The sequence below is a fragment of the Pseudopipra pipra genome, chromosome 2, assembly GCF_036250125.1.
Source record: "Pseudopipra pipra isolate bDixPip1 chromosome 2, bDixPip1.hap1, whole genome shotgun sequence".
NCBI lineage: Eukaryota > Metazoa > Chordata > Aves > Passeriformes > Pipridae > Pseudopipra > Pseudopipra pipra.
The window spans coordinates 41,250,658-41,394,836 of record NC_087550.1 but is presented as its reverse complement, the minus strand read 5'-3'; the positions used below and the strand labels follow the sequence as shown (position 1 = coordinate 41,394,836).

At 38.7% G+C, this 144,179-nt stretch overlaps 2 protein-coding genes and 1 long non-coding RNA gene across 11 annotated transcripts; 1 reads left to right on the top strand and 2 right to left on the bottom strand.

Annotated features, from left to right (window-relative positions):
* Positions 1-24,599: 24,599 nt before the first annotated feature.
* Positions 24,600-119,060, bottom strand: YAP1 (Yes1 associated transcriptional regulator). 8 transcript variants are annotated; one of them, XM_064645146.1, is made up of 9 exons: positions 118,441-119,055; positions 115,181-115,428; positions 65,768-65,883; positions 57,639-57,752; positions 45,243-45,436; positions 43,691-43,738; positions 33,689-33,819; positions 29,552-29,664; positions 24,600-28,906 (listed from the first exon to the last, which is right to left on the bottom strand). In XM_064645146.1, the coding sequence occupies exons 1-9, from the start codon at positions 118,762-118,764 to the stop codon at positions 28,668-28,670; spliced, it is 1,527 nt and encodes a 508-aa protein (XP_064501216.1). In that variant the 5' UTR covers positions 118,765-119,055; the 3' UTR covers positions 24,600-28,667. The 8 variants fall into 8 exon arrangements, with proteins under 8 accessions (XP_064501216.1, XP_064501217.1, XP_064501221.1 ...); XM_064645147.1 differs by having other exon boundaries at positions 45,255-45,436; positions 118,441-119,054; XM_064645151.1 differs by lacking the exon at positions 57,639-57,752 and having other exon boundaries at positions 118,441-119,060.
* A 515-nt stretch (positions 119,061-119,575) lies between these two features.
* On the bottom strand, positions 119,576-140,606 carry CFAP300 (cilia and flagella associated protein 300). Of its 2 annotated transcripts, XM_064645155.1 has the most exons (7): positions 140,497-140,606; positions 139,889-139,970; positions 138,196-138,268; positions 132,861-133,027; positions 130,544-130,716; positions 124,236-124,302; positions 119,576-119,954 (listed from the first exon to the last, which is right to left on the bottom strand). In XM_064645155.1, the coding sequence occupies exons 1-7, from the start codon at positions 140,604-140,606 to the stop codon at positions 119,823-119,825; spliced, it is 804 nt and encodes a 267-aa protein (XP_064501225.1). In that variant the 3' UTR covers positions 119,576-119,822. The 2 variants fall into 2 exon arrangements, with proteins under 2 accessions (XP_064501225.1, XP_064501226.1); XM_064645156.1 differs by lacking the exon at positions 124,236-124,302.
* On the top strand, positions 140,607-141,438 carry LOC135409519 (uncharacterized). Its single transcript, XR_010428243.1, has 2 exons — positions 140,607-140,878; positions 140,961-141,438. It is a non-coding gene; the product is annotated as an uncharacterized LOC135409519 (long non-coding RNA).
* Positions 141,439-144,179: the final 2,741 nt, after the last annotated feature.

The following is a 144,179-nucleotide window of genomic DNA, read 5'->3' as shown; positions in this document are numbered from 1 at the left end:
TCACCAGTCATGGCAGCTGCATCTCACGTTAGCAGCAGTTCTGCCATCTCATCCTCATTCTGTACATTCAACACATAAAGTGCAGGAGGTGACTGCCGTTGGGGCAACAAGGTGGGAAGTGAAGGTATAGGGATGAATAGCTCCTCGGGAGGGTGGTCCTGCAGAAGAGCACAACAGTGCATTTCACACATCAGGATTTTGGAAAGCTGAGCAGTCTACGGGGTGGGTTCAGGCACATAGAAACTTTTAACTTTTGACATACTTACAAGATGTGGCATGGGGCCAAATTTCACAAACAAGGAGTCAAGATAATCAAAATTGTCTGGCTGCTCCCACCAAGGGCTGTGTTTTCCAGAGTATGATCCATCATGCAGCGTGACAGTGGTATTTTATTGCCGAAGAGGCTTCAGTGAATCCTCAGTGAGCTTTCAGATTGGTTTCTGTGAAACAAACTCTCCAGGGGGACAGGATATTTGGCAGCATTACCCTCAAAGTTTGTGGGAATTATCTTTGAGGATTAAGGGATGTGAGAGTTCATGGGCTGAATATGGATCTCCCCAGCCTATGGAGTCAAGGACTCAGAACAGCGATGCACACTGCTGCTGCAGAGACAGAATGTTTCTGTGGTGAACATCTGCTTTTCCAGCAGACGTATTCAGCAAGGAAAGTCCATCCCTGGGGTTCCTTGGGATAGCTACAGTCATGATAAGTGCTACAGACCACACCTCTACAGAAAGCTACTGTGAAGAGAGGGAAGCAACACAGCCAGACACTCTCTCCATCGCCTTCCCCTTGGCATCCCCCTTACTCCCAAAGCCCTCACCCCATCACCTCCTGCACCCAACCACTGCAGAGCCCACAAGGCCATGCTTCCCCCATGTGTGCCCCAAAAGAGAGATGGAAACAGCTACCTCTATCCCTGAAAGAGAAGTTACAGGATCTTGTTGACTTACAGCACAGGAGAAGCCAGGATTCAGGTAAATCTGTGTTTCCTGGGCAGCCTGTGAACTGGAAGAGATCCAGCCCTGGCAGAGCACAGACATTGCCTGACTCAGTGTCACCCACATGCAGCAGTGTGGTACCCTGAGCAAAGGACAATCTGGGCAGATCATGTTGCTGCCATGTGGCCACATTCCTGGAGCATTCTTCACAAAGAATTTAAATGATTAAGAGGTGTGTGCACATCAGCAGGTCATAGGCTGTAACTCAGGCTGTTAACCCCCAACGCTGTTTCTGGTAACAGGAAGTTAATAGGGTAAAAACTGGTATAAAGAGGGAGAACAAAGTACAGCACTGTCTGCAAGGATTTAACGGCCCGTGTGCCAAGTGCTGAGGGTGCCTGGAGTTTCTTCATAATACCAGAGTTTAGAGGTACTATTGCAATTGTCTACAAAGAGTTATATTACAAGAATTCATAGAATTGTAGAAAGGCTTGGGTTGGAAGGGACCTTAAAGATCTAGTTCCAGCTCTGCTGCCGTAGGCAGGGACACCTTCCTCTAGACCAGATTGCTCAAACCATCTCCAGCCTGGTCTTGGACACTTCAAGGGATGAGGCACCCACAACTTCTCTGCACAACCATCATGGCTAGGCTTCACGAACGAGGATTTGGGACTGGACAACCAATTCCAGTGTCTCACCACTCTCACAGGAAAGAATTTCTTCCTAATAGCTAATCTAAGCCCACCTTCTGTAATCACATCAAGTGCTATATAGGTTTTTCTCACAGATTTTAACTTCAGAGACTCCTGCCCTTCGGTCATACTGAGCCGCTTGCCATTTTTTGAGTTTTGTCTCTGAGAATTAGGGTTAGGAAACATTCCTGGCAGTTCAAATCCTGCACTTTCTCACTGTGTGCCAATCCACACAGGACAGGCTCTGTGCTGGATGTTGGATGCTGAGGCTCAGTCTCACCTACACATTAGTTTAAAAGAAATTGAACCTGAAGAGAACTGGGTGTAATAGATTAAACTTTGTTTTTTTCACTCATTTTTCTTGTATCAGTTGACTAACTGAAAAAAACTATTTTGTCCACAAACTTTGCCTAGCAGAGTTAATTCTTCCCTGTCAACTCTTTTTGAAAACAAAACTAGCTTGGTAGTGACCATGCCTCATTCACTTTTTCTCTAAAATTAACACAGAATCCAAAGTTAATTAAATTATAATCAAAATTAGAGAAAATGATCATGGATTTGCTAATCTTATCTTATGTAATTAGGCATGGCAAGTCTTTTGTGTTGCTTATCTCTATTCCATTGGAAACGAAGCAACAGGATACAAAGCAGAGACCCAGGGAGATAATTTGATTTCCTGTCCCTTGGATTTGCATAGGTGTATTTTTTTTAAAGTAGTGACTTAAACACCCCACAAAGCACAGACGCTCTCTGCCTGACACAGGCCAGTGAGAAAATGCCAAAAAGGGCCTGGTGGTGTTTTAGCACCACCGAGTGGACAAATAAAGGAAAAAAAGTTCATTTTTGAGATTGGATGCATGGGTGTCCTGGCAGGCAGTGGTCCCATGTTGGGGCAAGAGCCCTGAGCAATGCCTCAACCTCACCCATATTGTTCTTCTTATTGACAAGTATCTCAGGAAGGTCTCATACCCCTTAAATCATGGGGTTTTGTTACACTGCATGAGATCTTCGAGCCTGGAAAGTTGTCTCAGAAAACATTAGATGTATAAATACAAACATAATATCTGTAATAAATAGGACCAAAATAGAAAACAAACACAATCTGTAATTTTTAACACAGAATTTCAGTTGTCTCAGAAATAGTTCAGACACTTCTCAGTATTTTCTGACATTTTTACCTCCCTTGAAATCAATGCTCCAGTAGGTAAATAAGTGGGTTGTTCCTTAAATCAAAGGGAAAAAAAACCCCTCTTAATGTAGTATTTCAAAGTGTTTCTTACACCCCAACTGTTCTACAGGCTTTTGGATGGTAACTGTTGTGGGTGGCTGGCCTTGGACAGCTTCTAATGCTGTTCATAGAAGATATATGAAGACATGTAGCAGCTGTAGCTACATAAGAACTGCTTTCCCCTGGCACCAGATAAGATAGTTTGTTGAATTAAATAAAAGCATGTGCACCCCCCTACCTATATTCTATGTACTTTACTTGCACACTTCTGCCTAAAGCTTTGGCCAGCTCTATGTCCTGTGACTTACCTGTTATGGATCTGTTTTTTGGATTACAGTACAGCCTAGAGAGCCCTTTGTGCCACTCCACAAATGCACATGCTTTTTGCTGAGGCATTTACCTTTGGCTGTCATAAGCCAGGGAGAAAATGAAAGCACAAGCCACTCTGGCCTTCCCAGCAGCTCCTCAGCAGGACCCTCATGATGGCCTGTGCCCCACAAAGGGTCTGTGTCCTCCCTCACCGAGCTGGCAGAAAGTGGGCAGAAATGGCTCCTGTCCAAGAGAGGTTCTTCATGTTGGTGTGGGAGACAAGGAGAGGCAACACTCGCAAAATACATCCTATAAAAGGTTAACACTTGGACTACTGGTGAGTATCCTTTTGAATACTCTGCTGTAGCCAACAGATCTCTCCTGGCAGCAGTTCCCAGGCAGACTATGCACACTCTTCCTGCAAATTCCACATTTAACAGCATGTTTGCTGCTTGCTTATCACAGCCTGCTTAAAATAGAAGCATTTGAGAGACAGCTGACGCCTCAGGTCCTCTCAGCTTTGAATGAAGGAGAAAAAAAGTCCCTCTCAGACATTCAAAGTCTACATATTGTAGTTATTGCTAATCTTTGTCACATACTTCTCCTTTGCCCCACTCACACACATCTGAAGGTCAAGTGAACACTCACTCAGGCCTAGCAGTAGATTTGTCAGCTCTTTATAATACATCAGAGCACCTAAGTTCAAAATAATGCAGCCCAAGAAAACTAGTCATGGGGCTAAAGAAAGCAAGAAGGAGTCTGACTGCTATTTTGCTTGTTAAGTTGGTTTGGTGGAGGAAAATCCATCTCCTACCTACCTGCCACTGTACTGTACCAGACAAGGTACTTGAGTCTTCAGCCTTGGCTACTTGATAGTCCAAGCATCTATAGGAAGACTGGCAAATTGTGGCATTATTGCAAGGTATTTATAACCCAGATATGTTGGTTCTACTCATTTAACCCTTATTAGTATGGAGGGAATTCACAACTGGTCCTCCTCATCCTGAGCACACAAGCTGTGCAGCAGGCTACTAGGTCAGGTGGATCAGCACGGTGCCCCAGATGTCAGGGCTGCCTCACCTTCTGCAGCTGATGGCACATGTGCTGTCACAAGAGCACAACTTCTTATTTGCTCATAGGTACTGTGCAACTCACAGGATTGGAGACCTGAACACACAAGAATGCAGAAATTACTCAAAATCTGCAGGGACGGGGAATAAGTGTGTTTGATCCCATGCAATGCACCCTATCACAACAACCTTATTCACCTTCTCTCTTCTAAAACAAATAAATGAGTTGCAAAGATAGCTGGGCTGAGGGAAAGCCTCTGAGCTATGTACTCTAAGTAAAGCAAGGCAACGGGATCCCTGAAATGCAGTATTTTGACATATGTGTGTTCCTAGAACTTCTTGCTGGTTCATTCCAAGAAGCTTCCCAACTGTTGCTCTACCTGTTGGCATTTTGGATCCCTTTGAGACAATCTGAGTCTTCCTGAATGTTGCACACAGGGAAAGGGGGTTGTCTAATGCAGGGTCCAGCTTCTATTCAGAATAGGAAGGTCCTTAAAGTCCAGCCTTGCAACGTTCAGTTTGTAAGCATATAAATCATCTTTTGCATCTGGTTCTCAGCATCTGGGGGATCTATTACAGAGCTGATTTAGAAAGTACATTTGATCTTGGTTCTGGCTGGAGCAGAGGGCCTGCATTTTGTCTCTCCTCATTGTGCATTGCCCAGCTGTTTGTGTACCAGCTTTCTGTGTAAACAAAGCTGCTTCTGCCTAGTTCATTCAGCAGTTTCACAAGATGGCATCTGCAACCTTGCAATTCCCAGGCCTCCCTTGGAACAAGGCTGATTAAAGCAGAGATTGTACTTCCTCACAGATGTCCTGGTACCTCACAGTAACAGGGATGCAAATAGAACCATGAAGGTATTTGAATAAAATGAAGATTTTGTTCCAACTGGCCCAGCTGTGGCAATGATATTAAGGAAAGAAAAGAGTTTGTGCCTTGATTTTCATAGTAGAAGGGTTTTAAAAAGCACAGATACAGTATATAAATCAGGTTTCTCTTACACCTCTTGCCATGTGGCTAGCTCAAACCCTTGGGCTCTCTTACCTACTGCAGTGCTTTTCAGAGATTTAGCAATATGTTTTATTTCCCAACTGAACTTCCATGGAAATGCAGCCAAGAGAGCTAAACCCATCTGGCTCAGTGGCACCCATCATTTCCTTGTCTCTTCCCTGCCCGGGGACCAGCATCTGACCCTGTCCCCTCCTGACCCTCTGATCCTTCTCAGGAGGTACCAAGAAGCAGTCAACCACTCTCATTCTGAGCTTGTTTCTCAAAAACACCATTCAATAACTGGGCAACAGAAAACAGACATGGAAAGGAAAAAGGACAAGATCCAGCCGGCAGTTACCCACACCCCATGTGCATCACACCATCCTACCACACCACATCCCTCTAATCCTTGGTGTCACCTACCAAACCCCCTGATTACATGTGCTTTCTCTGGAAGACAGTGAATGAAGAAACCAGAAAGGTAAACCATGTAAGTAGAGATTAGAATCATAAACCTGATAAATAAAGAAAAATGTGAATTCCAGCAATTCTGATTGTTCTGTCTCCCTAGCCTTTCCAACAACATCTGCAAACATCTCCAGAGCAGGATTCAGCAGCTGTGTAAAGGCAGACACCTCCTCCATGCAGTGTGCTTCCTTTGTTTCAAGTGAGTGGGAAAAGAGATTTTCACTAATAGAAATTCCAGGTATTTGCACTGATTAGTAGACTTTAAATTATTTTAACAGCAAATAACTGTAAAGGAGCCTGATATTGAAATGGAATAGACTATTTTTGAAATAAATGTTCCTGTTTAAAAATTGCAACTGGTGGAACAGTTCTCATCCCAGGATAATGTCCATTTGTATGGCTGTGATTAAACTAGTGGTGTTACCCAGCAGTTGCGTAACTCCACATCACAGGGATTCATCACCATTAAGCAGGCGCCAACTATGTAGGTAACTTCAAGTGCTCATAAGTTACACCCACAGTTAACCCAAAAGTATTACAGATGCAAAACCTGGGGGCTCATACCTGGGGGCTCAGTGTGAGAAGTACCTAGAGCTACCATAAAAGAGTGCCTGGGTGTTGCTTTTTATGAAGATTATGGTCTAATTGAGTAAAGATCAATTTAGGGAAGCCCCGCAGCCTGTGTTATGCAAAATATCAGATTAGATAACAAAACTGTCCTGATTTACAGCTGTGAAATGGCTGAATCCTTCCTACAACTGATTAGGTAGAATTTTAACCCTCTGTGAATCCCAACCAGAGCTGACTGAGCAAGCTGACCTGCATATAGTTTATTCCGTGTCATTGGTGAGCCACATATCCCCTCAACATGCCATTCATATCTATTATTTTATTTTTAAGATTATATCTGAAGATGATATAGAGGAGATTCAAATAGTGTCCAGAGATGGGGATTATAGACTATCAGTTTTTTTAGTTGCCTTTATCTGAAGCTCATTCCTGTGCTAAACTGTAAGTTAAATACTTCTTCCTTGCTTGTCCCGTGGAGATTTTTCTCAGCACCAGCAGTTTAAAAAAATCATTACAGAATAGGCAGGAAGTGAAATGAAACATCTATGAATATTTCTGATGTTGGGAAGAGACTGTATTTTACTAAAAGTCCCACCTTTTAAAGCTGGAGGGAATCTAACCTAAGATGTCCATGGCTTCCTCACCAATTTTTTTGCCTTCTTCTTGTAAATAATGGTTCATGATCAGGAAGTAGCTTTACATAAGTTGCACAATAAAAATCAGTGTCTTAAATGTTAATTAGTCATAATCTACATATATTTGTAGATTTACCTTCTTTTTATAACCCTTTTTAAAACTAACCCCAAGTATTCTCAGCTGAGTTGAGTAAACCGACCGTTTCAGAGATGAATATTAGCAGAACGAGAAGAGAGCAAAAGACAAGGGATCCCAGATACAAATGTCACCAAAAGCTGACAATAGAGAGTTGATAGGAGAATACAGGAGCTCTGCTCCAGATGGCAGGAGTTGCAGAGGAAGAAGAGCATGACTGTGAGAAGCAATGAGGGGAAGCTAACGATAGATGAAGTAGGATGAGAAACAGACACTCCAAGGCAGGCATCCAATTCTCCAGGTTACATAAAATGATTTTTACCATTTATGCACTTCCCTCCTTTTCTGGGTGATGCACATTGCAGATAGAGTTGGTAGAAGTGTTTGCAATTACCCCCTCCTGACAGTTCTTGTTACAAGTTCCCGCTTTCAACTGCTGGTAAGTTTGTTAGATGTTACTCATCCAGGCTGAAATGCCTTCTGTCAAGGATTGGCCTCAGGCTGATTCTTTCTCCTTCCATTTTGTTTTGAGAGAAGGAAGGGGGAGGGCAGTTTCAGTAAAAATGGTTCTGTGGTTTCCAGGGCAAGATTAGGCAACTGTTTATTTGAGCAAGAACTTGAAATTTGGCAAAACAAGCGGGGAGGTCACCCCGATGCCAGAAGACGTAGCCAAGCTATAAATGTGTTTTTAAAAAATCTCAGTTCATGTACTTTAGCAGTGACTTGTCAGCCTGGCAGATGAATTTGCACGGGCTTGTGTCAGCACAGAGCACAGTGTGTCCACTGCCTACTCCCAGGTCCAGGCAGGACTGTCCCCATTAGGCAGCAGAGCTGGATGCTGCCTGCATCCAGTGCTGCCACCGGCCCTAAGCAGGGCAGGTGCCTGCCTCTGGGTATCCTGGGGGGCTTGAGGCTGGAGGAGGGTGTGAGCAGGGAAGTGGGGCTGAGGTTCCAAGGTAAAAAGGCACTTGGATTACAAAACAGTGAGAATCAGGTTGTGATGACGTAAGAAACTGGAAAGATAAGTACTAACACCCCAGGCTAACAAAGAGCCCAGAACCTTAAACAGAGTGACTGGTGGGACAAGAGGAGCAAGGTGGTCAGGAGGAAGGAAAGAAAAACATCTTGGTAATGTTACCATGTCCTTTTCAGAGCCCACAGTAGAGCTGAGATCACCCCAACAGAAATCAGGAAGTCAACTGGCATGTATGTTTTTTCCTGCTTGCAGGGTCTTCAACACTGGCTGAAAACCTGTAACTCCTCTTCCTTGGTTAGGTCTAAAGCTTCAATTCTCCACCAGAGAGATGCATTAGCACTTTGTCTTGGTGGAGCAACTCAGCTTGGGATCAGGGCACACATCTCTGCCACCTGTCATACATGCTGCATGCTCTCCTCTAAAGCTGCAGGGGCAATGAGAGGTGGTACAGACCCAGACTAGCTGTCTGTGCTCCCTTCCTTGCTGCTTGGTGGGGCAAAGAAGAGCACCTGTCTCTAGGCTGGGCTGCACAGAGATGATAAAAGGCCCTAATGCCATGTGTTGCTGCCAGCCCTGAGGCATAGCACAGAGCAGTGATGGAGGAAGAACTGAAGAAAGGCAAGAAGCAATGGTCATTAACCATGTCTTTAATCCTGTGTTTTAGCAATCTCTTTCTTCCCCAGCCAAATCAACGGCCAGTCTTCTCTCACATCCCCACCAGCCTCTCACCCCAGTATTTTCAATAAATATAAAACTAAACCTCTGCCTCAGTCATGCCAGCGTGTCTTCATTCTGCACCTCAGCATCTTCCCAATACCATTGCCACCAGTGACCATTATCCCTCAGGCCTCAGCCCCAGTATCATCTGAATACCCCAGCACCCTCCCGATAACTCAAATCCAGCAACAGCACCCTGGAGCCCTCCTGGCTCTTGCATTAAACCCTGTTATTCTGTAGCCTTTACACACTCTCACTCCACTCATCACCACATCACCAATGACCCTGATCACCTTCAGATTTATTCCTACAACAACTCCCTTATCCCTGATGCTGCCCAAGACCCCAAGGTCTAGTTCCCAGTGTCATCCTGAACACCTTCTCCAGCCGCCTCCTCCTCTTCATGCAAGGGGAGGTGGGCACAGAGACCTCACCAGCAAAGCAGCACAACACTTGCTTGTCTTTTCTAGATACAGCCCATTCTGCCCCGAGGGTTGGGGTCCCCCCCAGCCGACCTTGGACACCTGCATCCAATCCAGTGAGTATCAGTTTCCTTTAAAGTGAATGCAGATACTTTTAGGGCACCACTGATCTACCTCACTTTAGATATTTCCTTTGACTGCCCCAAAAGCATCGTTACCTCTCTAACCAGTGTAAGTGAAAACAAGAATTAGCTCAGTTTAGATGTGTCCTTTGTTGATGTACAAAGTTTTTTGAGAGGATTGCACACCAAACAACATTGTGTGTTCACTCTTAATCTTAAGTCATGCTCAGCACTAATCTTTATTGTCCTCCAGAACAGCATTTCAAATTTCCAGGGAGCATCCTGTGCTGTGAGCTTGCCTGGGGAGAGTTGGCTCAGCAGCAGCACCCTCGGCCGATCAATGTCATCAGCACCCAACCATACCATGCTATATCACACCACACCAGACCATACCACCTAGTGGTAAGAGCTGGGGTCTCAGAGCATGGTGAAGAAAAAATTCATAACATAGTTGGCCACAGAAATGCCAGGGCAGTAAGCATTACTGAAAAGCAGAAATAAGGGAAAGCTCCAGGAATTATTTCTCTACCATTTCCATCCTTGTTCTTAGAATACACCATTCTCAGCTAGGCATTGCTTAGAATACATTTAAGTGATATCTTTTGTTAAGGTATGTTCCAGTTTGATCAGCTTGACCAGAAAAGTTGATTGAAAGTTGTAGAGGCTGGAGAATGGAGGAGACAAGAACATTATGCACTGGAGAACTCCAGTCATGTCTGGAATTCCCTGGGCAGTTTTCTCTATTGAAAATGGCACTCTGGGAATGGAAAGGCTCCAAGAAGGGCTACAAGGGCTCAGAGGTTTTGGAACGATTTCACACAAGGAGTACTTGAACAAGTTACAGTTTTTCCTCTCAAGAATAGAGAGGACTGAGGAGAAAAAGAAGAAGTATAAAAAGGAATAAAGTGAACAGGAAACTACTTGTCACCCTTTCTTCTGTTACAAAAATCAGACAGCATCAAATGAAATTAATAGGGAACAAGTTCAAGACAAGTGAGATGCAATGGCTATTTGCACAACAGTTAATCAGGCAAAGAACTGTGTAACTCCTTGCCACATGAAGTAGTGATTGCTGAAGTGCTTACCATCTGTCAGGAGAGCATTTAGGACTTCTACATCACACTCACAGTGTGCAGTCGATGACAATGCTTCTGTACTCTGGCCTTCAAACAGCTTCTTACGCATGTGTTTCTCCTGGTGCTTACAGCCTCTCTGCTGTTGCCACAGCTGCAAGGTGGTACCTGCCTCTGCAGAGCTTTGCTCCAGGAAGCAGATTTTTCTAGGGGAAAAAAAGTTGTGTGTAAGCATGAAACAAAATTCAGAAACAAAACCACAGTGCACAAACACATAGATAAATATATCTAAGACTTCAATCTGTTATTCCTTTGACTTCTAACTTGGCAATCTTAACATAGCTCTTTGTGTGGGACAAATTATAAACCAAATAGTCCTATGGTAAGGCTTTCTTTGCCTACACACTACTGAATGTATTTATTTTTTAATTCCATTCAGGTCCCAGGTGCTGTCAGAGTGACAAAGTTTCAGTCAATATGATTTTTCATTCTCCAAAATCTTCTTTGTTTAGTTTAAAATGGAACTGCCAAATCTCTTGTGATGACTGGGACAATATTTTTTACAAAGATATCAAAAACTATTGAAACTTTTCTAGGTCTTCTGAAGATTTCCACGTGAGACAAGGCTGTTGAGGTGCACTGAGTCACATCCAGCCACAGCTTCTCTGGAGGCTGACAGAGGACTTTATAATCTCTTGCGATTATTTTAGTCTTTCAGTCTGGTGGTTTAATAACTGACATGGTGCCCAAAGAGAACGGCAACAAGCACATCTCGCAGTGGAGAGTCTGAAGGTCATAGAATTGTGGAATCATTAAAGTTGGAAAGGACCTCTAAGATCATCAAGTCCAGCCATTAACCCAGAATCACCGTGTTCACCAACTAAACCATCTTCCCAAGTGCCACATCCACACTCCTTTTGAATGCTTTCAGGGATGGTAATTCCACCACTTCCCTGGGCAGCCTGTTCCAATGCCTGATCACCCTTCCAGTGAAGAATTTTTACCTGATGTCCAATCTAAACCTCCTGGTGCAACTTGAGGCCATTTCCTCTTGTCCTGTAACTAGGTCCCTGTGCTAAAGCATCACCTGAAAGCAAAGGCTCTGCAGGTTCCCCTCAGCATCCATCTGCAGCAACACCAAGCACAGAAACTCTGCATGGTGTCTCAGCAGCGACTCATTATCATGGAGGAATAGTATTCCTTAATGCATGTCACCCACCTTCCAAGGGGCTTGCAAAGGCTTTTTCTCCCCTTTGTACAGGGCCAGACAGTGGTTTGCCTGGGAGCTGGGAGGGAAGCGGATCTCCTGACGCTCTCCAGTTCATTCCCTTCTTCTTCTTTGTATACAAGCGAACAGGGGGAAGGAAGGAAGGAGGAAACTGAGCCTACTTCTGGGGATGCAGCAGGTGAAGATCCAGTTAAAGCTGCCAGAGAGATTTCTTCCTTATTTACTACTGTAAAATAAAGGACAATTGCCAAGGATTTAGTTAATCTATCATAAAAAAATCAACTGCCCTACAGGGCTGACACTTATCTTTGTATTACTGCAAATGACACATCCTTTTGCTGTTTCAACATTGGTGGCACGAAAGTTTTAGCAATTAACAAAAAAAAGCTGAAGTAACCACATTAAATTTGTAAGTATGCACTGTGAAAAACACAAAAAAATAGCTTGGGATTCTAGAATCATTCCAAAGCAAACACAACCTAAAAATAATGAAGCTAAAGTTAAATTTAACAGAAATCAAATATATTAAGATCCAGGAAATTTTAAGCTAAAAAAACCCCCTGCTTTGCTCTGACTCTAAAAGTTATTTCAGGATCATAAACAGTATTCAGATTTATACTGAAGCTAGGATGCTTCATCTATATATTTTCTTCTGTTTGAGATTCTGGCCTTTACAAATGTTTGGCATTGGGCATTTATGAAGCAATGTGGCATTTAGAAATGGGCATTCCCAATAGACTATTATGGCTAGAGTATTTTTTAGGAGACAAAAGACTGAGAACAAAGGAAATTCTTCAGTTTAAGACATAATCAGTTCAGAAGTTGAGCATTGCTCTGCATAAGAAAATTTTGATTGAACTATGATGTTTTTAAAGAAAACCAACAAACATATATTACCATTTATTCCACATTTTGTAAAAACATCATTCAAGAACACAGTTAATGTAATTTATAATAAGAATCTCTTCCGGTTTTCACAACATCAGCAAGCAGATATTCAGGTTGTATATTTGAGGTCCATGCTTATATATTACCTTTTTAAAATTAGTGTTGTTGCTACCAACACTCCTCTGTAAAGCCCCAAAGCTTCTGAATTGCTGTTGGGGTCATGTCATTCACCCGAGGGCCATGGTTTGGTGGACACATTACCTAATGATATGTAGAATACATTTCCTTTTTGTTTTTCCCTTTTTTTTTTTTTTTAAGGTAAGCAGTTGGTGCAAACTCTCTCTTTAAAAATTAGTTGTGAAGTATTTTCTTCTTTCCTTGGAGACAGTTTTTATTTATCTCAATTTTCTGTAAAGGTGGGTTGAGGGTGCCAATCTGTCTGGGGGAAGGAGAGGAAAGACCACCGCTTCCAATAGGATTGGCTGCATCAATTTCAACTTCCTTTGGACTGGAAAAAGTAGCAGAATTAGGCCAGAAGAAAAAATAGGAAGAGCCAAAAAGTGAATTAAAAAAAATCAGTTATGATCAGCAGATGGCTCATTTATTCTGAAGGAGGAGAAGAAATGAAGTCCTAGTTTTTTGTGTCTCTCCGTGAGTAACTCAGATTCTCCCAGCTGGTAGCACAGCAAAATTCACCCCCAGTCTGATGTTTATGAGCTCTCTCTCCCAGACAGCCATGAACTAATCACACAAATGCCACAAAATACAGAAAATCAGTTTCAGCTGGAGAGCAACAGTCTCCAGGCAATTTCAACAGCACCAGTGTCACAAGGACCATCTCACTCACGGGAGTCAGCTAGTGGCTTCTGCAAGCTCGTCAAGCCAAATCTCTCAGCACACACTTCTTTTCAGATATTCCTAAAACTATATAGATATCTTAAAAAAAATCACTTGCCCAGATATAAAACTGCCAGAGAGGCCCAGGTTTTTGAAGGGATCCCCATTGTTACTGAATTTAATGGGTTGATCCCATCATCATGGGATTTTTCAAATGTATGGACTTTGGAGGACTTGCTCAGGCAAGAATGCTGTGGCCTGAGTCACTGTATCACTGGTGGGACAGGAGATCCCAGTCTTTTATGTATAGACCCCCATGGTTTGGGGGGGGTGTCTGTGCTGAGAGGAGTACAATGCATGGTGGGGGGTGTTGGAATATCTGGCAATCTGGTAGGAACACAAATGGTTCAAAGCAGACAGGCATTGTAGCATTTGGATAACTTTTCAATTCCTCACAGATCTTTTAATGAAAAGGTGGAATTTGCCCTGCAAAGGGAAGGTTAAAAACATGGAAGTATTCATCAAGCAAAACCTGGGTTCAGTTTGTTGTAGATCCCGTACACAGATCTGTGATTTACTGGAGGCTGTAAGTAATGTTTAGAGTTCCCTGCCATGGCTCTTAATTATTCTGTGCAGAGCTCCAAATTTATTTAAAGTTGTAGCAGACAAGTATGATTTGCGTGTTTAGGATCAGGGTGATTCAGTCAACCACACAAAAACCTGTGCCCTCAGTGAGTGCACTGGCATAGAGAAAGCTCAAGGTCTGCTGAAAGGGGGCTCTGCTGTTATCAACTTTAGCTATTCTCTTACATCATTTTAAGCCAAAAGCAAGGAGCAATTTGAAAGTAATGGATGTGAATGAATTTCTACTATAAATCAGCGGAAAAAATCCAGCTAAATGGAAAAATTGCTTTTAGAGGCTGCACGTCCTACTGCCCCATCAGCTGTGTTTCAATTTTTTTTCCCCCCGACATAAAAATAAGATAGTACCCAAACCAACAATTCCATTCTTAACTTGCAATTTATGGCATAGCAACAGTTATCCAAAAGGATGCTGGATTACTGGGCTCTGTGTTTGCTTTCATCTATCAGCATTCTGGAATGATGCACTTAATTCAGTGTTTCTTAAGTTTTAACTATGATTATGCTTTGATAATTGAACTACACCCTGGGAATGGGATATGTTTCTGATACTGGGCCATCACACCCACCACTAAAGAAACACGGCAGAAGTAATGTAATGACTTTTTTGGTAAATTATGTAGAGCTTCCACATACCTTCTGAATGGATGAATCAAGCAATTTACCTTTCATCAAAAGGTAGTTTTACAGGATTAGTAAACTTCATGGGAAATAACAGATGAATGACTGTGCTCTCATTGAAGTAATTGCACTGGGCAGGACTGCGTGATCACTGACACCTTCGCAACCACCCTCTTCAGTCCTGAACCTGACTTCAGATTCCTGTTTCCCTCACCTTGCTGGACAGAATGGTATTAACCTTTTATACTGAGCAGTGAATACAGTTGAAGAATATCCCAGGGAGAATTCTCCAGGGTCTCTACTGCCTGTGACAACTCATTTCTACACCTGTGATTTGACTTACTAGAATTTTGCTCCTGCTTTTCATAGAAAATGCTGCATGGCTTCTAAACCACCACAGTTTAGGCACCCTCTAGTACAAACAGGAGATACCAGGCTGGCCAGGGCAATTTTCTGGCATCCCAGAGTTTTGGTGGCAGATGCAAGTGTTGCCAAGCCCATGAAAGTGATACTGTTGACAAGCTAGGCTCCCAGATTGCACTTGAACTTTCAGGAAATATTTTTGGAGTTCTTAACCCTACATATTTTTTGTGGATGCCTTTCAAGAATGACTTGTTAGCTTGCAAAGTGAAAGAAACCTTAAAATGACTTGATAAAGCAGGTTACCTCCACAGTTGTAAATTAACTGTATGCATTTCACAGGGGAGACATGTAAAGGAAGGAGGTTTGCCAGAAGTCTGTGCTCTATTACAGTTCAGGGTTTGGCTTGTGATCCTGTGCAATACCCCTGCCCATCCACTCATAGGTGACTACTTAACTAGTCAGAAGTATCAAATGACTGGTTTTGTTGTTTGTCATTGCATAGAAAGCAAACTAGAAAAGCTTGCTTGTATAAAATGAGTATATTATTAATCTCCTATTTTCCATGTCAGTGAGTCAAGAGAATTAGTGCATTTTGTAAATCTGACATCCTGATTGCTGGCATCAGCTGCAGGCTGTGGGTACTGCACAGTTAATAACCTCAGAAAGGTAGTGTGTTGTCTTTTGTGCAAGAGGGATGGACACAGTGCTAAGGAGTTCTCTGCTAACTGGACTCGCACACTACTCGAAAGGAACAAAGCGTTCCCATCCCTCTATCCAAAAATAGAAAAGGGAGAAACAATACTTCTTCAGGCATTTGCCAAAATGATAAGGGATAGGAAAAAAATCCACTTCCAGCTCTACTTTAAGCTCACCAAAATGCTTCTTCACCTATTCCCGTGCTGACGCTGCTGATCACAAACTCCTGAAAGTCCCACCTCATCTGTGCAGGGTAGTGAGAAACAGCAACATTATCTGTCCTGAATTTTAAAATAAAATCATTTGAGAGGGAGAAAAAATGCTAGTGAACTTCTGAAGGAAGTGACAGACTCTTTGATGGCAAAATCGGCATGTCCAGGCCTGAAACCCCACCTCTCACATGTTGTTCACTGGTACATTTAGGTCACTAAAGTACATCTTCAGGGAGGGGCTGCCTCCTGAAAGCTTCAAGATACATTGCTTCCTGTCTCCCTAATCAGCTGTGCAATAGGGTAAATTTAGAAACAGAAGGCAGCACAGGAGTGTTGGCAAGTGGTTTTAGTACACATTAAAACCTGTTTTGGAAAAGTCAGAACAGGTCCTGCATCTCTCCAGCTCAAGGCTCTGAGCAAAATAATAAATGACTTGCATACATTTAACACCTTTCATCCCCAGAGAGCCTGCAGTGTTTTATATAATAGGAGTTATCACCTACCCACCCATGAACAGGCACCTGTGGAAGGCAGGCAGGCTGTATGGGCCAGATGGGGCTCAAGTGTGTTAAAGAGGAAAGTGAAGATGATCATCTCCTCTGTTCAAACACACAGGAGGAATTTAGGTGGGCACATGAAATACCCAGGTTGGAATTTAGCCAGGAAAACAATGTATGAAATAGTCCTGGCTTGGCAATAAGCACAGTGAATTGTTTAATGACCCTGAGCCAAACAGACCATTTCATCTTAACTTACTGAAACTGCTCCCAAACATGTTTATATTCCAAAGAATTCTCTTTCAAGTCTCATGGAGCTTAGGGCAGAATTGTGAACAGCAGAAAGTCAGCTACAAGGAAGACCTTTCTCAGCAGGGAAAAAAGAAAAAAAAAAATTGTAAAGAGAAAGTTTTGAGGTGAAGGAGGTGGGAAATATGCCACTCCCTTAAGGGAAATATATACCAGTAAACAAATGATGTGTAAGTCTGCAGGCCATCATTTTTACCACACTGCTCTGTACCAGAGAACGTGCAAAAGACTGTTCCATTAGAAAGGACCACACACTTCTTTGGCTGGATTTTTTCCCCTCTTACCCAGTTTGATGCTTTTGTTTTTGCCAAGACTGGTATCTGGGCTTAGCTTCAAGCTCATCAGTAGTTCCCCTAGAGTTTCAGCCAAAAATACATCTTTTCCACAAAGGCTGGATGATTTTCAGGATGATTTTACTTCTCTGCAGGAGGTTTTTCTCCTACTAAGTGGGAGTTGTGCTCAATCTATTGTATCTTGGCCACAGTCAAACTTGACTTGCTGGGTTAATTCACAGACAAATTGCAGTATATTTAGTTAGAAGACAGACAGCACTAAAGCACCCTTTACCACAGTGGAAACATTTTGTCCAGTTTATTAAAGCAGCTGAGCTTAATTAAAGAATGTTAATATTTTTAATAGAAGAAAAAAGCAAGTACCAAAAGACATCTTAAGCAGAGAAAGGGCCAGTGTTTGGAAACCAAAACTGAACAAATGGAAATAACAAGTAAAGTTTTTCTTGGTTAGTTTGTTTTAAATTCTTATTATTTTTTATTTTTATTTTACTTTTACACCATTGGTATGATCATCCATTGTAAGGAATTAACAGACAAAGTTACGGAGTCAAAACTGCACCTTTCCAAGGGGTTATCTTAGCTAACGACAAATTGCAGGAGCAACAGGGGTTGCCAGTTGATGTAAGGAAGGGGTCCATTCATCTGAAACTCTAGGAACCTGCATTTTTTAACCTAGTGTTTGAACTCTAACAGTGGCCCCAGTTCAGTTCAGTTGGTGCTCAGGAATGGACGTCAGAGCTCAGCTAGATCGCCCAGCCCCCTCAAGGCTGGGTCAGGTCCATCCCATTTCTGAGAGATGCTCATCTAACTTGTTGAGTTCTGACATTGTAAGAACTACTACAGACTCCTCAGACACCCCAACAAGATACTCAGAGGAGTAAAAGAAGGTTTTCTTAATATGGTTTACCGTACTCCAGAGTAACTTCTCATCCTCTGCTCTGTGGATAATAGATTGATAGAAGCAGTTGCTTTTTACTCGAAGATCATCTTTAACAATTTAATCAGCTTTTCTTTAGATAAATGACCCAACTACTATAATCTTCCTCTCTCACATTTTCCTTATCATCACTGCTCTCCTCTGAACCATGTTCAGTCCCTGTCTTTCATCAAATGCTGTACCCAAAAGGCTGACCAGCACTGCAGCTGCTCAGTGATATGAACCAGCATAGGATTCTTCTTTGCCTGTTGTATTTGCATTTGTGCATCTCATAAGAGCATATGCATTTATCTCTCAGTTAAATAACAGTTAAATCAATTTTGTGATGTTCTCCTGAGCCACAAAAGCAATTTTATCTCCTGAGCTACTAGGTCCTAATCTTTGATTCCTGTAGCTGACTACTTCTGAGTACATGCTCGTTAATCTGTCTCAATTGGTTTGTCTCCATGTTTTCTCTAAACACTTCACTGTCTGATCTTGTCTTACAGCACACTCGGAGCCCCTACAAATTTTGTGTGCGTGTGTTTCTAAATACAGTCCACAAGTATATGCAAGTGTATTAATGCCTAAAATGTAAACATGTATATAAATGCATAAAATGTAAACATCTTGGCTGAGACCTGAGTATTTGAATAACACAGAAAGTATAAAATTCATTTCTACAGATAATGTAATGGGAAAAATAAAAGAAAAAAGGCAAAAAAAAAAAGCCACTCTAATCAGTGCTAGAAGTAGAAGCAACTAGATCACTCAGTTTGCCTACTATGGGATATAAAAATCTCCTCTTTTTTCCAGTAGCAGACTAGTCCAATGCAAGGTCCAAAGGGCTGATTCAAAATCTAAGGTCCCAGAATTACAGAATTGTTATGGTTGGAAAAGACCTTGAAGATCATCGAATCTGACCTTTGACTGGACACCACCATGTCAACTAAACCATAGCACTAAATGCCACACCCAGTCATTTCTTGAACACTTCCACAGATGGTGACTCCACCACTTCCTTGGGGTGATGAGGATGCACTTGATCCCCTCATCCAGATCATCAATAAAGATATAAAATAGAACTGGCCCAAATACTGAGCACCAGGGAACCCTAGTTGTGACCAGCCCCCAGCTGGATATAACTCCAGTCACCACCACTCTCTGGGCCTCCTATCCAGACAGTTTTTTACCCAGCAAAGAGTGCACCAGTCCAAGCCACAAGTAGCCCAATTCTCCAGGAGAATGCTGCGTGAGACAGTATTGAAGGCTTTACTGAATTCCAGGTAGACAACATCCACAGCTTTTCCCTTATCTATGAAGTGAGTCACCTGATCATAAAAGATATCAGGTTGGTCAAGCAGGACCTGCCTTTCCTAAACCCATGCTTCCCAGAATTCTAGCTTCAAAAGCACCCTGAATCTGTTTCAAATGCTTGGACATCAACTCGTCATCTTATATTCCACTGCTGCTGTTCTAACAAAGGCATACCTAGCAACAAAGTCAGAGCACAGAAATACTTACACTCAAGCGCAGAATAAATCCACACGTTCATACATTTTAAAGCAGTGTAGGCCCACCCATGGAGGCAGTTTAAATCTTCAAAAACAAAAGAAACCCCAGCAACTGTCATGGGATCTTGGGATAGGGAAGTAATCCAAAAACATCTTAATCTCTATTTAAAAAGAATAACTCAAGCAAGTAGCACAGTATGTGCTACTTGTCAGTGGAACATGGCACTCAGTTGTATTAGGCACCCATTAGGTGTTTAATCTCTGCCATGAGTAAACACTTTGCTCCATAATGTACCAGTTCCCTGTCTCCATAGCCACACACACACATCTGTGTTTGTGTATGCACATGCATGACTGTCCAGTTACAGAGGGCACACATGCTAAGGTGCATAACATGGATTATGCATTAATCTTGAACGTAAACTTCAGTGTAGACAAATCTGATCTGCATCCATCTCCTCATCTGTCCCAGTTTAAAAGCTAAAGATGCATTCTCACAGGGGGCAGTGATTGGCAACCCAACTTCTCTTACCCAGCTCCCAAAAGCTGACTATTCAAAACTGGTTTCTTGAGAGGCAGCACAGCGGAATATCATGTGCATTCATATTCTCATTATTCATTGTTTTTCTGATTGAAATGCTTCTACATCACATCTAAAAACTCGAAGATTGAAAAATAAGCAACAACTTTGCAGACTTTATAAAGATGGCACTTCTACTGTTTTTTTTTCCTTGTGAAGCCTAGAATAAATATAATGCTCATGAGAAACTGAGTTGTCATTAGGCAGGAAATTAGTGTTTATATATAGTGCATCTATATATAGACACATACACAAATGCATGCAGCGTTACTCTATGCCTGCATATATATACAGTGATGCAAGATTGTTTTCCCCTTCACACTCGTGATCAAGGTACTCTCATACCTAAATGATTATTCTGGCTTCCATGTAGCAGATCATTAAAAATCCTAATCTAAAAAATAGCTAAAACCCTAAGGACGTAGGCATAAAAGTTTTCAGAGAAGGAAGAGTTGGTGCACATTAATCTGTCAGTGGTAACTGTGCACTCTTGTCTTCCACCAAATACAAGGAAATTCAAGTTAACTGGTAAGCAGCAGAGAAGGGCTAACTCAAGTCAGTTCACCCTTCCTACTGAGTGTCCCCATCCAAGTGGAAACTATCATTTGATATGCACTAACATATTGCCTTTCTATAATGCATTTCTATGTGCATCAGATGCATACCTTATACTATATTGCAAAAATTATATTCCTGTGTGGTGCTGCCACCGAGTAAAAGAGCCCCAGAATAGCACAGTTTGAGAGTGAATTAATGCTTTACCCTCAAAGCATTTTGCAAACATTAACATTTCAGTGCTCCCAAGACACAAGTAAATCCATGCACACAGCCTTGCTTAAAGGCCCAGCAGAAAGGCGGATGTGCCATCACATGGTGGGAGTCATCTTTATTCAGAGCAGTGCATATCCAGGTAGATTGCACATGACTACATTTAAAAAAACATCTTTATCCTGTTTCAGTTTCAGTTGTCACCAATGCACTTACTTGAATAACGTGGTCGTCTGTTAGATATCAGTGATATTAAAAATTAAATGCAAGCAAATGTGAAGAGACAAGTGCATCAGATATCTTCACTTGGTTAGAAGTGACACATTCCCAAGAGCAGCTAAGAAACACTGGCCTTATGCAGCATCAGTACAGGTCTGCTTCCTTCCTATTTTCATGGATCTCACCAGACTCCATTACTTTTTTTTTAATGTGATGATAAAGCAAAATCCACATATCACAACAGTAAACTTAATCAGCACAGATGACAGTTGTAAGGAACCTGAGCCTTCCTGCAATCATGAATTTTCACATAAACCCAGCTTATTTTCCAAACCATGGCTTTGGTTTGGAAAATGGATGAGAGGAACTTGGATACTGATATCACAGCTTGGATGACAGGTTTTCTAGCATTCCTGCCACTAAGCTGCAAAGTGAAATTTGTATTTCTCAGTGATCTATTGGTGCTTATCACATTCAGATTACTTAGAAGAAGATTTATCCATAGAAAGATAACCAGATCCTGAAAGGCTGTTCACAGGAACAAAGACCGGTAAAGGGAAAGTAATTTCTTAAGTGAAAACAAAAATTAAGAAATAAAGGAAGTCATGTAGTTTTATACACTGATGAGTATAAATCAAATCCCAGGGCTTTAAAGCAGTTGGTAGAATAACCTGTGGGCAGGGATGAAGGGGGTGGCAGGTACGGGCTGCAGCAGCAGCAGAGCTTTAACAAGCCAAGCAGTTGTTACCTTTTTGTAGCACTGACTTTTCACAGCAGCAGCCTGAATTTCTCCTGTACTTGCTCACCCACAGCCTTTGATTTTGCCAGCAGCTTCTTGGACTACAAAGACATCGGTGAGGGCTTTCAGGCTGAAGGCCACTGTTCTGACCAGAAGGAACCTCACAGTTACTGCCATTTGCTGTGAGGTATCACCATCTAAATCACACCATTTCTTAGCACTGGGGGTCTGGGATTTTGTCATATACATACATAACCAGTTATCTCCTTACAACTGTAGACTTTCAAAGTCCAGGATTACAGCTGAACCTCTGAGAGGCCTCTGGGTCACACTTGTCAACAGCGGATGATGTCTATGAAAGGATTACATCGCTTGGTGAATTCTGAAAAGGGTCCCTTGTCAGTCAAGAGAGCTAATTGTATTTTTATGCCTAACATGAAACTATGAGAGAAAGACTGAATCAAACTGTCAGCTTAAAAAAAAACCCATCACTGTCAACATCAGGTTGAAGTTCTGGGTAGGAGTCGTCCAGTAGGCACAAGGGCACCCTGTGCCCCTGCTAGGACAGCTGGCTGTAGAAAACAAAAATAATAAAATAACCAACTTTTCGAGTCTCAAACAAGAACAGGAAACCACCATTATTCAAAAAAATCATGCTTCCCAATAACCATCCTGTAACAGGAGTTGGGCAGCAGCACGTTTGGAGTCAGTCTGTAATTTCTGTTATATATTACAGACTTTAAACAGGATGGCAGTTGGATTCTGGAGAGGAGGAACTCTGCTCTCCTCAGGGGATGAACAGCACTTAGCACTACAATCCCAGTTTTTAGGTGTTAGGAAAGCAAAACTCACATATGGTAAATACAATAAATAATTTAAAACACATGAGAGCAGCTAAGAAATAAGACCTATGGGGAGAAAGGAGAAAGATCTAGTGCACCATTTTTATGGAGCTCTAGTTGGTTGTTGCAGAACATTGAAGAAAAAGCCTCTTGGGCTGCTCCTGACCCCTCCCTTTAAAAAAACCCGCAAATCCAAACCAACAGACAACAAAACCCCCATCAAAAAAACGATGACAAAAAAAAAAAACCAAGCCCCCATGCTAAGAGAGAGAGGAAAATCTAATAAAATTACTTTGCCTCTCATGTTCTAATACAAGCCAATTTAATATAGCAAATACTGTCAACAGAGTGACCAACTTCATTCCCACATAGAGATAATACCAGTCAGTGACAGCCTTTATCTGTAGCATTCACTGGTACAACCTCTGCATTAAGACAGAGGAGTACGTTTGGAAAAGTAAACATCATGATTTTTCCACAAAAACCATTAGGCAGATTTGTCAGATATATTGGTATTTATACATTTCTCATTCAACACACTTTCTCCATCTGTAGAGAAAAATACATCAGCGGTTTCCTTTAAGAGGCATCAAGTACTGGATAAGCTCTACCGTATATTCTAAAGACAACTTGTTTCTTCAGTTAGTGTTGGTTTTACCATTTCATGTCAACCAAGATCTCTCATGCTGTACAGATGTCTTCCTACTGTGATGACACCTAAATTTAGAGAGTGCAGAAAACCGCTGTTAGCAATAAGAAGTGGTGACAAGGGACAAGAAGCACACTTTTACTCTTCAACGTGAACATATAAACGCTGGATGCTGATACTGCAAATCAAATCAATGGCCCCACTTAGTGTCCAAATGAAACTCCAAAACAGGAGGTGCTAGACAGATCATAGCCCGGTTTCAAATCATTATTTTGTAATGATCCAAGATGAAAAATGCTTTTTTTGGCTAATAACTTGCACTTGCTTCCTTGGAAGCGTACTATTTCTGACTTAATGAAATTAATACTTTTTATTTTTAACTAAGTGTTGAAAATATTTCAAAGAGCATTGCCAAGTGAGCCTTGAACACCTGGAGCAAATATCCTGCTTTGCAGTAATACAGTCTATTTATGGTTGCCTCAGAAGGTCACTCATACTTCAACTACTGCAGTATGTCACCACTTTATAAATGAGAGTGATATCAGCAAATAAAATAGGTGCCTTATCCTTCCCTAGCACCGGTTTTCTAATCCGAGGTGCAAGGTGTGATGTTAGGCTTAAATTTAAAGGACCTGGGTGACTAAAGATGGCTATGAGGAGTACAAGACAAAAGGAGAGAAGCATCAAGCCCTGGACCCTTAATTAACAAAACACAAATGGACTGAATTTCACAGGGTTGGGGCATTTTGGTGCTGAATAGTAGTAGTAACTCTGGAACTGCTAAACGCAAATAGTGTACAACTTTGGCCATTACATTAAAAAAAACCCCACTTTTCAGAATTTCTCTTTTAGAGAAGGTCGAAATTAACGAATCCTGTCAAGATATGTTAAACTAAAATCTTCAGATACTTTCAAGGTATGTCATTACATATTTCCCAATTCATAAGTCAAAACTTGGAAATTAAAATAGTGTGTCTTTATTGATAGTCTGCCACAAATTAATGCATAAACTTAGTTAGCCAAAAATGTATCTGCCATCTGAACATGGCAAGCATATCTGCAAAAAGTGGATGCTTTCTTCTAGTAGATAATCAGATGTTCTGTTACCAGTTCTCACTATAGTGCCGAATGCAATTAAAGAATTGTTTTACACAAGCTGCCTGACGCTCAGCAGAATCACTGTCTCTTCATTATTGCAAGGACACGGAGATGTATACTTTAATGTTAAGCCTTCACTGACATTAGTGGGACTCATTTGTCTCTCAGGTGAGCTTGCACACCATTTTTGCAGGATTGGAGTTTATGACTACAAAAGCAGTGACAAGGGGGACAAGAACAGACGCACTACAATAGGCATTCCAACAATTCAATGCATCCATCTTACTGAAGGAAATCATATCTTTACATACCACTGAATGTTAAAAACAAACAAAGAAGTTTAAGCACAAAGTATATATTTATAACAAATAAAACAACTGAAAAAGTATTACATAAAGAAAAAATAATGTAACAGAATGTACTTAAGTACCTAGCTTACAGTCATGCTCGTATCTAAAAATAACATTGGTAAGTAATATATATAATTTTGGACATAATTCTCTAACATACGACATGATTCTGTGATTCTAAATGTGGAGAGTACTTTTTCCAAGATACAGAACACAAATTATTTTACACAGGCACACCTGTTAATTTGTATAAAAAACATGCTTGTAAGTGAAAAGGTCACTGTAGTACTAATTTACCATGTAGTGTTAATCATGTTGAAATCGTCTCTTCTCCTTTTGCATTGGTGAGCGCCAACACTGAATGGTACAATATTTGATCCATGTGGTTTACTGACACTGCAACCTGTTTCCAAGCAGTAGCCCTGCCCGGGTGTTAACAGCACAGTACTGTACAGCCCCATCTGTCTGCATATAGTGTATTTATAACTAAAAGCTATTACAATTATTACAATGATTTCTGTTTCAATATATACAACAGTATAAAATACTACCCAAAAAACTTTTGTATTGCAAACAATTTTAACCACTTCATCAAACAATGCATTTGCAGAATTAAAAAAAAAAAATAACCCAAATTAATGCTGATTGCCAACAGTACAGCATCTCTATTGTATGTTTCCTAATAAATGAGAGAACGGAAGTGTCTTATAATCAATTAAAATAAGTATCACAAAACATAATTAATGTTAGAGCAGTTCAAGGATTCCCAGTTTGTCAGTATCTACCCTAAGCAGTGCTACTCAAATACAGTATAAGCCATTTAGTGTTTCTACACTGAGAATAAAACATTCAAATATTAAAGCTGCGACAAACACACAAAAGCAAGGAAAGAAAATTTGTTCTGTACTCATTTCTGCTGGAGCAAGGTACAGCATGTCAGGAGTTTGCACTCGGTGCATCATATCTGGTTGTGTGTACAGACTGAGGAATGAGAGGCTGGAGAGCAGTGCCGCAGAAAGGGACTGGGGTGTCCTGGTCCATGGCAAGCTGAACATGAGTCAGCAGTGCCCTGGCTGCCAGGAGGGCCAAGTGTGTCCTGGGGGGGCATCAGGCAAAGCATTGCCAGCCGGTCGAGGGAGGGGATTGTCCCGCTCTGCTCTGCACTGGGGAGGGCCTCACCTTCAATATTGTTTGCAGTTTTGGGCACCACAATATAAAACAGATATTAAGCTCTTAGAGAGCAAGGGCCACAAGGATGATGAAGGGACTGGAGGAGAAGCCTTATGAGGAATGGCTGAGGTCACTTGGTTTGTCCAGCTTGGAGAAGAGGAGACTGAGGAGAGACCTCATTATAGTCTTCAACATCCTCATGAGGGGAAGTAGAGAGACAGGTACTGATCTCCTCACTCTCATGACCAGTGACAGAACCCAAAGGCCTGAAGTTGTGTCAGGGGAGGTTTAGGTTAGATATCAGGAAAAGTTTCTTCATGCACAGGCTTCCCAGGGAAGTGGTCACAGCATCAAGCCTGTCTGAGTTCAAGAAGCATTTGGACAATGCTCTCAGGCATATGATGTGATTTTTGGGGTGTCCTGTGCAGGGCCAAGAGTTGGACTTCATGATCTTGATGGGTCCCTTCCTACTCAGTATACTCAGTATATATGGTTCTGTATGAGCTACGATACCTGGATACAACTGTGGAAGACAACTGAAATGGAATCAACTCTGACTTTCCTTGCTGTTGTGGTTTTATGTCAGACCATTCAAGTTATAACAACTTAGTGTCCTTTTTTTTCCTCTCCTGAAGGGAGTGAGAGAGAAGAATTCATAATAAAGTTGCAAAAATGCTACTAAAATCCCTATCTTGGACACAATACACTGCTTTAGGAGCTACTGTGTCATTGCACAATATAAGTGGCCTATTTATCGCTGAAGTATTGGTGTAGCAGAATATATTTGTCATTGTGGATGTGTTTTAAAAATTAGTATTTTAAAACTTGCTTGTATCCCATAACAAGCCACAAAATTTTGTGTTTTTCAAACACTAATATCCTTACGTAAAATAGTAAGTTTACATTTATAGTGGCAAATTTCAAATCTCTGCCTCTGCTGCTCCAGTTTTTAAAATGAACTTGGTTCAGAGTTTTCGTTCTTTACATCATCCTAAAACAGAACTATTTCTGAAGCATAAAAAAAAATCCAAATGGCAATGATAATATCGGGGGGTTTTTTGTCTGTTTTGCTGATTCATTCCTAACTTGAAAAATAATCAACGTCTTAAAAAGCAAAACAATAAAACCCCAAAAATCTCTCCTCGGGAATAGTCCCTGCTAAGTGAGATTTTTTTTTTCAAAACCAAGTTACACGCCTAGAGTATCTTTATAGTCATGTTATACACCCTTGAAAATAAAGGCTCATGTTGAGAATGGTGACAGGCCCTTAATTATAGAGGTGTTAACTGGTGACACTTTTTCATCAGAAAAAGCCCAAAAGCCCCACAAAAATTCATAGCTTATATTGAAAGTTTGATTCATGCTCATTTTGTTCATTTAAAAATACTCTTTGGAAACTTGTGTCAACTCCTGCAGACAACTTAGTGATACATCTTTTCCTGTTAAAATAAAGATAATTCATATTCACCTCTACCCCATGCTAAGCTCTACTACTAATATACACTTCATTACCTGCTCATGTCACCATCTAACACATATCTTTACATTCTTCTACATATAGTGTCCAGGGCTTATTTTTCACCAAACAGAATTTGATAACTATTACACTTAGAAGTTTTAATTGAGGATTTTTTGGTGTTCTAGCCTTTTCATTGCAACGCACAGTGACATTAATGGTTCAGACTTTTTGTCCATGCTAACTTGAGAGAAATTTTTCACCAATTTTTTCCCATTAAGGATTTTAAAATCTAAACTCAGAGATCAAAACTGAAAACCAGAAGAGAGATTAGATGCATGTAATTTTAAAATGGTTTCTGCTACTTTAAAATGCATTTAAAAATTGTACATACAACACAGTATTTTAACTTTTACATTGCTGTTATCAGATTCTAATTCAAAATCTTGCAAATATACACGAAAAATAAGCCACTGGTCATAAATTCTAATGATTACATTCAAAACTAGCCTTTAAAAAAATAAAAAAGTTACAGGCAAAACATACTGGTTTATGTACTCACTAGCTTATCAGGCTACAATAGGCATGTTTTAAGTATAAAAAAGCAGACAATTCAGATTTAAATAAGACTGTGTGAAATCAGAAAAACCCCTTAGATTTCACTATTAAAAAAACCCCAAGAACACCTATAATTACTTCCCATCCTACAGCTACAGTTAAACCAACTAACAAAAATAATCAAAGTATTGATGACAAACAAAAGTTAGGCTAGAGTATGTGGCAACAATCAAAGTTCATATACGTTTCTATGTAAAATGACTCATGATTTACTATAACATATGAAGAAGAGCACTTCGTGACTAATGAAAGAGCTACTAGTAGAAACACTTAATGCCAAACAGTCTTCAGCCCTCCTTTAAGTTGTATCTCCAAATCAGTATTGACTTCTTTTGACCAGATACATCATTTTTGGCTTGTCACCCGAGTATGTCATGTTTTACCACTTGTCACAGGCAGCAGTAGACAACTAGCTAAGCAAACTACAAGCAGTGACATGCAGAAATTAACTCTCAAATCTGAGTACTTAGATAAAATGATATGCAAGCGCACACTAGGACAGAAGGAATGGCATTCGTCATCCAAATAGGCTCATCATCCCTCCCCACCCCCCTTGAACAGTAGTTGCAACAGCAATAGAAAAAAATCAAGATGTCTGTTCTTCAGAGTCAACTGTGGAAAAAAGTCAGCAATATATAACAGCAGCGATGGACAAGGAAGAGCAAACTGAAAGAATCTCGTTGAATATTTGTTCATTTACTTTTCTGAACACAAGCCAAAGTGTGCCACACTGGCTTGTTCTGAACTTCAGATACAGATGTCCTAATCTCCTTAGATCCTTCACAGATTTAGAATTCAGTCTCCCTGAGGCCCCTATAACCAAGTAAGAAAACTCTCTTTATCTAGCTTGGTGGCTGCCAAGACAGATTCCATGTCATTAAGGATGTCAGAGCTCAAAGCCTCTTGCAGACTTGGCATCAGTTCTTCTCCTTCTATATTCATCCCATCTCCTTCCAGTGTCCCAAGGTCCACATTTGTCCCTGGAATGGCTTCAAGGTAGTCTGGGAAACGGTTCTGATGGGATGGTATGTTACTTTGGCCGATACTGTCACCTAGTTATAACACAAAGTAAGATGGATATTAAATATACTGGAAGTACCAAACCTATAATTTAACAGGACAACTGGTTAAAGGTTAATCATGTATCTCTTGCATTATACAAACAATGTGATTCACAAAAATCCATCACAAACCCCAAGGGTAACTTGAATGCATGTAGATGTACAAAGAACATGTCTTTGTTTCAAATTTTCATCTACGCAACCCAAATCTCTACAGATCTTTGATGTCATTTAGCATAATATGATTTTTACACTTAAAGGAAGAAGACAATACTGAATCAAATACAGTTTTGGAGTAGTATTAACAACACTGGAGGAGATATTGTTCTTAGCTCTGAACAAAAAATATACTTTAAAAAGCAAATTCCTTATAACACACTCAAATTTCTTATAACAACAAGAGTGATTCTGTTTATGAGCAATCTCCCATCCTTCCAATACAGTTGATTATCAATACGTTTTTTACAAATCTAACCATAACATTTCTATTACAGAAATAGGGGAAATAGAAAAAATAGAAAAAGGTAGAAAAACAATGCAAAAAGTATCACAGCTTCTCAGAGTTAACTGTTTTCATTGCAAATGGATACAAGTATATTAGGAAAACATGCATTAAAAATGAACACAAAACCAGACCTGTATCCATCTCATCAACACTGTTCAGGAAGTCATCTGGGGTTCTGGGTACACTGTAACTGCTCATGCTAAGTCCACTATCTGTGCTTTCATCTCTGGAGTGATATGTTCCACTGCAACAGAAGAAAGACAAAAAAATGAGGGTTTTTGAAGAAAAACAGAGGATTATAGAAGAAAATAAAATAGATGCTTGTTTTCAACCAATTCAAGGGCTTTGGAAACATTGCTGTCCTGAGAAATGCTCTACTGTGATAAAAAAACTGAAGCCTTTGTCTGGGTGGGACACCTGGGTTGTACTTTATGCAGACCTTTTCCAATTAAAACCATATTATTTAGATTCAATTTAACTTGATGAGAGCATATTCAAGCAGCTTTAAGAAACTGCCTACTTGTGTTCTGCATAATTTTAATATTTTCACACCCACCCACCCACAGCTAAAACCATTGGAAGCATATGAGATAGTCTGTGATGATTATAAAAATAATAATAATGATGGCTCATCCTTTCAGGCTTCCATAAGGATAACAAAAAAATATTTCTAACTACTAATGTCTTCATGTTTAATCAACCACTGAAGTATATTTTTAGGTCACTGCTGTTATAAATAGTTGGAACTCCTTTAGCTATTCTTCAATTGCTTCCCACTGCTGCATTACTACTTGTTCAGTCACACGTCAAGGCAACAGAGTGCCCTAATATAAATCAAATACTAGTACAGAAGCTGTCCTGTAAACAAACCCCGCTCAGAATGATCCTGTTGACAGAACGGTTAACCAAACTAATGGCATGGGGCCTTACGTGCACTCACTTTCTTACTGCCATCTTACCGCCAGCGCAGCGAGCAAAACCAAGAAAGCCACAGTGGGAAATTTGGGATGGGGCGGGGAAGCTGGCCAGTGGATTGAGTTTACATAGCAAGGTTTTGGTAGCAAGGGGTCTGCAGGGATGTACCCTGTGAGAAGGCACCAGGAGCTGATCCGACGTCTGACCCAGCTGGTTCCAGCTGGCTCCAAAGTGGTCCAACTGCCCAAAGCTGAGCCCATCAGTGACAGCGGTGGTACCTTTGTGATAACATATTTTTTAAAAAAGAGTAAAAATGCTGAACAGATGGGAGAGAGGAGAGGAGTGAGAATATGTGAGAGAAACAGCCCTGCAGGCACCAAGGTCAGTGCAGAAGGAGGGGGAGCAGGTGCTCCAGATGCCAGAGCAGAGACTTCCCCTGCAGCCCAAGGTGCAGACCATGGTGAAGCAGCTGTGCTCCTGCAGCCCATGGAGGTAACATGATGGAGCAGAGATCCACCTGCAGCCCCTGGAGGACCCTGTGTTGGAGCAGGGGGGCATGCCTTGAAGGAAGCTGTAGTCCATGGAGAGGCCAAGTTAGAGCAGGCTCCTGGCAAGAGCTCCAGCCTGTGGAGAGGAGCCCACGCCAGAGGAGGTCTGATGGCAGGAGCAGTGGCCTGCATAAGCAGTTGCAGGAGCACACTACTACCTCCCTTCCCCTGCATTTCCTAATATCCAGTCTTTTCACAAAATATTTTCAAAATCTATATTTCTTCAGGTTGTGGTAGCATTCACTGAGAATCTTTACTGATTTTCCAGCCTGCATACTAAATGAAGATCAACTTGATTTACTGTTCAAATTAGCATCTGAAGACATACTGATACTTCTCATAATGTGCTTGTGAAGTATATAGTATATGTCTTTTTATTAAGAATGAAGAACCAAAATGGTGATGAACAGCTATTCAACATTGGATGCCAGTAGAATGCCATAAGACATATATATGTATTAGATTTCATGAGGACATCTTTACCATATGAGAAAGGAACCTAACATTTCTTTACAGTTAAATCATAAATATTTCTCTTTTTTTAGATTGATTTAAGAATAGAATCACCACACATTTGACACAATCCTAATAAATAAACTATTTAAAACTTCTGTGAAAAAAGATACTGGTTTACTTTATGGGACAAAATACCAAAAACAGAACTGAGGCAATGCTGAACTAAATCACTTTAGTGGAGAAGGCTTTTTGGCTGCTGCTCTCACACTTGGAATGTCCAGCACTTCTCTTCAAATCACTCCTTAATATACATTTCCTCTTTCTTCCACAAGGATTTCTTCATTTAGTAGTCATACCACCCAAAATTACCACATTGAACTAAACAGCATTACCCAAAATAGAGTGGATTCTTCTTCAACTAATAACTATTAAAATATGTGTACACAAAAGAAGAAATACCAATTTAGGAGTTAAACAGAGAATTACCATCACTACCAATATAAATCTAGCAGACAAAAATATATGAACAGTGTGGTAAATCAAAAGGTGAAATAGTCTAATAAAATCTGCACTGTTGAATGACCCATTCAAAAAAATCAAATATGCCACAATGACAGGAAGTACTGAAGATAGCAGGCAGAAGATTAGACTATGTACATGAAAACACTACTGCATGTTTTCTCAAATTGCTCCAGTGTACTCATTATTTTCTGAGATTTTTTTTTTTTAATGTTTCTATTATACAAGCAGTGGACTACCTAAACTTTGCATATCCAAATTCAGGGCCTAAAACTAGGACCTAGGCCTAAAATTAGTTCACCAGGAACTTTATATACAGCCTATAAAGACAGAACGAAGTATTTCCCTAAGTCTGAACTTTAACATAAGGAATATCAACAAGAACTTTAGAGCAAAACTATTGGACTGCTGTATCTAATTCAGGACAGCAAAGCATTTTCACAAATGTCCTTTCTTAAAAATCCCTTTCCCATACCCATATGATAGAATTAAATGAGGTGATGCACATAAAATAACCTAGAAGGAGACAATGCTCAGATCAAAATGCAAATTAAAATATTCTGAACTCAAGTCAAGTACACATTTTTAATATTTTGCATGGAGTAAGGGCTACAAAAAAAGCCCACAAACCCAGTCAAACCTATATGCAACTAGGCAAGCAGTATCTTTTTGCACTTTACAGTAAATATCAACCTGCCATGAAATTACAAAACATGAATTTGCCCTTTCTAGCTTTTGTCCTGTTTGTAGCTAATGGCAAAGATCCATCACTTTGTATTTCATGTGTGTAGACTCACAATGGATAAACTGCATCAGCCCATTGCTGTGGCCATTTGAAACCTGAAGATGTATTTCTTTCAGAAAACAGGTTTTGAAGATGTGAGGACCTGTATGTATGATGGCAACAGCCTTCCAGAAATTCAAGTTAGTATGTTACTAGAACACATCAAGACCATCATCTGTCTACTGAGCCTTCTCAGAGGAGAGCAGGTCAGGTTTAACATTTCTTGTCCTTTCTATACTTTAGGACAAGACCAGCACAGCTGCAGCTCACACAAGATCCCAGGATGAATTCCATAGAGGATAATCCCTCCCTCTAACAAAAAATTAAGTTTTCTAGTCATATTTATCTGTGTAGGAGATAAATTTTCCTGAGGGGTTACCCAAAATACAGACATCATTCATCTCAAGCTCCAGTAGTTTTTCCAAAGTTGTAATGTTTAGTATGAAGCATTTGCAAGCTGTAATTTGAATAGTATTTCCAGCATAACAAACACTCCAACTCAGAGGGATTAAGGAAAAAGTTATATTAAAAACTAGTGTATACTGTAAAATTCTAAATCTTGAATTAAAATACCCACTTCAAAATAATACAGCGTTTAAAATGAAACATGCCACTATTTGCCAACCTAACATTAAGAGAGTAAAAATACTACTAAATACTTGAAATGGAAGGAAGGGATGAATGGAGAAACTTTAAAATTAACCTCAAGGTGTAGTCCTAAATGTGCCTCACAGTTCATTTGATCTCACAGCGAGCTATTCACAAATTCTTTGAGTCAGTAATTTGAAATGACTGTTAGTCAACAGATTATGCAGAGACAAACATGTTATGACTTTGAATAAAAACCTTCCTACAAGTCTGAACAGACTACTTCCTCCCACAGGAGACAGCTTTTAATCCTCAACTTTTACTAGACTTGCCATTTAAGGAAAGATTCATTTACAGCTGTGGCTCTTGGCACAGACAGATGTTCAAAATAAACTATTACATGTACCAAACAGAATTTTAAATCAAATTTTTTTCCTCTAGTAGCTACTCCTACAAACCTGTTAAGAAAGGGATCAGAACTATTTGTAGTCATTGTTCTCAGTTCCTGAGACATTCCAGGAGATGACACGGGGTTTTGCGATCCACCGTCTTGTTCCATTGTTGGAAGCTGGCTACGGAGAGCCAATTCCTAGAACAGCAGGAGGGGGGAAAAAGAGAGATCATGTTAGGCATTTCAATGCACTTTTCAGATACACAGATACATGACATTATAGATAATTGATGCTTTTACTGCTTCCAGTTACAAGAGTTAAATGAAATTAAGTTTCTGAGGACAAAGCAAGAATCCGTCCTGGCTTCAATGACAATGCAAGTTCCACAAATCATGCCCAGCATTACAGAGACTGCACTGAAAATGTATTTATGGATACAAATATCTGTATATTTACATAAATATTTTCTAATTCATTTCAATATCTTTTTGCTAAGTATATTCTTAAGACCAAAAAAAGAATTGCTAATACTATCTGACCCCAAATATATCTCTGTCTACCTCTACTGATTAGCACTTTCCCCCTGTTTCTCTTAAATTCTGATTCACTCCCTGGTTTCCTTTGTACCTTTCTTGTTTCAAGTCTTCCCCATTCACTCTTCCTGTTTGAGGCATGTATTTTGAAATTTCTGACTGATCAAATCTATTTGATCTGTCCCACAAATAAATCCCAAAGCTCTTTAAATCCCCAGTAATTTCTTCATAAAACTTAAGACACTGCTATTCTGAAGTTACAAACCTAGATTACATATACATTTTTACACATCTGACCGTTCACCAGCTTGAATCAAACCATCCATAAAGCCTGTCATTAGTAATTAATGAAAATAACTTTTAACATAAAATACATGAAATTAAAGGTGGATGGACATAAGCAGCACTTTATGCAATTTCCAGTGGTCCCTCTCCCCCTTTTTAAACAAGTAATCAATGAGTTAAACATGTGAAAGAAAAAATAATTTTCTTCAAGCAACTCTCCTAAAACATCATCAATGGCTCACCATGACTGAGCTTTGTTAATGTAAAGACTGGTAAATAAATCTTTTGACTATCTTGTTACCATTATTAGTAGTATGTCATTTCCAGGTTGTGCCTGGAAAGATAACCTCAGGCAAAACCAATCTTGTCAGTCTTCACAATACCCAATATTTCTCACTTGTAAAAGTGAAAGATCTTCATCCATTCTCAATGACAAGCCTAAGGACTACTGTACTGTACACTTTTAAAATATAAAAAATAACCTTTCTCCAATTCTTCTAGTGTTTTCTTTTTAAAAAAGTTTTAAGGTTATTTTATTTTCCAGCAGATTGTGCTGGAATACTTCCCTCCTGCCTGTTTTTTTAACTTTTCTCATCTGCATATGCTTCACTCCCATTCCTGTGGATTATTACGTATCCCTTTAATACCAAGTTTTACGTCTTGCACTAGAAGATTTTCTCACTACACTTGATTAGGTCTTTGCAGAAAGTGTACAAACATATCACTGGTTTTTGTGTTCATCACATCCAACTTCCTACTTCAAGTAAATCCAGTCCCCTGCTTACCACCACTTACTTTGCCACTGTTCTAACAAACAGTAATAATACTCCTTCCTCATTTCCAGATCACATGATGCTAGGTGCCTTCTAATAATTTATAAAGGTTTATCCATATAATTTTCATTTGCTTATGTACTAAACCCAAGTTGAAAGCCTATATAATGAGGTCTTACTTTACAGCTAAGTATACAAACTTTTATCAGTCACGAATTACCTGATATACAGGTAGACTAAATCCATTTAGAAAAAAACCAAAAAGTTTTCATTCCTGGAATGCTTCCTAAACAGTGATCTGAAGAAGGCAGAAGGTCTTAAAACAGCCATCCCAGAGATGGCTCACTCACATGCTTTGTCCTTTTCCCCTTCCCTCTTGGTTTGATCTGTACATTGCATCTTTATTTCCTTGAGCTGCAGTCCCTGACTAGGATGAAGAGGAGGAGCCAAAACTGCAGAAGAAGCTTAATCATACACCAGTGCCACAAAGAGTAGTAAAAAAGCAAAACCTACATGGACTCATTTTTGTATATGAAGCATGAAAGTGATATTGTATCTCATTGTGTGGTAGGCCTGATCTTTCCAGTCAGCACTGCCTCCTGATTTAATAGTTGAGAGAGTGAGAAAAAGAGAGAAGAGGAAATCCATACATGTCCCCTTTTCAAGAGCTACTGACAACAGGAAAGAAAAAAGCCACAAATTCTTTTCTGTTTACCACATTTCACTGAAGGCCCACTAAAAAGAGTTGTATTAAGCCAGGAGAGACAATTGTATTTTGCCTATTCTTTGGCATGTACAATGTAGTCCAACTAGTATTTTTAAAATTAGTACTACTTTTACCCTTGTTTCAACAACACTGCTAAAAATGCAAAACTACAACTATTTTTAACTATTTATAAGTAGCATTACTGATACTTATTTAGAAGTCAGAAGCACTTTCCCCTTGAAAGAATGTTATTACATTAGTCATTTAAAGTAATACACTTATGTCATTCTGGAAGTCTGAAAGAGAAAGGAGTTACCCAAAAAGATGGACTACTCAGAAACAAATACAGAGCAATTTTAAATCATTATGTAAGATAAGCAGTTTCCTACAAGCCCTAAAGAGTCTATTAAGACTATTTTTCCTAAAAGGTCCACGTAATGGAAACTGAAGTTGTGTTGCTTGAAGAATGGTCTTTTCATTTCTCTGTCTTTATAAAACTGATTTGCAATAAAAAAAACTTATGCTTCCTAAATGTAAAAAAATGTACGGAAGGGTACAAGCCTCTCCCAGTTCCAAACAGCAATGTGAACTCTAGGCTTTTAGTTCATGCTTTAAAATATATCCTTTATTAGAAGTATTTAAAGTCTGGAGGCAAAAATAAAACCATGACAAAATCCTGGCTTAGATTTCTATAACCTGATCTCATCCTATTTTTGTAAGTATGTCAAACTTTTTTTAAGTACCTCTGGGAAAAGAAAAGATTAATACCTATTGGTAACACAAAAGCTGAATTTTTGTTATTACAAAAAGACCAAAATGATCTGTCATCTCCTTAAATGATTTTAAAAATAAGGTCAGCACTGTGTAGTTTATCTGGCTGACCTTATCCACGTTTTTTTTGTCATAATTGCATACAGATTAAATTTTACATGCAGTTCCAGGTCATTCACACCATGTCCAAAGTAACTTTATAAAAATACCTTTTTCAGAGCATTTTTATCTTCATGTGCTTTTCAGGAAAGGCAGACGACTCCCTTGTGCAACTCACTTATCATATTCTTACTGTATCAAACATATGATACGCTACTCAATTTGAATTAATATATGCTTTTAATTGGTTTTATAAATTTACTTTAAGAGTGCCAATTGTAACATTTCTGCCCCCAACCACTGCTCCACTGCTTGACCATCAAATTATCCACAAGCTTCCCTAGCAAGGGAGAGAAATTTTAGGGGAAGGACAAGACCACAACACTTATGGACACACTTACAGCACCAGTTTTTTCCTCGTATTAACTGTCTGCATTCTTGTGACAGCCACAGAGTTACAGCACATATACAAAAGAAATAGGGAAGACACACAGACAGATGAAGACAAATGAACTCAGCAATGATGAGTTATGCAATTTGTGAAGAGTAAGGGGAAAACGTACCATTCAGTGTTGCAACTGTGAAAATCAGCAAAGTTAATTTAAGAGGTGATACTCACAGAGTGATAATTAATTCTATTGTATACACCTAGAAAAGAACTCAACGCTATGTAGAGCATGACAAGCGCAGATAGGGCAGCATAAAATGGAATAGACTTTTGTAATGGAAGTCTAGCTTCTTGTCTGGTTTTGCAGTCCTTTGCTGTGCCCCTGCTTCATATTCCTCTTGAGGTATAAAGCCATTGCTTTATACCCTCTTAATATCTATCTACTCCTGGCTCCACAGCACTACACCTGCCCTGTTGAAGTGTCTCAGAGCTCTGTAAGGAAGGTACCTGTCAGCAGCAGTAAGCAATCAGGAAGGCCATGCACAGCTGAATGGCCTCCCTCTACCGCTTATTATTCACAGCCATCTCATACTCGGTCAACAGGACTTGTATCTTTTGCTGCCCAATTGCTTTAGCAGTACTTCTGTGATTAAGTTTTGCAACTGCAAGCAGCACTGGTGACTACAAGAAACCCTCTGCAGAGAGCTACAACTCCTGTACAGACACAAAATGTGTCCTGAAGCAATGAGAGGCATTGGCAATGAAGGTAGTTCTGGTTTACTCTACAGACTTTAAGACAAGGTGTTTATCCATAAAGATCTACTTTCACAAGTAAGCAATATAATTATTTTGTTGATCTGTAAAGCTTAGGTGCTGCAAGTCCAATCAACAGCTTCTGAATTTTCAAATTACTAAAATAATACAAATATCTTTCCTACTGGGTATCTTCCATCTAATGCTGCTCATCTGCTTCCACTTAAACCAACAGTGTGTGAAACTCAAACTCTTGCCACACGAACTAATAAAGTTTCACTCAGATCTATGGTTTTCAATAACGAATGAAGCTACTCTACTATTTCAGGACCTGAATAACATTTAAAGCATTTAGTTCCCAAGATGGCTGAACAACAGCAATGATGCTTTTGAAGTAAAACTAGCTGAATTCCACCTTTTGTATACTTTGATGGCAGCCAGCATACACTGCCCCCCAACAAATGCAGCCACACAGGACACCCTTTCAACAACTTAGTCTCAGTCTGCTTATTTATGTCCAATCATGTATTTAAAGCAGTACCTTAGTGCATGCTCATCAGAAATACCAGAAACTTCAACAATAATGTGGTCAAGGAACAGTTCCATAATTTCTACAGGACATCACACTTCAAGCTGAAATCCTTGATGCTCTGACAAAACTTTCATATTTATTTCATAGTGTTTAGAAGCAGCAGAGTTTTTTAGCCAGGTCAGAGGAAGATCTCGATTTCTTAATCACTGTGGGTCAACACAGTGGGCAACTCCAAGTGACTTTCTACTGATAGTTACAGATGGCCTTTGACTGCATATTCTTACCCTCCTTTCAGCTGGGAACTAGCATTTGTATGGCCATACACTAAGACAAATCAGAAAACAGATCAAGCTGAAAAATGCTTTTTTTTTCTGACAGATCAGATATTTGATCTGTCTTGCAGTGTGGCCGCACCAATGCTTCAGCTAATAGATTATGCAAAAAGGACGTTAAATACATCCTGTTCTGCTGTCTTATTATTAAGGCAATCACTGGCAGACAGCCGAGTTAAACACCTTAAACTGCTGCAGTTCAGTTTGCCAGAGCATGTCTACCAGACCTCTCAGCAAGAAGTAATTTTATTAAGAAGCAAATATTTTGCTTAAAAAATACCACACAACTCCTCAGCTGCAGTCTTCAGTCCCAGTTTAGGATTGCTCTAGCCAGCTGACTAAGTCTTCCTGTGAATTAATTTCCCAAGTCACAGTACTGTATAGGTGTACTACCTTATGTGTAAGCTTCATGGTACTCTGTAACAAAGCTCTGTGCAACTGATGCTGAGTAATTGACAGGTACTTCACAGATTATCTGAACTAATCTTTAGCTACCTAAAATACAAGTGCTTTCCAAGAATCAGATGCCTATATAAAGATAGTAAGCTAAGGCTTGTTATTACATGCTGAATTTACTGCCACAGACTAAAGGAATCAGTTCATTAATTGCAAAGATTTTTGGAAGGTAGTCCAGTGAATAACAACAGTTTGTTACCTAATGAAGTCAAATATTCCTGTTAACTAAAGTGTATCAACAGTTCAAATAAATGCATACAAAGTTGATTTCTGCTTCCTTGGAATCTTATGATATTATATATGCTGCTCGGCTCCCTTATCTTCATGACAGTTCTCTAGTAACTCTTGTTATTGATTTTGGAGAGTGCCAACTTTCTGTCCTTGCTCTGTTTCACTGTGCTAAAGAAACATCTACCAAAACTTAAACCACGAGGGATAAAGCAAAACTTAGCACTAGTAAAAAGAGCTATCAAGCAATTAAAACCCAAAAAAAGGGTCACAAATAATACCTCAAGTCTTCAGTAAAACTTCCAGCCTCACTGATCATGGAAATTCAGAGAGTACAGAATTCAAGACTGCACTTGTTTTAAATGACATCTTCCTTTCTTTCTAGAACATGTCCCAAATCTGACAGTAACACAGCTTTGTATTGGTGTGCATGAAAAGTGACTGAAAAAAAAATTCTTTCTTGTAAAACAATTTATGAGTATTCTAAGAATTTAATATTTACTTGGAATACTCAAAATCTTCTCAACTAAGCTGATGAAAGGTGTCAAACATCAACCAAGATGAACTTCTAAAAAACCAGGAACCATAGGAAACTAAAATAATATTTCAAACCCAGTAACTATTCAGTACTGTAAGTGCATATATTTTATGCAGTGCAAACATGAAAAAAAGTATGAAACAAAACCAAGTGACTCAGCAGAGAGTGACAGACTGGCCATATGTCTCTGCAGATTCTATACCGAGAAGGGAAATTTCCAGGATATCACTCAAAAGTTGATTAGAAATGAGTTTAGGTCAACTGGACAGAGAATATGAGAGGTACTTCATACAATATAAAGGACAAAAGAATGGAAACAATCAACAGAGAGCACATTCCAGGTATACAGAACTACCAAGAAAGCAGTACAGAGGTAATGAAAAGCCAAGCTGGAAAGCACAGCTGAACAGAGTAGCAGGGAAGCAGGGCTGTTCTCAGAGATCTCATTTCAGTGCTAGAAACAAGCAGTAGATACAGAATGAGCAAGCATATACATAGGAACCTATCTCATAAATGTCTGTGCTGATCTTACTAACAAATATCTTGATATTAGAAGCAGATAAATAATAATTCTTCCAGTCTTAGCATGAGAAAGTCGTTTGCACATCATCTAAGAATAATGCCATCAGTGCCTTGACATTATTTGCCTCTATTTCTTTCCATCACATACCAGAATCTGTTACTTAATATCTGGTCAATTTTATGACACATACAAAAGCTGATTGACATCTGCTCTAGGTGAGACATTGTTGACAACCAGATGCTAACTGCAGAAAAATGGAAGGAGAGCTACTGGGGATGGAGAGAAACTCAAGTCATTCAATCTCTTAACTAAGACAGATAGGCATCTATAAAGTTTCATAAATAATTGATAATGAAGAGCGTTAAGTAACCGGACAGATGCTTGGTGTTTTCAAATTTCCTGGATGTATTGACAGTTCTTGTTTACACATGATAAGTCTGGAAATTACAGTTTTTGCTACAGACACCTTTGACTTGGATATTTTTAGCATTACAATAAAATCCTCATTCAAACAAGGAGAGTCTCTTACAGTGCTTGCTAAAAACAGATGAAGCTGAGCAATTGTTTACTCCTTCCAGAAGGTGCTAAGGCCTCCATACATAACACCTGGAGTGTTAGTGTCACTACAGTACACTACAGTATCACAGAAGAGAGATAAAAAGTGGCAAGGATACTACGATCATTTAGTACCAAAAAAACCTGACCATAGACAACAATGCACCCATGGTACTGTATCCAGGATACGTGGACAAAAATGTCAAGAAGGAAGAGGATGTTGGACTAGATGACCTCTACCAGTCCCTTCCAACTTATTTGATTCTGTGATTTAGAAAAGCTCAGAGATCCCATTAAAAGTTATGGATTTTTTATCCATATAAGCCAGATATTTCATTAGAGACAAGCTTTAAGAATGCTGGTGTCACAAAATTTCTTTACAAACAAAAGACTTTAGTCTTCCCAGAATTAAGAGCACTGAACATATGAAGATTTTATTTTCAGTATTCCTTAAGAGAACATCTAAAATTTAGCAAGAGAAGCTATTATTCTGTCATCAAGCACACCTTTATCATCACGAAAGCAGATAATTCCTTCAGACTTCATTAACTTTATTCAAAAAGAAAGAAAGGATCTGTCAGAAAGAAAAAGTTGACTGAAGAAATGTTCATTCTTTCTACAGATTTTTCACAGATTCACTAGGTCATCTGTGACCTGATTGGATGTACAGATAGCATCATGGGAGAAGACAGACAACAATTGCCTCTAGAGTACAAGGCCTCAAGAAGCATTTAGAGAACAATTTCCAGAAGCAGTTCTCTAAGCACTTTCTTCCACCTGCTCAATACATTATTGAGGTGACACACAAAAACACAAGAAATACATTTAGATGATACAACATGAATAATCTAGTATTATAGAACTTATAAGTTGACATGATTGTGTACTTTTCTATCCAACAGATCACTCAAACACACCTTAACTCATTAACGAGTGCAGACTAATAAAACTGAGCCCAGGCAGGTGACTATATAGGTGAGCCTGGTATGAAACTAGTTTAAATGTAACAGCAATCCTGATTTTTGCACAAATCCTTTCATCAGTTTCTATCCCAAAGCAGAGTGACCACTACATAGGCATTCAGTGAATTATCAGCATAGGCCCTTTGAGTTTTTGCTACTTTTTAGGATTTAAAGCCAGAATTTGAAGAAGTTCCAAAAATCTCAGTTAAGTATGAAACTGATACCAAAGTTCTCCATTCGCTGCATATTTCTGAGTTGGCTAGAGGAAGAAGATACTGTGGAAGAATGAACAATGGTATGACAGGGCTCCAGGCATACAAGACAACATAGAATATGCTTTTGGCATTCAGTAAGAAAAACATCCCTCCTGAATCCTTCTGAATGACCTAATTATGCCAGAAGATAAGGTGTTTCCAACTGGTGTGGAGGAGTGTCCTCCTTTGTTTATTCTCTTGTATATCCACAATTCTTTAGGATTCGTTTTCTCCTCTAGAATAGTATCTAATATTGATTGAAAAGATCATTATGTGGTTAATGGTCTGTAAAGGAATCAAGTTATTACATCTCAATTAAAATGCTTCAGTTTAAGAACTGCTCTGGTATTGCCAAGCAAAGTATTTATTCCAGGATGTCAGCACTATTTCTAAGGTCCGAGGTTCCTCTTCTCCAAACTAGTAACATACAAATTTTGTGGTATGCAATAGTACACCAGTACACCATGGCTTCCAAACACAGGATACTTTCTTTTATTCTGCTTTTCCTGCCTAGTGCATACAGTTGTTCTTAAAACACAAAGTACAATACAAGCCAATATAAATATTGTACTAAGAACTAACAGATTAAGAATACTGTTAGCACCAGCAAACATGAAGCTCTCTGAATATACATATAAATCACCCTTTCAGAGATTCATTCCATATTCAACTTCTTTAGAAACTAAAAGATCACATTAACCTGTTTATTATGCTTCACATTTTGAACAATTTTGTTTTGGTCTGAACTTGAAAGGCTTTTCTGAATTGTTCCTATTTGGAAAATGTACCTGTGAAAGAGCCTGCTAAATGTCAAAATGGAATAATTACATATTATGTATTATATAATTGCATAGCAATTATTTTGTTAGTCTAATCTATTAAGTAATTCTGTTACCTGTGCATGTTTAAAAATCATAAATATTTCAAGTGACTTTTTATTAACTGATTACAGATATCCTTCTTCAAGATCATACCTGTTTAAACAAACCGATAAGAACATTCATATGAACAGTACTTAAAAGTCACTAACTACGACCTTAGTTTCTTTTAAATACACATCTTGATGACAACGGGACTGGAATAGCAGTATCCTCAAGAATGCTAAACAAGAAGGTTGTTTTCAATGCAGAAAAATGTGCAATGAATTCCTCATTTGCTCTTAAATATTGATATAAAGTTGTGGTAATGCAGCACTCTTAAAAAACAGTGTTTAGGGTCACAACCAGAAAAGTAGTTCAAAAATTCGCATGGCAGAGCTTGGTTTTGGTTTGTATGTTTTTTCTGTTCTTAGAATGCCTTCATGTAGCAAAAAGTTCCCTGCTAGCCTAATTTAATGCTTTCATTTTTCTAATTATGCTGAAACATCAGTTAAGAGCCTACCTGATGTTTTGGAGAATTTGCTGTGCTGGGATTGATATTCCGCATTGCCTAAGAGTAAAAATAAGATGGATAAAAATTACTTTAGCTGCATGGTTTACCTATGCAGGCTGTCTTACAAACACCATCTTGTAGTATCAAGCCCCCAAGACAGGCCAGATGAGACAGGATAAGGGAGTTAAGAAACTATAAAAATCATGACACAGTGAAACAAAACTCACAGATTTACCAAGGATGAGTATTTGACAGATAAGCTTAACGACTAGAGAGAACAACATGAAGAAAACTGGCTGTCACCTGGTCCAAAGTTAGTCAGGTTCTCAATGACAACCGAGGCAAGAAGACAATTAGAAGGCCTACCTAGAAGCATGCTAGCGCAGGGTAAAATGTTTGTTGGTGGATTAATTGCAAAGCAGGAACAGCAGAAGCCCAGGTGCTTAAGCAGAGAGAAAGTCCTGATACCACCTTTGCAATGTATTCTTACCTAGAGTACTATAAAAAGTAACGGCTGTAAAGATGACCCATCTTACACCAAGAGATGCTGAAGATTCCTACAAAACAGGCCTTGACTACAAAGGGGATAACGGGAGTCAGAATCCAGGACAGAATACTGCAGGTGATGAAGAAAGAGAAAAGCTGTCTTTGAGGACATTAAGATATTATCCTCTTCTGATACAAGGCCCATCACCCAAAGTGAAAAGGATAAGATTTTAGAAGGTTTTCCTCAAAGAAAAGATTAGTGCTTTCTCTGGCCATGTCAAAACCCCAAAGAATACCCTAAGTATCTAGCACAGATGGTAGCAACTCTTAAAACATTCAGATGGAAAAATCGAAGCAGAAGGCTTAGAGTCAAAAGGAGGTCAAGACCGAATTCAACATCCAGAGACTGCAAAGTCTAGTCCTACACTTTAACATCTGCTACAGCTATATTCATATAGTAGAAAAATACTGAAAAGAATAGCTTGTAGCCTAATCATGAAGTTTGAAGTTCTTCAGCATAAGAAAACCATGGGTTCAAAATGCAGCAGTGATTCAGTTGTTCCATGCTCACTCCACTGTTGAACGGGCAAGATTTTGGCAACAAGGTGTCCCCCTTAATGAATCTTATATGAACTTTAAAAATACTTCAAAATATTGCAGACTACAACAGGTTCTAAAACTGAAGACTTTCTTCCACTTAAAAGGGAAAACCAAAGCAGCTGTGGGAACCAACTTTTTGCCTTTTACATGACTTGGAACTCAATGAATATGAAATATATCCTCAAGAGGAATATCCAATCACATCAACAGTCCATGTTGTCATCCTTTTTGATTTATGAAACCTGTTCTCAGAGAATTCTTTTAGAGAGAGGAATGAGGAAGGAAAGCAAAATCCTTCAGTCTGATAAGTCAGATATTTTCACTACCAAGCTGATATAAGTAAGAGCATGAATTCAGACCTTTCTAGATCTCAAAGCTTTTTGTACAGTCACAGGTCTTTAAGACTCATTGAAACAACAACTTAGCCAAATCAAAACATAACATACAAAAGAAATAGTGGAAGTAGGTGTCTAACCTGTGGCCTCACCTGCCGAAGCAGTTCTTGATGCTTCAGTCTCAGCCTTTCTTTCTCCATCTGTAGCTGCTGAAGTCTCATCTGTTGCTGCTGATTGGAGCTACTCCCACCCATCACACCACCCTGAGGACTCTGAGGAGCCAGAGGAGGTGGCTGTTTCACTGGAGCACTTTGGCTGATTCGCTGATTCATGGCTAAGGAACCAAAACAATAAACATTTAAAATGAAACTCAAACAAATACATGCAAGGAAAGTATTATCCATAAAGGCATATAATAAAAAATTTATATGACAAGCCATGATAGCGCAAAACATGCAGTTACACTGATGTTCAAAGTGTGAAATGTATGCTCACATGTGTGAGCAATCAATGTGTGTAAAATTAATGTAATAGTCTCCTGTTTAAGAATACATACTTGTTTGAAAAGCTTCTGAGAACAGTTAAATACATAAGCTGGTGAAAAATTCAAAAGTGGTAGTAAAATATTTCAAGTCGAATTACAAGGATCTCTCTTCTTTCTAATAAACTATTCTCACTTTAGACACGAATAGTATAAAATAACTTTTTTTATTCATGTGATATCTTAGAATCATTAAACTCAAGAACACAGAGAATGACAATGGATCATCCTACTTATACTGAACTACATCTAGTTAAAGGTTAATTTAAGTGGAAGTTAAATTCTTCCCACTGCAGTGCAGGTCATGCAACAAGCATTCACATCCATGTCACATCAAGCTTTTAGTGTTACAGACTCTATTTAGAGCTTCTTGACAGGCAAAATTAGAGCTGGTACAGAAATGGCAGATGAATTATACAGCCATAACTACTGACATCAACATAGGAAAGATTTTGCTTCATTTTCTTTTACCCCAGAGCAGTGTGCAATGCATCTTTTCTAGGGAGCAGAGAAGAAAAAGTGTCACTTCCTATGCCTAATGGACAATGAGAACCCATCTTCCCCCATAAAATCAAGGTCTAAGACAATTTTATTTTATAAAATAATGCATGACTGGGATGCATCTACCTGACAGGCCGGATTTCTCCCTCATATGATACCAGTATGGTTAAAGTCAACGGAGGGACTGGAGTTCCCATAGCGAAACATAGGGCTGGGAAAGGCTGACTGTATTGCAAGGACAACATTTTCAAGGGCTTTTAGTTTTGGAATTAACTCTCCATTGTGTTTTCTGTAATAGCCTGAATCTGATAACATTCACAAAATGCTACAGAATAAAGCAGTGATAGGAGAATGGTAGAGGTTTATATTTTTTTCTGGGAATGAGGATTATAGTTTATAGAAACATAGAAAAAAAAAAAGGAGAGAGCTTCTTTTAGGATGACAGGGTGATTTGGGGCAAAGAAAACCATCTGTTGAATTAGTTTGATTTAATGTTCTCATCATATAGAGGATTTCTGGAACACTAACACTTATAACTGCCATAAGAAAGGAGAACTATCTCATAAAGAATCGGTATCAACTTTTCACTGAAAAGCCCTTCAGTCTCCACTGTCCATAAGCCTTGCTCCCTTTTTCCCTTGCCACAGCTCACCTTTCCATTGGGAGGTAATATATGAAGAACAAATGCCATATACTAACTGGAGTGATAACAGAAAGTCAAAAAAAAAAAGACTAAACCAGTTACAGACTCAACTCTTCAGTCCAACTTTCAACTAATCCACTGGTCTAGCACAGAGTCAACAGTCTAATGGGCAGATGGGGCACATTTTCATGAGTCACGTCAAAATTAAATGGTGTCAAACAGCTTGAAGTAATTTGAAATAATATTTTATGCAGTTACTAGTGAGAGAGCTTCATACATATGATCACTAATAAGATAAAACTTCCTGTAAAGGTAAGCGAACCACTGAAGTAGGAATAGAAACTGAATTCCAATGCCAAGCAGAAACAACAAAAAGAATACCAAGGGCCAGAGGTTCAACTCCAACCCACAAGTCCCATCCTTATCCAGCATGGACGAGACACCCAGCATCACTTCCCCATCAGAACTGAACTTTAGGAAGAAGTTGACCAGAATCAACTAATTAACCAGATTTCCTATACAAGCTGTGGTCTCTAAGGCAGCAACAGGAAGACTGGCCCCAAGACACCGGAAAATGTTAAGCAGAAGTTCAAACAGCTTCAACAGCTGTCCTGTAAGGATGTGGGCAGCGAACTTCTAATTACATGCTCCAGGACCTCCACTGGGCACTGTTTGCTGGAAGACTGACAGCAATTAGACTACCTACAGTTACCAAATCAGGGCAAAGTTGAAGCTAGAGAAAGCAATGCAAAAAGAAATGCAGCCCATCTAGCAGTTCTAGACAAGCTAGACATGACATTGCTGGATGGGGAACATATGTCCTTCTTTCTCTCTTTTCAAGTCTGGAACCAGGACCATGCCTTTTGCTTTATATATCTTACCCTCTTTCAACTTAAAAGCAGTAATGAAGGAGTTAGTAGGGAACAACAGAAAACAACAGCCTTCTCCTGCTGTTAGTTAATTCTGCAACTCCATCTGAAGTCTGTGCTACCCTTCAGAAGTTCCGGGATTCAAACCCTGTTATTAAACAAGATGGAAGGTCAGTTACAGTAGAAAGCCAAGAGGGAAGAAAGTTTGAAAATTACAATCACCGGAAAGAAGCACATCTAAGTTAAAAGCAGACTACCTAGTTTGTAAAAATTAAGTAACCAAAGCTGAAAAATGTCAATTTCTTTTGGTTAAAAAGGCTGCCTTTACGGTTTAGTCCCCAAAGATATAATCATATCTTGGTTTTGGAGGTTTTGGAGTCCTGCCTCAATGTAGTTCACAGCCAAGGCATATTACAGATAACCTCATAAAAATTTAAGCGTCTAACCTTAAACACTTAAGTGCAGTATCAGTAACATTCCTTCAATATGTTATGATTTTGTTTTTCCTGAATGCACTATACAAGTATTATTTCCCTAGGTCTCTTTTCCACGAATAGGTAGTTTTGTAAATAATTTCCTGCTCATGCCAAATGCTTCATATTTTACATAAGTGTATCTTTCTGACAGCTGCATGTATTATTCCTGTTCTCTCTGACCACTGTTTGCTCCATTCTTCTCATCTACTGACTTCACAACAAAAACTATAAGAAAGAAATCATGTTTCTCTGATATTTTTCGTTTTAATCCCTCATCCTAGATCCCCAAAATGCCTTCTAACGTCTATTTTTAAAGTAATTTTGTAACTGAAAGCATATCTAAAACTGGAATATCATAAGATACTGAGACTTTGGTGTGTACTTAATATTCATCAATAAATATTAGAGGAAAACTTAATGAGATGATTTGGCAACTCTTCGGAAACTGAACCTAAAACTCCAGTTTCTAAATTATTATTGACTAAGTCTCCATTAAAAGGATGTTTCTGAACATTTTATTACTTCAAGAATGAAAATGCAAAAGACTTCAAACTGATAAAACTTTAAACTGTCCTCAGAACAGATCATGGAGATGTTTTTTATATGAGTGAACTATTTTTAACCCTGAATATAAACTAAAAGTCAGGATATGAAAAGAAGATGCAGCTAACTGAATTTCATTGATTTAACATATCCAAGTGAAGAACCAGTGACCAAAAACCCAGCAGTAATAACACTCAGTGATTTTTAGCCACCTTGGTGATAAGAAGAATGTAATTTTTATCATTTCCAATACAATACTTAATGAAAAGAGAGGAAACATATCTTGTTTCAATGGCAGTGAAAAAAGAGGGGTTTAAAGCTTTTTGTTGTTGTTTTGGAGTTGGTTTTTTGTTTGTTTATTTGTTTGTTTTGTGGGTGGTTTGGTGTTTTTTTTTTTTACATTCTCAATTCTCCATTACTTACCAGGGATGCAACTGCAGAGATCTGCATTCTAAAGAACATGCTTATCAATGTGATCTCAGATAAGGACATTTTATTTTTTCCACATCTCATGAGTCTGTGATGATGCTGACACGCACAGCTCTTTTTAAGTACTTTGAATTCAAAGGTAAAGAGCTTCATTTTATCTATTAGCTAGGACTTACCAGTTTTCTAATGCATCCTGTTCCTTATGTTCCATGGCTATGGAAAGCATTTAAATAAGGGGCTCTGCACCCACACAGCGGAGGCTGCAAAGACCTCACAGGCAGAGCAGGAACAAACAAGTCTTTCTTTCTAAAAGAGGGGGATTTGAGGGAGGAGGGGCAGACAAGTTAAAAAACACAGGCAACTTAAGACAATAAAAAAGATCTTGTAGTCCTATAATATGGCTTAGCTTCACAATCTGCAGGATATAGTCAATTGTAAGTGCTGCAATATGCTTTCAAGAATAGAAAATGAGTGGTCTTCAAATGCTACACATTAAATGTTCTTCTACTGTCCAAACTCAACAGCAAAAATGCCTCTTCTGTACTGCAGCAGATAATACCTGACAATTATTGAAAACAAGTTTAGACTGCTGTCTAAATGATAAAGACTACATGAAAAATAAAAAAGAAACAAACAAACAAAACCCAAAAACCAAAACCAAGAGGGAGAAACTATTACCAGGCATTGGTGCTAGAGAAAAAAGGCCAGCAGCTTGTTAACAACTGAAACATAAAAGGCTAATTCTCTCTCAAGATCCTACATCAATTGAAAATCGCAAGTCCCAGGGCTGTGACAGCTTGCAGTAACACTTTCTTTGCCCTATGGAGAATCCCATGCAAAGATTGCACCCTTGATGATTAATAGGCACAGCTGAATGTTTGATTTTTTTTAATTTCGTTATAATTTCACCCTTCAAAGCTAAACCTAATTTTAATCTGCAAAATTAAAGACATTATTTAGTTGAACAAACAACAACAAAAAAGCTCAGAATTTGAGCATACTATAACTGGCTCTCCTTAGTATTAAGAATCAATGTTTTCACTGGGGGAACTAAAAAAAAGAGAACTCGTCCACTTCAGTTTCATTTAGAAACCAGATACCATTTTTGTCATTGTGCATAATTTTTGGCTATGGTCAGGGTTTTACATGGTGTTAGTTTGCAACTACAACAAAGGCAAAAAATTCTCTTTGATTACATTTAAAAGAGCTGTGAAGAAAAAAAATTACCAGCAGGATTTGAAAGAGTGAGCCTCAGAAGTAATAAAAACATGTTCCAAGTGACTTTTTAAGAGAGGCTTGGTACAACAATTTGTTATTTAATCAAGATATAAGTAATATTTCTGGATTGCATTCTTTATAATGCATTGTATATTACTTTAAGGAAATCCCAGTTGCAGTTTCATAATGCCGCTGTTATAAACCAACCTAAAAGTTAGCACAATAAAATATTCCATTGCTTTCGGTCTCTGATTAATCTTACAATCCTGGAGCTTAGACTATGGGGGAAACCTGAAACGGACTCTGGGCTCATTTTGCTCTCTTAAGGGTACAAACAAATCTTAGTGTCTTAGTCAGGTAAAAAGAAATATTAACAGATTCCTGACGTGAATTTTGGTTAAAACAAGATCTATCCAATGAAAGTACTATTACAGAAGCATATCCAAACTACAGATTGGTTACTCTACATTTACTGTTTACTTGCACTCAAATGAAATCAGAATTTTTCTTTTTGTTCTATTAACACTATTGCACCAGCTGGTAAAACCAATTTAAATTAATTTAAGTAATTGTTTTTAAAATTCTGTCTCTATTGTAAAATGTCGAGGTGCAATGGGCGGATTGACTGATCACCACTAAGACTCCATAGCATCTGCACACAGACTATTAACACACTGGAAACTAAACTGGAGTAAAATGCTGCATCAGGTTTTTTCCCCAATAGCAATACTTATAAAGGACTTTCACTCAATGTATGCCAGCCAGAAAAGCAAATATAAATGAGATTCTGCAGTAAAATAAGTAGCTATTAGGAACTTCTGCTCAGTGTACACATACAAAACAAAACATTTTCCACTCTTTAAAAATAAATCAGTTTTAATTTTGAAAGGCAATACGATTTTTAAAATATTTGACTTTATTTTTAAATCTTCATACAGAATGCAATTGACACCCTAGGTATTAGTACTACAGGAGAACTATGTAAGACACTGCATTGGACAGATTATGGGAAGAAAATGTGATGTAATGTCATCTCAGTTTAAACCGTATGTAAGAAATGCAGAAGAGCAGGAATCTGAGCTCACCAAGGCCCCATGTCTGTCAAACTAAGTATCTGGAAAAATATATTTAATGAAAGCTAGTCCACATTTTAGATCAAAGTTTAATCAGCAAGGAGTGTATATAAGGGTATTAGCTGCAAACAGTTTTACTGGTTAATCACCACATAATACTTCCTTGGTTAAAGAGGCCAAAACCCTTTCTTTTAATGCAGGTTTCCTTCAATTTGTTTTAAGGGAACAAACCCTATGTATATGCACGTGCACATCTATATCTTTTTTTAATCTCTGTCATAAACCCATTAGAAATGATTAAACAGGAATTAAAAAATCCAGTGAAAACTACCGTAAAAAAATAAAATCAACAGTATACTTGTCAAGAAACATTTCTCTATATAAGAAACTGCAATTGTGTTTCAACACGATTGAATTCAAAGAGGAAAAAACCTGATGCTTCTTTGAATTTAAGATCATATATGATTAGATACAGAGATATATAATTATTGGATATATATATATTTAGATTACATATAATAAATTATGTGTTCAAAAGGATCCACCTTCAACTTCTAACACAGTATGCTCATTAACAGAGAAGTGCAAACTGTACTATTAGAAGGATATGGTGGAAAAAACATACCTATTAGGAGTGCAGTTTCCTTTTACTATCACAGCTGCTTAGCACAACACTGGAAGCATGCACTATTTTTACTGGCACACAGACATCATTAGCAATAAATCTCCTTTCTAAAACAGGGTTAAATTACTCTGAAAACAAAACAAAACCCAAAACAGGTATAAACTTATATAAACCTACTACCTTGATAAATCCTTAATAAAACTCTGTTTTTCCTCCTATTTATTAGTATAGAAATATTCTACATTAAGTAGATAACTGCATCCTGACATAATACTTGTGGACAGATTTAATAAAGAGTAAAGAGATATAAATGCACCCTGCTTTCAAACAAACTGTGATTTCACTGTCTAATACAATGGTGCACAACAAATAAGTATTTATCATCACTACCATAACAGCAGCATCTGCCTATTACCAGTGATGCTTACCACTGAAATTTCATCTATCTCTGCAGATTTGCAATGGGCTCACTTTCACAGAAAGTTCACTGAAAACTGATGCTGCTTCATCTGTACATACTCTCTGACACACAAACCAAAATAAATAAGACATTTCCCCATCCTAAATAATCTCCTGAAACTGTTCTTCTGCAAAAACAGAGATAGGGAAACGAAAAATCTAATACCACTAGACCTTTTAGATAAGTCAAATCCTCTTTGTTTTAAGGAGTATGTAAAGACGGTATGTCATTGCATTTGCAGATCAAAACCACTTGTGGCTCATACTTCGCTTTTTGTGCAAAAATGGAAGGCAGATCTGGAACTTAAAAAGTCTGAAATGCTACTATGACCAGACACAAGGTCTGGCTGGTTTTCTTTTTGACTAGACAAAGGCCGAAAACCAGTTTTTCAGTCTAGGGTTCCCGTTCTATCTTGTCCACAAATCTCCATCTGGAAAGGTTCCTGCAAACCAATTTGAAGACACATATATTAAACAAAGAGCTAGACAGGAAAGGGATAAGAAAGCAACACTATGGAATACTTCCTTCTAATTTTGATACTTAAAAAACAGCAGATGCTCTGAAGCTTAACCTTTTAAGTGAATTACAAGCTTGTTGTGTGTTTGCTTGCCTTTTTTTAAAATAGAAATGATAAATACGTTTCAATTACATGTACATTTAATTGAAACAAAGCCCTTTTTATTGTTTCAAAGGTGTAATGTTTTTACACTACATAAAAAAGAAAGCAGAAAATCTTGATGTGCGTTCTCTATAGTCCTACTGTCATCATCAGTTTTATTCCATTTCCTACTTGTGCAGTTCAAGCACCTACTGTACAGAGAGCCCCTATGGCACTTTCCATAATAATATCAAACACTGACTTGCCATACCTTCCCCCTCAACCGAAATTCATGCAGAACTTCAAAGAACATTAACATAATCTCTAAGTGGGAGTGAGAGAGTGAGTCGTGGCAATGATTTCAACCTGAGGTCACATCTTTTGCTTCATACCCCATTATTGCACCTTCGACAATTGAAAGAACAGAAGGAAGAAGACTGGGCGTGTGTAACACTGGTATGATCACTACTTACAAACTCTTAAAAACCGAAGTCTGGAATAAAATAACAAGGAAGCTGAAACAGTATCTTCCTTTACTCCAATCCTTTCAGACACTTGTCTGACTACTCTGATGGAGTACTTTCTGCTTCTAAACCAGACTTAACCCAACTCAGACAGAAATGAACTGTCAGTTTCCAGAATTTTCCCACTTCAAGTTTGCTGTTCCATTTTTGAATTTGACAAATTAAGTATCCTCAAAAGGCAAATAATTTTAAGTTGCATTTTAAAGCCAAGTCCTATCATCTGCTAACTTAAGTAACAGTTAAAATGCCTTCAACGGCATTTGATACAAAAGTCAAGTCTTGGAAACTTGTAGCAATAAAGTTGAACGATTCCAAACTTCAATTGGTACTAGGAAATTTAATTTTATAGAAAAAGCAGATGTTCTACTTCACCAACTCCAGCCACTCAGAATGCATAGCTGACCTGCCTCCTATCCAGATGTTCTTCAACTATCAAGAAAATGCATTAAGTTATCTGGAAGGCTTAAAAATCCAGAAGAATCTGTGAAGAATGACCAATGAACAACAGCAGAAATGACAAAACAGTCCAAAACACGAGCTCAATCTGACAGTTCAATTACCTTAAAGAAAAAAAAAACACCTTCCACATTTAAAAAAAAGGCAATTTGAAGCACCTTACTCTGAGACCTCTAAAGGCACTGAGAAGGTAGGACAGCATGTTTGTACCAGATGCTCCACTAGACAAGAATTCTGCTGACACAGGCCTAAGGACCAACCCCCCGCCCCCATTCCCATTCGTTTGATCCCAAGTCACCTTTTATGACTGCCTGCGCTTGGCTAAGAAGACCCTCCTTTCATACTCAGTTCTTTCCTAGATTTTAAAGTTTGTGAATTCTCCTAATGCAAAACTGCTTTTAAGTCATATGTCATACACTTGGAGGACAAACGTCTGAGCCACAAGACTTCACTGCCATTTAAGTGGTGTAGCTGAAGACCTCAATCTCATTTCAAAGATGTTAGACCTGAGTCTTGGAACAAAGTATTTATCTTCAACTCAGGTTTTAGACCTAGCCTACTCCACAGCTGGGTATTCTAACAGGGGCTCTTATCTGATTTATTTCTAAAAGTCTGCTCCAAGAAAGTATCCATATTAACTAAATTCTTTTATTTTCTGCTTAAAAGCATGAATGCAACACCAAAATTTGCCTTACCAAGTCAGTCAGTCCACCTAAAATAATTTTTTCAAACTGATCCTCCTTCCTTTCTCTTTTCTAGTCACAATAATGGAAAATTCAGAGCACTGTTTCAAAAAGAGGTATATGCACACTTACTAGAGAAAATAAAGATGAATGCAAAGTTTCCATCTGATGAGGAACATAGATCTAAAGGCTGTCTCCCTGGAAGCTGGCAATTCAGAAGCAATAAGAGCAAAAACTCTTCATACCTTCTGGTTTTGAATATGGGAACAGAAGAGTATGTTTGCACATGCCATTCAATAGGTTTGTTTTCTTCAATGGTTCTTAAGATTGGTGAAAGTGGCAGTATCAAGAAAGAAATTAATTTCTCCTTTATTTTCAATTGACATTAATATAACTGTAATAACCAAAAGCTTTGACATGACAAAGATGATTTCACTCTGCTTCTGAAAGCGTTATTCGTCAAAAAATAGTGAAAACCAAGCCCTTACATTACAACACAGTGACAGAAAAGGGGGGAAAAACCCAACAGGAGTTTCAATCTATATTAAGCATAAAGGTAAACTTCTGAGTCATTCGCATGCTATTTAGCGTCACAGCGCATATTTGTCGAGGATCTCCACATGATAAATAAATACAAAGCCCAGTAAGTTAACTCTGTCAAAGAGATTTTTTTTCTTCATGACTGGAGTGACTTAAGGAGGTCACAAGTGAGAAAGCAACAGGCATAAGATTTTGTATTTTCTTGGCTCAAACGATAAAAACATAAACCACAATACAATGTGTACAACTTAAGTTTTCAAGGAAAACTTCTTCAAGCTCAACAGCAGCTAGCAGCTTGTCTCTATTTGCCATCACTCTAGATCAGAAGAGCCCACATGCTTTTTTTTTCTCCTTTCCTGCCCCTTTCAGTTACACTTGAGCTCTTTGACTGAAAAGGTCTGGAACAGATTAAAAGTCCGACCACAAAATAAAGAGCCTTGGCATGTACTCAAGCCTGTCTGGGATACACATACGCAGTGGGCCCAAAAAGGGAAGCTATGCAGCAAGAAACCCTTAATCAGTCTTTTGGACATTTCTAACTTCTTTCGGTTTAACTGCACAGCCTTAACATTTGATGGAGTTTCAGTATGCACAAGACAAGTAGCTTTTGCCCTTACAGTTAGACTACTCTATTTACAGGAGTACAAAACAGTTCTGAAAAGCAAGATTCATCTCACTCATGACTTCTGTCAATTAAGGCCTTTTTCACACTCCTTTTTAATTCCAGCTCATCACTGGAAACTATAAAGTAATACATGTAAAGAAAAATAGATACCCTGCAAGATTACCTGAGTAAATATAATTGACTGCAAAAGGCAACACTGATTTTCAAAATGACTGCTTCCTTTCCAGCCTTATTCACATATTAAGTAATTGTGAAGTTGCAAATTACCCCCACACACCTCTTGCAACACGCAAACAGGTCTGTAGCTCTGGCTGGTGTTAAAGCCAGTATGGACAGGTGCCAAAGCTGACGCCCCACCTTTGGACTCAAGTTGCACAGTGGTTCAACCTGTCTACAAACTGGTGAGCAGTTTATAAACAAACTGTGACAATCTGGTGTTCTCCATAAGAGCAAATGGATGTTTTAAGTACACACTCAAGCCTAAAAACAAAAATATGTAGGAATTTCTAACAGTCAAGTCAGAAAACAAAACAGAACAGTGACTGTTGAGTTTTGTAGCTCTGTATTTATATGGCATTCATGGAGTTAATGCCTCTCCCAAAAGGGGCCCACAGTTGTTGTTAGGTCAACCCCTGTAAAGCTTCAAAGGTTTTGTATCCCCTCAGCCTGACCTACTCAGTGATCTGCACACTGTTTTCATTTGGCTGCACTGAGTCCAAAAGTAAAGCCTGAAAACCACAATGATATCTTCTTTTTTTTTTTTTTTTTTTTACCCCTACTGTTTTTCCATTGCTCTGGAAGAATAACTACAATTTGAAGGAGTTGAAAATAGTAAGTTATTGGGAAAACAAATCAAGGGCAAATTAATACAGCTAATAAGGCTTACACATACAGGTCACAGCTTTATACAAAACCAGAAATGGTAATGCTACTTTAAATACATTACTTGGACAATCTAAGAAACTAGTTCAGAGTCTTCATATTATACACGATTGCTTTTCATAGTCATCAGTGCCAATATTTTACTGAAAAGTCTGCAGTTCTGCTCTTAATATGGATCAAAAACATTACTGAAAAAATTACATATTAGTTCTGTTTCTTTGAATTTCTGCGTCTAGATTTTGTGATCCTTCACTTAACTTACTATTGCTATTTCCAATATTACATAGTCTTTACCCCACAAAAAGATTACTAAAGTAGAAACAACAAAACTAATCTAATTTCTCACTGTACTGTTTAAAACAGAAGGTTTTGTTATGATCATCACTGTGACAAGCTGGAGTTATAAGCTGGTATATATTTCAAGTGAATTTAAACAGCATAAATTATTATTTGACAATGCCCTCTTAAGACAGCACAAAGGAAAGCAAATATTTGTTTGGGAATTAAAAGGTTCTTCTGTGGTAAAGTTTTGCAATTTTAAAGGGAAGAGTGAGCTTGGCTGAAACTGTCTCTAAATAAAGTAATTTCTGAATGTCACCACTTTTGGGAACTGTATGGATCATATGGCAAAATACCAACCCGTAGCATTAGAAACTTGGGTAACATACAGTCCTGAAGGATATATACTTATAGTTTTTATCTTAAAAAAAATTATTATTTAAATAAGGTTTCTATAACTCAAATTAAAATATATTTTAATTGTACTATGAAGTTTTGAAAATAGGCCTGCAAAATTAAAGCTGAGTGAACTGAAGCAAATCAATAATTCTGAATTGAGATGAACTTTTACCAAAGCGTGGGTCAAGCCTTGGGTCTAGCCAAGATGTGGTCTTGTTCTTATGGTTTATGTAGTAAATTTCTCCATCCTGGGTCATAGCTTGTTCCCATCCATCGGGGAGTGGGCCTGCAATATAGAAGGAAGGAGTTGATGGCGGGCTCTTGTTTGCTCCAGCTGAAATTGATCTAAAAAAAATTTCAACATTTTACATATATAACAGTACATGAAACAGAAGAGTTTCAAGCTCATGTCTAACATTTCTGGGATAAGGGCAAAGAAGTGCTGAGTGGGAAATCAAGGAACAGAAAACACTTCTATCATTTTGATTTAGGATTTGGAGTTTAGTTTTAAAACTTGTTTGCATCCTTTCATATGCTTCTGACACTTCCTTCTGATATAGCACTATAGTATAAAACCAGCAATAAGTCAAGCCTGCCAGAATGAAACCAGCATGAGCACCAGGAGAAAGAAGAATAAGCATATTCTACTTCTCATAGGAAAGTTCATCTAGTGATTAAAGCACAGCAGCAGCAACACAATAACACTGAGGAGATTCTGAAATATTCCTCTTTGAAAAACAATTAAAAAAAGTGACAAAACTCATTTTCCCTTTACCTCATAACTTTCTGTGAAAACATGAAAGGCTTAACCAGGCAAAAATGCAAACCTGAAGAACAGGGCAGGCAAACAAGCAATGACAAAGCAAAGGTAAGAAGACACCACGAGCAGCCAGAGACACAGTGCTATGAACACCTCTACAAGCAGAAAGGCACACACAAGGAAAACTGCTTTTAGAAAATGCTAAAAGGGAGGTAGGTGATGGTTTTGTGGAGTGCACAGATAATGTCTGAACACAGAGCCTTAGGAGGGCTCCCCTTATGTTCCAATCAGCAGCTTTCAAGAAACCACCTTTCATTCCTACACAGTTCTTAAACCACTCATTCCCATCTCTATATGTACATTCATCTGTATTTTGCTTAGACTGAAAACCATTCTTAAAGTTACATTCATCTCATCTGGCAGGTGCTTAAAAAACATATAGTTTTGAATTCTTATCCTCACACAGACACTATTTTTTAAAATAGCTAAATTAGATACAGGAATAGCTTCCCTGCATTTTAGATTTAAGTACAATCCTAAAATTATATAACAAAAGATCCACTACAATGTTAAGGATAGAAAAGAAATTAGAACAAAACCTGCTGCAGCAGCAAGCTGTCCTATTACAAACTCTCCTTCCACACTTCCTCAGTACAATACAGTAATACACTACCAAAAGCTATCTGGCTGTTAGACTTGGACTAACAGACTATTCTGTATAATATAAGATACACTAAGTATGCACAAACATCATAATTTCACACATGAGATTCAGATATACACACAAAAATATATGTATCTGATAAATACCTCCTATAAGCATCTTCAAACTATATTAGCTCTTGACTGTCATTTTGTCCTGAAGTTGTGCTCCTTCTGAAAAATTCAGTCTAAAGCTGGGAGGGACTTGGGGAGCAGGACAGATTTGTTTGCTTAATCTCAAAAGATGTTCTTGGAGAAACATCAAAACGAGTAAAACAATAATTTGATTGCATTCCAGTAATATCTCAAGGCATAACCAGGACAAGAATTTCTTGTGGTCTTTGAAGATCCCTTGCAAACTACATTTCTAATTTAAACTTTCATTTTGGCTCAGAAAACAATGCCCTTCTCTAGCAACTTCACTAGTCCACCATTAGAGCTACAGGTTTTCAAGTGAGGAAAAACAGTGAAAACTGGACATTTCCTTCCCATTCCTAATGCTCATAAACTTTAAATGTTACATACAAGTAACAAGAACCTCAACTTTTATCAGAAGCTAGTGAACAGAACAGGCAAGAAAGAATGACGATACTTCCTAACATATTCACTGTACAAAAGGACTTTGATGCAGAGTTGAAGGCTCCAGTGCAAAGAACCCTGTATTTTGTTATACCCAAAGACCAGCCAGATAATCAGTGAGATGGTATTTTATAAAACTGGTGCACAGGAGCACAGTGACATGGCCCCCATCATCTAAGTGCAGAAACTAATGAAGAACCGAAAACACTCCTTGACTGCTAAGCCAACACACTAGCCATGTGGCAGACCTCACTATCACTCTCTTCAGAGTCCATCTAAGCCACACATCACTTGGAGAAACTCAGCAAGAAATTCTCTTTTGAACTGCGAAGCCAAAAAAACCCCATCTGGCTCTAGGAAAAACAAAACCAGCCTTGGGGTGTCAGTCCTGCTGAACACTGAAGTCAATACTGGTCCAGCATGTTCCTTCGTGACAAATAAGAACAAAATGCCTTTGAAGCAGGTTGCCAGGAGCTGATCAGTCCACCTACCTAGGAACAATACTACTTATGAGATTCAGTGATCTGATGAGTACTAGCTTATTGGAGACAAACCTGGGCAAGGTTCTTCTTCCAAATAAAATGCACAGCTGTGGAACAGGACAGGAAAGGTCCATCTGCTCACCTGGCTGTCACAGCAGCAAACCTTCCTTGCTAAGTGTCATCAATGACTGCAGAAACAGAACTTTTCTCTATACAAACTTTTGGCATTAACAGCGTTGCTTTCTTCTTGGACAACAAACTGCTCTCATATTTCTGCTGTCATCCTTACATGTTGAAATGGTAGTTCAAAAATTGATTAGTACTGCTTTCTGTAATTCCTGTTTGGTTTTGTAACTGGTGAGTAACTGTGAAACTAGAAGTCTGATTTTCTAACTGGTTGTCTGACAAACTGTATTAGAGGGAAGTACCAGAGTAAAGACGGAAAACCATGCTGAGGAATAGCAGGCACATTCATCCAGTGCATCTAGGAAAATTCCTTCACAATTACATGTCCCTTTTCACCCAAAAGGCTCAATAAGAACAGAATTTCCAGCACTAGCTTTTGTGACTTCAGTTATCTAAGCCCTATATTGCTACTCTTCAGACCTTCTCACTAAATTTCCACAGTTACTGTAGCCCACGTGGTACAGAAACAGCAATGATGGGTCTAACCAAAGGTCCATTTAGTCCAGACATCCAGCCTGGAGTGATGGACAGATCCTGTTACTGAAAACAGCCCATTTAGTGAGTGCCATAGTCTACAAACTTTTAAATAAAGCACTGAATACACACATAGACCTAAAAGCTAAAGAGGCTATGAATAGTCCCTTGGCCTCCAAGGATGCTCGGCACTGGAAGAGGCTCTCCAGGGAAGTGGTCAAAGCATCAAGTCTGCCAGAGTTCAAGAAGCATTTGCCCAATGCTCTTGGGCATATGGTGGGATTCTTGGGACATTCATGTGTAGGGTCAGGAGTCGCACTTCAATGATCCTTGTGGGTCCCTTCTAAACTCAGGATATTCTATGATTCTATCTCAAGTTATTCCTTGAACTAGATTCTGTCTGCTTACTAGGTACCAAAATATCTTTCAACTACTTTTCCAGTCTGCCCACCAACAATATATCCCTGTGACATGGGCTCCTACCAGTTCTGTTTGGTGCTTCTTAGGTCAATAGAACACTATCACAATCATAAGTTTACAATTCTATGAGATTATTTGCAAAGGAAGAGAAAACCCTTCTAGGCAACTCACCCTGCACTGTGGTACTTTTAAGGACAAAGTCATAAAAAATTTAAATTCCAATTTCCAAATGTAAGCCATCTGTACATAACTACTGATAAGGCATTCTTCTGTAACTAAATATTCATATAATGGTGTAACTTAATATAAATAACATGTAATTTCAAAAGCTGGTGTACATGTCTCTTTGGTGCATGTCTCCACATTTTGTGAGATGTTTTTTACCTTCTCATATGCCATGAAACACGGAATGCAAAGCAGAGCTTGCTGCTGGCAGAGAACAACAGCAAGAGTAACAAAGAAAAAATTTAGTAGAGATTCCAACTATACTGGGATACACAGGGAGTCTTCCAAGTCCCTACAGTTTCTTAGATTTAATTGTAAAATAAATGTAAATAAAGCCATATTTTATCAAAAGGTCAATGCATATTAGAGGGAAGCTGTATCTATATACTAAAAGAATATGTATAGACAATGTAGGAAATAGAACACCTATATTCAACAACAGGAATCACCTCACCTAATACAAACACTGATCTCCAAGAACTTTCCTAATCTTTTTCTGTGACAGCTGAAATTTTTCCCTTCATGCACTGACACTGTAATTCCAAAACTTTTTAAAATTATAGCAAAGTCTACAAAATTTACCTAGAGTAGATATTTATCCTGTCAAATTAGTAAAAATTACAAATGGACACTATTTAAAAAGGGGCGTTTTTTGCAGATGAAGAAATAATGAACATTACTGTCATGGAAATACTTAGAAATTTGATTTTTACAACAGATCATATATAGTGTTGACTGTACACAAAGCAGAATTTGTAGTAAGACTGGCTACGTAGAGGAGAAACATCTAATTGAAGTGAGCAAGAACCTAAGAGAACAGCTTGAACTTATTTTATTTACTGGCATATTCCTTCCTACCCTCCTATCACCCATAAGTTATGAATTTGAGTGTTCATTTTCCTACCAACCTTTAACATGGCACTACAGTCTCACCTTAAGAGACAAAAGAATTGCACTAGGTCAATAAACTCTCATTGGGAAACCCAACTGAAAACTGCCACATAAGACTGAAGACAAAAGAGGACAAAGACAAGTAATCTGCTCCAAAGCTAATTATCTAAGGTCTATGCGCAAGCGGAAGAGGTTAAAGAAAGCAGTGCTGTCAAACATGATTCAGAAAGTAAAAGTATCTGAAGAACCAAAGTATGTAACTACAATTACTATCCCACCTCTGTTATATCAACTGCAATTGTGTAAGAAACAGCCACTGTTTATTTTCAAATGTATAATTTTACCTCAGTAAGAGATGTGTAGGAGATGTTCCTCAGAAGAACAATGTACCATTATTATTACTTTTTTTTGTTTGTTTGTTTTAAATGAAGGCAGAAGAACATAGTTTCTTCTGTAACACCTTCAGGGAAAAAATGGTTAGAAACAACACAAAAAATCAGAACAGTCACAAATAATTTTTATATACATGTGGGATATTTACAATTAACAGGATTGTTTCCTTCCCACTATTGATGTGAATATGCAATTGTATTTCACAGAAGATTAACCAACAAATGTCATCTAAAAGACACTGGGCTGCTTTCTCTGCATACATATGGCCCAAATTATTTTAGTTGATTATGTGTACCAAGCTAAGATCAGCAGGACTGAGATAAAAAAAAAAACCCTCACTTTTCACTCCGATGGCTTCTCGTAAAGGTAGCATGCTAACTAACACTCAAAAAATAATTCATTCACAAAATCATGCCAGGAACAGATAAAGCTGGATCAGATGTCTATTAACTTCCTCAAAGGAACATTACATGCAGAAAGATACATGGGTTCTCATCCAGTCTCAAGTGCGTGAAGAGATGGAATTTCTTAAAACAACCTAAAAATTTCAACCTCATGCTAAACTACATCTTTCCCATTTTTATATTTTAAACAATCCTTTGACTTGCCCTTACCCTTATGACACCTTCTAGTTATGCTTTCTTCCCATTTTCTCTGGGTTCTACTTTCCCTATTTATCCAAAAAGACAACAGATTTATCTCTAATATGCACATGGTAGCTTTCAGAGGTCTCCTCTCTCTGCCTCTTCTGTTTGCTTTCCTGTTCTTAATTCTAGCTAATGATGGGAATTCTAATTCTGGCTAAACAGTTAAAGCTCCTAAAGACTTTTGAGACAGCTCCCAAAAATCTCTCTTGCCTTTTATCACAGTAACTTTGCTCACAAGCTCCTATGGTGGTACATTAAAACTCGGACAGTAACTTTGATTAAGGGTTACAATTAACAAGCACTATACAAGGTCTATACAGAAAGCAAAACATTCTCCCTTGTGGCATTTCAGACCTATTTTTGCAAGCCAGTGACCTCCAGCTGTCACAATACTTACGCTCAGTTTTTCCTAATATCTTTCATGAAAGACTCTCATAGCACTAGGGCATGTTTCATTGCCAGCAATATTTCATAACAGGAAACTTCTGTCTCAAAGGTCTCAGCTTTATTTCCCAGTTCTTGAGGATGAATATCCAAATTAGAACATTAAGCAGTCTTATAACCATGACGTTGACACTAAGATTTAAGTTCCACTATGCTGAAGATAAGGGTAAGTAGATGCATCCAAAGAGCCAGTTCCAAGTCATACTACCTCAACTGATTTAAGCTTAAAAAAACCCTAACACCATGTAAACATGTAACTCAGTATACAGAGAAGTTCTGAGTTCTTCATGCACTTTATCCAATTCAGAGCACTGGTGGAAAAAAACTTTACATGATTTTCAGTTGATATTCAACACAGTATGATATGTGAAATGAAAAATAAATGTTCAATAAACCTGTATTTAAATAAGTGCTTTCTCAAATCACAAGACAACCCACTTAAACATTTGAACTGTTTTTTATTGCATGAGCAACAATATCTATGTGGCACCACTCACTCACACACATCAGGCAATTACATGCAAATTCTTTATTTTCTTTCAAATATAGTCCTCGTGTGCTGATTGCTAGGTTCTCTTCTAGTTTGTTACCTTGTTACAATTAAAGGTAATTTTTTTGCTAAGGACTCAATTTCTTTTTAAGTACCGAAAATGAATCCTATTTTACTATCAGTATTTTTTCCTATCAATTCTTGGTACAACTGAAGGTTTGAGGAGTTAACTGAAAATACAGAATTTATGTCAATATTGAAACAGCAAGCGCCTTGTTTTAACACAAACAAGATAAGCCAAAAAGCAAGATAGACCAAGGGAATTGTTTCCTTTCTTCTATTCTCTGTTCTTCAGAAGTGTCCCTGCAAAAACATGTCATCTCTATTGCTGCAGATTTCCTGAGACAGATTTACAGAAAAAATAATCAAGCTATTTTATTTTCATATAAGAGCCTGAGACCTTAATTGCTGTGAATCACGACTTCCTGAACTTGAACAGGACTCATTTGTTTCAGGATAATCCAGCCTCCTGGCCTAGCCAGCAAAAAGTTTGATTAACTTCCCCTCTACTACTCAGTCATGAACAGCACAGTTTGGTCACGCCTGTTAATCTTTCCGTATTGTCTGCAGCACATGAATTGCAGCATGAAACAAAGCTGCCTAAACGGACCACAAAGAGCAGCACCAGAGAAATAACCTTTGTGTAGTACAGGAACAGCAGACATACACAAAATACAATCAGACTGTGAGAAAATAAATATAACATGAACCTCCGTGACAGACAGAAGGTGACAAAGCAAGGGAAAGACCATAGCATTCAAACTAGCATGGCACCAAATTTATCTGCTTGCTGTCTGCATAATAAGGACAAGAGAGCTCTGAAAACATACAGCAGGTTCTATAGCAAGAACAAGAACACTTTACTCCTACCTAGTGATGGCCCCCCCAGACCAGCTGAAAACAATTCTGTATTCCAGGAAAAGACATCAGACTTCCTCAGCTATAGAAATAATCATTATGATACTGGATTTTGGAAATAATAGAAAAACAAGAGGAAAACCAAAACATCTCTGCTTCTAAACAGGATTTTCTAGGTGTTCCCTTGATGCATTTAGAGAAGACAGGAAAAAATGAGATGTTCATAATAAATGTAAGAAATGTAAATAAATGGCAGTATACTACATCCAGTCAGTGAGTAAGGGGAGGCAAAAGAACAGTGCAGAAGCACAAAAGCTTTAATGTAAACTGACATTAATTTAATGGAAATTCTGGTCTTTATCAATTTAACAGCATTTTTAGCCAGAAGAAACTAGACAAAAATTCTGCTTCCTTAGAAATTTGAACCATTCATTTGAAAAAAACCCCACAAATCAAAGAACTACAGCATAAATATAAATATTATAAAAACATGACTATTATAAACACAATTATTATAAAAAATCTCTTACTTCAAGTATCAGCTTCTTGCTTGATGCATCAGGCATGAACACATTTAAAGTTTTAAACCAGGATAACTAGAAGAACATTTCTTAAATGTTCTTCCCCAATTACAATAGCTTGTAGTTTCTTTATTTGTATGATTTTTTCATAAATACAGATTTTGCTTACCCGATGCTGAGTTCATGATGTTCTGCTGCACGGAAGGACTAGTGGGAGCTGTAACATTCATCTGGGAGAGCATGGCCTTCCTAGGATCTTGCCATGTTGTTGTTTGATCAATATGACTAAGACAAAACAAAGCGAGAGTTAGGACAGTCATGCATTCACAGCAATGACCTGCTCGCACAGAAAGTTTAACAACAAAAAGTTAAGCCTGCCAACAACAGCCACATTCAAAACCAAACAAGAACGTTTGGATTCTCTCCAAGCATCACTGTATGTCAGATTCTCAAACCCTTACCCTGGCTACCATCACTTTCCCAACCAACAGCTGTAGTGATCAAGAGCGGGAGATAAGGTTCATCATGAATATCGTAATCTAGGCTGTTGTACCATAACTAGATGTTGTATCCTTGAATTAAACATTCTCTTCCCTCTTCTCATTGATTAGTTATTTGCCATTTTTAAATGTGACTTCACAGACTTTCAAACAAAGCCAGTTATGTCTGGAATCTCAAGCACAGTCCAGTACCTTGGCATGATGAGTTCATATTCAGTGTTTAGGGAGTGGTAATGAGCTGGCTAGTAAGTAACCACTAGTCTTCCCAAACTTGCTGTGCATAGACCATGTCCTCAGATTATTTGATGGACTACTCCCCTCACCCCTAACAACTGAACAATCTTTCTGTGGCAATTTAAGTAATCATTCACACTAAAGCAGTAATGTAAAAGTGATGTGCCTTTCAACTAACGTCAAAAGATGAGGACAGTGAGACTGCCAAGTAATCCACCCAGCCCTCTGCAGAGCCTAACTTTGTTTTGAAAAAAATGGAAAGTACATTCAGCGCTGTCATTCATAAACGTATTCAATTCAATGAAAATACAAATGTGTAACAAATGATTACTTCACCTTTTGACTATGTGATTAGCATGTTTTGCTAATGAACAACAAATGTAGGTTATTCGTAACAAGCATCAATGCTATCTTTATGTAATTAAGCAACACTGAAAAGTACATGTTGACAAAAATACAACTCCCAATACACACTGAACATTGACAACAAAGTTGTTTATCCATTCATTTAGAACTGGTATCAACTGAAACTCATATTCAGATTTTTTTTATCAATTCGAATCCAATGCATCATTAACTTGGTACCATTCTTTTCTTAGATTAATTATCCTTAAAATTAAGTTTTTCTGGATTACATGGAACACCCATTTTCATTTACTTCAGCAAAATCGCAACATTTAAATTCAGAAGAACATAAAATGGGACAGTAGTCACCAAAACAATTACTGATATAGAATTACTTATCGCATTCTAATCACTGAAGGTACTTTCTGTTATAAGGTAGAACATACCACAAACTGGTTTTTAAAACTGTTTTAAGATATATATTTTTTACCCTCTCTAAACATGCACATGAAAAGTTCCAAGTCAAAGAGTTACAGGCATACTGTAGTTGGGTCACAATCCAGATCATTTAATAGAGATATGTGCTGGTTTTGTCTGGGATAGAGTTAATTTTCTTCACTACTAGTCCAGTGGCTAGTATTGGGCTATGTTTAGGATGAATGTGACTTCCCTCTGATTGTCGCACCAATGATTTAAACTGTTTGGTGGCTGGGTTTAAACCTCAGCAAGGTACTGTAAGCACACTGCATCTCTGGTTGTGTATGTTTTCAAATATTCTGCTCCACTGAGAAACATGCCACATACAGCATGATTTCTTTATTTCTTTTTTTTAGCCTATTTACTTATAAAACATGGAACAGCATAGTAAAGACTGCCCTATATATACTGGACTATACATAAACCTTCATACTGGAGAACACTTTCTCACTTTTCTGCTGGTCAATTTTGCAAAGCAATGAAAACAGGTAAAGATAACACAGATGTAAAAACAGTGCACAGTAATGTTTCACAGACCATGTGTTTAAATTACAGTACCAGCATGTGCTACTCCTCCCCTCCATTTCTGATTTGTTATATTTGCTCAACTCAATTCTGGGAATAGTGGAAACTGGGAAAACACCACTGCAACCATGATAACACATTCATTTATTTCCATTTAACTCCTATAAAAATCCATCTATGAACTTATGTCTACCTAAGGTACATAATTTATAGCTTTTCTTTTTATATGCTATTTGAGTGTTGAGTAAGAAACAGAAGGAAAAGCTTTTGTTTCCCTACACTACAAAACCATTTTTTGCAATCAACTGTCGGAACACAGTGAAACAACATTCACCAGTTTTTTCAAAACAGATCTGAATACAGGATAGATGAATGGACTATAGAAGAAGTAATTTTAGAAGTACCTCCAATTTGAGCACAAGGAGAGCATTATCAATTCCTCAAGACTGCTTAAGCATACCATGCTAAGTATAGTTTATGTTCATATGGAGTTTTTAACACAGACAGCGATTTTAGACAGCAGCAGCTTCAAACTTTTCCCTAGCTGAGTATCACTTGAGAAAAGTCAGCATGTTCCTTACTTGACCAACGAAACTCCAACCAGTAGTCATCGTAGAGCAAAGAACCACGAAAGAAAAGTCTCAAAAGTAAGCTGATTATATCAATATCATACTAATCATATGACTGGTTCAAACTCCTTTTTTTTCCCCTCCCACTCAGCTCTGTGCTTCCTGACCTGCATATCCATTTTCCCTACACCTTCCCTCAAAACCTTTCTCTTCAATCTCCATCAAATCACAGTCCTTCTATGTATCTACCTGCTCCATATCCTGAATGTTTGAATGTTATATACTAAGAAACCACACAAAACACATCATGACAGATCACTTCTTTTCCACAAATTCCAAAACATGCTCACCAATTTATGGAATACAAAGTAGGCAAAGCCCCATTCATATGGATGAAATGTTTAAATAAATCCTAGTACTCAAAATCAAATCATGGCTGGGCTTCGCGAATGAAGATTTGGGAAGGGCTCTACCCACGTTTGTTGCAAGCGCGTTGGTGGCTAAAAAGGCCAATACGAGACAGGCATGTCCTGCTGAAAAAGGCACAGCAGAAAGACTCCTTAGGTGGTATATTCTGCAAGTCATGATTCTTTCTGAGTTGTCTTTTCTCCTCAAGGGTGATCCTGCGTGCGTTCTCAAAAGCATCAGCAGCGTTATAGATGGTGTGTCTCCAGACCTCCCGATTGGAGGACAGAGTTGACCATTTATGTTGATCAATATGGCCAAGGCTGAGACGTTGTTTCAGGGAGTCCTTGTATCTTCTCTTTGGGGCTCCTCTCTTGGGGCAGCCGGTGGCAAGTTCACCATAAAGCAGGATCTTAGGGAGGCGGTGGTCCTTCATCCTGGAGATGTGCCCTGCCCAACGGAGCTGTGTTTTCAGTAACATGGCCTCAATACTTGTGATTGCTGCTTGTTCTAGAACAGATGTATTGGTCACATAATCTGACCAGTGGATGTTTAGGACTGAACGGAGACAGCGTTGATGGAAGTGTTCTAGGAGACGCAGGTGGTGGCGGTAGATGACCCATGATTCAGATCTGTATAAGAGAGCAGACAGCACTATGGCTCTGTAAACACTGATCTTGGTACTTTTCTTCAAGTGTTTATTTCGCCAAACTCCTTTATGAAGCTTTCTGAAGGCACTACATGCCTTTGCTAACCTGTTGTCTATCTCTCCGTCAATCTTACCATCTGAGGAGATGGGGCTGCCTAGGTAATTAAACTGGTGGACTGATTCGAACTCTGATTTGCCAGTGGTGATATGGGGATGAAGGAAGACTTCCTGAGGTGCAGGTTGATGGAGAACTTCTGTCTTCTTTAAGCTGACTTCCAGTCCAAAGAGTTCAGCAGCCTCAGCAAAGCAGGATGTTAAACACTGCAGAGCTGCTTCTGTGTGGGCGACAAGGGCGGCGTCATCAGCATAAAGCAGCTCCTGGACAAGATGGTTTAAGGTCTTGGTGTGGGCCTTCAGTCGCCTTAGATTGAATAGGCTTCCATCAGTACGGTATCGAATGTAGATACCGTCCTGATCATCGAGGTCTGCCGTGGCCCTTTGGAGCATCGTGATGAAAAAGATTGTGAATAGTGTTGGTGCAAGAATGCAGCCTTGTTTCACACCGTTAGTTATTAGAAGGGGCTCAGAAAGTGCATCGTCATATCTGACTTGGCCGTGCTGATCCTCATGGAGTGAGAGGATCATTTTAAGGAACTTGGGGGGACAACCTAAATGTTTCAAAATCTGCCACAGACCTTTTCTGCTCACAGTATCGAAAGCCTTGGTGAGATCAACAAAGGTTACATAGAGACCTTTGTTCTGTTCCCTACACTTCTCTTGCAGTTGTCTGAGAACAAATACCATGTCTGTGGCGCTCCTGTTGGCTCTGAAACCACATTAACTTTTAGGTAGAACTCCCTCTGCTATAGCTGGTATTAGTCTGTTCAAGAGTGTTCTTGCCAGGATTTTGCCAGCAATGGAGAGCAGAGTAATACCATGGTAATTTGAGCTGCCTGATTTAGTACCTTTCTTCTTATACAAGGTGATGATGACTGCATCACGAAGGTCTGATGGTAGTTCACCTAGTTCCCAAAAGCGCACCACAAACTCATGAAATTTAGCATGGAGTGCAAGGCCCCCATGTTTCCAGACTTCAGGTGGAATTCCATCAACCCCAGCTGCCTTGCCGATTTTCACCTGCTGTATGGTCTTGAGGGTTTCTCCTAAAGTGGGGGCGGTATCCAATTCGTATTTCACCAGTTGTTGTGTGATGGACTGAATTGCTGAGTCTTGGACTACACAGTTGGTACTGAAAAGAGTCTGACAGTGTTCAGACCATCGATTCAGAATGGAGATTTATCTGTTAGAAGCGTTTGACCATCTGCGCTGAGTAGGGGGCTTTGGATTTGGTATGTAGGCCCGTATGCTGTTTTCAAGGCCTCATAGAATCCTCTGTGATCACCCGTATCTGCACATAATTGAGTTTTTTCAGCTAGATCGATCCACCACTTGTTCTGGATGTCACGGAGTTTCTGTTGGAGCTTGCTGCATGCAAGACGAAAGGCCACTTTTCTTGCGTGACAGGAAGGCAGTGCAAGGTGTGCTTGGTGGGCGGTTCTCTTCTTCCTCAACAATTCCTGGATCTCTTGATTGTTTTCATCAAACCAATCCTTGTTCTTCTTGAGAGAGAACCCTAAGGATTCTTCAGAGGATTGCAGGATGCTGTTTTTAATATGGTGCCAAATTGTTTCAGGAGAGGAATCTGCAGAATCTGTGGAATGGTTTTCAAGCCTAGTTTGAAGGTTAGCCTGGAATCTGTCTCTTACTGTTGCTGATTGGAGATTGTTAACTTGGAGTCTTCTCCTTGGGATACTGCCCCTTTTAGGTTTGAATGTGAGACTGAAGTTCAGTTTACAGCGCACAAGCCGATGGTCTGTTTGGCATTCTGCGCTGGGCATCACGTGGGTATGGTGGACATCGCGGACATCTCTCCGTCGCATCGCACCAAGACATAATCAATGAGGTGCCAATGCTTAGATCTGGGATGCATCCAGGTTGTCTTCAGTCTATTTTTCTGCTGGAAGATAATATTAGTGATGGTGAGCTGTTGCTCCACACAGAATTCTAGCAGAAGTCGACCATTATCATTGCAGTTTCCAACACCATGCTTGCCTAATATTCCTTTCCAGGCTTCAAAATTCTTATCTACTCTGGCGTTGAAATCACCAGTTGAAATTTATCTTTTTCAGCAGAGTCATCTTGGAGAGTTGGGGCATATATACTAAAGAGGACAAGGTATTGCTTGTTGTTTAGTGGAAGGCGTAGGGAGATAATGCTGTCAGAGTGACCTGTCGGCAGATTTTCGAGTTTAGGAACAATGGAGTTTTTGATCATGAAGCCGACTCCTGAAAGATGTTTTTCGGTTCTGGGCTTACCTGACCAAAAGAGTGTGTAACAGTCACCATGTTCTCTGAGGCTGCCTTCCTTGTGTAGGTGAACTTCACTGAGAGCAGCAATGTCAATGTTGAGATGAGCGAGTTCATAGGCAATTAGGGCAGAACGACGCTCAGGGCGTCCGCTATCCGCAGAATCGAGCATGGTTCTGATGTTCCAACAATGCTAGAGTTAATTTAGGTACACCTTTGGAGGCAGGTGTATGCCTTTGTCTTTTGATCTTTGTGCGACCGCATTGGAAGAAGATGCCCATTGACAGCGGTTAACCAACTGGGTGAAGGTGGAGATGAGCTTTGTTTAGGCCACCTTTTCTAGGCCCCTCTCCGAGTGGAGCAAGCAGTGCTGTCCTTGAAAAGGCTGCTTGGTCGTTCAGGGGGCTGCCCCAAGAGACTGTCATCTCTGGTCAGTCTCAAATGACCAAGGCCCAGTCTTCCTAGTGATTTACGGAGGATTTTCCAGTCTCAGCCGTAATTGTTAATGCTGTGAACTACTTATAACCTCCATTTCAGAAGCCTAATAATTTTTGGAAAATACACAAGAAACTGCAGGCACAAATCATCATCATTTCATCTTTTCACCAGCACATTCAAAATCAGCTTGATTAGAGCGAAATGATGAGAAGTGAGGATGACATTTCCTCCTCTTCCTGCATATCAATCAGGGCAGGATACCAGGAGAGCACTTCCAGGTGCCACTTCCAGGTTTTTTGGAGGTTTTTTAGAAGAGGGAAGGTTGTTTCTTCTTCGAAATGAGGTGAGAACAACATAATAATTCATTCCTGTGGCCTGTTTTGAACCTGGGGTTGTCCTGAAGCTTGGCAGGAATCGCTCCTTCACTCCAAAACAACTCTGCAACTGCAGCTGAAGGCCAAAAAAAAAAAAGCCCACATGTGGTGGCTCTGATATTTTAATCAACTTTTTGTTCCTCTGCTGATCTTCTCTCCTACAGATTACGAGGATTTTCTACAACAAACACCAAGTATTTTTAGACCCTCATTTCACAAACGAGAGGGAGCCCAGCAGAAGGTTAATTCTGGACATGGTTACGCAGCCACTTGGAAGAAGCAGAGCCCAGAGGGAACCATTAGTTTTTTTCCATGGATAACTTGGGTTTATTCTCCTAATTTCAGTTAAAGGAATAAAACCCATAAGGCAGTGGTGCCACTGTGGGACTGAAGCACAGGAATGCAGGAGTTACAGTGGGGTCTGGTGTGAAATGTTGATTGTTCACCACCATCCACAGACTGGTGTCACCACAGGGATGAGCCAAATTCCTGTCACCTGTTGGAAGAAGGGATATTTTTACATGTGTCAAGTGCTGGAGAGGGACATCTGACAAGGACATGGAGTGACAGGGCACAGGGAATGGCTTCACATGGACAGAGGGCAGGGATAGATGGGATATTGGGAAAGAATTGCTGCCTGGGAGGGTGGGGAGGTCCTGGCACAGGTTGCCCAGAGAAGCTGTAGCTCCCCTGGATCCCTGGAAGTATCCAAGGCCAGGTTGGATGGGGCTTGGACCAACCCGGGCTAGTGGAAGGTGTCCTGCACATGGCAGGTTGGAACTGGAAGGTCTTTAAGTTCCCTTCCAACCCAAACCATTTTGGGATTCCAAGTTTCCACAAGACTGTCTGATCCTTTGCTGTTGCTTCTGAACAAGTAACAAATAGTTTCAAATTTAAAATATTAAGGTACATAAAGACATGTATTTGTATATTGAGATCCATGTGTATCCAGATATATTTGTATATTGAGATCCTTGTGTATCCAGATATATTTGTATATTGAGATCCTTGTGTATCCATACACATTTGTATATTGAGATCCCTGTGTATCCATACACATTTGTATATTGAGATCCCTGTGTATCCATACACATTTGTATATTGAGATCCATGTGTATCCAATATATTTGTATATTGAGATCCCTGTATATCCATACACATTTGTATATTGAGCTCCTCGTGTCTCCAGTATGAATTGGCTTTTCCCTTCTGTCAGCACTGACACACTACAAGTTTAACTCATAATCCACGTTCAAAGCTCATTAATGGGGCAGTTTTCTCCTTTCACAGAATATGCTGAGCTGGAAGGGACACACCAGGATCATCCAGTCCAAGCCCTGGCCCTGCACAGACACCCCAACAATCCCACCCTGTGCCTGAAAGCGTTTTCCAAACATTTCTTGAGCTCTGGCAGTCCTGGGGCCATGACCATTCCCTGGAGAGCCTGTTCCAGGAAGACCCTACACTCCAAATCATCTCAATTTTTCTGTCTCTCAAACACTCAGGATTTGGAAATGAAAACGTAACACTTCCATGCAACAGTGCAGTGACACAATTTGTTCATTGTAACAGCAAAAAACAACTCCTTAATTGTTTATCCTGATGACAACTGCACAAAAGGACACACTGGCTATACTGCTGCACTTGCAGGGTTAGATATTTGGATCCCTGGAACATATCTGGCACTGTTAGAAGCCACATTTAAGCCAGGTTCTAAATTAAAAATATCATTAAGAGCCTTACCAAGGGGGACTCACCTGAAAGCTGCCAGTAAGGGAGTATAAATGGAGTCTCCATCATAGACATACCAGCGGTCCCAGCTGCACTCTGTGGCAAAGTGGTTGAACCGAAGCCTAAACCATTGTGTTTGACCTGGCATCAGCTTGGTTCCAATCCTAGTACTAGAGGAACCAATCCTAGTACTAGAACCAATCCTAGTACTAGAACCTAGTACCTGGAACCAATCCTAGTACTAGAGGAAGGAATATAGGACTTAATTTTGTTCCTATCTACAGTACGTGCATCAGGGTAACTTATTATAAACACTGTGTATTTTTAATTATCAAGTTAAGTACTAAAACAGGACATTCTCCACAGGTAAAAGATGTTTCCCTCTATTTTAAATAGCAGCACAGGCAATGTCTAAATGGACATAACTGACATCAACATTACATTATTTTTCCCTGCACTAAGCGGATTTTTTTTCGTAGTAGCTGTATTACAAGACAACTGCCCCAATGCTTACATTCAAGATCTTCTATGTTATATGATCTGAGCCATATCTCAACAAAGAATTACTGTCAACACAAAAAAAAAATTAAAAAACATTAGCAAATCATATCAAATCAATGAAACCTATAAATCAGTCATTCTATTTAGTATGTATTATCAAATTAAAACTTAAAATCTACCTATTCGTGAATAAGAATCACAGCTCTGTACTGTGTGAACAGAGCAAAATGAGTAAACACTCTTGGAATTAAAATCAACATCTCTAGGATAATCAAGGTGTAAGACATTTTACTTCATAGAATAAATTCTCAAATCCAACATCTAGCTAACTGGCACTATTTATTATTGCTCATTTATGTCTTGGTGAAGCAAATCCTTGTCAAACTGGACAAATATACTATAAACTAAGCAAATCAATTTAGACTGTACCATAAATGCAGGTCTATGGTAACAGGCCTTAGAAAAACAAAGCTAAAACGCCTACCACATGCTAAACATTTGTTAGCAAACTTACGTCAATTCTAGTACCAAGAAGAGTGACTGTTCCAAGGCATATCACCCACCACCCTCCACCAAAAAGCACTTTCAAAGTGCTGTGCATTGAGAACAAGCTGTATCTCTTCACCCATCGCCAAGTTCTACAGTCAAATACAAATTATTTGCATTTTGAGAAGAACAACTTTAAAGAAAAGAAAAATGTTCTAATCTTACGTATGCAAAGACCATTTCTGCAGCTACTACAAAATCTGAATTTCTGATTGCAAGAAACCTTTATTGGCATTAAACACTCACATCCTGAAGATTTGTCAGATTCAAATTCTAATGTACTTTTACAGTTCACAGTTCAGGTTTGTTGGGGGTTTTCTGGAGGGAGAGGGGTATTGGGGATTTTGATTTAGGTGTTGGTTGGTTGGTTGGGGATTTTTTAAAATACAATGGAAAACAAGCAAGAGATCCAGAGATTAAAAAAAAAAAAGTTATTACTTTTTATTGAAAATAACCTTTAGATCCTAATAGGCTAATAAAATAATACCACTCCTAAAACCAAACAACTGATCTGCCTTTGCACAAAGTGTAATACATCTTCACATTTGTTCTCCAGTGGCTGCACTGAAAAGACGTGAACTGTCGCACTGAAAGCCATGTCAGAAATGAACTAACACACAAAAGACACTCAAAAACTTCCTTAAACATTTTAAGAAAGGCGTATCTAAGAGGCCTTCAGTTTTGATATTCCATGGTACATATTGCAACTGCAGTGCCTCCATTGGTAAGTATACTTTTCAAGGTAAGCTGAGAACTTCATTTGTGTAACAGAATTCTGAGTCATTACAAAATCATGTTTCTTTCTCCCCCTTTTTCACCTTTATTAGCACAAAGTCACCTTATATACAGTGTACATCTGCTACATTATTTGTAATGAGAACCTTTCACAAAAAGGGATCTTCTCAGAACAGATATGAACACAGGCAGGTCAGAATTGCAAGACTTATTTACTGAAGTGTGTAATAGAAATGTAACATTAGGAAAAAAATTAAAACACAATGAAGAGATATTTTAATCCTCAGTACCAGATGAACATACTGTATGAAATTTCTGCAACAGTGCTGAAGAGGTCTGATCTACATGTAAAAGAATAAACACACAGCACAATAAATAATCCACTGCTTCTCAGTATGTTTGGACACAACTCTTCATAATAGGACATTTCGGAAAACTAGTCTCAAACATTCAGAAAGACAAGTTCTTCTTCAATATAAAAGCATCACCATAAAAACCTATGCAAGCATCTCTCCATAAGGTAATGCTTGTGTTTTACAATGTAGATAAGACTCATATTTTATGTCTGTGAAAAAATTATTTTCAGTCTCTAGTGAACTTGAGATGACTAACTTGGATCTTGGTTTTCAGATTTTTGGGACTGATTTAAGAATTCACTGGAAATCGTATTTTAAGAAAAGGAAAACACAGTCACATACCACTGACCACATCATGACAGACCTTCCAAAGCTGCTGACGTGGCATTGTGTACTTTGTGTTCTGGGGATAGATAGGAAAGTCTCTGTGTACCAGAAGTAAGTGCACCAATGAAGTTAAACCTAATTATGTTCTAATTTTGGTGTGAAATTTAAACTTTTCATTAAATCCCAAACGTCAACTGCTCCACTGACAAGCAAGTTACCTATGATTCTATTTTACCTTAAATAACTGATATATAGATTCTACTCTTTCATGGATTTTCCTTTGTCTTCTGAACCAGCTGGTTTCATCAATCCACACAATACATCACTTTCTGAAAGGTTTTCTCTTTTTATTTATGTTCATCTACCAACTTTAAAGATTAGTAATGAGTAAGCATCTCCTCATAAATGCCAGAATTATTTTAGAGCTGTCACCAGCACACTTTAGCACGTCAGGTCTCGATGTATATATTGAAATTTAGTTTTCCTGGTGATGCCAGCAAAAACTGAGTATTTCTGCTCTTGAAACTAGCATAGTTTGTCAAAAAAACAAACAAATCCAAACCAAAAAAAAACAAACCAAAACAAAAAAATCAACTAACCCCTTTGCCCAATCTTATACAGACTTGTCCTGTGCATAGGCAGTGTAGGGTACCTCCAAGATATCTACCTACCTATCATTTTAGCAGGCAGAGAATAAACCGGAATATCTACTTCTGCAGAGGTCTAAGCTCTACAGTAGAGCAACAAATGTGGTAGTCTGACCACAGAGTAGTTGTGAGAGTACCTACTAATTCAAGAATAGAAATGGATGTATATTACTAAGAAAGGTGACAATAGCCAGATCAGTCTGACAGGGTAGATGGGCTACGGGGATTCCCACAGGTAAATTTTCCATAGTTTGGTTTAGAAATGGGATAGGAAAAAAGGTTGAGAATAAACAGCCTCCATGTGAGCTGCTTTGATTAGACATTCAAAAACTGGAGTATAGCATGCAGAGAACTTCTGGGTTATGGCTGATGATGCTCTTAGAGTATTCACACACAATGGAGTGGGATTCAGCGTCGCCTCAGGATAGAAGACGTTCTTTGTGCATGCACCCTTTTTTATCCTATTTAGGGAATTTCAAGAATTGGAAAAGAGTAAAACATGAAACTAAGTCTTCAGATATATGTGACATTTTTAATTAGGCATAGCTGACTGGAAAGTAAAGTACTTTTCTTTGCAAGTGGTGTAACAAAATTACAGATTTATACCTTAAGTAGCATGAATACATTGTTTGAGAAGATTTCAATTCCAAGCAGCAACAGTACAGAAAAAAGCCTGAAGGGGAAATGAGACAGTTAGCAATTATCTCTACCTGTTCAGTCCTCCATAAAGACTTCCCTGAATTTGCACTACTATTAGACAAGGATACACACTTAAAGTTCCCAAAACCCTTTAACGGCTTTCCATCTGGCTTTGTAAAGAAAAAAATCCAACAAAATCCAGCAAAAGAAAAAGCAAGTCACACAGCAACGAAAACGTCATCTGCTGAGAGATTATATTCCACCCATTGCTTGGGAAAACACTGTGTTTCCACTTGTCTTCTCCATATTAGCCTGCAATATTTCCTTTTTCGGGATTATTACAGCCAAATATATATAAAAGCACATGGCAGTAAAATTCATAATTTTCTAATCTGTTTCCCAAAAATGTCAGAAAAAGCCTCTAAAATTCATCACATCGTGGCTGTGGTTCTGAATTTTTCATATTCTTCCTTCTACTTGACAGGTCTTTATGCATTAACTAAACAAAGCTTGTGTTGGACTACACCGTCTATGCCACTGATCATGTCCTCACTAAACTGTGATTTGAATAACTTTGAGATAGAATAAAAGCAAAAAAAATACTAAAGTGGTGGGTACAAACATTCTGTTGACCAGGTGAGAAGAGAGCCTGTCAGAGCTCAAGCCCCTTAATGAAATAGAACCACATATGCTATCCTACAAAATTACAGTCTTAAGCAGCAGAAATTCTTTCAGCAAATTAATGGTTTGAATCTGAACTAGAACTATGAAGTAAGGGAAACTTAAATGCCTCTGACAAAAGTCTAATTGGTCAAGAAACAGCTTTTGCACGCAGTCATTACTGGTCAGGTTAGCTCTTCTACAAATCCCTCTGGAGTTTATTCCTAAAGTGGTTGGAGATTGCAAGATGCTAAGAGCTACCAGAAATTCCAGAAAGTATGGCCCATAGAGCTGTGGACACTGATACACGGAACAGAGAGTTTTTACAGATACACAAAACACAGTACTTTATATTAAGGTATTCAAAGGCAGTCTTCATTAGCACTGGCCTGCCTGCAGACAACACACAATACATCCACCAAGGACTTAAAACTAAGCTTCCTGTTCTGTGTAAAAACACCTTGCTCTTTTGAAGCTGCAGAACAGTACTGCCCTTCTTAGGAAAGCACTCAGAGAAAGGTCTTCACTTCAGAGTGTGTAACGCTAAAATGGACGTGTGGGCAGTAGGCAGTCTGACCACACATGCATGATTAATAGAAGAGATGAAGACATGATATGATTTTCAAAGGCTTGCCAAAGTAGCACCACTTTTATTAGAATGTGCTCTTGAAACAACTGCCCTTGGTAAAAAGAAAACTGGAAGCAATAATATGCTTATTTCTGCACTTATTATTCCTTTTCCTTCTGCCCCTCTTCCTGCTCGCACTCAAAGACCTCATATAGAAAAACAGGACTAGTATCACAATGCTTAGAAGTACCTTAAACGGGTTCTCAAAAATATTATTCTTGGATTCCTCTGTAGATTTCTCAAATAAAATGAAGTTATTTTCTGGGTTTCAGGAACAAAAAAGGAGCATGAGGATGTTTTCATTTCCAGGGCTCTTTCCATTACTTTGAAAACTGTAAGACATAGCAGTATCACAGACACTAAGAAAAGTCCTTGTCTTACAGTCTTTGTACCAGTTCAATCATTTTCCAAACCCCATAAAGGACTAAATGCTGTGATCACATTCTCTATCACCAGAGAGATTTAATTTTTAAACTTGCCCTCTCAGTTTCACAGCAGAAAAAAAGGCTACTTTTAAAGAAAACCTTCTCTTTTCTTTACCCTGCCCCAAAGTTAAGAAGTTTGCTTCCTGTGGCTGTCACTTACCATATGCAGAACTCATCTTTTTTCTCTCTCCTTAATTTTCAATGAAAGAGATAAAGATAAATCACCAAGGAGAGCAAATCTAAAGGAAGAACCGTCTCTGTTGCTATTTTAAGTGAAATTACTATATTCGTTTAACTTTACAGATACCCTCCTACACCCCTGCTTAGCAAATTCAGACCTCCTCAAGATGCAACCATTTTGCCTTCTGTAACACTAAAGACAAGATTACACAAACACTAGCTCTCACATTTATTAAGGGAAGGGCAGATTACTTTCAGATGTGATGGGCCATGGAATACTTTATCACTTTCTTGCCCTTTTATCTCTGAGATTCTATCTCATTTCTCTCTCCCTAGTTAGCTCTTAAAAGGAGACAAAGAAAGCAAGAGGGAAATCAAATGCCTCTTTGCATGAACAGAAGCCAGGCAATTTTACGCCCCTCTCTATACACCCTTACTTATGTTGCCTGAAGGTTTTCAAGTCAGAGAGGCTTGCCTAAGCACGCTGCAATAAAGCTGCTATAGCCAGCTGTCTTAGTAAAGGGGGTTCGTAGCAATCCTGTCCATTAACCCTGAGGCTAACTACCACTAAGGAAAACAAAATATTAAGATAAAAAGATTCTTTAGGTTGTTTCCTTATTGCTTTAAGTAGGAAGTCTCAGAGGGCAGTTCAAACTGGTTGCTTGAGTGTTCAGACAATGATCACTCCCAGATGGCCTTGACAGGATGAACTGACTTTTAAGAAACCATTAGGTAGGACCTACTGGAAATGAATGAACAGGTAGCTTTCTGCTACAAAGAATAAGTGACCTGTTCTTCTTGCCATTAAAATCATTAATATTGACATCCATTTTAAATATGTGCTTCAGAATTGACACTTCACACCTTAAATCGATCAGCTGTTTAGATGTTCTCAGTTTTAGTCACACAAATAGCCTTATGGACTATTTTTTCCTTGATAAGAGGCTGTAGTTTCTTTAGTTTAAAAGCAGCTCCTCCTTATGACCATGTTTCAGGTGAGCTTTTTACTTTTACAACTCAAACACTATGTTCTGCTGAGGTTAGAGGCAATTGCTCTTGTCCCTGAAGACTTTGCAGATTGCTACCTAAAACAAAGCAGAAAATCTTCCAATAGCAAGTTGCTGCCTCAGTCAGTACTTGTAAGATACCTGCTCAGTCAACTCTAGGCCATCTTGCATACTCTGTTTTTCACCAGCAGATTATTCTTTTTCCTCCCCCACACTTCAACCCCCTGAAGACAGATTTCCCAAGCTGCAATGCACCAGAGGCAACTGATTTCTTGACCCTAGATACAATACACTGTCTAAAGGCTATGCTTTGAAAAGTTATTTTTATTTACCCATTTAACCTAGAGTGGCAAAGAAAATACAAAGCAAAAGCCTGAGAAGAAATCAAGCTACTTCGTATATAATTTTAATTATTATAGCTATCATTTAAATGTATAGTATACTTAAATACAACACCTATTATATTCATTTTTAAAAGTGACCTAAGAATGCTTTCAACTTGAGGATTTCCAAGTTTCAGGTTCTATATTTCCCTTTACCATTCACAAAGAATTTGAAGAGCATCAGTTTAAAAAGTATTCAGAGGCCCATTGTAAAATAAGCAAAGGAAAGTAAAAGTAACTTTGAACTCAAATTTCATCGCATGTTTCAGAAGTTATCTACTAAAAATATTAATTTACATTTTTTTTATTATTAAGAATTTGGGTATTCACAGAATCTGTAAGGTTGGAAAGGATCACTGGAGGTCATTCGATCCAATCTCCCTGTTCAAGCAAGTAACAGAATAGTACAGGACGTACAGGATGGAACAGAAACTTAAAGTTTGACTGTGAAATTATCATCAGTAAAACAAACTACTTTCTTTATAGAAACAATTAAAGATTTAAGTTATTTCATTAAATCATCATAATAAATACCAATAGCATTTCTGTATTTGATTTGCAGTAATTTAATTTGCTTTCTGAGTATCTTTTGGTACAGAGGGAATTAGAAATAGTGATTATAAAATGTATTAAGCACATGATTATATTTAAAAGCATATGACTTAAATAACTAACAGTTCTTAAAGTACCAACAATTTAGTCAAAACAGATCGCAAAGCAAAAATCACAGATTTACAAATTTCAGTAAGTTTCAGCAGGAGATTTATAACAAGAGGTGGAGTTCCAAAGAAATCCTAAATAACTTTAAATTATCACCTTAACTTAGCATAATTTAATTCCAAATTTATAATTACTTCTGTCTTCATCTACTAGTTATGAAAACCAGCATTCAGACATTGGGGGAGGGGAGAGTGGTGAAGGGGCTGTGCTGCTGCCATGAGATATGCGGAAAAACATTATATTTATTTATGGGCATATATTTTTAAAAAACAAGTACTCATCAAATATATGTCTAGCATTTAAAAGCATGTTTAGTAATCATACTCATAATAGACTGCTCTAAAGATAAGAGCACATCCTACCTATACAAGAGATCAGACTACAGGTCGCACACTACGCAGCACTACTAACTTCTGTTCCAGAGGTCAGTTGCGTGTCTTTTTTAATGGCTAACATCATTATAATCAAACTTTTCTTCCAGCACAGTCCCTCCCCACTTTCTAATAGTCCAGTATAGAGATTTCCTCAGCCCAAATTTCCCCACTCTGATTAGTATGGAGTTTATTTTCTTTAGGAAGTGAGCTCAGTTCTTAATATCTGAACTCCCTTACAGTGTTTGTTGACCATTAGTCAGCACTTCCCTATGATGCATCCCTTTCCTCCACTCCCTTTCAGTTCCAAATGCTGTCATTATAAGCTTCCAGCTTTTCTATTTTTTTCCCTGCAAAATTCACAAACTATTCTAGAAACTCCCTTGAGAGTAAAGCAGCTTTTTTCCATGAGTATTAAGTCACTTTGAACTCTTCAACAAACTGAGTTCCTTTAATCTTTCTATAAGATAGGTTTCCTATAGCCAGATCTTCTTATCACCATTCTACAGGACTACTTTTGCCCAACAACTAGGCAGCCAAAATTGTTTTAAAACTTTCAATTCAAACAAAATTGTAAGTGCAAGCTCTAAAGGTTTCTAGGTTTTATTTATTTGTTTGGGTTTAGCTCATTCACAGTAGCTAACATACAAAATTCCAAAGACAAAACATATTTGTTTCATAACCAATGTTTGGAAAATATACTGCTACTGATCACAGAAGAGCCAATATGCGCTATCACATATCAGTAATTTCAACAGCTTTTCTGAAATTTAAGCATTAAATTAGTGAACACAGCTAATGAAACAATATTCATCCCAGTTCCATGTCAACTTCTCACTAAGCAAGCTTTTATATAGGCTACCTGATACACACCTGCTGGGGCACAGTGCCTAAACTGCACAGGAGAACACAATTACAACATGGCTCCATCACAGTGACTCACTGTCACTGCAAACTTCAGAATATATCCACTCTTGCCCTTTAAATTCTGTAATCTAGATTGTAATCTTCAGATCAGAAGTCGTAAACCAGTACCTACAGGCAAAAAAAGAAGGATATATCGAGAGGAGAATGAAACTCTCCATATTTTTTTTAATTAATAACCCTTGATAGTCACCCACAATTAGGTTGCTAAAATGGAACACTGAGTTAATATAATCCTTCTGGTCTGCCCCCCTCCAGTAATTTTCAACATTCCCATATAACGTCTGATCTGTATTTAGCCATCTGACTGAATCAATTGTTTCTAGTCACTATGTACAGAAAGCTTTTGTAACAGATGTCTTTTTTTCACATCAATTATGGAAGAAGGAAAGAAACAAACCACTCTGCTCTTTGGCTAAGTTTCTTAGTTTTTAACTGAGATGCTTGAATAAACCAAAAAAGTAAACATTTCCTTGGTTAATGCTTTCTAAGCTGTGGTTTAACACTTTATAGTTCCAGGTACTTACTCAGCACTTCCTTCCAGAATTTATCACTCAAAATCCAGTAGCAAACGTGCAGTGTTTAGTGTTATCTTAAAATTTATTCTGCAATCATTTGATATCACTACACAGGTCATAATTTTAAACTTTATCTCATAATCTTTTAAAAGTAAACTGTACATTAGAAAGAAATAAATCTATTCCTGGATACCATGACTCTAGTTGTATAAATTGGGACATTAAACCCCCTATTCAATCTTATCTGATATCTTGTTATCCTTTAAATATATTTTAAAAAATCTATTTCTTCAGAAAATTGTTACAAAATATTTATGTTCACATGAGAACTGAAAAGGACTGTTACAGGTCTGACAATGTAACGTGCTTCTTTACAAGAAACCTATTTACATTTTCATGTATATCAAGAACAACAAAATTTAAGAGTACAACAAGGGCAAAGAATATGCTGCAGAAGACAGTCAAAATATCTAATATGAAACAGAGAAGCTCAACAAGGCCCTGGAGTTGAGTGGCTCTATTTCACAATGCTCATTTCTTTGTGCTACATTTCTCCTCACCTCTGACTTGACTGCTTATGTGCTGAGCTCATCAGGACTGAAATCTTACTTAACTAACTTGCAGTAGGCCAGTAATCTAGCAGTCTATCTGATAATGCTCCTACTCTACTACAGGGAACAGCTGCTTGGACAGCAAGCATCATTCAAGCAGCCAAATACCACCTTCTGTGCTAGAGCATGCACAGAGTTGGCTGGAAGCTGCTGCTGCCAACACTGCTTCCACATGGGAGAGGAGGGCCTGGAGGCATCACTCCTCCTGCTCACAGAGCAGGCCAGAACTGCTCTTTGCTGATTTTGTCGATGCAATCAATGGGGAAGGCGGTAGGCAGATGTTGGATTTATCTCTTAAATACAGTAACTGCATTGAGACCATATCTCACTGTTAGTGCACACAAGACAAGTGAATCTGCTGATGGAATCACTCTACTATAATATACTTTGAAAATCACTGGTGATGAGGGACTTCAAACAAATCTGTTTCCTGGATATCTTCATCAGATGCTATTATCTGGTATCTTATCTAAAAAATCACTGTATATGTTACAGTAACAGTATCCTGCAGGTGAAAGCTGCTGAAGAAAAGTTAGCATAAAAATAAATCACATCCACTGAAAATTATTTTGCATCCTATCCAGAACTGTGCAAAGATCTAATAAACTGTTTAATTACTGAAAACTTGTAGCTATTTTGTGAGATAATGAAACTCGTGTAAATTTCTGTACTTTCATAAAAGTGAAGGGCACTACACTTCAAAACTGCAGATGTGAAAACACAGTTTACCTGACTCCACAACTGTTACTTATTTTCAGTCAAGTAAAAAACAATAAAATCACTGTGAACCACTTCAGAATAGTACTAGGGGTGATTAATTAGGGAGTGGCAGAGGAAAGTATGAAACATCAAAAGAAAGTGAACAGTGTAAGTGTAAAAGAAGAAACATGTCTTGGAGAGATCTGGCAATCTTGTAATATCAACATCTCCTAAGGAGCCAAGCTGCACTAAGAGAAGCTGAAGTAGCCAAGGGGGGAGGCCGAAATCTGCAAATTTAGAAACCACAGGAAGAATTCTTACCGAGAGTGAACGAACTGTTGAGTTCACTGGACAGAAATGTATTGGTCTGGGAGATTAAACTGGGAGGCAGACTCTCACTGGAGTGGAAGGAAATACTGAATAAAAACATTATGAATCCTCTTCTATTCTCAGGCAGAGGAAGAACACAGAGCACTTCAGCTCAGGGGGGAGAACTAACTCAATTTGTTGAGCAGAAAACTATTACAGAGGAGGAACACGACTTATCAGAGACTAGCAACGGTAACAAAAGGATACAGGCATTTGTACATCAGCAGCTCAAGAACAGTAAAAGAACACAATGAAGGAGAAAAGAAGCTAAAAGCTGATATGTTAAGAACAGATTTTGTCTGGTTTTGAATCTGCACAAGCCAAAAAAATAACTTTACATACTTGCAAAGCAAAACTACTTTCTTTAAGAGTGCATCTGAGATGTACTGTAGACATCAACTGAGAAACAGAAAAAACATCATCAAAAACTGCAAAGTAATAAGTCTTACAGTAAAAAATATATGCCAGCTGGATACAAGAAATGACCACTTCTCAATGCTAGAATTATTTTTAAAGTGTTGTGCAATTCCTTCTCTTTTGAAAATCTTGCCCAAAAAAATAAGAAAGGAAAAATCTCCTCATTCTCACATTGCAAATTATTAGATGAAACATTTTTACTTCACCATAACTGGTAACAACCAAGGTTTTCCCTTAGTTTTGAACTGAAGGGTTTTCCAAATGTGCAACAAATATCCCAATACCCTACAGAAATGTACTCTATGTAAGGTGGTAACGCTGTTCTCAGCACAGAGAATGCCAGCACTGACTTAGCAGTTTTGTGCACAAAGCTGCCCATTTGCTCCTTGCTCCCCTTGTTTTTGCTTTGCTGATCAAAGGAGTTGCCAAGTTTTTTCTTTACCATTACAAGGCAGGAAAAATGGGTCTCCTTGGAGAGGCCCCTTGTGAAGGTCACAAAGGTTAGCTCCACAAGCCCCAGAGTCTGCTCTGATGCTGGAGTGATTGGCTGGCTTCCCTGCAGTTACCCTGCATTTCCCCTCCTTCACAACAGTGCACTGGTTATGGAAACTAAATATGAAAGAACATGGTGGGGGAGGAAAGAATTTCTATGGAGACATTCTAAAATCCTAAGAAGTTCTACTTGTTTGAGCAGCCTGAATATCTAGCATGATAAAATATTTGATTTCTTTCTGAAAAACTCACAATAAAAATTTGAGCCTGTAATCCCCTTTTTAACAAAAATTTGAAAGGAAATAAACCCCGAGTTTGCTTTTTCTTAGCACACTAACAGATTGACACTGGTTTGGAAGAAGTTTAAGATGTTTATTTGCCCCATCCCTGGACTTAATCAACTGCAACCTACAAGTCACACCATCTTAATGAAGACTGAAATGAAGCCAAATAATCAGGATTCAGATTTGTAGAACCTTCCAGCTCCAAAGTAGTATCACACCAGAGACATTTAAAAAATCTTACAGAATATATGAAAGTTTATTTATAGGCATCAGACTCCTTACTTTTAGGTCCTAAAGTTAAGTAATGAATATATCTTGGAATATCCAGCAAAACAATCATTGTATTTCAGATGGCTGTTTAAATACTCTAATTTAATTTTTTAAGTACACGCATTTTCTATACATTCAAACTGACCAATCCACAGGCAGCCACAACTATTCAGGTTTTTCTTATACATAAAAAAATTAAGCTGTAGTGTATACAATGAAAGCTCTAGACACTTTGAAGCACCTGCTCCTAGAAAATGGATTCAATGTTGGTCCAAATAGGAGAAAGCAGCATAAACTTTGTATATTGAAGAAGCAACTTTTTGAGGCTTCATATTTTGGGGGCAAAATTTTATATTACTTTACAAATAAAACTGATTCTCAGCATTGCTCAAAAAGCTTTCTTACCACCCTGAAAGTCAAGCCAGGCTCTTTCCTCTCTATGTAACTGTAAGTGTCAAGTTCTGCCTCCAGTGCCATCACCCATATGTTTGGACAGATGAAGCCATTTAAAACTCAGCCATCAGTGTGTCTGATGGTGAACCTACCTCTATAGCTGTTCTGAGTGCATTATCCTACCAGGTGTCAAAAGTACTTCCAGAAGAGTCAATTGTACAGCCCTACTAACTAGACATCTCAATCAATTTAAGTACTCTCAAGATTTAACAATACCCAGTAAGAGAGAGGCTCATACTACAGGTTTTTCCTCCTAGGCAGAATCAACAGGCTTCCTCTTCTTAACCAGTTGCCTCTGATCACAAAACACCAAGGAAAACACACCCCCTGTATTGGCAGACAGCAATAAATTACTGAGAATGCCAGAACCTTAAACTGAAAACAATAAAATACATCATTAAAGAAGGAATATCATAGTTCATATAAAAGTGCAGAAGTGCAAGTGGAATTTTGATACAGTTACTTTGATTTATTCACCTGTAAAAAGATATAACAAAAAGTATGGACACTTCAAGGGGCCTCCAGAACTACTTCACCTACAAGTCCAGATGCAAATGCAGGGAGAAATCCATACAATAGCCAAATCGTAACAAAAAGCAAAGAGTATATAGAAAAGAGCTGCACCTGATAATGATTAATATTTAATGGAGAAACTTCTAAAAAAGAACAAAAACACAATACCAAATTCCTCTTTTCCAGGAGAGCCTTTATCACCAACACTTGCCTTTTTTTTTTTCTTTTTTTTTTTTTTAGCTGGTATAATAAGGGAGAGCACTTCTGACTGAAAATCTTATCAAACTTCTCAAGTCTCTTTGGGGGTGGCCACAAAGGCCAGCACAGCTAACATCTACCAAATTCAAGCCCTGCTCCACTCCCATACAAATGCTGGGTATACAACGTGCTGGCCAGCATAAAGCACAGACACCACGTTACCTGAAACATTTACAACACCAACAGATCACTTATCTTTCAAACTTGCCATGACAATAAAACCCAAGAGGAGAAAGGATTGAGTCAAGACTCAATAACATATGCTATTTTGCTACCAGGCACATCTTTAATCACCTTGGTATAGGACTGAAATTTTCATCCTTCTGGCTGATGTTGCTATGCAGGCAAACAAGCCTCCCATGGTATATGCTGTGATAACACTAAGGCATTTCTCCTGCTTTTGTTACTCAGACAATACTTCTTTATGCCAACACCTTCCCAAACCACACTGAGGGGCTCTGCTGATGTAATACATTTTCTGACAGGTATTTATTTCACTACTACATTAACCCACTTCTATCTAAGGAATTAAATTCAGTATGTGAAAAATGTATCTGTATTCTTACAGACACCAAAGTTAAGAAGAAAGAAAAAATCTCCAAAATACCTAAAATATCCAAAAGTATCAAAACCAACAGTGAACACTAATAAATGAACAAAAAACTCTCCATAAGCAGCAGTAAGGCCAAGATACCACCCAAACCTGTAACATGAGAAAATGCTAAAGTTTAGGACTACGGTTTTGTAAGTTTTTATGTTAAAGGTTCAGATTGCTGTAATGTTTTAAGGATGACACAACTGGGCCAAGGAATAGATGCACTGTAACCAACCTCTTCTTTCTGCTGTATGTAACGTAATGCAGGAAGAACATTCAAGACCGCTTCGGAAAGCAACGCCCTTCAAAAACACATTTTAAGAAAAATCTAATTCCCCGACACAAGACTCAAGCAATGTAAGAATCTGTCCAGTGGATTAGGACCAAGTGCCCTACATCAATCCTGGAACTGTACAGAAGAAAGATGTTCAGATGTTGCTCTTTTTTTGATCAAGTTACAGAAAAATTAGTAAAAACAGCCTAAACACCTATCTTTCTTAAAATGTGAATTGAAAAGAGTTTCATTTATGGCAAAACCCTAGACATTTCATTAGAACCTCAGCTTAATTTCATTTTATGACTTATGATGTAACCAAGAGGTCAATAAGCTTATAATTTCTAAATTAACAAAAAATTAAATAAATTAACAGAAAACATGAAAGGAGAAGCATATAAATAAAAATGAGAATGCAGATCAAAATAATTTAGTTTCACACTTGCCATTTCAGCAATATGGATGGCTCATCAAATATCACATGACCTCCAAAGTTAAGATTTTAGCTTAAACTGTGACAGGCTTTATTTTTTGTATTTAGCCTATAAACACCAGTAAGCCTAACACTATGTTATTTAAAAGTGCCCCATAGTTCTTGGAATTTTAAATTCTGGCATCATACAAAAGTGCTATATAAAACTTCTAAAATTTTTACACCAGAGCAACTGAACCAAAGCAATCTTACCACAATTTAATGTTTACACCAGACAACCTCATATATGCACACAGAGGTAAAACTGATCTATTAAAAATAAACTGAAAAATGCTTTGTTCCAACTGTTTTAAATATAAAGTTATAAGAGAATACAGAGGTTTTCCAATACGAAAGGAGAGCAGGACAAAGAACAAACCAAAAACACACAGTTGACTAAAAAACCCTGGTAAAGTGGCAGGGGAAATTATGGCCCACTTGCTAAGCTTACATTTGTTATGCGAGAGTGCTATTTATAATGTCACATGCTGGAACTTGTTCCCAAGCTAGCTAAACCTACATGCTTAATTGACTCAATAGACAATGCTGCATTGTAAAGACTAATCTTTTCCTACAGGCTACAGTTTCTAAACCATGAAAGCTTTTATACATTTTAATTTTTTCAGCAGTTCTGAAATCAGAAAACTTCAAAATACACACGCACATAACAGACACACATAGGTATTGGGGTAGCTACTAAAACTCATATATCCATATGCAAACCGAGTCATCAAGTCCAAGTATTTTAAAGAACATAGGAGCCAGAGGGTTCTTTAAGTTCCTATTTCAGACATCCTAGACAGAAGGGACTAAGGAAGAAAAAGTCTAGGAACAGGTTCATGTCACCAATGTACACCACATGATGCATGGAGCAGCAGCTCTCACATTGCACTAGATTTTGACTAAGCCACCTCATAAAGTATTTGTTTCTAGTTACTTCCCAAGAGTAAGGTTTTGGGAACTTCTAATTAGTTTAAAGTCTGACAAGTTCACAATTAAGAACCAATTTAAACAAAAGTTACCCTGAATGCTGCAGACAGACTGGATTGCCAACTCCTGCAGATTACCTTAGTTTTGCACAATAAACAAGTTTCATGAATTAATTCAACAGTGAAGTGGAGCAAATGTTTTTGAACATTTGCATACCAACTATGAAAATAATTGCTGAATTTTAGAAATTGATTATTTTAAACAGCAAATTGGTTCAATCTCTTCTACAACCAGCTTCAGAAAGCTGACTTTTTATATCTTATGACCCACTGAGCCATTTTGATTTCTTAATATTACCTCTGCTCCTCCCTCCCCTTAAATTGATGAAAAGAAACACCTTAGAGAACACTACTGAATCCCAAAAACTCTTGAGCAGCTTTAAGAAAAAATAAAAAAGAAGAAAAATAATTAAACTATGCCGTCTCAAACTATTGCCAGATGTAAGCAATTAGCAGAACTGAAGTATTTGTAATACCACCAAGCAACTCTGACAGGAGCACTTGAGTTTTTTAAGTCAATTGTGATCAGCTGGCCTAAATGGCTATAAACCACAGAACTACATACACCTAACAATTACTAAAATACAGAGACTAAAAGTCAAGATAAACATTAAAGGCATAGGTGTACAGATGTGCATATATTTTTCTGTACAGACTTGCCATTTAATGAGTTTACCTTTCAAATTTTTATAGTTAATATAATGCAGATTGTATTTGAACTCCCTCTTTTGTTGCTAGTATCTCGACAAGATAGCACTCATCTACAAGAACAATCATCCCCTTTAAACAGCAATGCTTCACTGTAAACACAGCCTTGAAAAGGATATATTTACATACATGCAACATTTCTTGAATAACATGGCAGCATGAATGACATTGCTGAGAATGCTGCATGCAGCACAATGCTGATAAAGCTGTTTTAGACAGTCTCCCATATCTCATGCTTCATTGACTCAAGCTGAAAACAGCCTTCTAAAACATAGGAGGATTAAATTAACAACCATCATGTCTATCCTCTACAATGCATCTCCTTCTAATTTTCCCACACCAAGAAGCCACCAGGTTTATACTGTAGGAGGATAAAACAGCTTTGCAAAAACAATGTACGACTCCCTTTAATAACAAGCTGAAGGGCAGATGGTCGCATTTGTTTCATTTTTTTCCGATCTTCACAAAAACACCATTATTCTACCCGACTGCAAAAATTAAAAGATGTAGATAGAAAACTGCTAAATTACTTAAAGCATAAAAAATAGAGTCCAAAAAGTCATGCCACGTCGGAGAGGCACTCTTTCAATTGCCACAGGGTCTAATGATATTTTGACAAGACTGCAATTATGTTTCTGTTATAAGAGCAGATCCTGTTCTCCATGTCTTGCCAGGATAATACTGCTTTTAATTAATGCTTTCGTTGTGAAGTGTTCCCTCAGGCACTAATAAGTTTTATAATAATTTCAGTACGTAGCATGTATTTCCCCACACCATTTATTCAAAATTTCTCATCATTTGGACTCACAGATAATGTCCAAGCCCTTGCTTCCCAGAAGGCTTCAAAACATGGCTAACTACTGCTGTGCTGAACAAGACACTGTTAAAACATGTCTTCATATGATTGTTTTCCTCTGCTTCCCTTAAGAAGAAAGAAACATTACATGCCTATCAAACTGGCACAATTACAAGAGAACCAAATTTCCCTTTAAACATTAGTCCCAGTTTCACTTTCAGGAAGTGGCACAGACCTCATTCTTCTTTTCGTATAGTTGATACATGCTTTTAGTGTATTATACAAAGTTGCAACCATTGCCAAAGTCTCGATTACGTTTACTGATCACTAAACCCGGGTAAAACGAGTGCAGCTTTGCTTCCTACAATCCACTTCATAACCCACCTCTTGAATTTGTAAAGTTGCACTAAAGGAAGCTACAAACCAGAGCTTCAGCAAACAGATCATTACCGAAGCCATGAAACTACAGACACACACTTCCCTGAAGCCTGAGACAAGTACAGTACTGTGTGGGAAATGTTATGAAATTCCCGTCAAGAAAACTAGGCCTCAAATTTAATCCACTCACTGCTTCTCTCTACCACAAACAGCTGTGAAGTAACTAACTTGGTTTTGGTTTAAATGTCATTAATTAACACCACAAGAAGGTGGGGAAGTCTCAAACTAATTCCTATATGCCAATTAAAATTGGCTTTATAAGGTGTTTAGATAGACTTTATTGACTTTGAAAAGCAAAGTCAGTACACAAGCTGCTGCCTTTACAAACTGCAGGGATTCATTTTTATCTGTCACATATTCTATGCCACATTTTCAAGAAAAGAAAATAAAATATTAAATCTCAATTTCATTTAAGTATTCAAGCTTTATGCTTCCTTTTGTTTTCTTAATTAAAGTGGTCTCTGTATTTTAGTAGACTCAGTTCTCCAAAGTTTGAGGACTAAAAGCAATAGTATGTTTATACCTTCAACAGAGGGAGGAGTTAAACATTATTTCCAATTATTTTCCATTACTTTTTTATTTCTCTAATACAACAAATCCCATATCCTGTCTGATCCCTCAAAAGTGAAATTCATTTCAGAATCCTGTCCCCATTTCATGCACAAACAGTTTCTCCTGCATGGTCTTTGCATGACTTCACTAGAAGCAAACATTTAAATAGACCAGTATTTCTTAAGAAGAAATGTACATACTGTCAACAGCAAAATTCATGGATTACATTATCTGACCTTTATCAAGAAAGTCAAACTAGGCGACAGACATCTCTACTGTTTCTAAATTCTCTGGCTGATGCTGGAAAGTGCATCTGTCTAAAAGGGCATCATTTAACTTTTTAGCCAGGTTGAATTTGTTTGTGCAGTCTAAAATCCAATGAACTAGTAAAAACAGCAGTAGGTTGATCTCCAAGTTGTGTGACTGTGATTTGCAAAAGCAACCAGTAAAGAGTTCCAAGGCTTGCAATCTCAAAAAAAATGAAGTTATTTAGTATAAACTTTCTTTATAAGGTTTTCTTTACAAGGGGTTGAATTCCCCTAATAAATAGAAATTCATTGGTTGCCTCTGAACAGCATGCTGTAAACATCAAATAAAGAAGTCATCCTTTTGACCCTTCCCCTTTTCTTTCAGAGGAAGCATTACTGCATTACTCTGTTCCCAATATGTTTCTCACAATGAAGCAAAACATTACCTTGGAATTAAAATGGATTCACCAAATGGAAGCAGATTGAATAAAGAGTTAAAATACTAGACTTCTGGTAACCAACCTTAATACTATTAATACCAAATCATTCACTAAAGAAGGCAGTATTCAGTGCCTAAAAACCTGTAAATTGGCTTCAGTTGACCATACAATCAAAAAGCCTATATCTTGAAACAGAGAAGTATTAAAAAAAGGAAATTAAAGTAATTAATTTTTACTGTCTCTCTCTTGTTGTTACTGGCTGACATTACCATTAATGGCATACCTATTGCTACTAGAAACAAAAAATAGCTTACAACCAAAGGATAAAAAAGTGCATAAAACTCATAACTGAGATTTATTCTCTCTATTTCTGATTTTGTCACACTGGTTAAGATACACAGTTACTCTGTAAAAACCTGCAATAACTTCAAATACAAAAAGTTCCCAGAATCAGAACTACTGCCTTTAGATTTCAGGCACATCTGATAATTTCTACTTTGAACGAACAGAAATTTCATGCTATATAAAGTCCTTGACTGGATTTACACAAAATATCTAACACTGCTATGCTTTTTCATTCCAAGGATGTGTCAATCATTGACATTCTGGATTGAACACTGCACCAAGAATTTTAATGGCATTTGTTTCCTAAAACATGTTTGTGTGTTACAATTATGACTTCTGGTTAAAATCAAATTGTATATATCTTGATCTATGTATCTAATTATATACATATGGGAGAATAAAAGGTTCATAGAGAAGTTGAATACATCTTTCTGTAATGAACACATACACTGAAACTATTTGCTCTATCATCATATGGTAGGACAGTTAATTAAAGCATTCAAAGTTTACTTTAGTTTTACACAGCATAGCAGTTAAACCAAGCTGGTCAACTGGAAGAACAAGTCATAAATCAAAGAGGAGCCATGTGTAGCAAAAGGAACAACTTCATTTTTTATTCTAATGTTTGAGATGAACCACAACTGCAGTAACTATTTAAATAAGGAACAAGAAAGAAGAGATTTTAGAAAAGTATTGGACTTCAGAAAACTTAAAAAATACTACTGTTTACTCACACTTTAATGTTTAGTAGAATATCTGAAAACAATGGTACAGGCTTGAATTCTTTATTAGTATCAGTTCCTCCAAGAACAAACCATGAGAAATTCTTTCAGTAGCAGACCTGTAGAGACACGTTTCTTGTTTTCTTGTTTCCCTACATCAACTCCTGTTGGTCAGACATTCAGTATTCTTCATCACCCTGCTTTGCCTATGGCAAACAAAACATCCACCTGTATTTTCTGAGAAAAAAACACAGCAAAGAAATAGCCTATCCCTCCTCTTAGGCTTCCATATCAAGCCTAACTTTACTATAGGACATAAAGCAGTAGCATGCTAATTTTGTCACTAAAAAGCATACTACACTGTATTGTATAGGCATGCAATTATAATTTCAAACTGTCATTACTCTTTAAAACTAAGTTAAATCATTACTTGTTTTATTGCTCTTGTTGAACAACTTTTATTCAACACAAGGGAGAATGAAGAAATGCCAATTCTGCATAATTTTTCAGTTCTTTTCTATTTCAATCTCACTCTAAGCCCTGACTCAAATTACCTGCCGTTTGAATTTGTACCTTGTTCTACACTTGAATTTTGCTGGTATCTGTGCTTCAAGAAATTGCAAGATGTTCAACAACAACAAAACTGCCAAAAAAACCAACCAAAAAACAAGAGTGTGGTGTGGATACAGTTATGAACACCATTATGTGTTCACCCTTCTTAATAAAGCTTGCTCTTTCTGTGGTTTATTCTACTGACATAGACCATCAGAACATCTGAGACTTTTGCTTGCACAGGTGTACTTACAAAACTTTCGAGAACAGAAAATAATCATTCTGCTTTTACCTAGGCCAGGAGCAGTCAGAGTTGCAACAGACCTAAGTCTTGCTTAAGTACAATAGTTTCATCATTAAATACCCCACTTAAAACTAGAACAACTCAAACTATTTATCAATACCTCACTTTAGATCTCAAACCACTCTGTAGAAGCTTGTATTTCCCAACACCATTTTATTTTTAGTATGTTTTGATCAAAGTATTAATGAGTACAGTTTCATGCCAAAAAGGCAGATATCGTGGTGGGAGTCTCCCATACACCACCCAACCAGGACAAAGATGCAAGTGAAATATTCTATAAGCAGCTGGGATAAGTCTCACCATCACTAGCCCTTGTTCAACTTATTAGATGTCTGCTGGAAATACAACACAGCAGAGAGGAAACAGTCCAGGAGGTTCCTGGAGCGTGTGGAAGACACTTTCCTGACACAGGTGGTGAGGGAGCCAACCAGGCAAGGCATCCTGCTGGAGCTGCTGTTTGTGAGCAGAGAAGGACTGGTGGGTGATGTGGTAGTCAGAGGCTGTCTTGGGCACAGAAGTCACAAAATGACAGAGTTTTCAGTTCTCAGAGTAGTAAGGAGGGGCATCAGCAGAACTGCCACCTTGAACTTACATAAGGCAGACTTTGGCCTGTTTAGGAGCCTGGCTGAGAAAGTCCCTTGGAAGGCTGTCCTGAAGGGCAAAGGAGTGCAGGAAGGCTGGACATTCTTCAGGAAGGAAATCTGAAACACGTGGGAACAGGCCATCCCCACGTTGTAAAAAGACGAGCTGTTGGGGAAAACCAGCCTGGCTGAATAGAGATCTGGCTGGATGACATGATAAAAAGGAATTTATAACCTTTGGAAGAAGGGGCAGGCAACTCATGAGGACTGCAAGGGTATTGTGAGGTTATGCAGGGAGAAAATTAGGACTAAAGTACAATTAGAACTTAATTTGGCTATTGCTGCTAAAGACAATAAAAATGTTTCTATAAATGGATTAGCAACAAAAGGAGGGCTAAGGAGAATCTCCTCCTTTACTGGAAACAGGGAGAAGCATATTGACAAAGGATAAGGAAAAGGCTGAGGTACTTAATGCCTTTTTTGCCTCAATTACTCTTAATAGTAAGATCAATTGCTTTCTAGGTACCCAGCCAGACTGGAAGACTGGGATGGGGACCAGAATGTAACTCCCATAATTCAAGGAGAAACAATCAGCAACCTGCTATACCACTAAGACACACACAGATTTGCAGGGCCAAATGAGAACCAACCAAAAGTCCTGAAGGAGCCGGTGGAAGTGCTCCCCAAGCCACTTTCCATCCCTTACCAGCAGCCCTGGCTAACCAGGGAGGTCCCAGTTGACTGGAGGTCAGCAAATTTGATGTCCCTCTACAAGAAAGGATGAAAGACAATGCATGGAACTACAGGCCTGTCAGCCTGACCTCGGTGCTGGGAAGGAATGGGAGATCATCTTGAGTGCCAACACATACCACATGCAGGACAAGCAAGGGATCAGGCCCAGACAGCATGGGTTTTGGAAAGGCAGGTCCTGATTGACCAATCTGATCTCCTTCTGTGACAAGGTAACTCGATGAGGGAAAGGCTGTGGATGTATCCACCTGGACTTCAGTAAAGCCTTTAAAGGCCAGTGGCATCCGGGCCTGTATCAGGAATAGTGTGGCCAGCAGGACCAGGCCAGTGATTGTCCCCCTGTACTCAGCACTGATAAGGCCACATATCAAGTCCTGTGTTCAGTTTTGGGCCCCTCACTACAAGAAAGACATTGAGGTGCTGGAGCATGTCCAGAGAAGGGCAACAGAGCTGGGGAAGGGTCTGGAACATAAAACTTATGAGGAGCAGCCAAGGGGGCTGTGGTGGTTTAGCCTGGAGAAAAGGAGGCTCAGGAGGGACCATATCCCTCTAAAACTACTTGAAAGGATATTGTAGACAGGTGGGGGTCAGTCTCTTCTCCCAGGTAATAAGTAACAGGACAAGAGGAAATGGCCTCAAGTTGTGCCAGGTGAGGTTTAGATTGGATATTAGGAAAAATTTATTCACTGAAAGGGCTGTCAAACATTGGAACAGGCTGTCCAGAGAAGTGGTGGAACTACCATCCCTGGAAGTATTTAAAAGACATGTAGATATGGCACTTTGGGATAACCTGACACCACTGTGTTCACTGTAACAGTTAGACTTGATGACCTTAAAGATCCTTTCCAACTTTAATGATTCCATGATTAAAAGTCACCTGCAGGTCAGTCATTAGTTCGGCTAATGTTTGTCTTAGAGTAACTTTCTAATACCAGGTGTACAAAATTTACACTGTTAATAAAGTAAAATTAATATTTTGATCTCTCACTAAAAGTTAACTACAGTAAAATGCTTGTTTTGCGAAGATTTTAGACCCTGTTAAAGGCTTGAATGGACTTTCACTCTTGAACTTTGTTAAATGCTTGTAGGCTTAAAGATTAACACTTATATCCAGTGACAAAAATCCAAGTTGTTTTCCTGCCAGCACTCCTCCCAAATCCCACAGTATTTCAGATATTCCAGTTCAGCTACAAGTTTTTCACTCTGATAAATTACAAGGAAACAGAAGATTCTATACAAAGGCAACACTATTTTATTTCAGCACAGCTTTATTAGCATATTAACTAGGACAGCATAACACATCATCGAGCTAACAGCTCAATTCAATGTGCAAGTTTTAACTAAAAAAAAACCACAACCAAAAACCTCAAAACCACAAACCAAAAAAAAAAAAAATCCAACCACAAAACCACCACACACCCCTTGTTGATTTCAGCTGCAGTAAGATCACACATCGGATCTGTAACTGCTGCAAAGCCAAGTTTATGCATACTGTTAGAATAAAACCAAGCTCAGACCTCAATGCATCAGCTACAGAATGCATACTGGATCACAGCCAAGTATAATACTTATCAAGCAATAAAGTATGTCTTTTTTTCTGGATTGAGGGGGTTTTTTTTGAGTTGACAAAAGTAACTAAGTAACTAAGATGTGTATTGGTGTACTTGGAAGAATCAGTGTGTCACCCTAGTCCAGTTTCTATGCAAAATGGAGGTGGTAACTGTACACAGATGGCTGCAATAAAACTTGAAGTTTACAAGCCAGACAAAGCCGAACACAAATGCTTTTTATTTTTTTCCCCCTCCATATGGGTCATTAAGAACTCCTTTTCCCCATTATTTTCTTGCTGCCTGTGAAGTTCATATTAAGCTACACATTAATGCATGGGTTTATTTACTAAAAAGAAACCGAACAAAAAACACTAACAACGACCAGCCCCCCAAATTCCCATCTAAACCAAAGATTTATACCAACTTATCTGTACTTTTTCCTCTGTCCCTCACTGATGTACCACATATTTGGAGCAGAAGACTGGCATTTTCAGACCATCTTACACGTTTGCTACTCCATTGAATGAGATCTGTGCTTCCATAAAGAGCATAAGCATGCACATTCCACAACAGAAGGAGATGCTGATCACATATCTACAGGAGCTCAAACACAAGGGTTTTTTTGTTTTGTTTGGGTTTTTCAAACCAAATACCTCAAACTGTAATTTTAACAGTGAAATTTTGAACACTTTTTAAGCCAACTTCTTGAGGACTGCACTCAATCAGCTCTCTGAATTTTAGATTAAGAACTGTTATATTTGTTGAGCATCTACTTAGCTAATATGATGTGTACAAAGATTAACTGAAAAACCTTAAGGTCCTCTCTTCTGTAGGTTCATAACAGAATCTGGATTCAAGAAAGACAAGAATGTTATGCCTTATTAATGGCTTACTCTTGGAATGACTGTTTAATATTCACAGGGAACTGCTTAGAAAATTCACTCAAGAATCGAAAAGTAACATTTCAATAAAGCTTTTAAAAAATGTTTATATTGTCTCTCCTTTAAACACAGGTTTATCATTCAACTCAGTCACTATAAGGTTCATCAAAATATTGTTTGAGTACATCATAGTATAAGAGAATAAAAACAGGCGTCAGTTAAATCTAAAGTATACTTATTGCAGACAAAACAAATGGATCAAATCCTGACTGACGCTGCCCGGAATGGAGCAATATAAAATCCACCTATTTGTCTACAGGAAATGGTAACCATATGATTTTGAACTGCAGAGAATAGTATTGACAGCAAATGTAAAAAATAAACAGATTATATAAAATACACACAACAGGCACTCTCCCCCAAAAGCCCCTAACCAAAAACCATGCTCTACCACACAACCAACAAGTCGCTCCTCTAAATCCCCAATCCCCTTCAGTATATCCCAAGTGCAAATGAAAAAGTAAAAGAAAAGGGCTCCAAAATTGTATTTGGTCTTCTAGTAAAATATTACTAAAAATGTGAAGGGATAAATAAATAAATAATATTTATTAACTGATTGCATAATTTACTAGTTCTCCTAAAGGTCAGCAATATTGTACAAATTATTTTAAAGGCTCTAAGAACATAAAGTATTTGGTTTATGATTATATTGAATTTTAGATGAGCAATACTAAAACCCATCAGAAATGCTTCATGGAATAGTGGCTTGTTTTGGCAAAAAAGTAAAAACAGATTCTGATGTCAGATGGAATAACATGCAACTCTCTTTAGTGGCATCACTGAATTAAGGCTTAATTAACTCTCAGGAAGTGTCTATCTCTACTTCCTCTTCTGAGTAGTCACACCATGACCTGGATCAGAGAACAAATCCAACTGATAAAACATCATCACAGAAACAAACTGATGTATGGCTTATGACATAACTACACCAGGAACTATGCCAGCGAAGCTACAAAACTCAGAGAGGCTGCCCCAAAGTTTATAAACAGAGCTTGCTCTTACTCTTCAAACACAACCTATTCTAACATCTTCAACTTCATCATGCTCTGCTGTCTTCCCATGACTTTACTTATTCACACCCCTTGTGCCATGACAAGTTGTCCAACAACTGACTTACAGGGAAAAATTAAGAATAACTGTAGCAATAAGAGCCAGGGAGTACCACTGCTGACAAAAGGCCCCTACCTGTGTATCAGCTAATATTATAGGCACGCTACTGAAATCAGCTGGGAACTTAGCACTGTAAGACTTCTTTTCAAAACCAAACTACATGAAAAGACACACTTTCCCAAAGGAAGTATGTTTCTCTCTATTCTATCTACCTCTCTATTCTTGTTCTATCCTGTTCAGAAACTTGTAATTACAGTACACTGAGAGTACAAATATGGAGGATGACTTCATATACAAGCAGCAATTTCTTCTATTTGAATAGGATTCCCTGCTATTATGACTAAACACTCAGTGTATAGATCATTTAAGGAACCATGTCATGTGCTAGCTGAAAAGTTGTTACTGTATTGCACATCCAATAGCCTGTCAGAGCTTCATGCAAGTTAAAAGAAATTGCATAAATATGATCACAACTGTAAGCAAGCAATAACCTAGAAAACTGATATACATAAACCAGGTATTCCAGGAAGGCAAATCGCTGGATGAATTACTGAATACATGCAAGACTGCAGAGTACAGCACAGTCATTTGGAGAACTTACTCAGTGTAAGATGGTACATGGGATGTCACAACACAGGACTAACTTATGCATATGAAACAGACTGAGAAACTGTGGTGGGTTGACCCTGGCTGGCTGCCCACCCTGCAGGTGCCCACCAAAGCCACTCTATCACCCCCCTGCTTAGCTGGGTGAAGGAGAGAAAACATAACAAAAGGCTCATGGGCTGAGGTAAGGGCAGGGAGAGATCACTCACCAGTTACCATCACAGGCAAAACACACTCGATGCAGGGAAACAAGTTTAATTTACTGCCAATCAAATCAGAGCAGGACAATGAGAAATAAAATCTAAAAAACACCCTTCCTTCTTCCTAGGCTCAACTTCACTTCTGATTTCTCTAATTCCTCCTTGACAGCAGTGCAAGGGCACAGGGGCTGCAGTCAGTTTATCACACCCTGTCTCTGCCACTCCTTCCTCCTCATGGGGAGGACTCCTGCTCCAGTGTGAGGTCCCTCCCATGGGACACAGTCCTTCACTCACTCTTCACGTGAGTCCTTTCCATAGGCTGCAGTTCTTCATGAACTGTTCCACTGTGGGTCCTTCCCACATTCCTCCAGGAACAGGCTGCTCCAGCATGAGTCCCCCACATGGTCTTAAGTCCTGCCAGCAAACCTGCTCCAGGGCTCCTTTCTCCACAGGGCCACAGGTCCTGCCAGAAGCCTCATTCAGGCATCCACCTGCTACGGCATGAGATTTTGCAGGGGCTGCAGGTTGGTCTCTGCTCCACCGTTGACTTCCTTGGGCTGCATGGGCACAGCTGTCTCACCATGGTCTGCACCACAGGCTGCAGCGGAACCTCAGCTCCAGTGCTTGAAGCACCTCCACCCCCTCCTTCTTCACCGACCTTTGTGTCAGCATAGTTGTTTCTCTCACATATTCTCACCCCTCTCTCCAGCTACTGCTTTCTGCAGCAGTTTTTCCCCTCTTCTTAAATACATTATCCAAGAAACGCTATCACTGTCACTGACGAGCTCAGCTTTCGCCAGCAGCAGGTCCATCTTGGAGCCAGCTGGCATTGCCTCTGTGTGACATAGGGAAAGTTTCTAGTAACTTCTCACAGAAGTTGCCCCTGTAGTCCCCCCACGTGACCAAAATCTTCACATGCAAACCAATACAGCAAGTTTCTTCACTGCTCTTTTTCTTTTTTAATCCTAAGAAAACTACCTAAAGCAGGACATTCCTTTTTTTTGGCTAGTAGAGAAACTTCAGCCCATTTACAAAATCAGTAGGTGTGAGCTGTCCATCAGGAGCAACGTTAGATATTTTGCTCTGCTGCAAAGAAATCAGCTTCTGAAGGAGTATATTAATAGGAAGGGAGGGTGTGGTTATCTCCATCCTTGGAGGTTTTCCAGACTTGGCTCAACAGTTAATTCTGACTTGATTTAGTTTTAGCAACATTTGTGGTTTCAGCAGAAGGTTGGATGGATAACCTTCACTAAGTATTACGATAGATAGATAATAAGAAAGACACCAACAGCTGTGTTTATGAAAACACATATCTAGATCACCAGGTGAATTCATGGTCCTTTGAACTTCCAGTCAGCTGAAGGTTCTAACAATCCTGAAGATCCTATGCACAATTAATTAACTAATCAGCCTTGACTAGTAGGAGAAGAAAGCTTCCACTAAGCTAACCACTCAGGTGTTTTTCAGACTCAGACAACTGTCCCTTATTATCCATTAACTAATTGCCACATTTGAAACAATATCACAAAATCAGTTACAGCTGGTTGACAAACTTTCAAAAAATCCCAACTTTGGAGAGCCAAATACTTTTCTTTTGGTTATTGATAGATATGCTGCACAACACAAAAATATAGCGTAAGCATCTGATACTCAGATACTAGGAAGTGAAGCATGGTATTGGCAGAAAAAATTTTGTAACAAAACTTAGTAAATATGAAATTACAGTTCCAAAACAAGGTTGAGATGGACATTCTTTCAGCATCACTGGAACTGAGTATATGAAGAAACAAACCATCTTCCAAATATGCTGGCATTGCTTACTTCTGTAATCATATATCCATTCGATTAAAGACCTGCGTACACACGTACTATCATCCACAACATATTTTGTTCTAGAAATTAATCTCGCTAGGATTTTTTTAAAGCACATACACATCATTTTAGCACACCAGCATACTTCCATGTTGTTGAAGCAGCTCCCAAATATAAGCAGTAAGCAAGTGCAAATGACCTCTCTCTTTCAAGGTGAATGCATCAGCAGAAGTATTTGCATCCCAAAGTTCATACAGAAGGCTCAACTTCTGAAGACACAGCAATCATAGTAGACATTAAGTTCCAGAAACCAACGACTACAAGGTCTGATCAGGAACACCAAGTATTGTTGGTTTTTACAAAAAAAAGAAAAACAACAAACAAAAGGCAGCTACAAGATGAAGATAGGTCCTGATACGACGTGAACAGTTACCAATAAGAAATTAAAAAGAAGGAAATACACCACTAGGAGGGAGGAATTAGCAGCTTTTGCACCTGAGGTAGGACTTTGGTCAACTTCCACAGTGCCTATGCACTAGGATCTATCTAAGAACGAGGAGCAGCATCATCACAGTTTCCCAATGATACAAATTTGCTCTCAGTCAACTCCTAACTCCTAACAACCCCCAAAGATTTGGGGGGGGGGGGGGGGGCGGGGAGAGAAGCTATATAGAGTAGAAGGACAAGCAGCAGAAGGAATAATTTGAGTATTTTTTAGGTGAAAGGTTCAGAATGGCAAATGCTGTAAAAAATTCCTAACCTTTCATTTCCCAACCTTTCATTTGAAAAATAACAAAAACTGGAAGAGGCATGAGTTAATGATATGAAAAAGAAGGGTTGCAGAGATATTTGAAAAAGGTTTCTATCCCAGGAAGACCCAGCAGGTTAAGATTCCTCAAGTTTCAAAAGAAATAATTTCCCAAGGAAAAGATATCAATCATGAGCAGAACAAATATGCACCAACTATTTATTGTCACTTCCAAATTAAGAACTGGGCACCACTGAATGCAGCTGCTGAGAGCCAAGCCTAGAACAGATGAAAGGCGCTTCTTCACACAGCAGACAAGACACCAGTGAGACTCCTTGTCAAAGCATGCAGCAGGTGCTAGAAATTTCTATGGGCTCAAGGGGAGACAGCACAAGTCTTGGAGGACAGTTGTAAGAGTTCTTGGAGAAGAATATCATATATGCTTGCCCTGTTCTTGTCTTTCCAAGAAATTTGCTCAAGACCACTACTAGCAAGCAACAAGATACTGATCTGGACAGGCACTTGGTCTGAACCAGTATGGGCAGTTTAAAGCAATGCTGCTAACAAGCCCTCTTACAAAAACAAACCTGGCTTTGCCCAGCAGTTGTTAGGTTTTAAAACTGAACATCTTATCAAGAACAGCGGATGAAGACTTAGGAAGAGTACAGCTACTTCTACTGCCTCCCTACTGCCAGTATTCCTATTTTTTATCTCCATATCAACCTCACATTATCATCTGAATTTTTCCTTCAATTGATCATTGTAAGTATACTTCAAACGTGTTACTCAGAAAGATAACTACATGAAACAACACAACACTATCATCTGATCGTGCAGTTCAGCTTTGCTGTAGGATCCACTAGAGCTGATCTAGAACGCTGGGCAGGAGCATGACCTTAATAGCTTTGACAAATAAACATTTTTCCTTTGGCAGAAATGCTGCCTCAAATGGTATGCAAGATTTATATCAACCTAAATGGAAAGCTATTAATCCTAATGAAGTGCAAACAAAAGGGCTGTTCTATGAAGCACAGTGTGACAGCACCAGTTGCCACTGCACTGCAGTCTGTATATATTAGTTTAGTAGCACTTTTTGGAGTAATCAGTTTGATTAAGTAATTGCTTACAAGAATTTGTATCTTACTTATTTTTCTGCAACTTGCACGACACAGATTTTTAGCTGGAAGTCAGAAACTGAACTGCATTATATATAATAAAAGAACACCTTTTACTAAAGGTGTGTCTTGCAGTTTGACTAAATGAAGAGGGACAATATGTGCATATTCACCTACATATGGTAGGTGGAGCTGGAAAATTTTAGTTGACAGTGGGTATGTAACTGAATGATTACATTCAGTTCATATGTACTTCATATCACAGCTGCTGGAAGGGCAACAATGATCAAATATATTTATCTGTAGAAATCAGACATAAGTTAGGTATTTCAACTAGTTAGGAAATAAAAGCCGTACACATTTGCAAAATTGTACGTTTGCTTATGTCTTTCATAAAAACAATTTTACAAAGTTATAGGCAAACTATGCACAGATCCTGGCAAAGCAAGAAGCATCAACACCAGAATCTCCTTATTTCAAATAAATTTCATACAAACATATATGCATGTTTGCATGCACAAAACAAGAACTCAGTGGCTTCTTGTAAGGATAAAAGACTTCCCATAAACTGATTTACATAAAATTTATCCATTATAATTTTCACTTTATTGCAACTCCTTCAACTATTTGGTTAGTTAGCTGTTACCTTGGCTTGGAAACCATTCAAAATCCTCCCCCTTAAGTTTCACAGAGCAAGCATTTGAGGCCATTTTGAAAGGGCAAAGCTTGGCACAAACCAGAGTCTACACTCCTACTCCAAAAGGACTGCAGAGCGAAGGAATCAATTAAAGTTCACATACAATCTCTGAGTTGCCCACCATCACAGCATAAACAGGGTTCAAACTGTAGCCCTCAGCAAAAGCCACACAAGTAGTTGCACCAGAAGAAAAAAAACCAAAACAAGTCTCCCTTATGTTCCCTGCTCCCTATTCCAATGTAACGTTAAAAACAGAAGTTGGAAAATGGGTACCACAATTATGAAACTGAATTAAGATTCTGTTTTCCTAAAGATATTACCACATACAACTGAAATTTAATTCATTAAGAAAACAATGAACTGTCCAAGTTCCTCAACAAATTTGTATAATACAAAGTTGATCGTGTCAGGACCCATCTGACAGCATAATAAAAAATGGGGACAATTTTGAATTGCAAACTATTTTTTTAAAGTATGTAATTAAGACTTCCTTTGACCTTGGTAACAAGGATGCTAAAATGTTAATTCTTAACTAACTGTTTATGCTAAGGTCTGTTTCACATTTTCTCTTCCTTATGCGTAACCAATGCCTAACTTATCAAGATGCTGTGAAATATCCAATAGTTTTTTTTTTTCCCAGTTATTAGTCATTATGAGAAGAAGAAGGGAAAAAAAACAAAAACAAAAACAAGCAAAAAGCCCAACAGCAAACCCCCCACAAGCACAAATATAACAGTTCTCCCAGTACTACAAATCTGAAAGTTCCTGCCCTCTGTTACCTAGTAATTTTTTGCTTCCAAAAAATTGGGTCTGCTTTAGAATAGTTTTAGAATTAGAATCTCATAAAAAGTGAAAACCTGACATACCAATTATGAAAGGGCCAGAAGTGATACACACAGATAGAAATTAAGCGTGCATGTGTTTAGGGACAGAAGGTATGAAAATGAAACACAGCTCCACACTATTGGTTACATAATTATGTCAACAGCAGCATAACAAAAAGCTCTCAAAAATCTATCCATACAGTAACTAGAACACAGGCAGTTTTAGCTTAGTCAGGCCCTTGTGTACAAAGCCCTGTAACCATGGAATGTGCTATTAACTGTTTTCACTGAAGACTGGAAGGATTCAAAACATTTTATTTTTAAATGAGTATAAATTCATCCTGACCCAAAGACCACCACAGAAGTCAATAGAGACCTAAACTCCAATCAAACCACATTTTTCTACAAACATGTTTTTCATATATATATATATATATATATATATATAGGTATTTTTCAAATATGTATACAAAAATGGCCTATAAAGTTGGACATAGAACACTCTTCCAAGTAATTTTGTAACAGCCTTTTATAGTTCCGATCACATCTTTTTAAGCACATATCATTTCAAACCCTTAACTCATGCAAAGCTGCTCTCAGAATGACAAAGATTTTATAAATAAAAATCACTACTGAATTACAAGTTCATTGGACATTTAGATCTATCAACTATATTAACTATACCATGAGCATAGTTAGCACAGAAAGAAATTTCTCTTTTACTCTGTATTTCACCATTCTAAAGAGACTACATAAAATGCTGGAATCAAAAAAATTGCAAAGGACTTGTCAACCAAGCTTTTCAAGTAGGTACAACAAATTAGAAAAAAATAACTGAAAAGTGAGAGCCACTTCAGTTGCATTTCAATTGCAATAGGTAACCAGAAAGGGAAAGGCATCCTTAAAGTAGCAACACTCTTTAAACAAATCTGCATAGTGCAGACTTTCAACGAAGTTCTCAATAAATCAGAACTCATTGGAGATAAACCAGCAATAGTAAATGACCTTTAGCTGACTTTCCTATAGAACAGTTCAGCAGAAAAAAAACTGGCTTTGCAACCTCCACGTAATAATCAGTAACTACACTGAGCCACTAACACCGATCTAAGTTACCAAACAGCATGTCAGAGACTCAACAAAAGGGATCTAGTCTTTTGCTATGATGCAGCAATGTCTCATTAGCCAAATTAAAGCAAAGTCCAAGACTGCTTTCAAGACAGCTTTGTTTCCTTGGCAACTGGCATGACTGACAGGTAGTATACTGGTAAAAGTCTTACTTTACAAGGCAACTTCATATTATTAGCTTGATTTAGCCAGCAATTCAGAAAAGCTAACTATACTTGCCTGAAACACAGTCTGAAGTAACTTAGTTAAAAGCCAAATAAAACACCAGCAGAGTGAATCCCAGAAAACAGACTCCAAGAAGCACTTCAGGAGGCCATGAAACAGCAACACAGCTTAGTCACGCCTAACTAAAATTTTCGTTCTCCAAATAAAACTCCAGGGTTTTTTTTTACCAAAAAATAGCTATGAGGTACCATTTTCATATTAAAGACAAACTTCCCCCACACTGTAGATTCCTATTCAAACATTTAACAAAAAATACAGTTCATGTGGTAAATTTCCCAATAGAGACTGACATCAAAATGAGGTTTAACAAGCTGTTTGGGAGAGTATGTACAGTGAGGACATGGCATCTACCTGTTAACATTCCAATAGACAGTCTTCTCCCAAGAATTTGTTTCCCATTATGCTAAGCCCCATGCTATCACATTTCCCCTATGGACAATTCTGTCTCTCTCTTGGGTAAAATACATGGTATCCTGACCATATCCCAGGGGTACCTGCCAGAGAACTGCTACTCACAGAAATCTGTAAATTTTCTGCACTCAAGGAAGTGAAATTTTCTTTAGCATTTACATGAGAAACTGAGTCATGTAAATATTGGCTTTAACATAATCACTCACAGCTTGTTGAGGGTGAGAAGGAAGAAAGAAAAAGGAAAAGAAAAAAACCACACTTTATAAAAGTTAACAATGTTTACTCAAAAAGTGACAGTTCCACAGGTAATCAGATATGTGAATTGTACAAATAAATGCAAATATGTTGGAATGTACGAAAACACATGGACAGAAATTAATAGGGGAACCGAGGAGCTATCAGTTTTGAAAGGCTAAAGTAAATCTAATTACATCATCTGAATTTGTTCCCAGCTACGAAGATAAACACATGCAGTGGTCTGGCCACGTATAAAAAGAAGACAAACATCCCTAGTTTTAGCTGGCAGATCTCTATTGCTGTTTACCTCATTTTTGGTTTTTTCTTTAGTTGGTTGCAGAGGGGAGGTGTCAAGAGCCTGAAAGAAATTGCTGGTAACTCAGACTAGTTATAACAGTTAATCTTCTACCTTGACCCTGAACAACACATCTTGGTCTCCTGGGCATCGTCCCCTAAGTGCTTAGGTCTGATTTGTGAAAATGTTTCTTTGAGAGCAAACTAAGAACTCTGCTTTAATTTTATATGTGACCCAATTTAGGTCCTGCAATTATATATTTCGGCATTACCAGTGCTAATAAGTTACTTTCTCTGAGAGTCTAGTCTAAAAATTGATAAACTGAGTGAAAAATCCACTTTACTTGCTGTGTCAGCTTTTAAACTTTGAAGCTGTTGTGCCACAATTGCAGAAGGAAACTGAGCAAACTGTAAATGGAGGCTTTATATTTAGAATTTTAAAGCTACTGTTTTTTTTTTTTCATTTCCAGAAAGGAAAGATAAGACACCGAGAGATGAATTTTGTAAAAGTGGGTATGATTTTATTCATATATGCCACTGATCAGTTCCATTGCATTTATCCATTAGGAATTTATTGCAAAAAAAATGGTGGGGTAGTGCCTGGTCTTACTTTCATGGGAACTTTCAAATTAACATCGTTTTATTATTTTACTGCTTTCTTTGAGTAGGAATTTCCATGATGTGAGTGATGGTTTATAGATTACCCTATGCTACAAACCAGATGACTACTAGGAAACCCACAGTTCTTTGCCATCCTCAGCATACAGAAGAAGAAAGGCGAAAGGATAAGAGTTCAGAAGACGCACATCTTGAAATACCAAAGTCTTGTTTGTCTTTAGAAGAAGTCAAGACCTGAGAAAACAAAAGTGGTTCCACAGCAGCGTAACTGCACCCACAGAGCTTGATGCTAATACTTTAAACCAAATATAATCTGACAAAATATTTCATATGCAGAATGGCAAAAGTATATCTTTTTAAACATGAAATTCTGATTAAATATGTATCCAAAGACTCTTAGTACTGATCAGAGACTTTGGAATTTTTCGTTATAAAAGATAAGTTAATAGATCATGGTCACAGTTATTGCTTTCAACATAATACCATATCTTTCAGACCACCAGTAAGATAAAATTGATCTCAAATTCGATTCAGGAGATAGGAAAGCATTGCTATAAAACAGCACGAAGCATTCACAACACATAAACTAAAAATCAGACATTATTAAGCACAGAGAGTATTTTTATGAGAGATACATGAAAGACAAAATCTGTGGGAAAAAGAAAGGTACAGATCAACAGCTAATTTAAAAAAAAAAAGTCCTCAGAGATAATTTAATTATTCCAGTTAAGTGCCAGAGATTCTATATTTTCCCCAGTTCTAATTTCTTCTGAAGATAATAAATGTCAAGATGCTTATAAATAAGAGAAAAGATACATTAGCAAAAACCACAAGATATAGTTCTGGTTTACCTGAAATCACATCTATAAAACATCTATGAAACTGCTTTTGGAATTAGCCTTATAAAATCACCTTGTACGGTAGGGTATTGAATGCATGGATATCATCATTTACAATTTTTCTTAAGCAAAATAAAAACCAAACTCAAGCAAAGTACTGTGTGCAATTGCTTTCACTGATGCCCATCAAGCAAAACTGACTGCAAGTTCTCTCAATTCATACTGGGCTGAGTATGTACTTTCATCATCCTCTGAACTCGGTCTCAGTGCTAAAACAAATAAGGCAGGTTTGCCCTTATTCTTCCCCGGCCCTTTTAAAAACAAAGAAATCTTTAGTACAACTGCAAATTCCAAATAGCTTGTGTTACTGTTCTTTCATAGGACTCTTCAAAGTAAGAGACAGAAAGAAAAATATACACTTGGTAGTACTATGACCATCTTCCAAGACAAAAAACCCCCCTTAAATTGCCAAAACTATATTACAGCAAGCTTTACTTCAAAAGTGTTTTAATAATATTTCTTTTCTTAAGCTATGTTCCAAAACCGACAGTGCCCATTTTTTTATGGCTTTTTTTGGGTAGATCTTCAATCTTACATTAAACAGTCAAATCAATATAAAAATGCAACTAACTTGACATATTAGAAATAAAATTTAGCAAACAGACATCTTCAACTGCTTTTCAGTACAAAAAGCATGAAAAAGTGGAGAAATCCATCAAAACCAGTGGTTGCAGTTTTGGTTTCCAACAATACTGCTATTTTACTGACCAACTAGACTGAACTATCAACACAAGAACTCACATTAACTGATGAATCTGAATATGCATTTCCCCAATAAATTAGGGTATTCAATAAAATAAGTAACTGTGGCTGCAGCTTTTCCAATAAACATCTTCTGTCCTTGAAGACTAAGATTACTTTGGTGAGGTGGGGAGGAGGAGGGGAGCAGATGATATTGGTGTAGTGGGTGGCTCCAGTCAGGTGCAAAAACAGGATGAAAGAGAAATTTAACAACAGCACTGGGTATTTTTCATGTGTGACATGAGGAAATTTAAAAAAAAAAAAAAAAAAAGTAAAAGTGCAGCAACAAACTTCCCGGTTGTCTTAAACGATCTCATTTCATAACGTTTAAACCCATACCTCTGTATGGAGCACATAAGAAATGTGTAACAGAAATCTATTTTTAAGGTTTCTGCCAGATGGGTAAACACCTCAAACACACCCACAGATACTAATGAAAACCACCTTGGCCTCCTTCAGGAAGTCATTCAACACTTCATAGGAAAAAAAAATAGGAAGTTGTTGATAAACTGCTTGCAAGAACTACTTCCTGTAGGAAAAATAATTATAAGACTTGTTTGCTGGACAATCAGTTAACTTTTCCTCACACTACAACATAAGAAGCGGTATTAGACAAGCTTTGTAAGAATTAAAAGCATTACTCTAAGCTAAAATGATACAAGAGTAACTCTAAAATTAATCAAAACTTATTTTTTCTTTCTGCAAGTAGTTGCCTGCTACTCCCATGGCATATTATCTTTTGCCTAGAGAGCGATCCCCTATCTTTCTCCATAGTTCACCAAAATGTCAACCAGCAGCTGGCTAACAGGAAGTGGTTAAAAAGCAATGCAATTGACATCACCACACAAACCAAGCACGGCTTTTATACTGCATGTTTAAGAATGGGCTAAAGCTACCACACAGCAATGCTGGGATGAGTCAGATCGGACCACGTACTAACTAGGCAAGTCTTAACTGATGAGTTCAATTTAAGGAGCAGTATCAGTAAAAAAATAGGATTAGTTTTACCAGCTGTATAGTAGTGGCCTTAACTCATGGCTCAAAATCATCACTAATGGAAAATTATACGCAGCAGAACTGCTCATAACAGTGAGATGAACATTAATGAGTGGAATTCTGGCAAATCATATGTTGGGCATTCATACTTAAGGGGGTCTATTTATCTAGCTGACTGACTAATTTATAAGAGTAGCTCTGGTTCAAACCCTACACTACCACCCTCTCACCCTCTTTTAATATTTACGGATATGTGGGGTGTGTACATAAAATACGTGGCCAAATAACTCTGTGCATGTATCTGCGTGTATATATATATATATATATGCACACACAGGTGATTAAATGTTTTCTCTCCCACATACACTACTTTCATTTCTTTGCACAAACTAATGCTTGCAGTACTTGACCCATCGATTAGTGGAAGTGACTGTAATTACAAAGCGTATTAAGTACGGTACTCAATTTTATTTTATTCTGTTTGCACCGTAGTATATTATGATAACTATAACCATAAGGCTTACTGACATCTGGAAAAAATATAACATTGTTACCTATTCGGCAAAGATCCTTCTAGAGCCTGGTTACCAGACTGTTCGTGGAGTGGCTACAGAACAGAGCAAATGGAAACAAAAAGCAGTGCAGCCAACCCAAAAAAAAAAAAAAAAAAAAAGCTGAATACTTGGAAAAGACACCAGAAATCTGCATATGGTAGAAGGAACCACTCTAAATGTATTTAGAATCAGAAATCTTAGTATTCACATTTCAAGCAAATGTTTAAGGTATAACTAAGCAAGATGTTAGTTTTTAACAGGCTTGTAGATGTGAGATAGAATTTATCACTCAACACTGAAAAAACCTTTTACTATACAAACTTGCTACTCAAAGCTAATTCTTACATTTCTTTAGACTTCCTACACATACAGAGCAAACATTTTGCTAAGACTTGAAATGCTTTTTACAAATCTTCATGAACTCCAATGATCTCAGTGGATCTCACCTGTAGATAGAGTTAAGCAACCTTTTAGGAACAACACATGTTCTTTAAGTGTGAACAGAGCCTTCTGAACTGTCCTCATTAGGCTCTCCCATACCACAGTATCACCCAAGGAAAGCCAAAACAAAACAGCCTATTACACTGTTTAAAATCTCCCAGGGTCAGCATGGGACCCAGCAGGGAGAGGTTCAAAAAGTACAGCCTTTATTTTTCTTCTTAACAATATGGTTTGTTTCCACTCCTTTCCCCTTCAAGACACATCCTTCACAGCTAGCAGCTCTTTCAATCATTTACTTTGGATGTCTGCTTGAGAACAAACGATCTTGCTCATGCAGATGAGTTTGCCAGACTTGTGTGTACTTTCCACTCTCAGGCTCTTTATTGTTCTTGCTGAAACCTGACCCTTTGAAATGGATACCAGGACACCAAGAAAGGACAAAAAAACTTGCAGAAAAAAGGAAAAGATTTTTTGTGGCAATAATCAAACTGCAGAAAAAGCTTTCCAATAACACATCTTTCACTCTGCTTTCACCTGAATGAGCACAATTAAAAAAATTTATTACAAGAGCATGAAGACATTTTTCGTCTCTTAAACTGTTCCATTTTTCTGTAAATTTGACAGCATTATCAAAAAAAAAGCATTTGTGGCAGTAAAACCTAAAAATCAAATATCTATTTTTTGTGCTTCATAAGCTGCTCTTTAAGAGCTCTCACTAACACAGTCAAAACAAAGTTTGCTTTTTATTTCAAAACAGTCTGTTCTTTCCTCAAGGTCCAATGAGCTACAGTTCTCAAACGGCATAAACTTACACAGTTCAAAAAAAAACTTCTACTTGTGCCTGCTGAAAAGTTCACATTCTAGAACATGCTGATTTTTTAGAAAATATCCCATCTTCGGGCTCTATAGCTAATGCTTATTTTCATGCTCCTGACAGAGAATGATTATTTTCAAAAAACAACCTTCAGACTCAAATGTCAGACAACTACTGCAACCTCTTTTTGGTTAAAAAAAAAAAGCAAAAAGCTAACTTCTCTGTATGGAAACGCCACCCCTACAGGAACAAAATACATTTTTAAAAAGTTCTGCAAGTTCCACTTTCATTGAAGACAATGTAAGTTTGTTTTTGAAGCCACAGACTCAATTACTTCAATCAGATGCACATATAAATGACAATGTCTACGCAAGAAAGGTAGGGATAAAGATATTTTTCTTGGCTGAAACAAGTTTTATATAAGTAACACAATGTTGCCTATCCCGGCCCTGAAAATGACATATAATGGGTTATTTAGAGACTTGCAGTTAAATAAAAAGTTTAAAATATAATCAAAATATTTGAGGGCAAATTATGGTCTCAGAAAGAGAAGGACACGCTCCCTTATGGATTAGGTGTCAGATGGCTGGCATGTGTAACCTCTCTTCAGTTATAGAAGAGGTGATACTAATTTCACTGTGTGAAAAAGCTGTAGGAACATGAAACAATGTTACAAATTCTGTTACTTTCCACTTCACTGCAGAAAATGTAGAGAAGTTACAGACTCAAATACTGCACTCAAACACATATATTAATGTGTTTAATATAATTAATATATTAATATATTAATATAATTACTCTCGAATAGAGAGCAGGCAAAAACGTTTTGATTGTGTAGTTACACAACTGTTCTAAATCAAGAGATAAGAAGTCTTGATATACAGTCACTAGAACAGTTTCTAAAGTTACTCTATATTTTTACATCTGTATTATAAAAATAAGGTAAAATGTATCTTGACCTGCATGACAACTCTGACAAGATTCAGCAAATCCAAACGTCACATTGTTTAAAAATCACTATGTGCGCTTCACTGATTGTTAGTAGACAATACAACCGATAACGTTCTTCAGCTAAGATGAAGGTAATATGAATATTCACAGAGTATCATAAAGTTTTTAGATACAGCAGAGAGTTAATATGGGAGAAGTACGAAAGTGGTAGGCTCTCCTACTTCAAATTAGGAGCATATTTTTAGAAATACATATTTTAAACAAAATGAAATTTACTAAAATTCAAAGACTGGAAAAAAAGTATAAAATATATCCCAACAAGCACCAGAGATACAGCTAACAGAAAAGAAATTTTACTTACTTAAGAAAGTATCTCTGTCCAGATGGTGTCTTAGCCATCTCCCAGCCTGGTGGCAAAGGTACATCATCAGGGATCTCAAATGAAGACTGGCGCAGATGCTGAGAAGATGGAGCTCCAGGTCCAGTCACTACTCCAGAGGGTGTAAGCGTCCCTGGAGAAACAGCTCCCAGCTGCAGTGATGCTGGAGAGGAATGAGCTCGGACATGCTGTGGGGTTAGGGCTCCTGCTGTCCCTGCATCAGTGCTAGCCTGCCAGGAGTGAAATTATTCCCATTAAAATTCTTATATTTCAGCAGAAATGCAGCTGTCAAATGACATTTCGCTTTAAATGAACCTTTCAGGAGAAATTCTTAAGTCAGTCATTCTAAATTCTGCTTATTTTCCAGTTGATGCCGTTCAAGAGAGCCTCCAAGTAGTCTGGTCAATTAGCATCACAAAAGCCCTAGTCAAGACCTATTACCACTAAGTATGTGCTAAGCGCCCTTAGTTTTACTTTGAAAACTAGAACTCTTACTCCTCGGTGCAGGGTTCAGAAAAAAACCTGCCCGCAGTCAGCGGACCTCATACACTATAGAGTGGTTCATTACTGGACTGCACCCACTCACCACCATCACACCCGCTTTCTGCTGGAGGACGTAATTTCCCACTCTTTTTGAAAGAGGGGTGTGGGGGTTCAAGTACACCCACACACAGACCCTCTGTAGGGTTTAAAAGATTATCCAAAGAGAAAAGCAATAGAGAAATGCCAACTGGCAACAGTGAGGTCCAATGGAGGAAGACTCACGAATTCAACCATAAAGAAAACATATACGAAAATACTGAACACAGAATTTCCTAACGATCCACGCTTTCGAGGGTTTAAAGAGTCTGTCTATGCTTTATCCAAAGCAAAGCTTCAGGAAATGGTTGAACCAGTCAATCTGAAGTGATTCACAAAACCGTTCACTGGAGCCATCAGTTACAAGCACAAAGAATGTCCTTGCCAGTAGTAAATACAGATCCACCATGGAACAGAAAAGGCAGCTCTGAAGACCTGATTGAAGTAAAAATGGCTTTTTAAAATATATTTGCCAATTATCTGGTTTTATAGATACAGCAGAACAACATGGATACCCATAATGAAATGCATGTATCAGCCCTTGTCACACCTCTCTACACAAGGTATTGCGCCATATGTGAGGCCCCACTTACACAGTCTTATGGAGACTGACAATTATGCTTCACTCCATCTGTATGCAAGCACACGTGAACTTCCACGTACTCAACTGGAAACGAATTAGCTTGCATTTACATTTAAAAAAATATCGAGTAGCAAATCAACTGAATTTGTGGCATCTTGATTCCTGAGAATCAGGGGAAACTGCAGAAAATGAAAGACCTTTTCTTTAAAGAGAATGTTTTTGTGGGACAACTAAACAAAAAGGAAAGTGAAAATAGTCGTATTTTAAAAGTCCACAGTGAAGCAAATGATTCTTTAGCTTCAAGTTTATATTTTAACAACCACCGAGTGGTACAAGAAACAGTGATCCAACTAAATATGCATTGCAGATGAAGAGTAACATACACAAAGAAGATAAGGCTAAGCTTAAAAGTGCAAGCTGTAGGAACATCACAGACGTTAAGTGCATTTCAAACACGACAGCTATTTAACTGCAGTTACTGTATTTAACAAAACACAACACCAAGCGTTAGATGAATGTCTACCTATTCAGATTTGTACACAATGGAACTGCGATAAGATTTGCTCAAGTTGGAAAAAGACTGTACATAAAATCCTTTTTCTTTGCTGGAATTCAGTATGTTATTAAAGGTCTGCAACTCAGAAGCTAGCAAAATTACAGAAGCAACTCAGCTCCACTCCTTTCGATTTTCTTTTCAGTCTTGGTATATGAAGGGCAGACTGATTTTTCGAGTATTTGGAAAATGAATTAACTCCTAGGCTGGGAGAGAACGTGCCAAGGTTCAGCCTGGAATGAACTTCAGAAGTCAAGTTATAAATCCTTCAAAACAGAAGTTTATAATGGAAATGTTGACAGACCCTTAACAACAAGGGTAGCAGGCAACAGTCCACACAGCGAGTTTCACTTTTACTGGCTACACAGATAAAGTGACAATAGCCAATAATAAAACCTATTTTATAGCTTAGCAACAAAGTTCATTACTTAATAACACTCGAGTAGGTAGGCACAGCCTCCTGCCAAAAAATTGGTAACAGCGGCCTAAACGTTAACTTTCAGCCGTATTTACACCAGCATTTAGGTCTTGGCACAAAACTCCCTCCGCTTGAAGACGAAACGCTCCCGGAGGCCGAGGGACGACCCTGCTCCGTATCCCCCACCGCGCTGCTCCTCCTCCGCCCTGCCCTCGCATCGCCCCTTCCCCCCTCGGCCCTGCTCCGCCCCGCCCCCTCCCTTCCCGGCCCTGCCCCGCATCCCTCCCCCGCTCCCTCCTCGGCCCTGCCCCGCATCCCTCCCTCCCTCCCTCCCTCCCTTCTCCGGGCTAGCACGGCCGAGGCCCCACAGGTCCGAGTCCAGCGACTCCCGGGATGCGAGAGGTGCGCCCGGCCGGACCCTCGACGCCGTCACACCTGATGTCTGGCTCAGTTTGGAATTAACTTCGGATGTGCGTGCGTCTCTATGTGAGAGGGTTAATCCTACTCTACCCAGCGCAGTGCCGAAATGGTGGAAAAGCCACATCCATATTGTCTGACGGGGCGGGGGGGTGTAGGTTTGGCACCGCCTCATCACCCCCCCTTCACAGAAGTCAGGGAATTGGACCGCAGAGAGAAATCCTCCCCGTCTTCCAAGCAAAGCGTTTTCTCCCAAGTTTTAGGGCCTCACCCCCACCGCCGCGGTCCCGGCGAAGCCGAGAAAGCCAAGGAGCGGATGTCCCCGCCGGACACCGGGACGGCGTCAGCACCCGCCCGCCCGCCCGCCGCGGTCCCGGCCCCGGTCCCCGTCCGGATCCCCGTCCAGGTCCCAGCGCGAGAGGCGCGACAGGGGCCGCGCGGCGCCCCCGCTCCTGGGGAAGAACAAATGAAGGGATGGGGGGACACACTCCTCCGGCGGGCGGCACAGAGCGCCCCGGCAGCCCCGGCCGGGCGCCCCCCGCCCCGCTCGGCCCCGCAGATTCCCGCCCGGCCCCCTCCCCCATACGCCTCCCCCGGGAGGAGCTCGGCGGCGGCGGGGAGAGGGAGCTCGGCCGGGCCGTCCCGCCGGCCCCCGCCCGCCCGCAAGCGGCCCCTCCTCCGCTCCCCCTCACCTGGCGGGAGTGGGCCTTGGGCTCGGGCGGCTTGAAGAAGGAGTCGGGCAGTTTCCGCAGCCGCATGGGCAGCGTGTGCGGCACGTTGGCGCCCTTGGGGTTCATCACGGCGTTGAATAGCGCCTCCAAGTCGGTCTCCGAGTCGCCCCGCACATGGACGATCTGGTGCCCCGCCGGAGGGGGCCCCGCGCCCGGGGGCTGCGCCGCGCCGGCCGAGGCCCCCGACACCGCGCCCGGGGGCTGCGGCGGCTGCTGCTGCTGCTGCGGGGCCGGGGGCTGCGCTGCCTGCGGCGGCTGCTGCGCTTGAGGCTGCCCGGGATCCATGGCTCCGTCAGGACCCCCCGGCACTTCCCTGGCGGGGATCGACGGCTCAGAGCCCGGATTCCCAGCCCCGCATGCCCCGCTCCCCGGGCCGCAGCTCGTCCTTCTGTCGCCGGTACTTTCTCACCCTTCGGTCGGGAGACCGACCCGGCCGCAGCAACTGGCAAAACAACTTTGACCGTGCGGCGCTTCCCCGAGCCCGGCCCAGCCCGGCCGGCGCCTCTGTCCCGGCGGCGGAAACTAACTCACACAACACACCAAACAAAAGTTCGCAGTTACGCCCGCCCGAATCACTCACTCTCCGCCGCCGGCCCCGCCCCTCCTGAGCCCGCCCGCACCGTATCCGACAGAGGCAGCTTGTGCCTCGTCGCGCTTCTGCGCGCGCCCGCCCGCACCGCCTCCCGCACGGGAGGCTCCCGGCGCGGGGCCGCTGCTCGGGACCCCCGCACCCCGCGCCGGACCCGCACCGCACCCGCCTCGGACCGCGTTCGGCCCTCGCCCCTCCGCCTCTCTCTGTGCGCCCGCCCGCACCTCTCCCGGCTGCCGCCCGCCCGCCTGCGGCCGACACGGAGCGGTGCCGCCAACCAGAATTTTTTTTTCGCCCTAACTTCTATCCAACTTCCAGGAGGCCGCTCCGCGAGGGGGTGGGGAGGGGCGGCCGTGCTCGGCTGTCCCCCGGCCCGAAACGGGGCATCGGCCTGGGACACCCCCCCTCCGATCGGCCCCCTCCCGCGCTTTTTCCCGGTCCCGCAGAGCCTGCCCCGCAGTTACGCGCCGTGGGTCTGTGAAACTGGCTCATTAAAGGGACGGGACCTTTGGGAAAATACTTTTTATTAGATAAAACGGGTGAAGGGAGGGGGGCACTGCCAAGAAACCAGCGTCAAGAACTATAAATACAGGAAAACTTTTGTCACTAACTCCGTAGGAACATCTGAGTAAACGTGAAGCACTTCCGAGCCTGTAATCAAGGAGCACATCGTTCCTCGTCAGAAAAGTATGCAATTTCTACCTGAATCCATCCAGAGAGAAGGCCGCCTCCATTGTAAAACTGGGGTTCGTAACTAGTTAGCAAATACGCCTCCACCGAAACAGTGATACAGCGTATTCACGTGTCGCTTGCAGGGATCCACAATCAAGTAGGCAAAAGTCTGTTCGTGGCTTTTGCTTGAAGGGTAACATAGGCCATTAGCATCCTGCGAGGAAGTAAAAAAAAGAAAAAACAAAGCAGTATTAGGGACAATATGGATACCCATGAGAAAATTAAGAAAATCTGAATGATACTGATAATTTGTTCCAATTGATAGTTTATTGCATAGCAAAACAGAACAAATACACCGTAGTTTATTGAAACAGCATTATGTCTCCATGAGAATCCCAACACTACAAAATGCACAGTAGTTCTAGCTGAATGTTTCAAATAACCTTGAGGTAAATGTGATATTAATATAAAATGTAAAAATAAACATGTAAGCATGTGTTTACACAATTATACAAATTACAAATGATTAAATTTACAACAGCCCCATCATGTTTCCTGTGAAAGAGAAAAAAATCATAGACTCTATATTAACACATAAAACTGTTCCATCGTTATAATTTTTTTTCATTTAGCATTTGCTAATGCATCTGTTCAGGTTCAAATATTTGCATTTAAGCAAAACCCGCATTACAGCTCTTTTTAACAATTTAGGACTGTTATTGAAAACATTTTGTGTGCCAGTCCTCAGAAAGGGTTTGAAGGGAGTCTAGGCACCTAGCTCCAAAATACTCATTCTGAAAAAAACACTTTCAGCTGACAATCAGCACAGGAACTGGGCTCTTCAGTTTAACATCCTACGTCTGCACATGTCAATAAAAGCTTCAGTGTTGACAGAGCAGCACAGTTTGACACATACTTCAAACCCAGTAGGGATCCAGGAGCTAGATGGGGGGATTTTTGAAGAGTTGATTTTTTTTATTCAGTCAACGTGGTAATTGAACATCTGAAAGATCAATAAATATGCAGGGACACCTCTTTTCTTTTAAAACATGTAACAGTTCCCTCCTGCTCCCCAACACCTTTATGAAAGAGCTGAAGAGATGTAAATTCTGTTCCACTTTTTTGCCTGAGGGAAATTGCTATATTGCATATATTGCCCATTTTGTCCAGGAAAATTTTAAACTCCCAGAGTATTCCAGATTAGGGTCACATGTCTCACATTCTTTTGTTGAAGCTGTCTTCCTTTGCATAAAATAATCCATCTCAGTGGTTAAGGCAGTCAGGTTAGAAGGAAAAGTTTTGGGTCCCTGTTTCTGCTCCAAGGACTATTTGTGAATTTTATCCATTAGCTGTTACTGGCACCTCATTTTCTCCTGCTATTTCAAAGAGGATGAACCCCCTACTAGATGTTCTGGTGTCCTCCTTTGGGGGATTATTCAAACTCCTGAACCTTAAGTTAAGCTAAGCACCACCATAAAAGCACTGTTTAAGACAGGTAGAGATTTGATAATGTTTATTCACAGCATTTTCCAATGGTAGTCAAATGCCACAAGCTAAAAATAGTATTCTATTTTTAAGCCAACGCAGCATACAAGCTCTGTAGCTCCAATTGTAAGATGCCTAGCTCTCTTCAGGTGTTTTTTAGGGATACATATGTAACAAACACTGGATTCTCATCTGCAAGCAAGGGGAGAAAGTTTTAAGATTTTACAGTGCTCATCACAATGCCTTTGGAGTTTGATCCAAAAATAACCTAAGCTCATGCACAGAACTGAAGAAAAAAAAGTAAGAGAAGACCAACATGAAGATCTGATTGCTAGCTAAAATCTTTTCCCATTGCTACCAAGGATCCCACTCCTGCACTCCTTATGGAATCAACTGATGCCAGTTGACGTTTTGGCTGTTTAAAGGCAGTGTTAGCCCACTAAAAATTTTTTCAACAAGAACAAAAACTAATTAAGTTCTGGTGATAAGGCATTTCAAGAAACTCCAGAATATACCAAACTTGGTATGAGGAAAATAATAAATATAACTTAAGTAAATGAAAAGGGTTTTAAAATTTATTTTAATTAGTAAAAGAGGTCATAAAAACCCTAAAATACTTGAGCACAAAGACTCTGAAATTTACATTCATGCATGTACACAAATTAAGAACCATACCAATTCCATCTGCAGTGTGGACTTTGGTTCAGACATCCAGGGGGTGTAATGATTGATTTATTGATGTACTGTATTTTTTCTTTGTAGCAACACAGATAATCAGCTGATGATTTAAGAATACATATGCACAGCATAATACAGAAATAAAAATACTGCTGAACATTCTCAAAACTGCATAATTTAATCAAGTTTTTTTTTAAAATACTTCTTGAATAAATTCTGCATTATGCTGATTTCTAACACTGCCACAGTCTGGGTTCAGGTAAAGAAAGTTCAAAAATATCAGTGAGCATCCCAATACTTTAGCTGTAACAGTGTTTCATTACATGCAAAGCCTCAAAGCTTTCAAGGGTATTTGGAGTTCAAGAGAGTACTTTGTCACAAGATCTAAAATTATTTCTCTTGTGGTGCCCAGGTCTATGTCTATCAGGTTTTGATGCTAAACATCACAGCTGCTAATCACAGCTCTACAGACATTTATAACTACACCTTAATACCTTGAACTATTTACATCTCTAATAGTGTGCTTTTTTAGATATTGTTTCCAAACCAAGGGCTTCTTAGCCACATCTTAAAAACCAAACAAAGAGGAAGGGACTGTGTCTTGGATGGTGTTATGTAAAGTTCTTAATTCCTCATTCCATTTATACTAGTGCAAATACACATGTATATTTATTTGTTCATTTGTTAATCCATCTTGCAAAAATGTGTGTTCTTCTAACTTCTTGTCTGCAGAAGTCACTTTTACCAGAACATCTTTTTTAAAGTTATTTATTTATTTATTTATATCAGGCTAAGAGGATAAGTCCCCTTCTTCCAGATACAAAACAAGAAAACATGGCTTAAAAACTGTCAGCTCAGCATAAGGATTATAATAACACACTCTACAGTTACTTAGCAAATGAACTAAAACTAAATCTACTGCAGAAATGTAGTTATCTCCTTGAGAGAAACTTTTCATTACAACCATAAGACATTTGTGCTCCAGTAAGTGTCCTTCCTGTAAGTGCTGACTTGAATAGTTTTGATCCACACAGCCATGAAACAGTCTAGACATACTGTTTAAGCCTTTCTGTATTCCAAGAGAAAATTCTTCAGGATGTTCTTTAATACAAACCATAATTTCAGAATTCTTTACCTCACAAATTTTCAGAATGCACAGCAATGCCCAATTTTCCTCCAAGGCTACAAAGAGGATAGCCTGCTCTGCATTTACACTGGATTTTCTTCTGTCCATACACATTTTTGTTTACAAAAAGTTGCTTTTTTTTTGTCCCTAGTGGTATTTAATGCATGTCTAAGACAGTTAGGAGAACTCTTTAATGTCACCCATCTACCTAAACATAGAAATCTGCAAAGTTCACATCAATGCACTTGATTCAGAGGTGGGTAAAAAACAGTAATAACAGAAGAACATTAAGTTATCAGGGGTTTGGTTTTTTATTTTATTTTTATTATAGTCTGCAACCTAGTAGAAAGATAAATTTAATACACCCAAAAAGTGTTTATTTTCAAAAGTCTTTATGAATCACATACAGTACTTAAAGGTGATGACCCACAGATGAACAACTGGGTTATTGGCAACCTACAGGGAAGTTTGTGCAGTCTGAAATGACATCAGTTACTGCTGTTGAAAGGGGGTACATTATCTGACATTTAATTATTACATATTCTGGTTACTCAAGAAGAATTTGAAGTAGTTAATTCTACTGTAACAGATAACAGATATGCTGAAACTGGTAAACATGCAGCCAGTTCTCAAACTTATCTTGATGGTAAATATATGATTTTGCAAGGGAAACAAAGAGGAGTGAAACTTGACAAGGGAGGGCAAAAGAGGTTAGCAGTCATGTCCAGCCTTTTTGTATACTACACTTCCTTGCAGTCTCTAGAGAAACAGATGCAATGCAAGCTATTCAGAAAGCTCTAGCAACATTTCTGAAAACAGAATATATGAAGTCAAGAGTGCATTCTTAATCCTTACTGCTATCTCAAGTTTTATTATTATCTAAGCCCAGAATTACTCAGATCTTTTTTTTTCCCATAAACTAGTTTCTGGATGACTATTATGACTTCAAATGTAATCCAGTAAGCCTATTTTTAGTGAGCTACCAAACAAAACTTTAGTAGTTACTGATGAAGAATTAGTGTAGAGGACAAGAAAGCAGGATGAGATCAGGGAGAGAGTTCATGAATAAAAAAAATTACAACTATGGGAAAATAACCCATTACAATGGAATATTATGTTTTCTTTGTCTTAATTTCAATTCATTATTTTCATGCTGTGCATGCAACTTCCAGTAAAATCCTGTATCAAAACATTATTAATACTTACATATGCAGACACTCTGAAGACTGTAGAAATAATACGTATTTCTTTTGTTTCAGGATTCTTTTGAACACTGAAATACAGGGGAATAATATGTACTTACTATACACTGTAAGTACTGATGATTAGAATCTTTCATTTATTAAATACATTTTAAACACTGCGTCCTCACTCAAATTTTATGAAGGTCAAACTCATAGTTAAAATCAACTTATGTCACATTGACCATGGAAAGGTATGTGGCCATTGCTAGATAATGTGGCTATTATGACATTTTACTGAAAAATATTGAGTATATCTAGTCTGAAACTGACTTGGTTTTAGACATAGAATCACAGAATATGCCATGTTGGAAGGGACCCACAGGGATCATTAAGTCCAACTCTTAGCCCTGCACAGGACCATCCCCAAGAGTCACATCATGTGACTGAGAGTATCGTCCAAATAATTCTTGAACTCTGTCATGCTTGGGGCTGTGACTACTTCCCTGGGGAGCCTGTTCCAGTGCCTAAGCATCCTCTGGGTGAAGAACCTTTTCCTAATATTACAACCTAAACCTCTCCTGAGACAACTTCAGGCCATTCCCTTGGGTCCTGTCACTGGCCACCACAGAGAAGAGATCAGTGCCTGCCCTTCCTCTTCCCCTCATGAGGAAGTTGTAGACTGCAGTGAGGTCTCCCCTCAGTCTCTTCTCCAGGCTGAACAGACCAAGTGACCTCAGCTGCTCCTCATACAGCTTCCCCTCAAGGTCCTTCACCATCTTTGTTGCCCTCCTTTGGACACTCTCTAAGAGCTTAATATCTTTCTTATATTGTGGTGCCCAAAACTGCACACAATAATGAGTGAGGCCAGTGCAAAGCAGAGAGGGACAATCCCCTCCCTTGACCGGCTGGTGATGCTTTGCCTCATGTCCCCCCAGGACACTGTTGGCCCTCCTGGCTGCCAGGGCACTGCTGACTCATATTCAACTTGCCATTGACCAGGACCCCCAGGTCCCTTTCTGTGGCACTGCTTTCCAGCATCTCATTCCCCAGTCTGTACGTACATACAAGGTTGCCCTGTCTCAGGTGCAAAATCCAGCACTTTCCCTTGTTGAACTTCATATGGTTGATGACTGCCCAGTCCTCTAATTTGTCAAGGTTGCTCTGCAGGGCCTCCCTGCCTTTGAGGGAGTCAACAGCTCCTTTGAATTTCGTGTCATCTGCAAACTTGCTTAGCATCCCTTCCAGTCTTGCGTCCAAGTCATTTATGAAGAGGTTGAAGAACACAGGGCCCAAAATGCAGCTCTGTGGAACCCCACTACTTTTCACAGTTTTCAGCTAATAAATCACAGCAATATTACCCAGATGTTGATGACTCCAGTATAGTTTGCATTTTGATAGCTATGAAAAATTATGCAGCTAAATATTTTGTAAAAATCTTTTCACATATTCTTTGAGATAAGAAACCTGCGAATTGAAATGCATCTTAGTACAGACCACAAGAAATAGCAGCAGTACTGGTGAAGAAATGCAGTCTTTAGCTCATTTTTAACTAGCATGTATAGTTTAGGATCATTTTTCTTCCTTTGGAATTTTGTATACATAGTCAGCTATGCAATTTAGGATGGGATTAGTTCCGAATTTTTATATTTCTAGTCTGTGTTATGAAGACTGCTATTTCTTTCATCATGTTTACAAAAAACACTGAGATATCATTGCGAAGAATCCAGGCATCTCAACATATTTTCAATTTAAGTATTTTTAATTTGTTATTTTTCCTCAGCTCTGCTTTAAGTGATGTTTACATTTCTTCAGAAATTAGATCATGTAACTGCTATTAATTTATTTAATTTTGCAGGTTCCTATTTACAGTAACTCACTATGGAATAGTTGAGGCTTATAACTTCCATACTTACACACTTCCAAGAAATGCATAGCTCATACCTGCCTCGTCACAAACAGATTCCATCCCTGGGAAAGGTCCCAATATAGACAAGTTACTAGAATGTATGTTAAACACAGGCCACTGAAATCCCCACACCAGGTCCAAGCTGTGACAGCAGTCCCCTGTTACCAGTGCTTCGGCAAAGCTTTTTTTTATAAGAGCAAGTGAACCCCAAATCAACCACCATCACCTTTGTTGATTCAATCTCTCCAGCCAATAAAAGAAATTGACTCTGCAATTAACTGACCGCCTGTGGAGTACTTTGTCATGTTTGAACCCATACTGTGAAGATCATCTTCCTTGTGGGGAGTCAGTAACAAGGCTTTCTCAGAACTTTTTGTTGCATCTGATATGTTGATATACTCAACAGTGGATTGAAAAGCATTGCTGAAATTGGTACTGACCCCAGCTGTCTGCCTTCCCAGCCCTTCAGAGATGACTGTCCCTCGCAGAGACAGCTCAGCTTCTGAACCACTGCAGTTTACAGACCAGCATATTAAGACAAACTAACATAGATGTCAGTTTATGCTGACATACTAGGCTGGAAACTACAGCATTTCAGAAACTGTTTAACCATCTCTGTGGAAAGAGTGACAACTTTCAGAACAAGATATAGAGAGTTAGTGGGGTTATTGCTTTCTACCATATATTACCACCCCCAAAAGCTACAGTTCTAAGTTACTTTGTCTTCAGATTCTTCTCTGAAAATAAGGCTACCACTTTCTGGTTTCATATATGTAGGATATCAAAGTAAGAGGTGACAAAGAATAAGTTTTTCTATTTATTCCACTGCCTTGAGAAATTTTCCCCTTGTGGTTAGCTTCTTGTAAGTAATGTTTCAGAATGAGTGTTTATTTCTAGCACTTTGGTTATTTTTTTAAGGCAAAAAATTGTGTCTGTGAAAATCAGATAGATTCTTCATTTGTTGACTTGAAAGAAACCAGGACATTGCCTTTAATGAGCGCGTTTGCCCCATTTCTTTTTTTTCCCCTAAAAGGTTTTAGAAAAAACCATGTTGTCTTCTTGAAGAGGACAGTATTAATAGCCTCATGTTCTTCCAAATTGTAAACGTCTAAACTATTCATTGAATATGGTAGTTCATCACTTTAATGTGCAGCTATTCTATTTTTATGAAGAGCAAACATCTTCATGGTTTCTCAATACACTTTGGGATTTATTAATACCCTAACCTTACCAGCAGTATTTTATTAGGCTCTCCAAATAATAAAAGAACAACTTAGTGCCTTCAAATACATTCATTCATTTGGGGGGAAAGAGCATGGAGATGGAGATGAAGCAAGGAGAAGAAAACACTGACTACAAGATACCACAGCAGCTGTCACCATTGACAGACACTGTCAGAAAAATCTGGGGTTAAGTAGAGAAGACGAGATTTATCAACAAAGATTCATGGACTTTATTTTAATTAACAAATTTTTGTTGTGTAAGTATATTCTTTAACCAAATCAAAATACTACAAGAAATTTTGAATCATTTAGGTTACACAGGATATGACACTAAACACTAGAATTCTGGATGGATTCAACTGGTCACAGACTATTTATGAATGGATTAGTAACAGACTACAAGTTGTGCATTAATTCATTAGTAAGAAAATATCTGCCATTTAATAATTGTATCTGGAAGTCCCTAGCTGTGCTTGTAAAATATCTAGATCTCCTAATTTCAAAAAGATTATTGCATTTTCTCATAATAAAGCTATACACATGGAAATGCTTTAATAAAACAAAATCTCAAACCTTTTGATGCTATTTTGAATGCCAGTGCCTTGGAGTTAGAACTTAGGAAAGGCCAGAAAAAACTGTTGTAATAAAGATAAGTAAGGAAAAGCTCGTAGGCCTGCTGCTTCTAGCAGTAAAGACACTTCTGTGTAACTCTTCATGCCAAGGCTCTTTTCCATAAGGAATACTGTTACAGGACTGAACAGTGGTAGTTTATACCTCTATAAGCTTATTGTTATTGGTCTGAGTTCATCTGTGGCAGCTAATTTTTCAATGCACATCACCTAGCAGCTAATAATTATTTTAGTATCCATTTGTTTTTTACCAAGCCTTCTCAGCCTTCAAATATAAAAATTCAAAATTAAACCTCAAGGAGAGTACAGTTTACAGAATTTTTAATACCACAAAAGGTTTTTAATATCACTTTAAAGGAGTAGAAAGTATCCAATGCGACCATAATCTAAGATGAAAAGAAACCAGACAGAGGATAGCAGTCTAAAAAAGAATTTAAGGGACAGTTAGTATTCAACAGGTATTTGAAGGTGAACTCTTTGGGAAACAGAATTTAAGCAATTACTACTGTCATTAGCAGTTGTTTACTGAAAATAAAAGGCTATGAGCGGGTAATTTTCATTGCATTATTTTCTGGTGAATTTGTACAAAAATGAAGTAACACAGCGCCTAGCATGGACTAGAAATTAGAAATTAAGTCAAGACTGTCATTAGTGGTCATCTTCACAGCCTTTCAGTGGCTTTTTCTCTCTTAAGATGGTGGAAATAAAACAGCAGCATCATTTTGGTAACCTGGGGACAGGGAGAAATAAGACCAAAAAAAAGACAACCATGATTGTGAAGGGGGAGGGAAGGTCTGAAATGTCAAGATCAAAAACTTCTCTCATGGTAGTGACAGAGAACTTAATATCAAAGGACAAAGAAAAAAGATTCAGTTAAATTTTAAATTTCTTTTTCAACTGGTATTGAGTGTTAACACCAGCTCCTCTGGCAGTGAGAAACCAGCAGACATTTATAGGCACAGAAATGGAGAGGCACATGGTAGATAAATACTGAAGATCAGTTATCTCACATGAACTGAGTAGATGTATTTCAAAACTTCAGAGGATAGAAAGCAATCTGCCAACTGAGAAAAAAAAAGACAAAAACAAACAGCAGAGGAATGGATCTTGAAATATTTTCTCCTAATATTGTATAAAGGACAGAAGTAGCACACAAGAGGAAAATCACAGATATATATAAAGGGTCAATAGGTTGAGGATACAGAAAAAGTAAACCTTGAAAGCAGGATGAAACTGTGGGAAGATCTTGGCAGATGCTTTTTTTTGTTTTAAGTAACAAGACCTACTTGACATCCTTATCAAATTTTACAGCATAAAAAGGAAAAAGAATGGGAAGATGTTTAAGGAGATAGGAAGGTAAAGAAAATGAATGGTTTAGAACAGAACTTGAACATGTTTAGGATAAAACAATTCAACAGCAAAGGGAAGCAGTAAAGGGAAGGAACTGATTGGATTTGCACTTTGTCCTAGATCAGTTCAACAACACAAGAGCAGAAACAGCTGCAGGCAACGCAGAGTCAACTAAGGCCCAGGATTAAAGTAACAAGCAGCTTGATTCAAGTGCAGAGTGAGCAATTTAAAAGAAAAGGGAGGGTAGCGTTGAAGCACTCATGGATGCTTTTTCTGTCACGTCCAGTACTTCTGAAGAACCCACTTGATTTCCATCTATATATGATATGAAAATACAAAAACTAATCATACTAATAAAAAATTTAGTAATATCTTTGACAATCTCTATATTCCCATTGCTTAACTAGGAATGAGTCTGCATAACCTATAACTACATTCTGTATCCCACTAACCAGGGAATAAGTTTTGTCCATCGGAGAAGTCAGCACATGGATATATCAAAACAAAATTGCCTTTTTATTCTGAATTTGAATGTCTGAACAACCACCCTTCATTTCAAGGAAAAGAAACCCTCACGTAAAATTCCAAACAATTCCATACACCAGACCTGGCAAAAAATATATGTTAGTCCACTGTGTCATGTTAACAGCCCGATTCTATCACCCTTAGCATTACACTGTGAGAAGTGTATTTGCCGAATTAGGAAGGCCAAAATCCAAGTGTATTACAAAAAAATTAAAAAAAAAATCAGCAGGAATAAAATATATACAGAAATAAAATTTTCAACTAATTATTTCAATTTCTAAATTCTAAATCAAAAGCAGTCCAATGGAAAGTAGTCTAAAACTAAACAGCCAAGACTTAATTGTTGATATTTTATCAATGACAGTGGGAATACAATCTGTTTCCAGTACCATGCCATGTTTTCAATAGATGATTGCAAAAAAAAAGTATCTTTAAAATGGCAGCGAATTATAAACCATCTATGTCCATAAATGTTATATAAAAAGAGTTTTTATGTGGGACAGATGTGATTAAAATTGCATATATTTTGCACTGAACTAATACTGTTGTTACATGGTATTTTGATGGTCGAAGCCAAATAAGCTTACAGGTGCTCCATTTTTGAAGCAGCAGTGCACAATAAATTTACACAAATCGACACAAAGTATCTATGCACAGTACATACATACACGGTTGTATAAAACAGAATAACACTTACCTCACCAAGTCTTTATAAAAAGCTTTCGTAGTTTCTAAGTATGGGTCAACTACATCTTCAAACTGGCAAAGAGTTCCTCCGATGCAAAAATGCTTAAAAAGACAGAACAGAAATTCCTCGCGATCCAATTGACTGAATAAGTCATAATGGTCAGAATCCTCCAGAAGCAAGACCTTGTAGAACAAGAAAAAACCAAGGAAGTCAAATTGATAAAAATTGCTTATTTGAGATTCAGTTTATAAACAATGCAACTACTTTGCTGTATGGCACACAGAAATTATGCCCATATAAAATATAGGAACTAGGGATGGAAATACATATTTCTCTATAAATCCTTCTTCCAGTGATGCAATTATGTTCAAAATTCTTACATAAAATATAAAACAGAATCACTGTCAGATTTGTACCCAAAAGACATAAGGGAATATTTTTCACATCTTGTTGTTTCACTGATTAATTATTTGTCATGCTAGTGAAACAATCAATAATCCGAAAACAATCTAACTATATTTGGGGTGTGAACCACTGCCAAACAGTTAGGTTTTGGTAACTTTGCCAACACTTGCATTTTCACTCTTAGATTGACACAGTTATTTCATATTTGTAAAAGAATCCTGAGGATCTCCCAGAGGAGACCACTTAAACTCACATCATGCTTTACTGCAGACTCCAGTAAACCTTAATCTGTAGGCTGGATTAACCAGACATGCTCTCCAGCTGCCTCTATGTGTCTCACCTGCCTTTTGCTGAGATATTATGTGAACACAGAGGACTTGCTAAATTAGTCCCAACACTGCACACTGTAAATGTGGACAGGACAATCCCAATGGCTACAAGACATTTGAGTCATGTCAGCCAAACTGCAGATGCCAGCCCAGGCAAACTGGTCAAAGCTAGACATGAGCCTACTGCTCTCTGGCCCTCTTTATAACACAGCCTGAGTAAAAAGGGGTCAGGGCAACAACTGTTCTGGATGGCCACTTCATATATATCCCAACCCCCTTCTTGGCTGAAGCAAGAGAAGACAAGGCAGGTAGGAAAGAAACATGGAGCCTTGCAGCTGAGGGCCACCCTCTGACACCAGGAGACAGTTTGGTGCCCCCTACAGTCTTCTGTCTTAGAGCCCTGGCTAATTTAATTTGAAGTTTTGATGTCATTCCTGGAAGATTTTGACTCTCATTCTTTCTGCTGTTTTACTACGAGTAGGAATCCCATTTGTTTCAAACCAACGTGAAAACCTCAATTTGCAAATGCTGACACACACATCCCTTCCATGGGAAGGAAAATGGGAAGACATTGAAACCCCAATGATTTCTAATTTTAAATGTTGCCTCTAACTTTCCTACATACAATATACTTAATTTTCAGAAAATATTTCACAGCTTATAAATAAATACATAGTATTTTGAACTGCTAGGCTACAAACCACATCTGAAATTTAAACATGAGCTTGAGTTCTCACCTTTTCCCAGAACTTTACAAGACAGACCAGTATTTCAGGCCACATCCTGTAACCAGTGTCACTGGTTCAAATACATTGCCTTCAAAGGATTTGCCAAGTGCAAATGAGTGCAACTCTATAATTATTAAGTACTTATGCTGATTATATATACAAGGAAGAGCAAAATCCAGTTCTCCCACACCATGCTTTGCTAATGCTAAACAAACTAAAGTTTAAAAAATTGGTTTAGCTTAGTTTATGAAGTCAAAAGAAACACAATAAAGACATACATTGATTAAGAAGGTGCCAATGCTAGATTCTTTTCCAGAATAATCTGCTTTCTGACACCTCCACTACAGTATAACAAAGTTTTTACATTGCAGGCCTGTTCAGGAGTTATATTTACTCCCCTTCCAGTGTTACACTGAAAAATAATTTCCTTTTTCATAGTTTCCTCTTCGTTTTAGTGAAAATTTATGAAGATGACTTTCTTTAAATGTCTTCACATATGATATGGTCAACACCCCTGGCCAAGAATGCTTCAGGATGTAGCTATCAAATACATTCAATTTCAGCAACTACAGCTCTGAATATCAGAGAACCTTCCCTTTGGCACCCCTTGTTTCCCCCTCATAAGCAAATGAATATCTACATTTCCCCACATACACATACTGACTACTGAGACACAGGTGGGCAGGTTTTCCCTTTTTCTCCCAAATAAGAAGGAAAGAGGGCCCACCTGGAAAACAGTCCCTACTTTCACACATTTAGGCAATGTACTGCCTCAATTGTTTCTAAAACATGGCTATCAATGTGTCCTTATGGTACCTAACAGAGTATGAAAAATTATAATAAATTATTCATTACTATACTGACCTTCCTTAATTCATCAGAGATAAGAATATCATCATAATAGTCATCGTAACATTTCACAATATCTCCAGTTTCTCTAACAACTCCTTCACAGTACAGCCGATCAAAAAATGACATGGAAATCTGTGTACAAGGTACCACTGTAGCTTCAATTTTTGTCACTTTAGAACCTGGAATATATAGGAAGCTGGTTGCATGTTTCATATGCTTTAAAAAAACACAGATCACATAAGTATGATCACATAAGTATGACTCAATCACACAGACCCTCAAAAAAGCCAAAGAAAGGTAAGAAAAAAACAAGTGTAAAGAAAACATTAAATTCATCTGAATACCACCTTCCATTAAGGCTCATGTGTTTGCTCCCTCTGTCGGTAAATACTATCAACCGAAACTAGGAATAGATGGAACACTGTGAACCCAACATCATGTTAGATCACACCCTTAGAAAAATCATATTCCACAGCTTAACCCTTAAAGAATCTAAGGATAGCTGCCAAATTTGGCATGATGAAGTACAAAAGTCAACAGCTGCTAACAGCACCCCACAATGTAAAAACCAAAATGAACACAGCCCTAACAAATTTTTTATTTGTTAAGTATTATATCTGAACTTTTTGAAAAGCTTTATTAACCAGCTATTTCAGAAAATGAAAAAGGTACTCTCAATGTTTCCCATATGAATCTGAAGTATTATCTCTGTAATCACTAAATGCAGGGTATATTTTTCTATATTTTTTTCCCTCTGCTTGCAAGTCATCCAAGGCCAGTCCTGTTGCTCATAGACATCTGAACCATTTGAGTTGCCCTACAGTATTTTCCTTAATGAGGTATCAGTCTAGAAGGGCACATCTCTATATACAGTGTTACATCTACAAATCTGTATGCATGGTGTTGGATAACTTATGGCACCTTAAATAGCATTAGACCCCATGTTTGAGAAGCTTTGGACTCAGTCCAGTTCTGTGTGCTCTCTGCAGTCCAAATGTTCAGAACATATTCTCTATCCATCTCGTAAGTCCACCTGAACACCCTGCAAAGTGCTTCTGAACAGGAGAGGGGAGGAGGGCATGAGTGAGATGCAACACAAGGGCAGTGTGTCTGAGCAGACAGAATATTCACAGCATTCCAGCTGTCCATGAGTTTACTCTTATCCTCCTCTGTAGGTTCCCTTCATTGGAGACTGGTCAACAACATCACAGTATCAAAAGGCTTTTTACCACACAATTAAAGATAAAATTCAGTTGTGTCCTGACAAACTGACCTAAAGGATCACTAAGGACTACTACTTGGGAAATGTCCAGATTTCCCTCTAGATGACAGTATTTCAGGAAAAGAAACATGCCAAAAAGGGGTGTATGAACCAGGATGCTTCCAAGAGCACCTACCATTTCATTTCGACCCTCATCTTTGCAAGCATAGCATAACCTAAAATTTCTCTTGCCCACACAGTTCCAGAAAGCCCTTGGGATTTCTGCCATATGGAGACTATTTATTCATAGGTTAAGTAGGACTGGCATTTTAATATCTAAACCCAGGTAAACTGTACCACCTACCTGATCAACACTAGGAAAAAAATTAAAGAGAAGTTACAAGTTGATGGCTTGAAAATGTGCCTACTTGAGCTAAAATACTGACATGAAATTTTATAATTATTTTACCAGACCAATGTGATGTAAAGAAAATCAGCTATAGACATTTAATTGCTTGGCTTCACGTCTACAGATTATGAAAAAGAGTACCTTTTAGTAAAGAAAAAAAGTTTAGGACATTCTCCTACCTGTCCACGTAGTGACTATCAAACAATAATGAAATTATGTAACCAAAAACACAAGTCAGAAAAAAACATTAATTACAGCCTCACAACCTAAGAAAACAACCAAACTGATTTATATTTACTTATTCATCCTTCCTCCCACCCCCTCACTTCCAGCTTCCTCTAACTTTTAATTATCCAGCTTCCTTTCACAGGGATAGAATTTTTATTTTATAAGGGATTTAATATGAGCCAAATCAGCCCTTAATGGGCTGATTTCGTAAATACCTATGAATTAAAAACTGAGTCAACTAATAAAAATCAGATGTTAAATGACTTGAGAAAAATGAAAAATCTTACATTTTCCCAGTTATTGAGCTAAAAGTATAAGAAATTGAGCTATTTATAGGCCTCGAAATGTAAGGATTTTTCTGAAAAAAGATTTTATGAAAACTTTGATCAGGTAAAAAAAATCCAGAGCTTTGTAATCTATTCAGTAATTCAGAAAACTGAACTATAAATGGAAAAGTTTAAATACACTGGAAGCTCCTAGTCTCTATTTGAGAGGTGAGATTTGAAATTGGAGATTCCAAATTTCCTAGAAAAGAGTGACTAGTTTTAATAATGCTGTAAAAGTGAGCAATAAAATAGGAAGAAGAAATGCCTTGACAACTCTGCAAGTGGAAAACAAAGAGCTGAGAAGTCCTGAAGTCGTTTAAGCTTCTTATAACAGCCAGCTCTGGAGTATCTATAAAGTGTTGCCAATATAATTTTAAATGAACATGCTGCATATCTAGTAGGGGGCAGACAAACCCTGGACTAGGTATATTTAGAATTCCTCCAAAATCTAAGACGGGTTTTTACGTCAGAAAAACATCTTGCAATTTACTATTTACAAAACAGGTTATATATACTGCAAGTTCAGTGCTTAGAATTAAAAACAGGCTATTTCAAAAGTAAAAGGTGTAGGTTGATGATTTATAGGTTCAAATGACATCTACATTTTGTTGGCAAGTTATAACCTATAACTGTAGTCTAAAATATTGCTGATTTAAGATTATAATTCAGATTTTAAAATGCCATTCCAAAGACAGAAATCGTTGAAGCTTCAAGTACGTATGGGAACTCAAGAATCTTTTTTTAGGCAAATACTAAATTTTTATTTACACAAAAAGAGCATAACCCTACCCCTTTGAAGATAAGTTTTCAAGTGTTAATTGAGCTTAAGCAGATACAGTCCTGCCTCCCCAAGACTGCTGACAGGTGCAAGGCCAGCAATGTGCCCAAGGAAAAACTACTATTTAGTTCTCACTGCAGCTATTTCAAACACACAAGACTCAAGACATAAATTGGTTTGCATCAAATTTGTTCCTTTAGCTGTTTCTATTTTTGAAATATCAGAGTAACCCATGAAGAGGCGGCTTAAAGCACATGTCAGAACTATCAGGTACTGTGCCATGCAGCCAGGAGGAGGGGAAAAATATCCCTACTACAAGAGGCAAAAAGTGTGGTGTGAGAATAGGATAGTAAGTATCTTTCTGATCAGATCAAGCAGACTAGAGAATGTCCTTGTGTATAATTTACCTAAAATGCTTTATTTTGAGCAATGTTAAAGCTGGAGTCCTTGAGACAATGTATAATTATGGATTCTACCAGGAAAAAATACATTCTTAGTGAAAAGGTGCAAGGGGACTACATCCTCAAAAAAGACAAAGTTATTATGAAAACAAACACTACTGTTATATTGATGATTTATATAATGCTGACGTCTTTCTGTGGGTCCATAAATACTTGCTGCTCAAGCTCATGGAGAAGAGGAGAAGGGAAGTTTCTAAGGATCTATCTAGACCTGACTTATATTATGCATCCAAACTATTTCCCCTCTGAAAAAAACCCTAACATTTTTGTTTGCAAGAGAATAAATACAGTATCTGAATCAACCTAGATTATGTAATTTTTCCTCAGATATTCTAAAAAGCATAATAAGTCCATTTCCAGCATTTTTTTAGGAACAGGAATGTTTTTTTAAAAGAGTTACTCCACAGTGATAAGTAAATGATAAATCTGCATTAATATATCAGCATGTCTGAAGAAGAAAATACTAGAAGATGATTTTTACCTCCTCCCACTCACAGTAAATTCTTACTATATTTTCAAAAAATGCACATGAAGACTAAGTATAGAAAAATGAGCCAACATTCCTCACCAAAAATAGGCAAAGAATGGGAAGATGAAATTTTAAGAGCAAATGGGGTATACCAGCTGTTCAGGATTTAGAAAGGGAACCCTTCCAGTCCTTAGAACAAAATGCACTACTTCTGTGCAGAGGAAGACTGAGCAGAATTGGGAGTTAAGCTGAGATACTTGGCAAGTGACCCTCCACTCTTAACATAAGGTATGTAACCTACTGACCTTCACTGCAGGGACTGGCAAGTCGTAGGCTAGACAGATAGCCTAAAAAAATTCTTGCCTAAAGCAGGAAAAGGTTTACCCAACAGTTTGAAATATATCTATTTTTTTTCTGCTTGCCACAGTGAGAAAGAGGTACCTGAAGGGGTACTTGAGATATTTTTTGCATCTTTTTATTTCAATTGTTTTAACAGTTGGATGTAGTGTTTGGAAAATGGATTTTAACTGAACAAAAGGGTGGCAATGTCTAGTGTCATTGTATATAGTGGGAAAAATCTATGCCAATTTCAGAGAGCTGAAATGGAAAAGTTAGAAAATTCCCAAAGCTCCATTAAATATTTACACACAGTAAAGTATTTGCAGACAAACCAAAAGAAATTAGGACTTCCCACTACCCCCTTTTAAAATACTCTTATTATGGAAAACCGCTTCGGCAATACCAGAGATCACATTATGCACAAAATCTCACTACATTATCACATGCAATTGCTGTCAAATTTTATGTGTTATTTACACAACGAAAAACACATTTCACAGTGGTGCCATAAATTTGCTACTTGATTTTAGCCTTTCTGCTTTAGTGTCTCATCTATATCTATAGATGTAACTGAGTGTTTTAAGTAGTTTCTGATATGGCAACAAACTAGAAGTCAACCTCATGACATGATTGCACCTGGAGCAACCTATGACATGGGGCTCTTCTGGGCCTTGATCACCTCTGTTGTGCAGACAGCAGATTTACACGAGCTCGGAGGTGTGCTCTACCTAATCTGCTCCTCTCTCAACTTTAATTTGTAACAGAGCAATACTCTCAGATCTGTCCAGTAAGGCTGTTGCATCTATAGAAGATTTCTCCAAACATTATCTGAATAATTAATGCAGTTGATTTTGTCTGGATACGTTGTCAGGTCAACCAGATGTCACAGACCATTCAGAAACAGTTCTAGGTGCTTGGTTTATGAATGATGCAGGGATCAAGGGAAAAAAAAGAGTAAAATGTGACAATTTAGTAACACACAAGACAACAATCTTTTCTTTCAGTAAAAAACTCATTCTTTAAGGTATTTGAACCAGGTGAGAATATATGAACTGTCGTTAGTAGAAATGGCAAATTAGAGCAAAATAGTTACAACACAGACTTTTTTAGTTAAGACTAATTTATTCTAAATTTACCCAATGTAGTCCACTGTCCTGAAGCTGACAGCAACTTTAAACTGGAGTTCACGTTTTGATCATTAAAAAATGCCTACGATATTCAAATAAGAGAATACCAGTTAATGAAATGAAACATAAAATCATCATTTATAATGGCTTGAATATTGTCAAAGCAAATTATAAGGCTCCAATTCCAACAGTAGATTCTGTATGATCTTGCAGTTTGGATGCCACCAAATCCATGCTTTTGTAACTTTGTGTAGCCAGTGTCTTTTATACATTCAAGATATATTCAGGTGCACATTTATATATGCAGTATTAAAGTTTTACAGTAAAGCACTTTTAGTCCAGGAATACACAAAAAAAGCTGTATGAAATTCTCGGAGGTACAGAAAAGTGAGGAAGAGATGAGACAGTTCTACCTCTTTATGCAATGTCGTTGAAGTTAAAAATTAAATGCTAAGTAGGATTTTAAAATTTGCACTTTTCAAATAAATTCAAAGCTTGGAGAAGTGTAGAGACACAAAAATTATTAAACAGATACAGAAGAGATCTATAAGTTATTGATAGTGTGGAGAAGATGTTCCACATTAAGATTTGAAGTATTCAATCTTGTTATCACTTAAGAAAGGAGACATGCATAGAAATGTTGGTAGCTGGCAAGTTTAAATGATAGATAAGGCAACTGAGAAAACCACACTTACATACATGTATACAAGCAGTGGGAATAATCACTGAAGAAGCTGCTATGAAAATGATGGATTTTTCAGTCTCTGCATCACCAAATCTCTTTACCACCCCTCTGGGATACAGAGAGATCAGACAATATAATGTAATGGTCCTTTTTCCCCCCAATTACTTCACAGGTATTCAGATTTCATCCATTCATAGTGATATCTTTACATTTTTAATTCAAAAGATTCAAGCATTGAGAAGGCAAATGCGTATTTTGAAAACTTCAATAATTTGAGGTTCAATAAATTGAAATTTTTATCAGTGGGAGATGAAATATTGGTGCTTTTCTGTGTGAATTTCTTTAAAATACAAAGAGGCTAAATTCTTTATCCAGGATAACAATATAAAGTAGACGTATAATAAATTAAAACCACAAGTGCTTTTGAGGTTTTTTTTTCTGTCTGCAAATAGATACACAGATTTGATTTTGCAGACAAGAGAAGTGAAGGACACAAAATCAGTATGAGACTTGAGTCTCAAAAAAGCTAAAAGTTCAAACTTCCAGTATAAAGCAATGGTACCCATTAATTTTCAAAAAATTATATCTCCAGATATGTGGTGCACATGCACATCTAATTGCCCAGTGTAGTTACTGTGACAAAGCCATAGCAGCTGAGAGCAAGGGTACCACCTGTGTGTATACTGTTTAAAGTCTCATCCTGGGTGGACTTCCCAATATTAAATGCTGTGGCCAAGATCAGCTCCAGTTCAGATTTCCATTCTTGGGAAATCTGAATGACTAAATTGTTCCCTCTTATAGCAGAGTAACACTAGTACAGACTAAAATATTTTTACTGGACAATACAGTTAACTCACAAAGTAAGACTTGAGCACCACACCTATTTTCAAGGAGACAGTGAGTAGGCCAATAGCATGCAACACTGGTACTATGTTTCATGTTATGCAGTTTTCCATTAGCTATAATTTCATGGGAGGAAAAAAAAGTCAATTTAAAATACAAAGGACTTAGAACTACCATAACAAATTCATCCTTTTGATAGGGCTTAAACTGCTGGTCAAAACCGAATGCTTGTGCTGTGATCCTGCCTTGCATGGACCTGAAATGGAAAAATGAGATTAAATATTCTGCAGACATACTAAGAACTCATTCACTCTGCAAATTTGTTAACCACATAAAGTCCTATTCTGACCAATAATTGTAGGGGTTTGTTTGTTTTGGTTTTGCTTTTCATTCTCAGTTATAGGAGCTTCCCATTCCCTCCCCACCCCCCCTTCCCCACTTTGGAGGGCTCAGGCTGCATCAGAGCAACGCTGCGAAGCTGAAATAGATCTTGGCTCACTCTGGAAGGCGAGGACAGATGCCTCGCACCTCAGAAGGAGTGGTTTGCGTGCCCGGAAAATATCAAGAAGACTTCAGATTAAGAAGTGGGGGAATAAACGGGGGGAGAAATTCAAAAAGAAAAAAGGAAAATAGAGAGACACGGATCCGCCGCCACCGGAGCGGGAGCCCTGAAGGCGAGGTGAGGACTCCAGCCCTCAGCACCGCCTGCCTGTTCCCCGCCGCCCGCCGCTCCCTGCCGCCCCTAGCCAGACGCCTCTCGCAGCGGGCTTTCCTCCTCCCACCATTTGAGGAGGCGATCCTCGATGTCCCCGTCCTGCAGGCAAGAGAAGGATTTCTGTGACAGGGCCCGGAACACGAAGCCCGCCCCGCCGCGCCGACCCCCGGCCGACATCTTCCCGCGGCCTGGCGGTTGCCGTGGAGACGGCGCCGCTCCGGCGCGGTGCTCGATCCCGCTCACAAGCGTTCCGCCACCCGCGAGGGCCCCCGGACGCGGCCGTCCCCCTTTTCTTTGGCTTTTACCTATAAAATCCCTTAGTTCAACACCAGCCTTCTCCCCCCTCCCCTCTCTTCCTGTCTTTGCGCCAGGAAAGGCTTGCCAAGGGAGAGCCAACAGGCAGGGGCGGGGGCTGCCATTGCTGCCTCTGCCAAAGCCACCTCAGTAACGTAAGACCAAAACCTATTAGGAAAAGCCCAAAGTTATGCATTATGAACCTCTAATGAATCAGCGTTGCTTCTTGCTTCCCAGGATGCTACGCTGCTTGGGAATTGCAGAGCCGTGCTTTTGAACTCTTCCCAGTCGAAATTAAAGGAGAGCATATTCTTACTTAAGGAAAATATTTCTTAAAGTCTAGTAAAGCAAGGGACACCTTGCAAAGTTTGGGCAATTTCCTGGCCTTTGCGGGAAAAGCAGTGAGAGTTTAAGGTTGCTGCACATCTCATGCTATATCCTTCAGCAGCTCACCGCCTCCCAAACCCGCCCTTGCTTTACTGCAGATTTCCAAAAAATGGCGTTTTCCCATTAACCTACTGCTCAGGCTGAACAGCAGCCCCATTTCTAAGGAAAAAAAGAAAAAGCAGAATAGAGAGAAACACGGACCCGCCATCACCAGACGAGGAGCCTTGAGGGCGTGGTGACGACTCCAACCCTCAGCACCCTTCGCCTGTTCCCCCGCCACCTCTAGGAGTGGTTCTGTTGGTTTCTAATAAAAAAAAAATTAATCACATTCGATTTGATTAGAAAGCAGAAGAGAAAGGTGCAGCATGCCACGACAGCGGGGAGCCAAGATGAAACTGCTGCCACACACACCCTGGTCTCATTGCCCTCTAAAAGATGTCCCACAGATTTAATTTGTAAGACATGTTCATCAAACAGGCTTGTACCAAAGGAATCCAGAAGAAATTGATATAATAAGCCTATGAAGGAGCCCTGTTTTAACATAGTTTCAGTAGAATTCATTGCTCACTACATACTCACTACATTTTCTAACAGTGCAGCGAGCTGCATTTCAGGAGATCACATTGCTGTGTAGCAGTTATGTATGTGAGATTTAAGGACCCATTCCTCTCTATCTTCTCCATTCTGTTTTTTCCAAGTTCCCACACATTTCCATTTTTTTCACCTGTTAATTTTTGCTTACACCTAAGCAGTGATAGAAAATAAAGCTACGCTATACTTCAGGATGTTTAAATGGTAGAGATAGTTCAAGAAGAGATGAAGAAAAAGTGTGCCTTTCTTCTCAGTTTTTAAATATGATGTAGAGTGGTGGCACCAGAAACAAATTACTATAACCTTATTCTCAACACATCTCCACCTACTCCAGCACTACCCCATCTGTTAAATTCCTCTTGCCACTAATACTGCTAGCCAGAGATTAAATAACCAAAGTGAAAGAACTGGTTTGGGCAGGGAGTGATGTGTAGCAACAACTACCAAACACATAAATTCTTAACTTCAAATACAGATTTAAAAAAAAAAAAAAAAGAGCAAAACTTTAGGTCTTTGTGGGCAAAAAATTCTACTGACTTTAGTAGGGATTTGCTCTGGTTAAAGTGTTGAATCAACTAGCACATGCTTAAACCCCACTGAAATCTAGAGTGTTTAAACACTTTGATGAATCAGGAGAAAGGAAATGAGCAAGGACTTCAGGATTGGCCCAGAGGGATCAGGACAGGAAACTCTAAACTGTGGAATTAATTTCTTTAAAGCTGTGCCATTTACCTATCATAGTTTATGATTCAATAGTTCCAGTTTAAGCAGTACACAACAATAAAAGTTAAACTGGGACTTTCAGTTTAAACACTGACCGCATTATCCTCTGATGTCATGAACAACAGCCTGAAGTAGAAAGTCAGGCACAGTACTCTTTTAAACATAGACACTAAACTTGTTTTTTAAAATGTTAAGGATTTTGTCTTTTCACAGAAGACATTTGAAGGGTAGAAAACATATTTTTCTGCCATAGAATGAAGTCTGGTAGATATATATTATTAAGCAATAGTAATTTTTGAGCAGACTGATTTTCAGCATTGTTTGTTTTTCACATATTTACTTATGTGTGATTTTTAAGAGTTTTACAGTCCTGAATAATCTGTAGGCCTTAAGTGCAAAGCAAACAAGCCAGCCTTTCCATGGCAAACAAAAATCAAATTACAGAGGACCAGCCCTGTTGCACCTTTTCGAAGTGCATCAGTCTTTAAGGCAAAGGTCAGCTGGTGACAGAGCAGCAGCCCATTCCAGTCGGGGAGGTAGTGAAGAACCTGAATGGCAGCTCCTCCCTCCCTCCCTCCTGCAGAAGTCTTCAGCATAGCTGAGGGATAGTTAAGCTACGTGAATTAGCCAAATGGAGGAGGAAAGGGAAAATTATCACTATATATATTCATTTGTGATATAAATTAGCCTGTCCGGTGTTAAAATACTATAAGATAAGTCTGATGGAGAGCAAATTAAAGTCTACATCCTGTAGTGAAGGCTAGAACTACCCAGCATAGAAGGCACTGTGAAGTTTAGGTCCTGCAGAAGGTTCATGGGGTATCAATATCCAATTCTAGGCACTTGCACTGATAAAAGACTCCAGGTTCAAGTCTGTGAGAAAGACAGAAGCCAATTAGATGCCAAATACAAATATATCTAAATCAGTAAATAGAAAAGTCTGTAGAATATCTGAATTTCCCCCTTTCCCCACTGCCACCTCTAACCTTACTCTTCAGCAATTGAAGGTTGCAAAGCAGAAGTCACCTCAGGCGAGGGCAGGCATTAACACCTCTGTTTGCAGAGAACTTTTTTTCTTTTAAAACACAAAGAACAGGCTTGTGATGGCCACCTTCATACCATGCAACTGGAGGCCTCACCCAGGAAAAGGAAAATCTGGATTTTAACATTTTTAGGCATGAGGAAGTCCAAGCTCAGAGCTTTTACATCTGAAGTGCCTCAACTACTAGGGCTGTTGTCACATCCTCTGAGTTAACCTGCCATTGTCCCAGCAAGTGTATTTCTGGATCACAGTGTCAGAATCCTGCAGAGACTCAGCAACCACTTTTTCCTAGTGGTAGGACTGCTGTACTCGAGGCCAGCTCCACTGTGACCTTGGATCAGACAGCAGGGTGGGACGGAGCTGCAAGGACACTCAATGGGATCCTCATCTTGGCTCTGGAGCTGCATTTCAGACCCAGCTGTTGTCTCAGCTTCTTGTTGTAGCGGTGTGGCCAGCATGCTCGTGCCTGGCCATGAACCTATTGGTCCTGAGTCTGACCTTAGACTCAACCTGTCTCATCTGTTTGGACTGGTCTGGTGATCTGGACTTGTGGTTGAATGTGGTCACTGTCACCAGACCTGCTTTGCTGGTTAGGGTGCTGCGGGATGGGGCTGTGTCAGGGACGGCACTGCCCCACCAACTTTGCTGTCACCCTTGGCTGCCAGCTCAGCCAATTTTACAGAGCAGCCCTCTCTTGCAGCTGCCTGACACAC

Bases quoted from the DNA above. Each gene is read 5' to 3' on its own strand.
- CFAP300 (XM_064645155.1), bottom strand. From the start codon at position 140,606: ATGTCGGCCGGGGGTCGGCGCGGCGGGGCGGGCTTCGTGTTCCGGGCC. The intron at 133,028-138,195 runs GTAAATTTAGAA...TATATATTCCAG, and splicing joins AGGACAGTGGACTACATTGG to GTTCTAAAGTGACAAAAATT. The intron at 124,303-130,543 runs GTAAGTGTTATT...CCTGTATTTCAG, and splicing joins TTTTATAAAGACTTGGTGAG to TGTTCAAAAGAATCCTGAAA.
- YAP1 (XM_064645146.1), bottom strand. From the start codon at position 118,764: ATGGATCCCGGGCAGCCTCAAGCGCAGCAGCCGCCGCAGGCAGCGCAG. The intron at 57,753-65,767 runs GTAAGCAAAATC...TCTATATTGCAG, and splicing joins CATCATGAACTCAGCATCGG to GCCCACTCCCCGATGGATGG. The intron at 33,820-43,690 runs GTAGGCTCTTAA...CTGCTGTTCTAG, and splicing joins CAAATTCTCCAAAACATCAG to GAATTGGCTCTCCGTAGCCA.